General features: G+C 32.5%; 1 protein-coding gene and 2 long non-coding RNA genes across 3 annotated transcripts; 2 read left to right on the top strand and 1 right to left on the bottom strand.

Annotated features, from left to right (window-relative positions):
* Window positions 1-22,025: 22,025 nt before the first annotated feature.
* On the top strand, window positions 22,026-23,009 carry LOC123689881. Its single transcript, XR_006750753.1, has 2 exons — window positions 22,026-22,414; window positions 22,699-23,009. It is a non-coding gene; the product is annotated as an uncharacterized LOC123689881 (long non-coding RNA).
* Window positions 23,010-34,655: 11,646 nt separating this feature from the next.
* On the top strand, window positions 34,656-35,301 carry LOC123689869. Its single transcript, XR_006750741.1, has 2 exons — window positions 34,656-35,087; window positions 35,197-35,301. It is a non-coding gene; the product is annotated as an uncharacterized LOC123689869 (long non-coding RNA).
* A 12,129-nt stretch (window positions 35,302-47,430) lies between these two features.
* LOC110996844 (leucine-rich repeat, immunoglobulin-like domain and transmembrane domain-containing protein 2) lies at window positions 47,431-138,221 on the bottom strand. The gene is made up of 5 exons (XM_022264712.2): window positions 138,108-138,221; window positions 112,625-112,659; window positions 81,631-81,665; window positions 53,922-55,427; window positions 47,431-49,075 (listed from the first exon to the last, which is right to left on the bottom strand). Exons 4-5 carry the CDS (start codon window positions 55,354-55,356, stop codon window positions 48,390-48,392), a joined length of 2,121 nt encoding a protein of 706 aa, XP_022120404.1. The 5' UTR covers window positions 55,357-55,427; window positions 81,631-81,665; window positions 112,625-112,659; window positions 138,108-138,221; the 3' UTR covers window positions 47,431-48,389.
* Between the last annotated feature and the right edge of the window lie 5,958 nt (window positions 138,222-144,179).

The raw sequence follows: 144,179 nt of genomic DNA, 5'->3' as shown, positions 1-144,179 counted from the left end.
AACAAATATCTAAAGACCATAATTATTTTATAATGTGTTAATAATTTAACAAAAACTTCAAGCTTTCTTTTAAACGGTTTGGACGTGTGCTATTTCTACATAGTTGGCATCGAAGCTACTAATACTTAACATCTACTTTATTTATAGACACATATGCGTCACCTGTGCTGTTAAAAATAACAAATAAGTGGTTAGTTCTGTTATCACAATAAATGATACGACCAGGATTCAAACTCACTAACTCCTACTGAGTCGGGGACTGGCAGGAAAAAGTTATTCTGTAACGCTAAATAGTAAGATAACTATAGCAATAATAGATGGATGTTGCTAATAAATTCCAGAGAGCAATAAATAAAAGCCAACATTTAATACAATTGCAAGAGTGATGACATCATCCATCACACTGTTTGTACATTGCATTAACTCGCTGTAAACGACCCTATTACTAATGGATTAATGGCTGGCTTCTTAGTATGTGTTTTTGTTTTACTTATGAAAGTATAGTCTATCTATATTTATCATAATGAATTTGAAATTATAACGAAACAAGAGTTATATAAGCAAACATTAGTTAACTTACATGTATAAATAATTAGAAGCGAAAATGTTTATCTTAATGTGTGCTACCGCTAACCGCAATAGAGTCAAATTCGGCCCCATATGCAGCTTTGGGTGCGTCTCCCACTACCAGCTCCTACAAATTGACCGAGTTCAACGAAGAGTGGTTCGAAGCGTCTAATCACTCTCCATACGGCTGGATGCTCTGGCGTTGTGTAGAGATGTGGCGTAACTGTGCATCTCCTACAGAATTTACCATGGAGTGTTCAGAGGAGTTGTTCGGTTTAATCCAGCATTGAGAGTGTCCATGGCCCGTTAGGCTCCTGTTCTAAAAAAGCGGTTTTTAGGCAGTTTTGTCGCGCACTGTAGAATTTTATAGACACCGAGACGTTTAGTTAGAATTTTGGTACTTTCAGACTATCATTTTGCTTTAAATTTATAAAAGAATAATGTATGTTATGTATGAATTATGCTTAAATAAATTCATAATAATGTGACATAATTACAAGCAAATCATGATCTTTCCGTCTATATCTTTTTTGAAGGACCCAAGTCTTTTATTCCTGAAATACTTAAGTTGGCTGCTGGTGGTTTGAGGCAGTTGTGGAACAAAAATATCTTCTCGTAAACCAGCGTGTCTCGAGTTAGAGGTTCTACTCGCGTAGAACTTGTTTAACTTGAAATTTTAAAATACAAATACCAATGTATAAAAGTATTCCCAAAGCGGAATCATATTAACTTTAGGCCAATAAAAAAGCGAATGCTAAACTGAGATTACAGTTTAAGCCACTTTTGAAGCACTTTGCTTATCTCCCAGCTATTAGTCTGTTTGAGAAACATTTTCGCTAAATGCAGCTACAATTTACGCTTAGAGGTGACCAATTTCCGTGGATTATTAGCATTACATGTAGGTAACTATTGTAATACAGATTTGAATAATTTTTCATTGTATGCTCTCCTGTAGTGAACTCTTAAATCCTAAGTGCTACATATTTACTAGCTACAGTATATACTTCAGTTTACTTTCAATAAAAGCAATAAAGTACATATATGATTTTTGCGTATACAAGAAGTCTGCTATATTATATAATTAGGTTATATCAGAGCAGTGTTGGCCTATTGGCTTCAGCGTGCGACTCTCATACCCGAGGTCGTAGGTTCGATCCCCGGCTGTGCACCAATGGAGTTTCTTTCTATGTGCGCATTTAACATTTGCTCGAACGGTGAAGGAAAACATCGTGAGGCAACCGACATGCCTTAGACCCAAAAAGTCGACGATGTCTGTAAGGCACTGTAGACTGATCACCTACTTGCCTATTAGATTTAAAAATGATCATGAAACAGATTCATAAATCTGAGGCCAACACCTAAAGAGGTTGTAGCGCCACTGATTTATTTTGTATATCAGAGTAACTGATTATTATAATTTGATTTCTAAATCTTAATCAAATTTATTTACAATACACAAATTTTCAATATTTGCGATATTATTAACCTATATAACAAATAATAATGATTAAAAATTGAGGAATAGAAAATTTTATAAAATTTATATTTTATTTTATTTAGTAAGTTATTGAACTATAAGATGTAAACGAAACTTTCTTGTTAATTAAGATAAAATACATTATGAAAGGATTTTAGTGCTAGATGAGGAAGGAATTGAATTATTTGAAGTAGGTACACTCGCACACACAAATTAGAATAATTCCTGCCTAATACTAGTAACATGCTCTGAGTCCCCAGGATGAATAAAAGTATAAGAGCTGAAAGAAAAAATACATTATATAAAAATCTTATTAAATAAAAAACTTGGATTAGCACCAACTATGCCTGGAAGAGATTTCATTTTTATTTATTAAACTCCACAAATATAAAATGATTTAAAAATAAAATAAATAAGTATCTATGAGTAAGATCTCCATCCCTCATTACTGAACTGTATTTGAAGAATATTATAAATTATATTAAAAAGTGTATCTTTTTAAAATTTTAACTAAAGTACTCAGTTTGAACAACAACTGATTTACTAATTATATAAAGATAAACAAAAATACGGTATTTACAATTTCTTAACCTAAATAATAAAAATAATCAAAAAATTTTAAGAAGAAAATTAGAAAATTTAAGGCTGGCAGCATTTCCTCGCTATATTATGATACTTAATTGAGATAAAATGGTCCAGAAAAAATCGCTTCCTAGAGTCCAAGGCAGGTAAAAGTTGCTGAAACTTTTAACAAATGCATAGCCCAAGTTTGCGAGACCTGAGACGGACGATACGGTCGCATAACGAAAGTGACCTAAGCGCCAAATTCATTTTAATAACTCTTAATTAAATTGCTAGTAACAGCTCTTGTCCAGACTAATGTCCTGTAATTATAAATTTTTAGCTTTAATTACTGCTTATAAAAAAACAACGGAATTAAACAAAAAATTATAAGTTCTTTGTGATTTTTTTTAATATTATCAATATTCTCATCAAAATCAACCATTGGAATGATAGTGAAGAATCAATTCATATTTATTGTTTTTTATTCTATTTTACAAGTAATTGTGCTCCCCGGTTATTTTTATCGCGTCTGCACAGTGAATGGCCGAAATACAAGAGACAAGAATGATCAATGAAGTGAATAAGGTCTGTGCAACTATTCCAATATTCTATATTGGTATTTTGTAGAAACATACAAAATAGCAATGTGTGTGTGTTAGTATATAGTCTATGTCTATATTAAAACGTATGAAATGAATCACAGATTCAAAATAATTCAACAGATCTTAGTCTATATTATTTATTCTCTTCTTCGATTTAAAGACGGGACGTTTTCAATTTGTCACAGAGTTCCTGTAACGGTCTGCTTTTATATTTATTGCGATGGAATTTGTGAAATACCATTCGAACTGGAAAAGGGTAATACAAGTAATGCTTGTATGAAAAATATATGTCTGCAATGTTCTTAACCGACACTGTCATATGAAAAATTGAATAAACTTATTAAGTTTGGTCCCTGTGGCAGAGTTCCCTTAACGTTGGCAGTATTTCCTCGCTGTATTGCGACACTTATTCATTGAGCTAGGAAAACACCAGCTTTTAATTCACCTGTACTATCTACTAGGAGCCAACTTAAATCCTTCATTAGTACCTGTGCACTTGAACCCGGTCCTAGAGTCTACTACTAACATTCGTACCTAGCTTGCAGGATTCTCTAGGAATTTCTCGGACAATGCAATGATGACTCTAGTTAGGAGGAGTCGAATTCAGTAGCAGCCATATGAACGAAAATATACTCCTATGCTGGTAAAAGCACATGCAACTTCACACGGTCATGATATATAAATATGATTGTCACCCTTCCTTGTGCACAACTGCGTTATTGCTACGTTGAGATAGGAATCACTTGAACTACGGAGAAAGTAAGAGAGTGTTTTAAGGGGTAAAACAGACAGAACAAACATGTAGTATATGTCTGAAAAGTATTTTATATCCCGGCAGACAGCAGTCTATGTAGAGCTATATGTGACAAGTTTGGTAAGACTGTTATACGAACGTATATATTTGTGTATATACAATTTGTTAGTAGTTTAAGGTAATATAGGTATAGTATTATAATAATTATTTACAAAAAATATTATTTGAAAAAATAAATAAAACAATTATATGATTCCTTCCGCCTATCCTCCAATACTCCAAAACGCTTAGGAAAAAGTCGATTTTTACGTAAACAGTATGCCAAAATTTGAGTTTATGCAAATTGTTCTTCACTTGGGTCTTAGTTTCTCAATAAATTATGAACTTCTAATATTTCACCCATCAAACTGTGAATAACAGCTTAGATAATAGAATCAACAAGAAAACAGTATAATTCATCGCTGACAGGTGGTTCCGATTCGCCACAAACTTTAGAACTTAAAGCTTTACAATAGACTTAAAAGAACAATGCCACTTTACAAAGTACTCTGCCAGTCGCTAAGCCCTCAACCAGTGTTTTACAATTGAATTTGTCTATTATATTGTTGTGTTTGTTCATTTACTCTATAAATGAACGTGGTCGTTTTGTAAACATCGGTAAAGGTGAAAATTTACAATTCACAAGAGTTCTAACTGATGACCGTGGTTTTTGATATGTGGATTTCGATGACATCAGTGTAATAATAATAAAAAATAAAAAGTCTTTATTCATTTTAAGTAAATTTTCTTTTCTAAGTGTAAGATTTGGAAACCTTTAAGTAAAAAATAAAGGAAGGCAAAAAACAAGATGGGAGGATGATATTAGGAAGGTAGCTGGAACAACATAGCAAAGAGATGCCACAAATAGAGATAGATGGAAAAGCCTAGGGGAGGCCTATGCCAAAAGGCAAACTGATAATAAAGTTACCGATGTCGAAAATTAAAATAAATCAAATTTATATTTATATTATTTAATTATATATTATTATTAATGATTAAAAGTGCATGTAATGTGTATCATAATTGAAATAAAAATGAAATTGCTAAATGTGCATGAAACTGATTGTATTAAAATAAATATGAAAGGCATTGTAATATATTGAAAATTATTTATTACAAGAGAGATAGAACTATAATGTAATGTAATGATGTTATCAGTAATAAAGGCTATTTTGAATTTTGAATTTGAATTTGAAGTAAAAAATACCTGTGTCAGGTTTGCCAGGTCTTCCATAAAAACTTAATTTTACTTAAAATAATGACATTATTTAACCTATTTTTTTGAACCGTTTCATTTTTATTTTTCTTTATTGAACCGTTATCATCACGCCTGAGTGCATGAGTAAGTGTGTGGGTGTTAATGTGTGAGTGAGTGGATGAGTGAATAAGTGTAATAATGAGTAAAATGTATTTACATCGTGGGTCTCATAAGCAGCTCTAACACTGCATAGGGCGAAAGTGGTTTAAGCCAAGCCTCAACGATGAGTTCAGACGTCAGGATCATAACTGTGTAAGAATAGAATTGTCTTTCAATGTGCCCAAACAATACGTGTCTGACACGGAGAACTGACCTACATATAATAAAAATGTTCTAAGAAACGGCTGCAATCTGACACCAAGACACATCATATTCTGACATCAAGACGTAACGCCCCTATTATCACGATACAACGCAACAAAGAAGTCGCTATCGCTATTGGAAGATATAAGGCACCAGTGCTGTTCCACAGAAATCTGCATCATTCGAAATATTTTTATACAGTGATTTTCAGAAATAATTGAATAAAGCTCTCATTTGAGTTCCAAGGTCTATAACATCATTAAACGACGTATCAACTTGTTTTACATAATATTTAATCGTGTTAACGAATGTTCAGATATTATTTTAGGTTGTATTGACACAATATGACTGACTGTATTGGAAAATACAGGTCAGTCATATTGTGTCGACAATACATAGAACATTACGATACGGAATTTTTTTTTATTAAAATGGAAATAAGTGTGTCATTCTATAATTTGTCTATACTTAGTACATATCTATTACACCACATCATATATAATGCATTTTCTACATTATATATTACAAGCTCTCAAAAATACATTACAACAATTGTTCCTATATTCGCGAATAATTCGAATATAATATTTCATTTCACCAATAATCCCATAAAGTGGCTAAAATATATATTATATGTACTAAACTTTTTTTAACAATCTTATTACATCACTTTTTTTGATGTTTTCTGCTTCATGGTAATCTGCTATCTAGCAATAAGCCACTTGTTTGTTCGATTTCTCATTACATCACTAACGTTCAAAAATTATTACTTATATTATTTAATATAATGTTTATTTAAACGAGACACTAATTACTTAAACAATTGCGCAGTTTGCTTAATTTGAAAAAAAGGACAGATTATAAGAGCTTGCAAACTATTGTCAAGTTGAGAGCAATGTATTTAGAACGCGTTTTATTTTAATTATTAACTTAGCATGACAGTTTTACTGCCCCGATGAACTTCACGTCACTTTAATATATTTTTTGAAGTAATATCTACTTATGTGAGGGGGAAACTGCTTCGTTACGTTACGCGTTACGTCGCCAGACTGTGTAGCTCCTCTCACGCATACAGGCTCCTTCTCTCCTTCTTACCCAGCGCTAGCCGTATTTTGGACAGCCTCTCCCCCCCTCCATGTATGCGTTGGACATGGATTGTTTAACTATGTAACAGCTATAATAATCATTGACGAAATAAGTGCAAAACTTTTATTACCAATTGATTCACGGATCCAAATCACTGGATACTTTCAAACAAATGTTGGTGGTTTTATTGGTAAATATTCTATATCATATAAATATACAAAGAATTTATGTAATACCCTTAGCCTTTCTCAAGTCTAACAATTACCCAATTTTGCTCTTCATAACTTAACGAATACATAACTTCTCAGGAAGAGAACGCCCGAAGTTATGTATTCGTTAAGTTATTTATTAGGTATGTATTATATATTAATAAAAAAACTTGGTCCAACCGTATTCGAGTAATTACCGTTGGTAACATATTATGCAATTTGTGATTTATTTTACACGTTTACAGCAAATAATGTGAATCTTCTATTAATTATTTACGTGTCTTCTATCAATATCTAAACACAATTTTGCTCATGATAAAACAATTGAAGAAAATTAAATAGTAAATGCATGTATCTGAACTATTAATTCGCATCACTGATTGCGAATTATGTTCGAATTTGTTTGCTACATGTTATTTGTTGGTTTCCTATTAGCGATTATAATACCTCGGAAAAGATAAATTCATGACCGGCTCAATTATATATTTGAATCAACATAAATTCAAAGTTTATTTATTATTAATCTTACAACTTCTTTGATAATACAAAGCCAATACAGATTACATAGATAAACATGATATATGGAAACAGAAAACATAAATAAGTGCATTAACAGACAATAAAAATAGGTAAAAAAAGTTTTTAAGTTAAACGGTTTTATGTTAAACATACATTGCAATGTTTAAGATAAATGTACTAAAAACCAAAAAATAATAAAGTAGATACAGTCGTGGGAATTATAAACATATGCATAGACTAGACTAAATTAAAACCGTGGGGCACGTCAAATATCTACAAATTATCGACGTAATGTGTGACAGAAGAATGGTTTAATTCGTCGTTAAAAAAAGCAGTTGGCCCGCAGACGGTGTGGAAATTACTTACTATTTTCTTGATCATGGAAATTCCAATAGTTATACTCTCCATGTAATGGGGCATCTCCATGTGATGTCGGATGTTGTCTTTGTTAAAATCGTGAAATTTCTTGGCCTCTTATGGATAAGTCGAGAATTTGTAGATAATTGACGTGCCCCACGGTTTTATTTTAGTCTAGTCTATGCATATGTTTATAATTCCCACGACTGTATCTATTTTATTATTTTTTGGTTTTTAGTACATTTATCATAAACATTGCAATGTATGTTTAACATAAAACCGTTTAACTTAAAAAGTTCTTTTACCTATTTTTATTTTATAGTTTTTAGTTTTTATTTCGCATTCTGTTTAATTCATTTAGTGCTTCATTATTGCAATGTTTCTTGCTCGTTATTTATAGTATATTGTATTCTGCTTGTTTAGCCCTTTTATTTGATATCCATAATGATGGGATTGATAAAACCTACGTTATCCGCCATTTTGTAGCGGCTGCCATCTTGGATTTCATTTTTTTATAGTATATTGTAGTCTAGTCTATGCATATGTTTATAATTCCCACGATTGTATCTATTTTATTATTTTTTGGTTTTTAGTACATTTATCTTAAACATTGCAATGTATGTTTAAGGCTTGAACAGTGCTCAAATCGGTCAACTAGCCCTAGTTTAAATTAAATTGTTGGAAGAACTGTCGCTCATATGCATTTGAAAAAAATATATATTGTGTGTTGAAGCCTACTGTATCGATTGATAAAATCAAAAAAGATAAAAGCAATACCAATTTCCCAAAAAAAAATTTACCATCGAACCGTAGATTAGACATAAATTACAAATTCGCTCCAAAACGGTTTATGCGATTTATTTTAATCTTACACGTATTATTAGATATAGCATATATTATTATTTTGATAAAAAAAAATTTCTATTAATTCGTTTCCTGGGCATGGAAAGTAATAAAAGGTAAATAAACTCAAGCGCAATGGGCTTCCCTCCGCAATTTCACACCCGCGAGCCCTGCATGCGGCTTGTCTTCAGTCCACCTCAACGCTTTGCGACGGGAGGACTACGCTTGTGTGTCGAAGCCAATAATAATTAAATATTTGCGTATTTTAGTTTTTACCCGCGGATTTTTTTAGAAATGCCAAAATATAAAAAGAAATATCAAGTGAGGCGAGGACATGAACTTCGGAAATTATTGTATGTTATAAGTATATGTATATAAGTACCTACCCAAACAAAACTCAAATTTAGAGTTGTCAAGTTTCAAGTGCAACTTGTACAACCAAGTAAAATAAGTTGCTGAACCTGATACCTGATGGAATCTGAAAGTGGGTACTGGATCTCGAGGATGGTAAGCAGTAGACATACCGTCATTGAGCTCGTTGTAATCAGCTCAGTGAGACGATACTAGAAATGTGACTAAATGAACCTGATGCTGGACTCCGAAGGTGGGTACTGGGTCTCGAGGATGTCAAGCAGTAAACATACCGTCATTGAGCTCGTTGTAATCAACTCAGCGAGACGATACTAGAAATGTGACTATATGAACCTGATGATGGACTCCGAAGGTAGATACTGAGTCTCGAGGATGGTAAACAGTAGACATACCGTCATTGAGCTCGTTGTAATCAGCTCAGCGAGACGATACAAGAAATTTGACTATATGAACCTGATAATGGTCTCCAAAGGTGGGGACCGGATCTCGAGGATGGTAAGCAGTAGACATGCCGTCATTGAGCTCGTTGTAATCAGCTCAGCGAGACGATACTAGAAATGTATTATATGAACCTGATGATGGACTCCGAAGGTAGGTACTGGGTCTCGAGGATGGTAAGCAGTAGTCATACCGTCATTGAGCTCGTTGTAATCAGCTCAGCGAGACGATACTAGAAATGTGACTATATGAACCTGATAATGGACTCCGAAGGTGGGTACTGGATCTCGAGGATGGTAAGCAGTAGACATACCATCATTGAGCTCGTTGTAATCAGCTCAGCGAGACGATACTAGAAATGTGACTATATGAACTTATTAAAATTTAATATAAAATAAATATTAGGTAATATTTACTATAATACCACTATATTTCTTTGAGTTTATTGAAAAAATAATCAATTTCAACGATTCGTCTTCCAGTTGAAATTTTAAATATTTTTCTTGGTTCTGAAACCTACGAGTGAAAAAATGAAATCAGAGTCAATCAGACCCAGTACCCACCTTCGGAGTCCACCATCAGGTTCATATAACACATTTCTAGTATCGTCTCGCTAAGCTGATTACAACGAGCTCAATGACGGTATGTCTGCTGCTTACCATCCTCGAGACCCAGTACCCACCTTCGGAGTCTATCATCAGCTTCATATAGTCACATTTCTAGTATCGTCTCGCTGAGCTGATTACAACGAGCTCAATGATGGTATGTCTACTGCTTACCATCCTCGAGATCCAGTACCCACCTTCGGAGTCCATTATCAGGTTCATATAGTCACATTTCTCGTATCGTCTCGCTGAGCTGATTACAACGAGCTCAATGACGGTATGTCGACTGCTAACCCTCCTCGAGATCCAGTACCCACCTTCGGAGTCCATTATCAGGTTCATATAGTCACATTTCTAGTATCGTCTCGCTGAGCTGATTACAACGAGCTCAATGACGGTATGTCTACTGCTTACCATCCTCGAGACCGAGTACCCACCTTCGGAGTCCATCATCAGGTTCATATAGTCACATTTCTTGTATCGTCCCGCTGAGCCGATTACAACGAGCTCAATGACGGTATGTCTACAGCTTACCATCCTCGAGATCCAGTACTCACCTTCGGAGTCCATCATCAGGTTCATATAGTCACATTTCTAGTATCGTTTCGCTGAGCTGATTACAACGAGCTCAATGACGGTATGTCTACTGCTTACCATCCTCGAGATCCAGTACCAACCTTCAGAGTCCATCGTCAGCTGATGATGATGACTCGGTTTCGGTATTTTAACAAGTTTGACATTAAAAAGTTTTAACCTCAGAACGAATTAAACATGTAAAAAAAATCATGTATGTACTAGTTAAATAATTACCAGCCACCATTTTTTCCAGCCCAATATTTATTCATAAATTTTTATATTTAGCTAATAATTGGTTTCGTATTCACGTAGTTTTGTTAGACTATTTACTATTTTGTTAGACTAGATGGCGTTAGGAAATTATTGTTTGTAGTAGAGGTCAAATCCTCAAAGTCATCGGCGTATGTTAGAGTCTTAACATAAAACCGTTTAACTTAAAAAGTTCTTTTACCTATTTTTATTTTATAGTTTTTAGTTTTTATTTCGCATTCTGTTTAATTCATTTAGTGCTTCATTATTGCAATGTTTCTTGCCCGTTATTTATAGTATATTGTATTCTGCTTGTTTAGCCCTTTCATTTGATACCCATATTGATGGGATTAATAAAACATAAATTATCCGCCATTTTGTAGCGGCGGCCATCTTGAATTTATAATGGTAATGAATAAACATAATTGTATTGTCACCAAATTTTCAGATTAATCGGTTGACAGGAAGAGGGTGAAATTTAATTTACTAAATTTGACCCAAGAAAGAATAAAACAAACGGGGTGAGCTAAATAAAACCGTTTAAAAAGAGTGTGTGTATTTATTTATGTACACGCGCTAGAAGTTATACTTCTTTGGCGTATGGAAAAAAATGACTAAAATCCAGAAATGATAAACGATAAATATTAAAATTTTATTGTATTATTTCATATAGATGGACGATATTTATTAATAATTTAATTATTTAAATAAAACCTTTTTGATAAATTTTAATATTTATCGATTATCATTTCTGGATTTTAGTAATTTTTTTCTTTATTCATTTAAAAACACCAAAATAATATTGATTTATTCACACTGTTTAATTGTACTGTTATGAAACACGTGTTTAAAATATAAAGATACTAGAATATGCAACTTGAACATACTTTATCGATTTCCATGCCACCTAGACCTAACTTTACGATGTCGAATTTAGGTGTTGGTCTGCGCGCGCATCTTAAAAAATCACTCTCATCATTTTTCTCCGTCGCGCCAAAAGAAGATATTTAACATTTGACAATTAGAACTTATTATTTAAAGGTAAAAACTAGATTGTTACTACAAAACAAAGTCATTTGTTATTAAATGAAAAACCGGAAACATTGGCGTTTCAAATAATAATTTCCAAAGCACTCTTAAGTTAGCGCTAGGTAGTAACCATTGGAACGTAAACGAACTTCTGCTAACTTGCAAAAAGCTTTGTAGTTAGTGATTGGCCTACAGAACTAATATATTAATTACTAAGCATGTTGGTAATGAATTAGTTTGTAATTGTTGAATTTATTTATTTAAAAATTCAAAAACTTAAGCTAAAAAATGTAACTAAATCTTACAAATTTTACACACATGCACATCAATTATATTATAGCAGTAATTTTATAAAACGAAAAAATAAAATTTAGTTTATATAAATCATATAGCAAACTATACTATGAATACATGGGTAGTAAAATGTTGTGAACAAAATGGCGCCAAAATTCGAATATGCCATAGAGTATAATCTCGATACAATCAGAAACTCCTTGGAAATAACGTTTGACCTCTATCGTTATTGTTATTCTCAGTATTATTATATCGCTTCGTGTAATGTATTGTGTCAGATAAATGTCATTATAACCAGCTTCATGACAATTGACAACGAAAATTTTGTGCGTGGATACATAGTTATATAATTTTCGCAAAAGCATGGAGGGAATTGCGCTGCTCTACACATAGTAAATTATTGTCAGCACAGAATGGGTTGTCTATGAGGTCATTAAATTTATAATTTATGAACATGAAAATGTTGTGTTGCATATTGGATTTATGATATATTTTTACGGCTTTCTTTATACCTGTGGTACTTATTGCCAACTCCCGTCACCCTCTACATCAACTCACCACTCGGTTTTCAAATTTAATTAAATTAAAAAATACATAGTAAATGCTTATAATTTAACATATACTGCCAGTTCTTTAATCAATGGCGTAGAACGAATGAGAAAAACTGAAAATAAACTCTCCGCCAATCGCCAAGTTTTTTGTTTTGCAAAATGTTTGTAAGGAGCTGCAACCAATACACCATGTTCACCATGATATCTTTAAGTAATTAAGAGTTAACTAATAATAATAAAAAAAATTAAAAACAAAGATTTGTCCTCTATCAGTAGTAGCCGTGGTGAAATAGGAGCACGTACTCGTGGGAACAACATGCAAATACATGGTCGAATAACTAACAACACCGATTACACGAATCCAACTCCAACCAGTCACCACAACTTAACTTGAGCCTCCTGCCCGTTTGCCCCCTGTTCTATTAAAAAAAAATCTTTTGATCGTTTTTTAGTACTTACGTATTAACGCCACCGCAGCAAAAATTTTAATACTTAGTAAGTGTGGACAATCTAACCTAACCTAAAACTTTTTGGCTTCTAAAGTGTTTTGATTTTATGAAAAGTGTTTCATGTTATGTTTAATCATCAATAATTTAGGTTAAGTTTGTCCACGCTAACGATTAAATTTTTATTAACGTATTTTTAAAGAAATGGTTGTTGATTTTTTTACTAAATTTTGTTTTACTTTTTTATATGTAGGTTCTTAGCTCAGCCGGTTCCAATTGTTCTCGAACATTCTTCCAAATTACATTTACAAAGTTTTTTTTAATTTATATAGTTATGAAATGACAGTGGATTACAAGTTCTATTAAGAACCTTGTGGAACTCTTTTTTTCAAATAACTAATATTTCCCTACAGAAATAACTTCGTTAATATATATAAAAGAGCAATCTATATATATTATATGTATATATAGATTCCTCTTTTTTTATATTCCACATAACTAGTCGTGCGTTAATTATTTCACTGACAAAGGTCCGCAACTTTCATAAATGTCATCTGAATTGTTGAAACGACAATTCCAAAGATTTTGATTGAATTCCTTGAGCTGGTGCTGTGGTTTCGCGACCTATTTCTCTTCGCAGGATTTAATAAATCTTGGAAAACAACGAACATCAGAAATATAATTAATCTCATACAAACCATGAAGTTATTATATTAATTATGTGGTTGAATATCGGCATAAAAATAATTAGTTATGATTTTAATATAGGAGGTTAAGTTAAAAGTAAATTCCTTTTTGTCTATTGTAATTGTCAATTTTGACAGTTCTTATAAACGTAGGTTTATACCTACAGATTAGCAGAGAATTCTCACATGCTATATTTCGTAAGTAGTCACCTTTTTACAACGATTATAAGATGTCGTTATTGAAAAAAATTTCTGGATTAACGAAGGAACATTTTTAATGTCAAATACATTATTTCTATTTGTTTGCTCTTAGCAAAAAAGAAAATTCCTATGTGAAATCTATAATATTTATTTTAACTGTGAAAATTTATCAAAGTTAATGTTATAATGTGTAATTTCCTGACAGTAAGAGCTGGCTGCTAGCTATATTTACCGCGCACACCGTCACAAACAGACACCCTGAAGTTAGCTATAGTATTTTTTTTGTGATATTTAAAATATAACCTTTATTTTACTAGGTAATCCGTTATATTAAGAAAACAGAAAATATTTTTATCTTGTAACACCAAGGTATAACTTCTAACGCGTGTACATACAACAAACACACGTTTTTATATATATTAAAGTTGCTTTGATCTGATTTCCATTTGTACATTATTTTTGTTATTGTTATTATGTATAACTTAACAAATAACAAATATATTAAAAGTTTCTGCTCATTTCCTTGTGCATTATTCCAAAGCTCACCTGCTAACAAAATATGACTGTGTATTTTGGCCAGCAAACTTGTAACAGCACAAAGGCATTGCAATTTCGCGGCTGCGGTCATGCGTGCCAGCTAACTTTCACCAAAGGACACTAGCTTATTATATTTTTCCACTAAAATATACAGAGAGAGCTTTTGTTGTAAGATTGTTTTATAGAAATTTGGCATCCAAGCAGTGGGCTGAATTTTATTTATTTATGACAGGAATTCATACTTTATTCTTGCAGACTATGCCAATATGATTTCCATAAATATAATAAAGAAGATAATCGCTACTGTAAATTCACTCTGTGAACATATAAATATGTCTAGCATATATATATATAAAAATCTCGTGTCACAATCTTCATTCATACTCTTCCGAAACGGCTCGACCGATTTTTATGAAAATTGAATAGTTTTTACAATATTTTGTATACTAATTGAGATGATAATTATTTTTGAAGACATAAAAAATCTACTATACTAAATTAAAAGAGGCACATGATTATAAAAACAATGCAGCAGACTAAATTATCAAGTAGATACACGGTGCACACATATTTACAAATATTACAACAATAGCTTTACTTTAACTTATGACTTTAATTTTGATATAAGGAATTGATAAGCTCGTTTCTTGTAGAACCCTAAGTGGTATTGGTTCGGATATACCTTAGTGGGCAGCTAGTTCTACATAGTGGCGTTGCGAAAGACTTAAAACGCTCCATTGTGAAATGACTCTGCTGCATATTCCGAATACTCCAATATTTCACATGTCAGATGTTTTAATGTTCTCACTCTGACTTTAAATATTTTTACGTGTTTGCATGTATAACTGCGAAAATTTAAGCCATTGTAACAATGCTATTGGAGTCTGATGCTGAGAGTGACACAGAGCAATGAGTGACACATTTGCTGTGTATGCTTTGGGTTTGAAACAAGAATTTGGGAGAGCTCATGACGGTTCAAAGTAGAGCAAATTAGTATTGATTTTCACCCTGTAAATGAAAACACTAGAACTCGCAATCGGTTCAACTTCAAGAAATAAAGTTTCCCGAATCATTTCCAGCGAGTATAAGATTTATTTTCGATTTGTAGAATTCCTCGCGTTTTATTTATCCACGTATTTCGTCCGCGGCAAATAGTTCATTTTTATTTAAACACGTATACCGAATATAGAATAAAAAAACTGAGGTATTGTGTTTAAAATAATACATGAATATATTATCATCTATTACGTAAGTATTGTAAAACAGCGAAGTGAAGCTGCCAGCATTATATGTACACTGGCTGAGGGACCTTAATTTTTATTTTATATAGTATATCATATTATATTCTGAATAATATTTATTATTGTGGTAAAAATAATTATCTAGTTAATTTAATTTAGTATTAGTATTAGTGATTTATTATTGCAATTATGAAAAAGATACCATATTTTATTCCATTCCAGACACAACATAACAGACAAGATAAGGATATAAATAATTAATATTGCACAATAAATTATTCGTCATTCGAATCTTTGTTTTAATTTAATTTTTTTAATTTATTTCCACCGTGACAGCCATTCGATTGTCACCCTACTATTATTATTATTTCTGTTTTATCTTTATGTAATATAATATTTAGATTTAAATTCTGGTTGGCCGCCCAATAAGTTTTAACTTAAGAGATAAGTGCAAGAATTTGGAGAAGCCCTTCACTCTGTCAGATTCCGTATCCTTATGTTAAATGGAATGACATGGACTTAATTTAAACCTCATTATAAATAACGAAAGAGGCTATTTTATTATATCAGTATACGAAACAGTCAGTCTAACCAGGGCTCCTAACTGCATTTGGCAATTTTAAATGACTATGGTCTATGGAAGAAAAATGTCCAACACTATCCAAAGCTCGTTAGGTCACAGCAGCAGTTGGGCTTGAAATAAAAAGCGAATAAGACGTAACAATAAATTTTCACATGACGAGACTCTCATAAGGTTTCCGGGACGATAAAGGAGGCCCGTAACACGTGTCCTTGTTGAGGGTTGCCACACATTTTATAATTAATTATTTTCGTAACAAGTTGTTCAGTAGAAATTTTATGAAATCTTGAAGAAATTTTTGAATAGGACGGGGTGGGGGGGTAAACGTGACGGGACAACCAAAGTCACCAAGAAAAGGACAGTCATCGTATACCCTTTCTTTAAACTATTGACGGTCATATCTCTCAGAGAAGACTCCTACTGGGAATCGATTCAAAACAGAAAAAATTTCTTCCCATTTTTTGGCCTGTACATCAGCCACAAAAACGTCATTATTATTCAGCCATTTTGGTAAAATCCTAATCAGAAATTGTCGTTAGCGAAAGACAATTGAAATACTTTATTACGGAGATAATCTATTCATATTCAGTAAAAAAAAATATTAAAATGCTGAATCAAGGAATATTTAACAGAATAACTTGCGTTTTATATGCAAAAGCAAACATATTTGCGGACGGATGTTGGGTGCAAGAATTTTCAACTATACCCTATGAAAGTGACCGAATAATGTGCGCTGAGACACGAGGGATCTTGCTAGACAAAGTACGTGACCACACATTTTCCCGTGAATGTCTATTTCCTTCAAAAAGAAAAACCTATTTTCTCAATGAAACAAATTTAGATATTTTATATCCTTTTTTTAAAGAAGTCAGAATTCAACATTATCATACTTCTATGTGCCATGTTTAGGCGTATTTCTCACGATATTAAAAAAAACTGTGGCACCTTTGGTCAGAAATGCTTGAAACACCTTATTTTTTAGGTCTTAGACATACCGCTTTCCTTACGATGTTTTCATACTGTACTATAGTGTGGTAATAAAAATATAAAAATCTAGAGGTAGAGGCGAACTTTGAGACTCTTTCGTGATGTTTCAGCATAGTTCTATGCTATAACTATGCATGCATGCGTTTCAAATTATGCGACTGAGATTACGTATAAGGTACAAAATTAAAGTTCCAACTGGGGCATCTGCAAACAATAGAATTATTTAATTAGAGATTTGGACAGCCCTATAAAAATACAATTTATAACCTCGCAATCACTCGTAGCACGTTATTACGGCTCCTACAGTGCCATTATTGTTACGGATTATAACTTCCTACGCGTTTGAACACGATGTGTTCTAATGCTATTCATTTGTTATCTATCGAGTTCGACGAACAAAAGCTATTGAAATTAGACATATTTATAATTACTTAGATGAGAGTAAATTTTTACGATGCGCGCGTACACCGTCACTAAAAACCAACACCCGGAAGTTATCTATAGTTAACATTTTAGTTTTTTCTGTTGTTAATGTAGTTTTTTCTTCTAACATAGAATAAGGCGAAAGGTAAAATTTTTGAAACGCTTTTTATTTTGTTACGCCAAAGAAGAATAACATCTAACGCGTGTCCGTACACACACGTTTTTCCTATTTACAGTTCTTAATTTTTATTCATTTAGTTATCTTGAGTTTGTGTGTATATTATTTTCATTATTAGCTGAGCAGTTTTAGCCTAATGACTTAAACTCAGCCTTGAGATCGGGCATTCGAATCACAGCTCTAAATTTTATTGTAATCTCGCCGTTGGCCTTGAGAACTCAGGCTGTAAGTTGTAAGAAAAAAATTGCTGAGCACCAATGGATTTTCCTTTCTATGCGCAAAACACTCACTCGTACGGTGAGGGAAAACATCGTTAGAAATCCCGCATGCCTTATACCCTAAAATTTACTGCCTGTGTCAGGTACAGCTCATCCTTGCTTATTGAACAAATACACGAAACAGATACAGAAATTTGAATCTGAGACTTTAGTTGTGATATTTGTGTATATAAATTAATTTTAAAAAAACCTTGATACTTCCTTGTGTTATGTGTCAAGACTCTTGGGTGGTAGAAGAAAACTTAGTTCTTAATAATATATATATATGTACGTATGGATTTGTGTAATTACACCTCGATAATTTAATTTTTATATTCCTATTTTTTTAAAACAAAGATGCCTTCATATTGTGGAAATGTATTGTTATTATATTATTATTATGGACCATACTAATAACCTATTATTATGAAATGATAATTAATACGATATTTGGATGCCTATTTTTCTATGGCTCACTGTGCGGTTATTATAACAATAAATAACTTTATTTGCAAATATTAGTTTGTATATGTATTACATATAATATTAGATATATTTTTCTGTATTTGAATAATTATCAACATAGAATTAGCATTATATCCCGTGTACAAAGTTAAACAAACTATTAATCATCAGAACGGGAGATTCGGGGCTCATCAATCTTCGTTCTAATTGGAATCCAGCCTTTGATTCACCTCTGGCCTGTTTAACGTTGCTATTTGTACAAAGTAGTCTATATTTAGACCTAAATTCCCTAAAACCAGCTTATTTTGGGTCAATTTCCCAAAAATATGGGAAAAAAATAACCTTTATATTAAAATTTATGTTTTTAGATTTATTTATTTATGTAAATTATTTCCGTTTTTTATAGAACTTACTATTAAGTTATCGAAGATTTCCCAACTATATATTTATTTTAATAATATACTTTAAAGTGTTCCCAAATCTTACATATTATAATGACTTGTTGTCAAATGAATAATTATACAACTTTTTTTTATTACAATAATAGATTTAATAAAAGAAAACTGAAATTAAACCTTAAAGTTTGTTTAAGGTTTAATATTTAAAGTTACATACGTAAAAGAAACATTACACGTTAATGAATGGAGGAATATTTTTAGATATTTAATGATTTTCTCACAAGGCGTTAGTAATGATTCTATCTTAATCGACTAGGTGTTTTGTTATCACTTTAAATGCTACGGAGAGAGTTCAAAGGAGTTGTTCAGATTAATAAAGCAGCTGAGGTTCGGAGCATCGGACGTCCAGGCAAGCAATTAAAACATTTCTGTATTTGAAAAAAAAAAGTTTTATAATGTTAAGGCATTCCTAATAACCCAGTAGTGCAAAACGATCCTTTCACAGTCGGTTAAGTCCAGCATTTAAACTCTTATTAAAAAAGAAAAAGAAATGACCATAGGGGCTAAGCAAGAGGTAGATTAAACACAGTACAAAGGACTACACTTGCATAGAACAAAAAAATAGTTGAAAGACATGAAACAATAAAATATGGTATGACATAAAATATATCTTAATTTTTCGCGGACTGGTCGTTAACAGGATAAAATTAATATTAATTATTACTTACTAAGTATGGTGGAACAAAATGTAGCATGCATCGTTCCACTACTGAGCGTAATTCAAGGCCACCACTATGTAGAACCAGCTACGCACTGAAGTATTTTCCAATCAATTCCGAAAATCCGGCGAACTACTCGCGAGGACTCTAGCATTGAGTATCCGTGTATATCGCTTAACATCAGGAGAGCCTCCAATATTTTAGGTAGGTAGCTAAAATACTGAAGAATATATTTTATGCTTCAAGTATTCAAATTGAAATCATATCTAAAAAGTTTTACCCGACCATATTTATTTCTACCATAGTGAGAGTAATCTCTCGCCTCAGTATTAAAGTGCAGATTTTCTTTTACCATTAAACTGTACTTGGCGGCTTGATAGTTTTCTTTGTTCAGCCATTTTTTTATGAAACCGGAAAACATCAAAACCTACGTATCTAAAACCTCTTCTTTCAGTCACTCTCTCAGACCTTAACGGAAAGACAATAAATACGACTGCGTTGTCTAGAAGAAACTGCTTTTAGCCGTTCAAGTATTACGTAAGCATTACGGGGGTTGGGGGGTGGGGATCCTTGAAGTTCATATTTTGTTCCGTCAAGAGTCATTATTTACTTTTTACACATATTTCCCACAAATTGTCGTCTATGCTTTAAAACGAAATGCATTATGGATGATTCTTACAAAAAGACTATTATATTACTAGATAATATTGACAATTAAATAAATACTTCACGCCAAAACCATAACACGTCATGGCCGTAGATTTGTGGCCGTTAAAGTGGACTCAAGCATGATCATTTCCATTTTGTGGTTTATAATGTGACCAGGGATGGATTCTGGGATAAATAAAATTCGATTACGTTATAGAGTAAGTAACAATGTAAAACGCGTTCATTTTAATTGTGCCACTAAGCATAGAACACCAGCCTGAATGGTTTTCAGCTTTTTCACTTGACTTCACTCCAGACTATTGCATTCCAGCTGTTCTGCCTCTGATACTATGTGGAGGAACTGTTTGGGCAACGACATTACCTCTGAGTTGAGGATTCCTGTCGATCGCAATGTGAGCATGCTTCGAGAGTTCCAGAACGTTTGGCCCACCCACTTTCAATTTCGGCTTTTAATAAATCAAATCAAATCAGAAATCATTTATTATATATATATATTTATTCATATAGGTATATAATGTATACTTATGAACGTCAAAAAAAAAGAAATGTACATCTAATGCTTCTAATTTTACATTTACCGTCAGTTCTCAAATCAAGGACGTAGAACGGAAGAGAAGAACTGGCAATAAACTCTTCGCCACTCTTTTTAATCGCCAAGTTTTTTCTTTCACACAACGTTTGTAAGGAGCTGCAACCATTACACCATGTTCCATATGACATGTTAAGTAATAAAGAATAATAAAATAATTTAAAGACAAAGATTTAGCCTCTATCAGCAGGAGGCATGATGAAATAGGAGCACGCACTTACATTCTCCTGGGAACAACACGCAAATACATAGTCGAAACAACTAACATCACCGCATACACGAATTCAAGTACGACCACTCACCACAAATAGCACCCGTTCACGAGTATGACGCATGGCCAGCCATCGGCCCCCTCGCCATATTTTAGGGAGAGAACAACCTGACGCATGGACACCGCCACAAGCAATGGCATTTAAGTGTTGACGATCTTAATGACGATCCTTGAAATGTGGACTTAGCTACACAAGAAAATAGTAATAATACTAATTATACTTAAACTAGCGACCCGCCCCGGCTTCGCACGGGTGCAATGCTGATACTAAATACACTACAGAAAATCTGTGAACGTTGTATATAAAAATGTGGGTTATCCATAAGAGATTGACATATACCATCACGGACTTTTCTGTAGACCTTTTCAATGTGTACATTATTTTGATATATCTCATAGGGTTCAGCCTGCGTTTGCAATGTAAGCGGAAAAAATGTAATTATTTACGACATCACATTAGAAACCTCAAAAATAACAGTACTTTTCCACTATTTAATGGATGTAATTAAACATATAAACCTTTCTCTTGAATCACTCTATCTATTAAAAAAAACCGCATCAAAATCCGTTGCGTAGTTTCAAAGATTTAAGCATACAAAGGGACATAGGGACAGAGAAAGCGACTTTGTTTTATACTATGTAGTGATTATCTGATGCCACATGAATCGCGGTTATAAATGTCGCACACCCAGATCAATACTGCACTAAGTCAAAAAATCCCCGAATCGACTTATTTATATAGTTAAATAGGCATTTTTTTCCCGCACATACCACAAAGACAGCCATATCTTTATTTGCTAAAACAGCCAACAGATGTCGTGCTAAGTCTCTTTTGGTGAATGAATAACTGCCTAGTCGTACCACGAATAAGAATCTAATTCGAGTTGCAACTTGTTCCTTTATAGAAGCAGCATATAGTGACGTTACGTAACAGTGAATTATTTTGTAATGGTTAAGTATTGTTGAATGAAGTAGAAAATTACTCCGAATTATTTAGATTTAATGCAGTGTTGGTGAATTTCCTGCTTCTGCTGTTTTGATAGTATTTCTAAATAATACTGTATTGGTGACGAGGGTATGTTATATTTTTTTAATTATTCAAAAATAGTACAGTGTTGTTTGATAAAGCTGAAAATTAGTTAAATAATGCACTATTGATGGTAAACGTGAATAATGTTATAATTTCTGGAAATAGAGCAATATATTATTTTTTAATACTCAGAATTACTACTTATTATCTAAACTAAAAGAATACTTTTGAAAATTGGTTTTAGAATTTATTTTTAAGAAGATTTAACATATTTTTTGAGATAATGCAGTATTAGTGAATGAAATTGAATATTTTATGTTATTTGGCAGATGATGAAGGGTCGGGGTCTATTGTTGCTTGAAAAGGCATTGGAAGCAACGGCAATCGAGGCTGCGTCAACCACTTCACAAAGAAAAATAGAAATTTGTGTTGAAAATGAAGCAAAAATTTAGATGCATCACCATCATCAATCGTGGTATCACCAGTTACATGATTAACTATCACGGTATCACCCGTTGCAGCATCAGCTCTCGAGGTATCATCTATTGTAGCTTCAAATAAGTCTTTGACACCCGAAAAGAGTAATGAAAGAGATTTTATAGATGATTCGGATCGGAACGGATCCTACTTTTTCTATCCGGCCACCTGTAATACCTAGACGGGTATCTTCGTCTTCCTGCTCAAGTACCTCTTCAGACTCCAGCTCATCGTCATCAAGCTCTAGCAGCTCAAAGTACTCATCTGACAATGAATCCAATAGACCAGGCCCATCGGCAGAAGATACCCGAAACCGAAGCGGAGCGCGGTGCAAGTGAGATCGGGAGTTGTGTCCTTGCATACATTGAGTTGATACTTGCAAAAAAGGATCCTAATAATGATGTGATGTCATATTCTATAGCGACAATTGCTTTCGGCAACAAAAAAACAAATACTGACTATCTTTCTATGCTTACGCAGTTAACAACATGCTTAGAGTTAATTCCATAAGACATAATTTCTTCCGCGGGCATTCAAACGAAGGGGACAACGCCCACAGTGTAATAGAAAAATAGATTAAAAGATACTTAAAATCTGTTCCTATTTATTGCCCACAGCAATATGCTACTTTAATTCGTACTGCGAAGAAAACAGGAGAGCCGTATCATGTAAAAGAACTTTTACACAATAACTTTTATGACCTGAAAGCCCTTCAGGAATCTTGGGGCAATAATTTTAATGTGGATGAGGACAATAACCAAGTCAAGTGGATTGACATCAAGCAACTTCGCGTTGAAAAGCAATATCCTTTGAGTTTCTTCTATAAAACATCGTAATTTTAAGAAAGTTTGTGTTCGAAGGCGCTACAAATATCAAAACTTTTCTCCGCAATTTCTTAAAGCATATACAGAAAAACAACCTGTGGCTGAAAACAAAAAGAGAGATATAATGGAATTAATTAAAAAATATATTTTTCCTACTAATTACGTCAACTCAGTTACAAGACAGCATTGAATTTAGAGTAGCACAGCACTTACAGGAAACGTAATTTCCTTCATTGAATTGAAAATTTCATATCTAAGTATCCTGTGATTATTTTATTTTTTATAGAAAGTTTAAGGTAGTCAATAGATAATTATGAAAGTAAACTTGTGATGTTACATTAATTTTTGGTTTAAGATTGCTTTTTTTTAGACCCCAAACATGTAAGACTGTTTTTCTTCATAACATAATATAGCTGATCACACTGTCACAGTATATAATAAAAGTGCATGCTGATTTTCATAGATTCCATTGTTTTATTTACTGTTTTATGAATACATTCTTGAAATTGAAACAGATAATTCTTTGTTGAATATTTACGACCAAATATATTATGATAGGATTACACTGCATTATTTCAGAATCAATCAGTAAGAACGGAGTAAATAGAAATAATTTTTATTTTATTGGTTCAATAGTTTTACAACAGTGAATTAACTCAAAAAGTAAGGATTAAACACTTTATGTGAGTTTTTACAGTAATTAACTAATGTTTATTGATAAGCATTTGGTTATTTACACAATATTTAAAAAATCTTAGTAATAACTTTACATCTTATATGATAAAACAGTTTTTAGTCGATACTCAAAAAAGTTATATTTTGACTTAGTGCAGTATTGATCTGGGTGTGCGATGTGATTAGTAAGTAATTAGTCCAAAGAGGCGTCTTAAAACTCTTTCTACCGAACCTTAGCTTGCCAATTGGTCACATAATTTGCGTAGGCTCCAGCGATATCTGGATATGTCAGAATTATGTTCGTTGTTACAATTATCAAGCAGTTGTTAACATTCTCGCTACGAAGTATTAAAGTAAAAATATGTAAAATCTAATAAAACTTCAACATAATTTTAAAGTTACATCATGTATGTTTAAAGGGTTTGTGAACTTTTATTTACCTGCAACGTGTTTACTTCATAGCTTTGAGTTTTTACTTTACAGCTTCGGAAAATTGGTAGTTGGATGTTTGTAAGGTAAACTCTTAAAATAATGAATAAAATGTTTATCAAAATAGGTGTTTACCTATTCAAGGATTGAGATGATGGCGAGGATGAGAGACTGGTGAATAAACTCTCCGCCACTCATTTTAATCGTCAACTTTTTTTTACACAATGTTTGGAGCTGCAACCATTACACCATAAATAATGACAGTCTTAAAATAGGGCAGTAATAAAAACTTTCATTGAATAATTCTTTTGTTGCTCCCTGTCATATTTATAATAATATTGGTTTATAAATTTTAAATGTTAATACGTCCCCGTCTTCTGCTATATCACTCTTCAAACTCGAAATTTAACAGTACCAAAATAGTATCATAATAACAGAACGCGGTAAATTGTGTGTGATTGTATATTATGAAGGATTATGGGTCGTTTATCAAAGAAACGATAGTAATTAGCACAAATATAACTTTTATTTGGTAAGAAGATGAATGACAGCAAGAACACTTAGTTACAATCCAATTCATATAAAGTGTTGCCACCTAGTTTAATTTTCAAAAACTATTTTACTTAAATTGCTCAATACTCCCACTAAAATTTAAACTAGGTACAAATATAAAAAAAAAATAAACTCCTACTGAAATTAGAGTTGTGAAAAGAAAAACAAAATGTGATCTCTTAAATAGATAAAAGCTTGAGTTGGTAACGCTTTAGTTAACATATCTGCTAATTGACTGTTACTAGGAATATAATTTAGTTTAATTACACCCAACTCAACCTTTTCCCTTATAAAATTAAATTTCACATCTATGTGTTTGGTTTATGATAAACAGGATTGCTAATTAACTTAATTGCACTCTGATTATCAACATACAATGGAACAGATGTAATATTTTCACCTAAATCTAATAATAATTGCTGTAACCATAATATCTCTTTTGCAGCTTCACAAGCAGCTACAAATTCTGCTTCAGTTGTGGAGAGAGCAGTAGTCTTCTGTTTCTGGCTACACCATGTTATAGGTCCCCCATTCATATTAAAAATATAACCTGTAGTAGACTTACGCGTGTCTACATCACCTGCAAAATCTGAATCCGAATAGCCAGTGAGATCACTACTTTCTCCATAACATATACATAAATCTTTAGTATTTATTAGGTATCTAATAACACGTTTAATGGCATTTACATGTTGTTGACTTGGATCGTTTACATATCTACTCAAAACATTTACAGCAAAAGAAATGTCAGGCCTTGAAACAGAGCTCAAAAATAACAAGGACCCTATAGCTTCTCTGTATGGAAAATTAATAATATTATCATCCATTTTCTTTGAAATAACAACATTTACATCTGCAGGGGTACTGGCAGGATTTGAATCACTCATACAAAACTTCTCTATTAATTTTTCAATGTAATCTCTTTGATAAATACAGATACAATTATTTACTCTCTCTATTTCCATTCCCACAAAATATTTCAATTTTAATTCTTTTATTTTAAATGTTTGTTTCAAATATTCTATAACTCTTTTAATCATTGAGGAACTGGAAGAGACTACAAGTGCATCATCAACATAAATTATTATGAATACTTTCACCCCATTGAAAATACCTACATAAACACAACTGTCAGCCTGAGATTGCACAAAACCATATTTTATTAAAAACTCAGTGAATCTTCTATTCCAACAACGAGACGCCTGTTTAAGTCCATACAGTGATTTATTAAGTTTTAGGATACAATCATTTTTAAATGAAATTCCTTCTGGTACTTCTATAAAAATATTCTCTTCCAAATACCCGTTCACATGGCCTATATGAGGTTTGATGCCGTTCCATAATTCAAATGGTGTTTTCTTAGGAGTTTGGCTGGAGGAAGTCCGGTTTAATAAATATACTGCACAATTCACAACCTCAGCCCATAATTCCAGTGACACATCCCTCGCGTACAACATTGAACGTGCACTCTCCACAATGGTACGGTTCTCTCTTTCAGCACGCCCATTTTGTTCTGGTGTATATGGCGCAGTACACTCATGAATTATACCTTCTTTGCTGAAATAGTCATTGAAGGTTTTATTCACATACTCTCTTCTATTATCAGTATGCAATATTCTGACACTATGCATGTACTTATTTTTGATCAAAGCATTGTATTTCATGAATATGTCCATCACATCACTTTTATGTTTGACAAAATATACATGCCTGTAACTTGTAGCAGCATCCTTAAATAATATAAAGTATCTCATACCTTGGATAGATGTATGACTCATAGGTCCACAGACATCACTATATACAAGGTCACCTGGCTGTAGTTCTCCTCGTATAGATTTGTGAAATGGAAATCTGCACTGCTTTCCATATGCACATGCTTCACAAACAAAATCAGTTTTATCACTGTTATTCAGTTTCAAGCCTTCTACCACATTATCAGCACTCATACTCTTGATTTGTTTTAGGTTAACATGTCCCAGTCTTTCATGCCACATTTTAATGTTATTTTGATCACTTTGAACTAAGTTACATGTATCTGAGACCACAGCTTTAATTTTCAATTCGTATAAATTATTTTCTGTTATTGTTGCACACATTACCAAGTCATTTCCTTTGTAAATGAATGCACCAGAGTCTTTCTTGATAATGATATATGATTTACGCATTATCACACCTTCTGAGAACAGATTTCGTCGCAAATTCGGAACATACAATACATCATGTAGTTCACTGTTCTCCCACTGTCCATTGACACATCTCTTTATTAACACCTTGCCAATGCCAGCCACTTCCACTGATTGTTTGTTTCCTAATGTCAATGATTTCTGGTTACATTCCAATAGTTCTACAAAGAACTCCTTTCTATAGGTCATATGTGCAGAGGCACCACTGTCTAAAATCCACACATTGTCTTCAGCTTCATGGAATTTGGTTTCTACATTAAACGCTAACAAGTCTGCACCTTCCTGTTGAGGTTTTCTATACTTGGATTTCTTTGGAGCACGACATTCTCGAGAAAAATGTCCTCGTTTCCCACAATTATAACATTCAAATCTGTGTTTACTGTTTTTATTTTGATTTGAATTACTAGCATTTCTATTCAGCTCACTTTGTTTTGGGCTATTTTTACACCCTTTCTTAGCCACAAGAAGAGCGGTTTCTTGTTCTTCTTCACACTGTAAACTAGCTTCTTCATCTAACAAACGAGCAGTGAGATTGACAAGAGTCTGTTGCTCTGGATCCAAAGACATCCACGCTTGACGGAGTGATCTATACTTATGAGGCAGTGTTCCAAGTATTTTTGTTATCACAGCCATTTCACTAATACTTTCGCCACTTTCTTTTAACTGCTTGGCCAATGATTCCACTTTAGAAATGTGTTGAGCTACACTGTCATTTGTAGACATTTTATACTGATAAAACTTTTCATGGATCAACATTTTACATAATTCACTCTTCTGTTCGTATATTGATTCAAGTTTTGTCATTATTTCCTTAGCAGTTTCACAATTTTCTATTAAAGTTATTTGTTTAAAGTCCATCGAAGATGTTATAATAAACATGGCCATGCCATCATTCTTTGTCCATTCAACATTATTTCCAGCCGGTTTAGGCACTGAAATATCAATCCCTTTTGCTTTTAGGGCACACTTTATCTGGAATTTCCATTGCCTAAAGTTATTTCCATCAAATTTTTCTAAGTTTATTGACCGCATTGAATCCATTTTGAGGTTATTTTGTCAATTTCTTCACAATACGATTGTAACTTTTTCTTTGCTATTTTTCTTAAAACTTTCAATTGCAGAATCTACTGGGCCCATAACCTGAAGGATTATGGGTCGTTTATCAAAGAAACGATAGTAATTAGCACAAATATAACTTTTATTTGGTAAGAAGATGAATGACAGCAAGAACACTTAGTTACAATCCAATTCATATAAAGTGTTGCCACCTAGTTTAATTTTCAAAAACTATTTTACTTAAATTGCTCAATATATTATAGGGGTATAATTACGAATCATTTTCATATGAAATGCCGTTTGGGTAATTACCAAAGTTTGATCTGAAAATATTTCCGTAGACTGTTTAATTTACAACTCATGAATTTAAGCCCTAAGTTGTATTATATTTAGTCTACATTTAATACGTGATTTGAGCTGAGATTGCTTTTTTATGTAACAGGATGCAAACGGGCAGGAGGCTCACGCTATATTAAGTGATACCGCGTTGATACTCAAACGAAACAACCACTAATTTTCGTATAATGCATTCTACTAATGAATACGTTTAACAGGGATTTCAACGCAAAATAACATCTAGTATTGTAAAACAGATTACTAGACGTAATAAGCCCGCGTCCCAATAGAGCTGTGTCAGCGACGTAGTTCTACGATTGCATTTTAAACTTTCATTTCCCAGGAAATGTTTGTCTAAATCTAACTTAAGTTAACCAATTCGATTTACAACCCCTTTAATTATATAGTAGTATGTAATTAGAGAAGTGTTGGCCTAGTGGCTCCAGCGTGCGACTCTCATACCTGAGGTCGTAGGTTCGATCCCCGGCTGTGCACCAATGGACTTTCTTTCTATGTATGCATTTAAGATTCGTTCGAACGGTGGAGGAAAACATCGTGAGGAAACCAACATGTCTTAGACCCAAAAAGTCGACGACGTGTGTCAGGCACTAGAGGCTGATCAACCTTCTTGCCTATTAGATTTAAAAATTGATCATGAAATAGATTTAGAAATCTGAGGCCAAGACCTAAAAGATGTTGTAGTGCCACTAATTTATTAATTTTATTATGTAACTAGCGACCCGCCCTGGCTTCGCACGGGTGCAATGCTGATACTAAATACACTACAGAAAATCTGTGAACGTTGTGTATAAAAATGTGGGTTATCGCCGTATAGAACTTTGTCTCATGTAAACAAATAGTTTCTTATAATTTATGGACGGGGAGTTTCCTCCAGGTATTGTTTGATATAATAAATAAATTTTGCTTTACAGAATACTCGCATTTATGATTCAAATCTTTTTATTTAAAGGAAATATGTTGTCCATATATGCAATCGCCTTAGGATTGTCTCAGAACGCCATGGTTCTGTGGCTTATGATTCTTCATCTATATTTTTGGCTATGTTAAAAATAAGAAAACACTTTTTTACGGATTATAGTTATGTATTATTGTATTTAATTATTATTGTATAATATAATAATACATAACTATAATCAGTAAAAAAGTGTTTTCTTTAAATGTGTAAAAGTTATGTTAATAAAAGAATCAGTTTATCAAGGATTTGTATAGTAAATAATAGAACGGTGATTTTTTGTATTAATCGCCAATTTATTAAAGCTATATATAACTGTGGGTCAATAATGATTGTGATAGGTTAAGTTTAAACATTAGGAATTCCCTAAGAGTAATCAACGTTAAAACTCTAATTTCTTACTCGGCTTAAGTGCTGGAATAAATCGTTGAAGATTTATACACTACGTTAGCACTAATGGCTAATATTTTTCAGTGCATTTCTGCATGTGAACTGGTGACTATAGGGTTGACTTGGAATGAAATATAGCGGGCAGCTGCAGGGTTAATATATCAATGTCATCTCTCATTACGCACGGTGTTTGGTAGTTCTGAGTTTCCTTTAAAATTTATTTAGATTTCTGTGTTTAAAGTCACATAATAACATAAATATCTTTCGTTACATTTATGTCACATTATTGCTTATTTGACTTCAAAGTTCAGAAACATGCACAATAGGTATAGCTAAAGAGAATGTGTCGCCTTTTTATAAATTAAATAGCTGGCCCCGCAAACTTTGCTTCTCCTTAATACCTAGCCTACCTTTTTAATACATACCTACCTAGCAAAATGTTCCATATTTTGTTATGATACCCCAGAGACTCGGTTTTCTGGAATGAAAACCTTTTAGGTTGTTCTGGTTTAAATTAACAAATAAAAAAGGGGTTAATGATAGAGGGGTGAAAATTAAGGATTGTATGTATTTTTGTATGCCGTATCATAAAAAAAAGTATATTAGGCTAGACACCCCGTATCGCTTAGATGTTCGAAAGATAGATAGTAGCCGATTCTCAGACTTAATATGCATAACAAATTTTATAAGAATCGGTCGAGCCATTTCAGAGGAGTATGGAACACGAGATTTTTTTATATATTGAGATACTATTAGACTGACAGGAGTATACTATTAGTGACTAGTGGTGGAATACCTCCTCGAGGGCGTCTCTTGAGAGACTCTTAAGTTGGCTTGGCCGTCGTTCGACACTAGCCCAAGACGCAAGCTCACTGGAAGCGCATAATGGTATTTTTTATGTTAGGCTGATTCTGCCAAACATGGCTACTATAATGGATCATCCAGATGAGATAAAAAACTCCTCTACTCTTCTTTGTGCTGTCTGAATGCTTTGATATGTCCAAAAGAATGTTTTAGTTTTGTTTATTTTTCTGTATAGAGATGTATTTGTTTAGTTTCCTTAATAAATAAACATGTTTTCTACTAGTCTTCAAACGGTGTTCGTCAAGCACACCTTAGGGCGTCATAACCTCCTTTCATTGATCTAACAATACATACTAAAATATCAAGTATATAATAAAAACATATACTGCACACAAAATCACCTATATTACATTGTTATTATTCACTAGGGCAGGCGGTTAATGGAAATTTTATAACGGTGGTCATTAAGGAACGCAATTTAAGATAATATTGTTTCTGAAACAATAGCCCTGTCTGAATTTTTAATAAATTATATTCTGTTCTTTAATTTTGATGTACTTTACTGAGTGTCTACAAACAATAATTAAATATAAGTCTAGCTAGTCATTTAGCTTTTCTGGTTTCTTTTTTGAGAATTTAAGTACGTGCTCGTATTTCACCATGCCTCCTGATTATAGAGGACAAAACTTTGTTTTTAATTTATTTTTATATACTTTATCAAGATGTCATATGGTGTAATGGTTGCAGCTCCTTACAAATAAAGAGTGGCGGAGAGTTTATGAATAAATAAAATGAAATCTACATTTAAACTTAATAAACATAAATAATATGACAATTGTATCAGAAATAATTTATAAATAAGTTTTTCCAAACATTTCAGAATTTACGATGTTCATAATTAGATTAATTCACCTTTGACATTTGAAAAATAAAACATAATATTTAGTTTAGTATTTTGCATTGTACCAATTATAAAGACCCGATCGCACCAGCGTTTGTAAAGCATTGTTGGCGCAGCCCTCGACAAGCGATGAGAGCTGTTACAATATTGACGGACAACGCTAGATGTAGTTTATTAAATTACCAATACTTATTAGAAGTAGTTTTATTAGAACTTCAATTTCCACTGGAGATATTGAAGATATAAGAACCACTCTTGGCGTATCCTTGGGTATTAAGGAACTAGGGTATAAATAGACTTTAAAAACATTCAACCTAATTCTGACGTAGGTACATTTAAACCAACCTTTTCTTCATACCATAGGAAAATGCTAATGTAATCGCATTAATAATAATTATTATTCCTAATTACCCAAATATGGGAAATCTATATGAGAAAAAAACATACGATTATCTTATTCCAAATTTAATACATTACATAAATCAAACAATTATAAATATTTTTTATATTTATAATATATGATTAATCAGACATCATCTTTATTTAAGTCTCAAGTCAAGAACAGGTTTCTTGCACGAGCTATCTAAATAAAAAAATAAAAAAAAACCTGAGAGGTGTCAAGGGGTATCCGGATGGAACAAAGTTCCTTTCGATAACCTGTATAGACTCAACAAAAATAATCGTCTAAATGTGTAGACAAAACAAAAATAACTGGCTTGCTTTCTATGAGTAAAAGAGAGAGAGGGAGAGAGACAGACAGAGAAACATGCGCACGGGTCACAACTATAGAAAACATTTCCTTACAACTTTGGTCTTAATTTTTTCCATCTAGTCCCTTTAGCACCGCGGTTCATTTTACCCATAAATTCTTTTATAGAAATCATTGTTTAGCATGTGTTAATCCCAAAAAATCCATGGCGTATCAGGTTTACGAATAAAAAATACTAAAACACATCAATGTTTCTAAGTAAATTCAAGCTATCTGTCTATAACTAGAACTATATTAAAGATTAGCACAACCATTTACCATTTTTTGTTGATATCAATAATCTCATTTTGTCGGCTCTTCTCGGATCTTAGTAATTAAAACGGCAATGTAAACAACATTTAAGGGTTGAGATCCAACAGATAGGTCACATCGTAAACTTGACTGAAGAGGTGAGGTGCCATTATAATATTTCCGTCAAATTGCTTATTACTAAATCTAATTTTAGTGGTATTGTCAAAGTCAAAAATCATTTATTCATATAGCTAACATAATGTATACTTATGAACGTCAAAAAAAAGAGAAATGTACATTAAGTGAATCTTATTTTACATTTACTGCCAGTTCTCAAATCAAGATCGTAGAACGGAAGAGAAAAACTAGCAATAAACTCTACCGCCACTCTTTTTAATCGCCAAGTTTTTTTACACAATGTTTGTAAGGAGCTGCAACCATTACACCATGTTCCATATGACATCTTGAGTAATAAAGAATAGTAAAATAAATTTTAAAAAAGATTTGTCCTCTATCAGCAGGAGGCATGGTGAATTGGAACACGCACTTACTATAGGCCAGGCAATGTATATTTTGACCAGTTTACGTGTGTCTTGCGCACCCAGAGTTGCACCGGCTGAATAAACAAGAATTTATTTTATTTATTTATTTATTTATTCATTCGTTAGAAAGAAACACAAATAACACAATATATAAAAATTACAAGGGATGCAACGGGCGGCCTTCTTGCTAACAACCGATCTCTTCCAGGCAGGCTCTTCAAGAATTGCAGTATTTTTAAATAGTTATAAAAAGGTTTTATGAGGAAATATACGGGTAAAATTTACAATTCAGTACCTCGATTTTGAGGTCAGAGGGGGAGGGGAGAGGGGGGGGAGGGAGGGTGGAGGGTCTACTTATCACCCCCAACCAATTTCAAGCACCAGAAACAGTTATTTCAATAAAAAAATAAAAAAAACCAAAACATATATACCTAACATTAACCGGACCCATCGTCCTCAAAGTCATCCACATAAGCCGGTCGTTTACCAAGCATAGTTCACCAAGTTTCAAAAAAATGCAAATAAAATAACGCACATTCACAAAAAAACAAAAGAAATGTAAAAAGTAGCGGATTTTTAACGGCTAATCCGTACTGTAACACTAACACACTCTTCTGGCAAAATCCAAATTCGAAATGGCCGATTGCGTTTAAAAAATGAATAGGGATGTAAAAAATATCGATTTTTAAAAAGTCGAATTTAGAGCGCGATTTAAATATTCGATGAAAATCTTCCACTTTCCATTATTATTTAAATTAAATATTAATATACTAACTTAACCTAACTGAACCAGATAATAATTCGTTTTTTGAACAGTTATTTAAATTAAATATTAATATACTAACTTAACCTAATTGTACTAGATAATAATTGGTTTTTTGAACAGTTATTTAAATTAAATATTAATATACCAACCTAACCTAGCCGAACTATATAACAATTCGGCTTTTGAACGGCTCCGGCGCGAAGGAAGAGCAGCCCCCACCCGCTGTACCAAAGAACAGGCATTTCATGCCTGTCCTTCGGCACGTAGCGGGTGGGGGCTGCTCTTCCTTCGCGCCGGAGCCGTTCAAAAGCCGACAGACAAGACCGGACCACGTGGATAGTGGGGTGCTCTGATTTTTTAATATAAAATTTAGAAAATAAAGTAAACACTTTATTGTAGTAAAAATTAGCTTTATAAGCTGTAGGAATAAAAAATTAATTCTTTATTATCATCGATTTTTAGTAAGAATTAGCTTTATTGTAGTAGGAATAAAAAAAAACACTTCTTTATTATCATCGATTTTTCATACTAAAAACAATCGATTAATTTTATGCAAAATGTCACATCTCTAGTAAATCTCTAGTAACCAATAGAAAAGTATTAATTGGATAACCAATAGAAAAGTTCGAAAGTTAAAATGGCGGATTGTTTACAAATTTGTACTGTTGCACAAAACATCAAAAAGTGTTTTTAAATATTTAATTAGTGTAAATTACAACTCAGATACCATAAATGACTCCAAATGTCACGGAAGTGTTCAAATCAAGGCCCCCGAGACCCTATCTAGGGGTCTGAATAAGCAAATTCAAGGTAAATAGAAAAGTTTACAATGGCGGATTGTTTACAAATTTCTAATATTGCACAAAATTTCGAAAAAATTTTTAAATATTTAATTTATTTTAAACTACAACTTAAGCAGCAAAAATTACTCCAAATCTCACGGAGGTTTTCGAATCAAGGTCCCCCGAGACTCCTACACACTCAGTTTAATCACAATCAAGGTATTGAATATAAGATCCAACCCGAAATATACAAATAGTTCAGTGTTAAACTGTAGTGGACTTTATGAAGAATATAAACTACGCACACTAAAATTTTTGTTTAGTTTTTTGGAAAAAAAAATTATTAGAAGTTTTTTTTCTTTAATATTTGTGTAGGAGCAGTGTTGGTAGTGGCTTCAGAGTGCGACTCTCAAACCTGAGGTCGTAGATTCGATCCTCGGCTGTGCACCAATGGACTTTCATTCTATGTGCGCATTTAACATTTGCTCGAACGGTGAAGGAAAACATCGCGAGGCAAGCGACATGCCTTAGACCCAAAAAGTCGACGACGTGTGTAAGGCACTGTTGCCTTCCAAAGAATTTCAGAATGGTCCTTCAAGAAAAAATCAACCAATTCCTAAAATGCCGGCAAAGCACTTGCGAGCCCTCTGGCTATGTGACTTTCATAGGCGGTATTTAAAAAAAAACAAATGTTTAAGTAAATAATTTTTGTTTCATTCGCAGATAATGTATTGGTGAAAATAAATGTGAGCCGTCACGGGACGCCTGGCAGATGTGAAACATCGATATTATTTTGGAAAAGTAATAAGCAGAAAAGAACAGATTGTGATAGGAACTAAATAATGATAAAATAAAATATTACGTTTTTTTTCCAGATAACGATGACTATTTATTGAATAAAAATTTATTTTCATTAAATATTTTTAATGTGAAATTTACTACTGCAGATAGACTGTATATAGGTATATAATATGTAACTACTTTTGCATGCATTTGTCGCGCTCCTAAACAAGACTGCTATGGTTACAATTAATACAAACCACAGCGGTTTTATAATGTAACATATTGTGATATATGTATTATTATATTATTTTGTAATAATAATACCATCAAACAGCGCGGCGACGCGTCGCCACGGCATGCGTCGCCACGGCAGAAATTGGTTTTACGTGCGGCTATAGATGTTTCACATCAAAAATGTTTAAACTCGGCATAGTAATTTTAAAATCTATCCATTACAAACAAAAATAATATTGTCGATTAAATCGTTTCGCATTCTCACGGGAAAAATGTGTGTCCGCCCTCTTAAACCTGAATCTTTACGCCTTATTGCTCCCGGGGTCTCAACTTATTTCATTACACTTCAAATGAGGGACAATTTGAAATTCAAATGGCTTAATTTTTCCCCTAATCACACGTAAAGTCGCGAAGTTACGACCGATTATCACAGCTCTGGGTGACGATCATTTAATTTTGCTTTGGCGTAATTTCTGTTTTTTGCAGTTGTCGGCGTAGACAAGAAAATCTAATATAGCTTATGTTTATTAGATTTACCTAAACTTAAACTTAACTTAAAGGTACTTTTACGGTACGTCACGAAGACGTGCAGCGTTTTTGTCGCAGAAAAGGGAGTGAGCGCTTAAGATCGATTGATAGAGAGTGCGAAAGGGTGATCGGGAAAAAATACACGCTATTAGTTTGTGTATTCGTTTAGAAGTTACATATTAGGAATTTCGATGGAGACTCTGTCACAGAACGTCTTGTGCAGTTAACACAGGTTTTATAGCATCATTACCACGTATGTACTGTATAAACAACGTGAATATAGATATAAAAATACATGGAGTGATCACATACAGGTATATGATCATTGGGGCTTTTTACCTTAGAAATAATCAATTTACAAAGATCTTTTAACGTTTCACTTCTGACAGGTGTACTTTGTACGCACGCACTTTCTATTCAATAGGTATAGTTATTATTGAAGGATTATTTATATTAATGTTATTCGAGGCTGTTTCAGCGCAGAGGAAGCAGTCAACCACGTAATCCTGGAATGCGTTCCTGTGGCTAACCAACGTACAGAAATCGTCGGAGGAGTGAGGTTACTCCATGAAGCCTGTGAATTGCCCAGAAGACCAGGCTCATGAAAGAATCTAAGCTAACTTAGTTAGCCAAGACTTTACGTACTACCAACCTGGAGTCTAAGTGAACTACCAACCTTAGTCTGCCGTTGAACTTTGTTTTTACATGTTAGATTTTAAAAATAAAACAACAGTTTTATAGCAGAAAGGAATGACAAACAATAGTTATAATATACAAACATATTTATTTTAAAATAAAAAATCTTGCCCCTCTCAGTAGTCTCAAACGTGTCGCAAATAATTTGTATCATGGCGAAGGACACTTTGTAAACTTCACTTAGCATTTCATGCCTCCCGGATCTGAAATACTTTTTAGGATAGTCAATAGCGAGCCTATGCACTTATGCAGTCTTGTCTATCGATTACTGATTGCTCTTTCTATAGTTCGCATATCTCCTATCCCAAAAACGCAGAGACAAGAATTCTAATGTATTAATATGTGTAAGTTTGTCTTAAAAACTTTTTGTACGCCCTACCTACCTACCTACCTATTTCAATTTATTTTTTACCATCTTAATCCAAATACTGATAAAATTGTGCCAATAACTAATCAACTGATTGTACAAACATTAAAGGATTACAATTTAGAAAAATACATATTATGTTGAAAAAAATTGTAATTTTTTAAGCGTAATATAAATATTATATTTATAGGTATTTTATTGTAATGTTAGTATCTAAAGGAAACTAAGGCATATATATATTATATTTACACCGACGTCTTGTACGAGGAAGTGAACAAAGAAGTGGGCAGCGTCAGTATAAAAATAACAAGTAAATATACTGCTCAAAACAATTAGCGGAACAAGATTTTAAAGTAGAACTAAACTTTTTACTTAAGGTTTTAATTATTACTGGCCACTAGATAATGTTAAGGCATTGTCGAAGAAAATAAAAAACAAAAGAGCATCGGCGTTTTGGTTAGTAGTCCTATAATAAAGTGGCAGTGTGTCTAGAAATACCTAAAAACAAAGTGACGGCGTAACTACTGCTTACTCTTCTATTGCAATTGTTATCGTTTTGTGTGACAGTGACAATATTTTAGTAAAGAGCAAAATTGCCTACGTTGAATTATATATATATCATTTTCAATATATGTTTTACAATCACTTCATACAAAAAGATTTTCGTACGGATATTCAATGATAACAGTTGAACATTCTCTTATTTTTATTATTTCTCCGAAAAACGTTTGAATAAAAAAGTTTTCAAATGACTAATTGAAGGGACAAAAAGAAATAGCAATTCCATACAGACGCCTGCTGCTTTTGTAAAATCGCGACCAATTTATAAGAAAAACTCAAAGCTTTATAAATATTCATGATTAATGTGTGGATTTTGTATTTCATTAAAATACAATGGTTTCAAAGTTCTATTTCAAGGAAATTTATAATTGGATATGAGGAAGTAATTTAAGGAAATTGTTACTTTATTATTCTCCTTTATGAATCTTACCATAACTATGCTTTAGGAAAACGATATACCAACTGATGATAGTGCGTACTTTACATAATATGTGAAAAGTGATAGTACGAGATCCCGCTACAGGATTGGTGCGTTTATCGACTTTTTGTTTAAAACCTTACGAAAATTTTTATGTTTATTTATAATTAGAAGAAAATATAGTTACTAGGGTGACTATAAAAATTTGGCCGCCAATATTTTTAATTGATTTTTGGTAAAAAAATTATTTTATTTAATTTTTAAATAATCACCGTTGCCGTTGCGCATCGCAACAGGTATGATTTCGATAAATTTATACGTTTATAACTCTATTTATTAATTATATGTTTATTATATAGTATGTTTATTAAACGCGCTACTCTTCTATTCTTTAACTCTACCTTAAATATTTATCATCTTTAACAGCCAGTAACAATTATTTGCGGCCAGATTTAATTAAGCAACCTTATATTAAAATTGATAGAAAAAATTGGCTTCAATTTGGCATATTGAATTGCCATCTACAGTACTAATTTGTAACTACTAAACGAATACATTATTCATACGAATATAAAAAAACACAATTTTTTCTTGTATTTTACCAAGTTCTTCAAGAAAAGAGTGTACTAATTCTTAAAAGGCTGGCCTATAATTGAAGTCGTCAACGATTTATGAATAAAGACAAATGATTAATGGTCATCTTTCATCAAACGTTATTACAGTAATTGAACGTATTTATCATATTTCTATAGAACTTAAATCTGAAAATACAGATAAAATCCTTAATACAGGATCAACTATTTGTTTATTCCAATCAAAATCGATGTATTCAAATGTGTGAGTAATGTCTAGTTTCTTATAAACTATGTAAAAAAGGCATAAAATACTTTTTAAATTTAGTTTCGGCTATTGAGACTATCCATTTAAATATGTAAACTATGGTTTTTATATTTCCATGTTCGATTTCCAGATGGGCCCATTCTTGCACGACGACTATGGAACCAGCTACATACGTGTCTTTTAAAAGATACCTTAAGGTCGGGAACTCACTTTCTCCTGTTACTTCAGGTGCCCATGAGCGGGTTAGCCATCCCATAAAAAAATAATTATTTCAATTTTAAGGTTGAATAAGAATAGTTGCTAAGTTGACGACGTATGTACCATGCGTCTGATGAAGACAAGCTGTTGGTCCAGCGCTCGCTCTTGTACTACTGCTGTTGTGTCGGACATGCGTGCTGTCACTATACGAGAGTTATGGAATAGAGAAGACACTTGTGCCTCTTCATCTGTTCAATATAATGTCGTACATGGCAAGTCTAACAAAAAATTTTTAAAAACATTTTATTATCCTTATTTACCGTACGTAATACGAAATGTCTTTCGTCAAAAACTAATTGCCATATCACTGTGCCAGACTTTATATTTCCAAGAAATGTAACAATGATGTGAATGTAAATATATTATGTAGACGCTTCAAAGTGAATTCTAGATGAAAGGAAAACATTGTAGATATTCTGTTGTATTAGACGAAGTAATCTGTATCACAGTTTGCTTAAGCAAAGCACACTATGTATTCCGTTATGATTTTATTCCGCTTTAATAATAATCATGAATCAAAATGAATAATAATTTTTTTAATGCAGCCCCGGCTTATCCATCTATCTCTAAATTAATAAGTAACTATCACTATAAGCCCTATAGTTTTTACTACACTCATAAATTGTACACATTCTCGTTTCCGATAATTGCCAATAACATAAGTGTCACTTAGATTTACGAACTATTCAATAAGTTAAGTTTTTTGTAAATCCAGCGTCGCAACTCCACTACCCTGTTATCTTAGTTATAAGCTCATGTTTTAAACAATTAAAGCCAATTGTTACCCAGCAACAAAGTTTTCATTTATATCTTGAATATATCCGTATAACAACCGCCACCGTACTTAATTCACGTTATATATTTTCAAGATCTAGCATAAATTTTATAGCGGACTTAGAGCGCGGCGACTGAATCAAGAGATTCCGTTACGAAAATAAACCTAACACACGGTGACGTACAGATGCGACCAATACGTGTTAGATCGGACATAGTGCATACTGCGTCTCACATCGGTCTGGCATAATCGGTGACGTAGCTCAGGTGCGTTAGAGTGGGACAGAACGTATACTACGTATTCACATCTCGTAAACGCGGCCGCTGCAGCCGGTACCCGTTAGAATGAGACGGATTATATAGGCGTGTTAGTCTAACGGAGTCTAGAAGAGTGATAGATTGAATTAATATCAAAGAAAAAAAATACTGCGTATATAAAAAAATATTAAATATTAAATAAATAAAGCTTTACGACGGTCCCCAAGTGCCACATATTTCTTTATTTTTATTAGTACGTTAATAATGGTACGCTAAATATTACTACTACTATACGCTATATACGCTATATTACTATATGCTAACAATTCTATTGTGACCTAATTGAAATAGAATTAATGGTGCTGTCAAAGATTTCATGAAATTATGAATTATAATTTATAGCAATATTTTTATAGCAATTGTAATTTATAGCAATATCTAACTCAATTTCATAACTCGACTGTACTGCGCCAAGTTGCGATATGAGAGCTAAGAGATGTTGAGAGCATGTTCGGTATCTATTGATATCGCTATTTCAAGTTACCTATTATAGTGAAGGACCTCCATGCCAAAATGACTTCTTTCACGTGTCAGACATGACTGAATAAAAACTTATGCTATATTTTCAACCACATATTATTATTTTTTTATTATTGACAACGAAGCTAACTATTAATACCGAAAATCCTTTAGCTTTTATAACTTATCTTCGTGTTTATTATGCCTATAAGTACCTGTAAGTTCAATCTTGTATATTTAAGTGTGCCGAGTGTGGGCAAGCTTTTGTAAATAAAATAAATAAACGATTTTAAATATTCATATCCTTCATGCGAAGGTACCAAAAAATATTTTGATACTTTTTGGTATAGAGTTACAAATACAGGGTAATTATTATGCGGAACAACAGAAGTTACGCAGTTATAACAAACTTTGTTACACATTTTCACACGATAACGAACAATAAAGGTATCCTTGTTGATTGTTATTCCGATTAAAGTGAGACAAATATACACGTTGAATTTCCAACAGATTTTCGGTTTGAAAATCACGATACATTTCATAAAAGACATTTCAAAAAACCAAAAACCGTTTTGTGATGATCTTTTTAAAGGCACAGAAGTGCCAGGCATTGATTGTGGCGGATCACATCCACCTTCTGTGCCTGACACATGCCGTCGATGGGTTGAAGCATGCCAGTTCCTTCACAGTATTCCCATCACTGTAACAGTCCATGTAATTATCCATTGGTCAAGAAAAGAGCGAAGCAATTCTTAAAAGGCCAACAACGCACTCGCGTATCTGGCATTGAGAGTGTCCATGGGTGGCGGAATCACTTAAAATCAGACGAGTCCCGTTTGCCACCTGTCCTATAAATAAATCGGTGCACAACGGGCCTTTGACCTCAGGGATGAGTGAAGCCTGGTCAAGCTACTAGGCCAACTACAAGAAACAGAATGTAAACATCGGATATAGTAACGTGATTAAAAATAACATTTATCTTGTATTGCTAAGGTTTTGTTTTAGGCTTGTAAGATGCTGTAATTGCCTAGCTACATATTATATCTTAATCCAAAATACAAATTTGGAAGTAATAAATATTTAAAATAACCTGTCTTTATAACACTAACATGGATCTTGAATTTTATTGGATACATAAGAGAGGAACAAAACCAGCGTACATTACTTGATATGTATCACCGTATCACCTCGAAATCCATCATTTCGCGACAGAGCGTTTCTCAAGGCAGTTTTTGCCGCACACCACCACCGGCTGCCCACTGAAGTATTTCAGAACTAATTCGACTTGGGTCTTTCAAGGCATATCACTTAATATTAGACGGCCTTCCTCCCCTATTTTCTTCTATTACCTACATAAAAAACATGTAAATAAAAGAAAAATATATTAATTATAATAAACCTATACACGTCAATTATCGAGACTCCCCAGAAAGTAATCATTGGCTACTTGTGTTGGGAAACGTCTCTCTACGTGAACACAATTTTTTGCTAATGTATATATGTGTGTGTTCATGTGTACGTGAGTGTATTGAGTGGGGGGAGGCACTTATCAAATTTAGTTTTCATACTTTAGATTATCGTATCAAAAAGTCAAAGGATAGGCGTAGCTGACTTCATATAAATTCCAACTTTCATATTATAACAGATTTCCTTTTTGTGACAAGACAGACAGCAGTGACATATTAAACTTTTCTTACGTACAAATCCTTGCACATTTGATATTTTAGCTCTGAGGAAATTCTTGCATTGGATAAAGGAAAATAGGACAATGGAGTACAATAGCGGGACCTAGTTGCATTTTTACCAGCGCGGAATAAGACCCGCCGATTTTCTGATAGCGCTTGTGATAGATAGACAGGTTTTATAATTGGAATCTCTTAAATTTGTTGCTAACTAGCAAACAATTTTGGAGCATAGCAAAACTTTGATACCTAATACATATTACGTTACTGTTTAAAATATATTATACGTATTCAATTTCAAAACATATACCTCGTTCATTAAGTAGAATTAAAATCAGTAAAGTAATCAGTAAAGTAAAAATCAGTAGTCTGTAAAGTCCGTTTACTGACGATCCTTGAACGTGACAACGTCATAAGAAAATATTGATGGAATGGTGGCATTTTTCACAAGAAGAAGCCTCTTTGTCGCTCGTTCCGCGCTCTCGCTGGCACTTCAAGCCTTAAATAGAACGCCTTAGAGCGAAGTAACGCCGCATGCGTCAAGAGCGAGGTAACACCGCATGCGTCATGTTTTTTCGTTCGTGCAGTCAGCTCCGTCGAATTATATGGCGTTGTCACGTCAAAACAAAATGCTCGCGGCGCGGCGTCGCACCGCAAGCGCGCTGAATTTGTGACCCGCGAGACGAGGCGGGGAGAGGTAACATATATGGCCACAACCCAATGCCCGTGTGTCACACTATTCCTCGAAATAATTACGGTGCGGCGCCGCACTGTTACCGTATCGTGTGGCTTAAGCCTTAACCTGTTCTGAAAAGTACGTTGTCAGCTTGTGCCTGACAATAGACGGGTTTTTGTGTGAGAGCCGGTTTCTGTATCTAATTGAACAGATACAAACATTCATTGATTCAAACGCCGTGTATCAAGACTTATAACTGCTTGCCTGACGTACAAGTTTTGTACATAGAACTACAATTATAAACTTACAGTTAGCTAACGGCCGGCCATTACAAAATAATTTCAGTAATTACAGGGTTATTTAGGGCAACAAAGACTGTCTTCAAGGCCATTGTAAGGAAAAACTTATACTTTTTCAGGCAATTAATACGAAATTATTTTCGGCTATTTTAATGTTATTTGGCTATTTTTTTACTAATAAGGTGAAATCTTGTTTCAAATTTTTACTATACTTATTGATTTAGATGATTACTTTATTTTACTCGAAGTTATTTATGGAAAATGACTTAACAAATTTATTAGAACTGTATATAGTGTAATTATTTATGTATTTCCACTTACCAAGCGTCCTTGAAAGAGACAATATTGGATAATAACCAGCTATGTGCGAACGAAGCTATCATATTCCTAAAATGGAACCTTTAACGGTGTTCGCTTTTTCAGCAGAAAATCGAAACGAAATACAATATACACGTTTCTCATTGACGATAATAATAATAGTCTAGAGGCGCTTAAATCTTTTTTTAATATTTTTTTGTAGATTAGACTTCTGCGCCTGACACGTGACTCACAACAATCCTGATATATGTATTAATTTAAATGTTTTAATTGTGTTGCTTTGTTTAATTCGTTTTGTATATGCTATTTAGTTTTGCACTTGTTGCAATCTACTTGTCTAATTTTTAAAAATCTCACCTTTTGCCTAGAACAAATTGCTTGCTGTAAGGCCGCCAGTTGCCCTCCTTTTAATCTAATTATTTTAATTGTACTGTATGTAACAACGTAGTGTTAATAAAAAATAGTAGACTTCCTCATATTTAAATTTATACACAGTAAATTGCCAGCAACGGCTATTATAAACGTAGTTATAATCTACATTATCATGAAGTGCGGTATTAGTATTCTGGTTTTCAGTGGGTATTGTGAACGGTTTGTGGTTTTATTGTTGGATTTTGCTGAACTGCATTAAATATATAGAATCAATTTAACGCAATATGTGGCACCCGCAGCTTAGACTTGACGCAGACCTAACCCGGAAGTGGTGTGAAGTGAGCTGGAACTCCTCCTGGATTCTGTAGCTTGCTAAACGGGACTTTGTATATATGGTCAAAGAAAGTACGAAAGAAGCCAGCCATGTATATCCAATCTTCGTACCGTCTTTTTTATTATATTAATTAATTATTATTTGGTCCTGCTCCATAGGACATTTATAGAACCCTGAGAAAATGAAATTGTTTGCTGATCTAATTTTAAATATTTTTGTGATTATATATTTTATAATACTACAAACTGTTATTATTTTATTTTTATCTCACACACTGTTTTATTGTATTATTTTATTACTATTTAATGTATAATATTCTACGGTTTCCATATTTGTACAATAAAAGGGCTGTATAGTAGTTTGTCAACCGAATATCTATGACAGCCTGATCCATATATCAATATAAAGATAAGGTCTATTCTCAATCAAAACCCTACTATGTTCACATGTGTGTACCTTACACATTCACACGAAGGATATATTCGAGGATCAATTCGGGATAATTTTTGTCTCCGTATCGTATATTTGGCATGACACTTTTCTTGTAACAGTTTATCTAATAAAGGGGAGGTAGGAGGGGGGAGATAATATAAAGGACAGGGGGAGATGAGGAGTAAGAAAAAGGATACAGAAATGAAATGTCGGCTAATACATATTATTTCTATTTATGGCATTGTTAGATTTCGTTCTATTTTGATCCTTGTGTGCGTGCATTGAATTTGACTTTTTATTTTTTGTTCATGTAATGGGATGCAAACGGGTAGGAGGCTCAACTGATCTTAACCGAAGCCATGGGCCAGTCGCCGAAGCGATGGCTGGTGAGTGGTGGAGAGTTGAACTGGAAGTTTAGTGGAGAGGCCTATTTTCAGAAGTGGACATCAAACGCTTAATGCATTAATGTAGTTTTCTTATTCACTGAAAACCTTGGTAAGCCTTCTTTTGTATCCGCTGCCCATGGACATACATTGTCAGAAGGTTCTTTTTTTAAAGGACCCTAAGTTAAATTGGTTCGGAAACACTTCAGTGGGCAGCTGGTTCCATATAGTGCTGGTGGGCCGGTGGCATCCATTTTCTTTCACATTTTCATAAATATCTGATTGTCCTCCTTGTAACATGTGTGATGTTTGAGATAAAATAAAATTATTTTAAATTTTTAAAACACTTGTGGCCATGCACCACCAACTATTTCCGACGCAATTCGGCCCTTAGAGCCCTTTTTAAAGGGCCGGTAACGCACTTGCAAAACTTCTGCCATTGTATGTCCATGGGCATCGGCACTTCAGATGAGCTCGTGAACTTCCATGAAACGTGGTAAACTCCAAACCTTATAAAAATACATTAGATTTGAATTGAATTAACAAAGGTAGTTAGTATAATGATATAGGAATTAACTTATGCCATTAGAGTCTCCTTTATGCCATATACAAATAACTCCCGTAGCAAAAAATTAAAGGCTAATTTAGTTAATATTATTAAAACACAATTTGATATTTAAATTTTCATTTATTTCCGTTCCCAATCACAAACGTTCTCGCTCTATTGGTCCAGACATAATTCATTCCAAAATTTCATTCGTTCATAAACCACTTAATTATAAATTGTATTATATATACATTTTTACAATTGATAATCGTGACATATACACAAAAGTTTTAAGTTGATGGATATTTAAATTGGTTACATTTTATTTACAATAAGACTTTGACTATGGAGTTTTAGTTATACAAATATATTTCACACTCGATAAGGTATATGTAGTATATATTTGAACAATTCCCCAATGATCCAATCGAAAATCACAAAAACAAATTCAATTAGTGTACACCGTTCATTAGGATAAGGGTCTGTTTCACAATGTATGGATAAAGTATCAAATAGCTATGCAACACATAAATATTTCGGAAGAAAGTTGCGAATACACTTCGCGTTTCATGACGAATAGCGCGACTACTATCTGACAGTCGTGAAACGCAACAACCACTAATTTATCCTACCAATAAGTAAAAAATAGCTTAATTGGAACTTGTCCGGACATTATGAAAAAAACTCTAAGTTTAATTGGATAATCAGATTACAACTGATTCTACTTGTACATAAGTTTGAACTTCTTAAATGAACCTATTTTGATTTTAGACATTTCCGTATAAATAAGAAACTAGTTTTTGTTAAATTTTCTTAAACAGTAGAAAATGTTTAGATGAGTTGAAATCCAATAAAATGTTTGTTAAATATTGAAATCTCGTTAAATAAATTATGTCAATGTACCAATGACACTCATAGAAGTGTTTTTACGTTGAATACAGATATAAAAATTTACACTTTATATTTTATTATATATAGTCCGCAAGATATTTATTATTCAGTAACGCATACTTGTACACTAACTATATATGCGTTAACGCAGTACATACGTAATAGAACAGGGGAACTGTTTTTTTATATAACAGGGGCAAACGGGCAGGAAGCTCACCTGATGTTAAGTGATACCGCCGCCCATGGACGCTCTCAATGCCAGAGGACTCGCGAGTGCGTTGCCGGCCTTTAAACAATGTCTCATTATGCTTCCGTTTAGTCCCAAATACGACCGCACAGCGCTGACAGTTTTTACCATATTTTTTATCATTTGTCCTAAGATAGCTGGAATATTTAATGAAATATTTCTTACCGAGTATAGCTTAATATGGTTGGTCAGAATAGTCATAATATTTATTTTGTACCTAACGGTTCAACCACAATCAACGCAAACGCGCCATTATTGTATCTTTGTTATAAACCAGAAAGTTTGGGGAACAATATCACAAGCTATATAATTCTAAGGAATCGCTCTATAATAACAAATGATATTGATACATAACTAATATAATTTTTAAATATTTTAACAATTCCATTCATTTATATGTTTCCTAATATTAATATTTACATGTTAACAATATTATATCTGTATTAATATATCGTTAAAAATAGGAATGTTTTATTCGAACACCATAAGATTCTTAATGAAGAATATTTAGCCAAAAACTTTTTTTCCTGGCTTCTATCATTTTCTATGTAAAGAATTATCATATGTACAAGTTGGAAAAGCATTTGTAAGTTAGGATAAGATTCGGAAGGACTTGGAGTGAAATGTAACTTTTCTATCTCAAAATCGAATGCGATTTACACATAAGGGAGTCTAGATTCTGCATCTTCTCTTCTTCTTCTCTGCTCCAAGTTCCAAAACCACAGCAAATCCGCGGGAATCTTTATAAAGCGCAGAAAGGATTATCTGTCGCCTTGTTTTTATCGAAATGACGTTTATAATTAAGAGATTGTACAGGACAACAAATCCGTTTACAATAACATATTCTTTGTATTAGATTTCATTTTGATTTATGCTAGATATCTTAATTGTATGCTTCCAACAAGTACATACTTCACACTTGTGTTGCATTATCAACAGCCAAGTAATTATTTAAGTCACACGAATTTCTTTTCCTATGTCCACTTGTTCTTAAACTAGCACCAACTATGTTCGCTCGCACTCTATCCTTAAGAACTTCATTTTCAAGATTAATTTTAAGAGTCTTCTCTGCTCTTTGGGACACCAGTAACTGATTATGGATGTTGGGGGAACTCACACTGTTTCTGGGTATCGTAGCATGAGGTGTTCCAGGTGCTGGCGATGGCGCTGGTTCTTCCTCAAACCTCATCTTCACAGGACCGATATCCATATCACTCTTATTTAAACTGTAGTAGGTTCCTCCAAATATCTTTGTATTAAAGTTTTCATAATATGGAATAACGCCGTTGAGGGTGGAGAAAGGTCGTAAGTCACTCTCATATGGTAATCTTCTTGGTAATGTAACGTATCCTTTTGGGCTCATGAAGATGTTGGCAGCTTGTAATCGGCTGTACAATGCCGGGCTGATGCTTATGACGTCGTAGTTGGGTGATTTTGGACTCTGTCTGTCATGTGATGCAGAAGAAGAGCTCTGAGCGGTTGATCTAAGAGGTATTGAGAGTAGATCTGGTGGATATGTCTGTGGGTCCTTCGCTATTCGATCTATTAACAGCTCCTTATGTATTGGTAGTTCCTCGTGTCGGTGATTTTCTTCTATAGCTGTGAAAAAAAGAATTTGTCATCATCATGTATTTTTTAGCTATAAATGTGTGTGTGCTGTGGTTGTAATTAGCCCTGGCTCAGCTAGCTATATGGGCAGACGGTTCCACACCGCTGGTCATTCTGTCAGAGTTCAGATAGATTCCCCATTAGCTCCCCACCAGTTTAATATTATTAATAGTGTTAAACATAATTTCAAATTTATTGTTTTTAACAAATTAAATTATATAATTACTATTGAATTATAAGTTTAAAGCAATGAAGAAAAATATCTTACTGAGCTAATAAATTGTATTTAAAGAGATTTTAAGAAAACACGATACTTTTTAAGCGGAAACAATGTTAGCCTAGTTCGATCTGCGGCTGTGCACCAATGGTTTTTATAATGAGCGTTCAAAGAAGCCTTAGGCTTAAAAGATGACGGCTATCAAGCACTGAAGGCTGATTATCTATTTTCCTATTAAAACATATCACAAAACAGACACAAAATATGAAGACCAGTTTGGTAACGCCACTGGTTACTCGACCTATTTTATGTCCAATTATTCTTCGTATCTTTTTGAATATCACTGGAATGCCTTAATTTTAATAGTGAAATACGGAGGATGTCAAATTATACTCGACATTCTTTATAATTTATAGCTCGCTAACTATTTTCAATGAAACATTCTTAACACTGACGTGCTTTAGTCCATAAAATTTAATGAGGTTTGCGGTCCTTTGTACCGAAACCTGATTGAAGTAACAAAACAACAGGCGTTCCAAATTTACGGTACATCAAAGGGTTGGAATTAGTTTTGTCTGAAAAATTCTTTTGTTTTCATAAGTATGTTGTTGTGAAACGCGTGTCGATTGGCACTCCTATTTTGAGACACTTGATGATGGGGTTTTGAAAAACATTGAATTACGAATAAAGTGTGCCAAAATACTAATACTGAAAAACAAAAAAAAAAACAATATGTAAATAGTTTGGTCCCTGTGTACCTTTAACACTGGCAGAATTTCCTCGCTGTATTTAGTTAGTTTTTTTAATTAGCTGATTTATTATGGGTCAGACACCGCCCTCTTTTCAAAATGCCTCCAACTATAGGAAAAATACATTCATGATTCGAAGTGTACAGTACTAACCTACAACCAATATTCAACCCAGTTTGACATCGATCTTTTGAGTCTGTGAGACGCACACTCATATCCAGCTGTTTCCATTAGAATAGTTATAAATTTAAATCTTCTGCTTTTTCATACTTAATTTCAATGTGTTAATTGTTTCGTAGTTTTATACATACACAATTTTATTCTTCCTATGACCCTTAGATATTTATGGTTCATCTGTAGGTGGAGATTTGTTATTAGTACTGTTTTTATTTTATTGTAAGAATAATTTACATTCTGTTAAAATACAGGAAATCTTTCTAAAATGCAATAAATAAATAAATTTATGCTCGATACTTATTCGTTGTACGTGTTTGTTTTGATTTTCTTTTTTATAAATTTTTAATAATTTTATTATTACCTTATAGGTTAAGAAAATTGAAAATACTGTATTCTTATATTCTAAAGGATTAAATAAAAAATATTCATTAGATATATTAATAAATTATTAAAGGTATAGTGATAAAAAGAAGACTGACAAGACAATCAATCTCCACACACTCCACATCTATGAAATATCTCCACAGACGAAGAGAAAATTATTTTGGTCGAAACTCGGGATTGACTCCCTCCCTAATATGAGAACGGCATTCCATTTTCACATACGGAAATCATGGTTCTTGCAAGAACTTAGATCCTTATAATTTTGCACTTCGATTTGGAAACCAGCTCCAATACGCCTAGCTAAATGACCCATGCTGTCAGTTTTACCCATATATATATATTTATATAAATATATATATATTATATGCTTATATTTATCCCTTTTGTTTTCTGGGGTAAATGTAAAAAATCTCACCTATATATGGCAATTGTCTTTATTACTGAATAAAATTATATGAAAAGGGAAAAGTTTCTGGTGATTTCCATTTTTCGGGAAATTGCGAGGAAAAATGCCTATAAAGAACCGAGTAATTCCAAACTTATACCATTCAGAAAGTTTCATTACAAAAATCGCTTTGATAACGATTTCATTCTATTATCAAATTATTTTTGGAGGTAAATTGTTCGATATTAGAAGAATTATTTAAAAAGAATTATAAATTAAATTTATATTCTTTTGGATATCAATTATCAGAGGAGTATTAGAACCTCCTAGAATTCTCGTGTCAGATTGATCTAAGCAAACTTTTTCTTCTTCTCCTTCTACTTAAAGCTTAAATGGAATTATGGAATTTTACCTATATAACCCTACTTTATGAGTCTCTGAAAGATTATTACTTTCTCACATTCTTATGTTTTTTAGGTGACAATTTATTTAATATAAATATTAGTATTGTAATGATATTTATATGGCAAAACAATGCTTCAGTCAGCTCGTAATTATAGTGTAATGCCTAATATACAAGTATATTATAAATATTATTTACAATAGATCGGGCTGGTTGCTCCAATTACCTATACAGTACAATAAAGCGCAGTAAGAATTACAAATATAATTAATAGTTTTTTTATGCAGTTAATGATTTTTGAAAACATTATCAGTATTCTTACATTTTATTATTTTACAGTAAAAAAGCAGTGTCTCATACCTGAGGTAGTAGGTTCGAACCCCAGCGGTTTTAATATTCACTCATCGAATTAAAAGTCCAACCCAAAAAGACGCGGCGCGTGTCAGCTACATAAGGGTGATCATCTACTAGTGTATTAAAATGAGAAATTATCTTGAAACAGAATACACACAAACAAGGCTTAGACTTAAAAATCTTGTAGCGTCACTCTTTTAATGTAATAAATAAGTTATTTCGAGAACATAATCAAGAAACCAAATTGTTGGTTTGTTCTAATTATGAAATGATACGTTTGTATATGGTATAATTACGTCTATTTCGTTGTTAATAATTAAATTCCGAAACAATGGACTGATGGCGACGGTATGTTGCCTAAATTCTATTTTTACATTCAACTATTTATTTATATATACATTCTAAAACAAAATATAATACAAGAAAATATGACATCACAAATTTAACACACTTACACATACATGTGTATGTGTAAGTGTATCGATGTCGATTAAATTAGAACTTAAGCAATATATCAAAAGAAAAACAAAAGGAACTATATTCATTTGAATGGATCTTGGTATTTTATAACATTAGTATGTAGCTGCCCCCGCGAACTTCTTTCTCCTTAATGAGATTTTACTGAGCCTACCTGTTTAGTACATACCAACATGGAACATTTTGCTATGCTATCCCAGAGACTAGTCGGTTTACGGAATGAAATCTTTTTAGGTTGTTCTGTGAATTTATCTCTGTATAAACCTCAGAGTTCACAACATAAGTTTTTAATTTTGACAAAAAAATACAGGTTAATTGTAAAGCGTTGAAAATTCAGGGTTATATGTATTAACTAATGATGTATCATAATTTTTTTTCTAAAATTGAAAAAAAATATAGGGATGGATTACCTTTAACATTTAGGTGGATGAAAATCAGATGTTGTCTGATTGTCAGGCCTACCCAATATGCACACAAAATTTCATGAGAATCGGGAAAGCCGATTCAGAGGAGTTTAACCACATACATTTAGAGTTCATAGAAGTCGTTTTTCTAGACTTAACAATGTAATCGAGGCGCTGGAAAAGCGGAAAAACTTAAGCGAAAATTGTGATGGAGGTATAAATTTACATTATTCCAGGGTAATGTAGAATTTTTATGAAAAACCATCACAGTAGAAAAATACATAACTTTATTGTTATAGGTTACGTAAATATAGGTAGTATAGTAGGTATTATATTATGCGTGCCGCTTTATATAGACAATTTACTAAGGTAGTTTAATTTTTTGTTTTTTCTGTTAAAATTGTATTTAGACATAATGAATCTAGAACTAAATATTCGTAGATATAAATTCTGTTTGTTGATTGATATGATTATACTATTTTAATTTATAAACGCCTTAAATATTAGAATAATAAGTCTTTCCTCCAACTTCGGTTTTGTTTCTTAGAGAGAACAAGAATATTTGAGACTCTTTGAGGCCGAGGGGTTTAGCACAATGCAAGTTCACAATAAGTGGCGCTAATTAAAGGTTTGAGTTGGCGCTTGGTAGGTACTGGTGACCCCAGCTTCAGCAGGCTGGTGCTTTCCTCGCCCAATGAGTATCGCAATACACAATATGGCGAGAAAATGCTGCCAGCGCTAAAGGTATACTGCCACAAGGTTTTCATTTTCTTTTCATGAATTTTTAATTTATATTATTATAACTATATAATTTAAGAAAATAATAAAAATCCTTCATAGGTTAAGAAAATTGTAAATTTGATTGTTATGATTATAAATGTAAAATATTTAGAAAAAAGCTTTTCCGTGTAATCATAGATGTCTGAACAATATATTAACAATGAAAAAATAACTTTACACGATCAATAAAAAATAAATTAAATATAAATTAAGGGGCGTCCATAAATTATGTGAGGTGTTTTTTTTTAAATTTTCATACAAAATAAGTGAAATGTTGAGCAGGAAGTTGCACAAGGTCCTTTAGGGTCCTATTTATTTTTTCAATCAAAAAAATTATGCGTAATATTTGCCGTGACCCCCCCCTCTCTCCAACGTAAGATTATATGAGATTTGACTCGACCTCTTCTCCCCCTTAAACACCTCACTTAATTTATGGACGCCCCCTTACAACTACGAATTAATATTTTTCTACTGCTTCTAATTATACGAAACTATTGAATGTTTTACCTAAAACAGTATCGCTATCCAGTAGGGTCTTGTTCAATTCCGACATTTCTGTTGCTTGGCTGGTCAATGTCGCATCGTATTTCTTATTAGCTTTACAAACTATTTCACTTTTAACTAGTTTCTCAGGCTCAGATGCAACAGAGCCTTCTATAAGTACATCACCATTCGATGAACGTGTATCTGTTTTAATCAGTCTTTTCATTTCACTGCTATTTGATGTACAGTGGCAAAGAGTTATAACTGCCCCAAAAATTATTATTATCGCAGTGACACTCCCAACCATTATAGCAAAGGAGTCTGCTTCCATGCCAGCTATGGTTCCTGCTCCACTATACTTGGATAACACTAAAGTCAATGTCTTTTCATCTGCACCACCTGGGTTTTCTGCTACACACGTGTAATTTCCTCTGTCAGTATACCTAGCGTGGAGTATCGTTAGATTCACCCATCTTATTAGATCTAGCGTGTTGTCGGCGACTACATACCGGATTTCTCCAAACGACCTCAGCTCAATAGTTCTCCCATTAAATTTCCATATGACTTCTGGAGTAGGGTTACCGACAACTTTACAAATCAGAGTCACGTTTTCGTCATAACTTTTGAACGTGGAATCTGGCAAGGGCTCCAATATAGTAGGCCGACAGGCGAAGTTTGACGAATCTAATTCGTTCCAAAGTTTGGAGCGGATTGCAGCAGGTTCCGCACATGAAGTCGGGGGAGTATATAAATTGTGACTTATCACCCAATCCCGAAACGTTTGTAAATTACAATCACACCGCCAGGGATTATTATGTAAGTCTAGGCCGGACAAGTTCCTTAATGCCATTAAAGTTTCGGGTTTCATGTGGCTTAGATTGTTACCGTCGATTCTAAGAATCTTTAACTGCGGTAAGTTTACGAAGGCTTTTGTACCGATTCGAACGATTCTATTATTGCTCACTTCGACTTTCTGTAAGTATTTAAGGTTACGAAACAATCCGTCCTCCAATTTGTCTATTAAATTATTGTTTAAGTTTATCAATCTTAGTTTCTCGGTGCTCCGGAACGTGTCTGGATGAAGGTATCGTATTTTATTTTTAGATATATCTAACTCTATCATAATTGCTAATGTGGCGAATGCTGATTTATGTATAGATTCTAAGCTACAGTCTCTTAAGAAGAGTTTTTTTAGATTACTTAGGCCTACTCGTTTGAATGCTTCTTGGTGTAACTGGAGAAGATTATTATTGGAGAGATCTAATATTTGGATATCGCTACTCAGGTTGGCGGGCACGACTTTAAGGCTTGAGTTTGAGCAGATAGCGGCCTTATTGCCTGATTGCCACCGACAGTCACAAGGGCGCTGGCATTCTGTCGTAAAGTCAGTGACAGTCATGGAGATGGTGAGCGATATAAGGGATATCCTCAGCCATTTTTCCCAACATTTGTCAGCCATTTTGCTATGTTGGTCATTTCTTTGTGTCGATGCATTCCTGGTGAATGTTCTTCCTTCGTAGCATAAGGTATCTGGAACAAGGAAATGTAACCATTAATTTAAATTGAATGTGAAGTGTTTTAGGAGATTATTCGTTTTAGGAGGCAGAAAAACATTCACCTTGAAGATATAGCGTGTATTCAAAGTAGCATAGAGTACAGTTTGCACTCAAGATCAAGATAACACCCCAACGCTTGATGGAAAATCCATGGAAAACTAATATCAAGTATTCAAATCAAACGTATTTAAACCGCTCGATCTACGTTCTCAAAAAGCAAAAAATTACAGAACTGGGACTTGTTCGAAAGGAAGGTGATGAGATTAATGGAGCAATTTTTACAGAATAAGAATATTAGTTTGTATAAATTATTTATATAGATAGAATATGTAATTACTGATAAATATAATTTACTGAAAAACATAATAAGATTCTATTTTAATTTACATAAAAGTGCCTAACATAAAATGAATTTATTGGCTATTATATTATACCAAAATTTGCTAGCTTCATAATTTTTACACATTACCTAAGCATAATCTAATCTAAATTTATAAAAAAATTATATTTAGACAAAACAAATCAAATCACTTATTCAAATAGGTAACACAATGTACACTTATGAACGTCAATAAAGAAATAAATATTAAATACTTTTAATTATACATTTACTGCCAGTTCTCAAATCAAGTGCATAGAACGGAAAAGAAGAACTGGCAATAAACTCTCCATCGTTTTTTTAAATCGCCAAGTTTTTTGTTCAACTCAATCTTTGTAAGGAGCTGCAACCATGTTCTACATGACATCTTAAGTGGATATTAGTTAATTAATAATAATATAATAAATTATGCACAAGGCACGCCGTGATGTGCGCTTCCGAATCGGTACACTTTTACTAAAACATTATTTTATTTCTTCCCTGCGTCATCAATCATACCATATATCTATTTGACTGTGTAAAGTCAACGACTGAATGAATAGGTCGGCTCATTTAGGTTTTTACTTCTTAACGTAGATTTTGTAGTCAAATCTGAGCTTTTGAGTTTCAGTGCTGTTTCAAAAGCTAGCGCCTTTTTAAGCTTTTTACTAACAGATTAAGTTTCATTAGTAGTGACCTAATTTTTGAACTAATATTTTATTTAGATTTTGTCCTAATCGCCTCCGTAATACAATGTTATAATTATCAAAACTTTAATAATCTTAATATTGAAAATTTTATATTATTACTTAAAAAATAAATTACAGCATTTACACACAATATACATTTTTAACAATATCCGTAACATACATAGCAATAATAAGTATCATAAAATGTAAATATAAGATTAAAACAATTTTCAAAACTTTGGTATTTTGGCAGTGTACCTTTAATGCTGGCGGTATTTCCACGCTGTATTACGATACTTATTTTATATGTATTGTAAATGTGGAAAAACTTGACTGAAGACTCTGTTCTGAGCCAACTACTCAAATTGTACATGATATAAGTGATGATGTATGTGATAATTAAAAAATTATAAGTCGAGCACTGTGTTTCTGAATTATATCCGAACCAATTTGACTAATGGAAAAAATAACTAATATAAGCTACACAGATGCTGCAGGTAATACCATGGGTATTACATAACATCAATGAGTCTCCTACCCGTTTCTTGTTTTAGAAAAATAGTGAAATGGAGCAACTCGAGTTTAAAAAATGTATCGCCACAAAATATTTAATAACGTTTCACCTAGCTCAGTGTTTATAGATATACACTCGATATATTAATACTACGACTTATTAATATATCGCTTGACCTGTAAACCAATGAAATTGCATTTATCATATTATGGCCATAGATGTACAAGTGTCATTATATACTTAAAATAAGTCTGAAACTTTATTTCTCATGATATCAAATAATAAAAGCAAAGGAACGTGATGTTTTTATGGATATTTCACACACGAATGTTACCACACGCGATAACTCACACGAAATGTGTCGTTGGCCTTGATATTAACTGAAAGGATATCTAGTAGTCAAACTATATTAACATATAACTTATTATATTTAGGGCCTGTTTCACAATGTCCGGATAAGTTCCAAATAAGCTATTTGTTACTTATTGGTACGATAAATAGTATTTTTGCGTTGTCACGACTGTCAAATAGCGCTATACGTCATGAAATTCGAAGTATCTTATTTGGAACTTTTATCTTTCGAATAATTTATGTGTTGCATGGCTATTTGGCACTTTATCCATACATTGTGAAACAGGCCCTTAGTAAATAAAACGCTAATAAAGTTTCCTTTGGAGTTGAGACTCTTGATACATTGGGTTCAAGTGCACAGGCACTATTTAAAGATTTAAGTTGGTGTCTGGTAGATAGCACCTACCAGTCTCCCCAAGTCAACTTTCTCGCTGAATGAAAAAGTATCGGAATACAGCGAGGAATTGCCAGCATTATAGGTGAAACAAAATTAAATTTGTTTCAATTTTTTATTTATGATTTTTTATTATTACTACGTTAAGGTTAAGAATATTGTAAATATTTGTGATTTGCAAATAGACAGATAAAAAGATAATAACTATTTGTTTTACAAAATAATTCTAGAAATCCTAACTGCAAGGGATCCGACTGCCAGTCTAAATCCAAATGAATGCAACAAGCGTCCTTTGAGATAAGAGCTTACAAAGCCTATTTTGCGTCTATTTTAGTGGTTGACATCAGATAAGCCTTCTGCGTCCAAAAAAAAACAAGGGTTTTACATCCGTATCATCCGTATCACCTTCACATCCGTTGTTCCACAACTGAGCGTTTAGTATGGTAGGTTTTGCCGCATACCATCACTAAGTGGAACCAGCTACTCACTAAAGTATTTTTCATCTGCAGCAGGTACTTTGTCTTGTTACGTAGATTTTTAATATGCACATTTTTGTTAACATTAATTTATGGTAGTTTATTAAATTATGAATTTTGATTGTCCATAATTAGTGGACGTTTAATATAAAGTAATAAAAATCTATTAAAGATTCCTATATTAAGACCAACATTGTCAAATTTATTGAACACTGCCTCCGCATATTTCTTTTCCCCTTAGATATTTTTTTTTACTTAAGCTTTAGTACCTACATTCCAACATATAGAAAATTTTGCTACGCTACCCGAAAGCTCTTCGCTTTTCCGGAATAAAAACCTCAGTAGTAAATACTACTAAAAATTTTCTTTATCTTCAATCATTCCCTCCACTAAAATCTTCTTAAGAGTGCAAGAAATTAATAAGAATAACAATCAAACGAAGATGGCTGATCTTCGAGCTTTGGAACATATTTTGCGATTGATTTTTATTGATATAATTTTTTGCTTACGATTAGTCTGAGCGTAAAGCCGTTTCATTTTTTAAAAATATATTTAAGGCATATTGTCAAGATAATATTTTATGTCATCAAATAACACAATAAATTTCTTTCTATTAAATTATTTTACACATAACATCCATAAACTCATTAAGAAGCAGTTAATATATCAAAGATCAATATTTAATTAAACAGTGGGAATAGAGCAATTTCAATATATTCCAACAGAACATATATATTGCTCAAGTAATTGATATTTATCACTAAGACAGCACAGTCAATTCAAATTCCACAATATCCACACTAAAGCTAGGTTTCTAGGGTAACTGAAACATGAATTTATATGTACCAAAACCGCGAAGTATGGAGCCAGACAGGTACCCCAGGGAATTCCAGCTCACGTTATTAAAATGTCTTTATTATGTCAGCATTTCGCTGGTGGAATTTGGATGCCAGGTGTTAAATATAGTTTATATTAAAATAAGCTTTTAGATCTTAAATCAATCACCTTGATGACTGGAAATGCACGGTCCGTTTTACAAGTCATTTTCTATTGCGAACAAGCGAACTGTGGAATCGACTCCCGGTGAGATAGGTAGGTGGTCCCTGAGAGATTTGCGAGATGACGCATTCGTGAGCCCTCTGGCATTGTCCATGGGCGGCGGTATCACTTAACATCAGGTGGCCTGCCCGTTTGCCCCCTGTTCTATATAAAAAAGCTAAAGTGGACATAACATTTATGTTTACTATAATTGTCATATATTATAGAAAAGCTAGAAACATATACTGTGGATATAGCACTATACAAGATGTGTTTACTTTCATAAATAAATATTCAAAATGTTCATAGCAGATTATCGAAACATTTATACTTAATAAATTAATACAAAAGAACAATAATGACTTTGGAGCATTCCCGTAATTAATTGCAAAAGTTATAGCATTTAAATCGGCTCTTCGATAAATTATTGTGTAAATTGGATTCTCTTTTTATTGCAATTTGATAGCTTAATCAATTTTAGTGTTAACAGCTCTTAATGTGTGCGACCTTAGTTTGTAGTGTGGCCAATGAATTGTGTATTTTCATTGCTATATTACCTTCCTTATAATTAAAGATACTTAGAAGTTTGTTTCCGAAAATTTTACGACGGTTATGCCGATTTAACTTCCAAACTTCCAAATCTCGTTCGTAATCGGCGTTTAAAGGGACTTTTCCTAAAAGTAGACAATGTCGTTTTATGGCCAATAAACTGGATTTTTTTTACATATATCACTTTTATTGAGAGTGACTTTTGATAAAACGACTTCTGCGTTATCGTTATAGCGCAAACTATTTGAGAAATGTGTTGCATATATCCTATATATATAAACGTGAAAATTGTATATAATAAAAATACTTATGCAATTATTACCTACAGCCATATAGGCTGTTTACGCAAAATGTTGACAGTAAATTTTATTTTAATTTTTTTTCTCTAAAACCTTGTTCAGAAACCTACTATTTATATTATATAGATAGTGTATGTATTATAAGTTTAAAAGGGAAATGGAGGCAGGTCACATAAAAAGATAGTTGTATGGTCTGCATAAGAGCAGGCTAGAACAAGATAGAACATAATGGGCATAAATAGAAAGCCTATATCAGAAGAAGATGTCTCCCCAGAAGGGGAGATCTTCTAGATATATGACCTGCCGTTTCCTTGTTTATAAATAATAGATAATATGGGCGTTTTTTGTTATTATTTGTTACATGTAAATTTCTATTTCAAATCTAGGATTTACGATTTTACGAACGTACAGACGATCGTAGAAGCGGCGACGTTCGCTCGCGGTGTCTTTGATTAGATATATTTCAGCGGAAAGATTTTAGTCAAATTCTTCGTTGTAAATAAAACTTTAAGAAGTACGCCGCTGTAAGCTTATAATAACTTCATAAAATGCTATTGAAATTATGAATAACTTTATAGTTATTTTGTGATTAAAGCACGTCATTAGTACCTATATAAAAACCTAACATAAAATCCAATATTTCGTGTTTAATTTTGACCGCAGTTTCATTGAGATCTCCACGTCTAACCGCTAATTATAACATCATTTTGCACTTAACACTGTAGAGGGGAAATTTGAAAGGATTATTTTGATGTGAAAAATGATAATATGAATATTTTAGTCATACATGGTTCAACGACCTCGTCACTCGCTACCGCTTTCTGTCAGGGAAACCAATAAAGTAAAAATATCATTATTAAAATATGATATGAAGAAGGAGGAGAAGAAGATGATAAATTTAAAGTCTTTGTTTTCTATGGCAGTGTATCTTTAATTTTGCCAGGGAACAACACGTATTTACGTAGTAGAAAAAGTAAAAGTATGTAAGTGCGTGCTCCTATTTCAACATGCTTCCTGCTGATAGAGGTTGTAAATCTTTGTTTTTAATTTACTTTATTCTTCTACTCAAGATGTCATATGGAACATGGTGTAATGTTTGCAGTTCCTTATAAACGTTGTAAGGAAACTTGGCGATTAAAAACAGTGGCGGAGACTGTATTGCCAGTGCTTCTCGTTCATTCTACGCCCTTGATTTGAGAACTGGCAGTAAATGTAAATTTAAAATTAACTTGTTTTTTTGACGTTCATGAATGTAATTGTTTACGTATACGAATAAAGATATTTTCATTTCCTAATCTATTCCGATACTTATTCGTTCAGTAAGCATCATCTCTTGAGTCACTGGTACTACCTTTAAACTCAAAACTATTTGAACACACCTCACGGTATATATAAAAATTATTTAAACTTTTATGTATTGATATTAACAATTCTAAAATCTTGATAAACAATATCCGAAAAAAATTTAAATCAAACACACACCGTTAAAGAAATATCGTTCTCAATTTGCAGTATTTTGGGCTAAAACATATTCATTTGGGGGCGAGCAGAGGACAATACTGACATTCTATGCGGTGATTACCCCACTCGGTCCGAACAATGTGCCATTGTTAATTTCAGCCACGCTTTTAAGGTTTTTTCTGGTCAGGCATATGTAGCAATTATTGCGGAAAATTGACTTTTCGCTTTTATTATTTATGATGGTGTTAACAGTAGGGTTCATTTTTGAATTGATGGGTTTATCCATAAATTATTATATACTGCAAGGTCCATAATTGTATGCTTGTAATGTATACTTGGAAACATGATTCTCCATAGGACAATCATAGAGCCATGACAAAATCAACTGGTTGCTGATCTAATTTTACATATTAATTATTGTTATTGTTTTATTATATATCAGACACTCTTGTATTGTTTTTTTTATTACTCTTTAATGTATATTCTACGGTTTCGATGTTTGTAAATATGTGAGCAACGACTTTGTAATAAAAACCAGTAATGTGCATATCACACACTACTCTGGCTCTGAGACAGAAAATGGGCACCAAAACAAGAATCTTGTCGCTTCCCAGCTTTCAGTTGCAAGGAGCTGCAACCATTACACCATGTTCCACATGACATCTTAAGTAATAAATAATAATAAAATAAATTAAAAACAAAGATTTGTCCTCTATCAGCAGGAGACATGGTAAAATAGGAGCCCGCACTTACATACTCGTGAGAACAACACGCTTTGTAACTCATAGGAATTCTATATTGTCTTGTATTCTACGCGTGGTATTTTATTTACACACAGACACCCTTTGAGCGGTGTTGGCCAAGTGACTTGAGCTTGACTTTCATCACTGTATTTTACAATTCGAAATAACGAAAAAAGTAATCTCGAAATAGTTTTAGAAATTTGATTTAAAAACCGATCCAAACGATCTTTAGCACTCTTTGAGATACGTATTATCTATTTTTGAGGTGTTTGTTACGTGAAATAAATAACCACTATAAAATCTTATTCTATTTTGAGGTCAAGTCTTCAAATATATCTAGGAGCTTAGGGAAACTAGGTCGCTACTCTATAAATTGAATTTTGGTTTTATAACATTTTAGTTTCTAGTCAGATTGAAAAGTTTTGAAGCATGTTATCAATCCCTTACATTATAAAGTAAGATTGGAATATAGGCTTCTATACTCGTACGTATCGTAGTTCTCTTGTAAGCTGTATACTATGTTTTTACGACCTTTGTATTTAGACCGTTTTGACGTAAAAGCATCCAAAATTGGTCAAAAAATTTAAAGATACTTGCTTGTATATAGCGAGGGATAAAACACGGCTCTGGGTGACTGCAAGGTACACCACGTTGTATTAAAAAAATAACGCCATGGCCATTGGCTATTTAATCACCTTCGTAGAAATTATCCCTGCCGTGTAATGATTTCAAGGGAAAGGTGATTAAATGTCTATAGAGCAGGAGCCTTTATAGAAATGGGCGAGTATTCAAACCATAATTTAATATAATTATAAAATCACTCAACGTATTATGACACTATGTTAATGTTCTTTATATGACATTATGAAAATTAATAGCTTTTTGTGCCTATTTTTTAGGCTATGTGCGGATTTTTGATCTAAATGTACCACTTGCTTTGCAATTAATATATATCGATTAGATACATGATACAATTTTTTTTAATAATTCCTTTTCTTTCGACAAAATAAATTTAAAAACGATATTATTAATAAGAAAAGGATCCATATGTAACGACAAACCATGGTATCATTATCATAACTAATATTTAATTAATAACACTACACACAACTCTTCCAATTAGGCGCAAAAGACATTCAAATAATTGATTTATAGTATTATAATATGTATTATTTTTGCAAAAATGAAATCACAAAAGTGGACTATATTTATTATTTATGCATAGTAAAGTACCTTACTAATACTACTCATTGATTTGTCGAGTTTTAGGATTTATTTATACATTAGCATTTAAGCGATTCCAAAAGTCAAGTCTATTATGTTCTTAATAATGGCTTGGGTCACGGTCTCTACGCCTGATTTATTGCCTCTGTGGAAATAGTGCGGCTAATAACCCAATAAAAAAGACTTAAAATGGGGTAACAAGGGTGCAGAAGCAAAAATACATAACACATTATTCTTTACGTCAATTTAACAAAGTCTTCTCTTTACTTGTGTAAAGAGAAAACTTTGTTAAGGATGATAAAAATTGTTCAAATTATCTTTAAAACATATTTTATTACTAACAGGTGATTCTTGACAAATAATACAAATAAATGCTCATCATAAATTACATTATTTCTCGATAGATATGCACAATATTGTGCAGTTCTTGTGATTTATGTTACAAAAAATTGTATATTTTCATATCACAATATATCTTACTACATGCACAAATCAACTTGGCACCTGAGTTGATAATGTTACTTAGCGAGGTACCTTAACATCTAACGTGTAGTAGAACCCATATTAAACAATAGAACAACAGAACCAAAATTATAACATTAAATGCGCTGAAAATCACTTAAGGCAAGTAAAATACTGTTGTACTTATAAGTTTAAAGTAAGCGCTTAGCAAGATGCTTAACAATGAAAATGTTAATTATTTTTCTCACGTATAATTCCCGAGGCGGGTTTTGCATAACAGAACGGGAAGAAACTTGCATTCATTATACGAGTTTTAACCTAATTTGTTGCTCTTAGGAAAAACTGTTAATGACTCTGTGTCAAGTGTCAAGTTGATATAATAATATATTAATAATAATAATAACCCGGTTATGACCCGGTTGAGTTTAATCTTGTAAGGATCAGCGTACACGGCGGATCGTATTGTCATTTTTGACAGAACGCATTCTTTATATTTTACAATTTTTAACTTCGCCTACTGAGCCATAAATAAATGCCATCGACAAAAACTAACTTAAAAAAATTAAACCAAGATTTATTACCGTAATCTACGAAATAGATGTAAGAAATTTATTTTATCGTTACCTCACTTTTAACGATACGCTGAAACTGACTGTGTCTTAGAAATAAACGAACGTATCTTAAGGTTTAAAGAAAACACTTTTTTACCGGATTGAAGCTACGTACTATTGTAAACTTATAATTATTTAACATAATTTTAAATTTATCCAACGTTTCGCATGCGTTTGCCACGCAGCGTGCGTGGTCACGGTAACCGAAGACAAAAGGTGTTGAATGTCAAAAAAGTATTACAGCTGTAGAAAAAGAGATTGAGATTTCTATCTCAATCTCAATACAAACAATCCGCGAAAATGGAGCAACCGATCACCATCAAGAGACACCGTAAGCAATTTCTGCAAAAACCCTACATCTTTTAGTTTTAGTACCGATACCAACTCCGGGGCTATGTTAATAAAACGACAATAATATCTTCAAGTGTTTTTGGGTTCGATTTACATAAAAAAAGTGTTGTCTGTATGGTCGAATTACGGACGATAATTTTACGTGATAACATCTATTAAAAATAATTGTTTTAGATAGGTAGATACTTATTAATTGAGAAGTGTATGTGCTATTAAATCATGATAATAGACGCAGACAAACACACGAGAAAAATAGCAAACGCGCATCCCCGGAATAGCAGCGAAACGCTATCTAGAAGTTGCTCTGAATGATATTCAGAATGTCGGAATGTGGCACCTTTGTGGAACAGTCTTTGTTCTTTTGCTTTGAACATGTCTGCTTGTTACATTTTGATGTGTGACGTCATTTGTGCAAATTAAATGCCTAGTTGCTACTTTAAGGGCTCAAAAGGGTACGTTTGCATCAAACAAGTTATCATTTGGAATGAAATTAAATTGCTGTAACCAGCCAAACCTGAAAGATGAGACTCAAATATAAAGATTTTACTTTTTATCCTATTTGTTTAAAGTTACCTACAGTAGTTATTATTTTAATTATTTAGGAGGCATACGGGTAGAACACCTGATGTTACTTACTAATACCGCCGCTCATGGGCACTCTCACAGCTTCGCCTTATTAGAATCGACACGCAAAGTGCGTTGATGGATGTTTCAAATACAACTAGTTTCTACTTCTTAACTAGCTACTGTAACAAAGGGCTGACGCCGCAAAGTCGGCGAGACGAATAGATGACGACAACTGGTATTGCCTCGATGCCTATGAATCGGTTTTAAGCTCTAAACAACGCTTTATGATAATTATTTTATTACGATATAGAAACTGTATTAGTCGATATTATCGATGATGCGACATATACACATTTAAATAATACTTTTATATATACAGTTAAATGACAGACACTCTCATGTGGAGCGGTTGTTTCAGCGCAGAGGAATCTGTCACCCACGTAGTTCTGGAATGCGTGGCTGTGGTTAACGTCCAGAAATCCTCGAAGCTCGTTCCGTCAAAAGTGCCCATTTTCAGTGCTTATGAAGGAGTCAGGCTGGCTTAGTTAGGACTTTAAGCAGAACCCAATGAGAGACTAAATATGAAAACTGAGTCTACCAATCGTTTACCATAATTAACAATTACGAATTAATTGCTGTACAAAGATTTGTTAAACCGGTAAGAACGGGTAGACGCTACCATGGTACCGCGGACTAAAGTGCTTCGACCATATGTGTTCAGTCTACTCAGTGCCGTCCTGTCTTAATAAAATATCCTAATTACACACGAAAATTTAAATCACTGTTTTGTTTTTCTTTATGTTATAAACGGTGGCACCGTTCGTTTTCATACTTTATGTACCCACTGCAAACGTACTTATAATAGGTAGTGTATTTAATAAATTAATCAGTGATGCCACAATCGTCTTTTAGCTCTGTTTCAAGTAGGTGATCAGTCTCCAGTGTCTGAGATACGCCGTTGACTTTTTGGGTCTAAGGCAAGCAATGTTTCCTCACGATGTTTTCCTTCACCGATGAATGCTAAATCCGCACATAGGACATCCATTCCATCCATCCATGAAAGATCTCATAAAACAAATCTTCATACAGTTTTAATGAATGACGCGCTAACTTATCTCTTACTCCTTAGCGTTATGTTAATCTTTAATACTTTGCACTTGCATTTTAGTTTTTAAACTAAAACTTCCACGCTTATTCTTCGCTAACTTAGTTATCGTTTGAGAAAATTGTTTCTCTTGAATAAATATGGATCTCTTCGCTTTCCCGTTACGATTCTGTAAATTTGATTTTGAACGCTGGATTCAAGAGCGGAATATATTTAGAATTCACTTTAAAGTCTTGTAACGTTGTGCTAATAAATGCTATAATATGAGGTTTATTATTCTTTTATCTCTGATTTGGAGAATAATGATTTAATGTGGATAAAACATACATCTGGTTCGTTAGCTTCATTTACGAGAAAAACCTTTAGCAGAATTTCAGTAGAATGATCAACTGTATACACAAAATACTAAATCAAACTGATTCTTATATATCATCATTATCGACCGTTGTGGTCCAAAATTCCACAGCTAAGAGTTTTTATGGCAGTTTTAGACCAGTATTTTTTTAACATAGACTAAAGAGCAAATGGGCCTGAGGTTCATCTTAAGGCAGACGCCGCACACTCCAAATTCCAGAGGGCTCGCGAGTGCGTTGCCGGCCAATCAGAATTGGTATGCTCTTTTCTTGAATGACTATAAGTCGAATTGGTTCGGAAATACTTCAGTGGGTAGCTGGTTCCACAAAGTGGTGGTGCGCGGCTAAATTTGCCTTCAGAATTACGCAGATGAAATCACAAAGCCTAGCGTTTTACATTTCAAGGAAAATATTTAAAAAATGTCCCAAAACTTGTTATCAGCCCCGCATACCGGGCTGATATTAAATTAACCCTTCCACCGTCATCGTTTTAATCTCGGTTAATGTCCCGAAATGCCGTCGTGTACCTTTATATCATACCTACGGGTAGACCTTAAAGTATTAATGGCTCATTCTGTAGTTGAAGTTCTCATTAGGATTTTTGGGTCAAATACTTGACTCTGTTAAGTCTCCGTACGATAAACTAAAAAGTTTATTTTGGAAAAAAAACGGTATTAATTTGTGTTGCTTAAAACTTGAAACAATTATTTATAGTAGGTATAAGCTAATATTAATATGTTGTTTGGAATGCAGCTAAGTTTTATAAACGGACGTGGAAACAGAATACGATTTTCCAATCGTTTGACATCGGAGCTTTTTTTTTAAATTTTGCCGCGCACCAGTGGTGGTAATGGCCAATGGATGTATGTCTGAACCAATTCGACTAAAGTTCTATCAAGAAAAGAGCGTACCAATTACTAAAAGGCCGGTAACGAACGAGCCCTCTGGCAATACGGTGGTATCCCTTTTTTTTTTTTTTTTTTATGAGGTGGAAATGCACTTCTGCAGGCCCGCATCAAGAATCGAACTTAACGCGGGGACTGTGGAGCTGGATCTACACTCAAAACCCTCTGCTATTCAGAGGGGTAGCGAGACCCTACCCACTAAAACCACCTCAGCCCATCACACGCACGGTGGTATCCCTAAATAAGGAATGTTGGCCTAGTGGTACCAGCGTACAACTCTCGTCCCTGAGGTATTCCGCCTGGGCACCAATGGACCTTCTAAGTGCGCATATAACATTCGCTCAAACGGTGGAAGTTAACATCGAAGAAACCGGATTGCCTCAGACCCAAAATAATAATATAATACCCAATTATAATATAGTATTGACAAATGCTCATGAAACAGATACAGAAATCTGAGGGCCAGGCCTAAAACAAGGCTGTAGTGCCAACTGATTTATTTCATTATCATTATGTAGGTAAATGTTCTAGTAGCGAAGTAATATTAAATACTAAAGAAAATACTTTTTACCGGATTGAATGTAATATTGTAAACTAATAATTATCACCATAATTTTAAATTTATCCGATGCTTTACAGCGTACGTGGTCACGGTGACTGAAGACAAAAGGTGTTGAATGTCAAAAAAGTATCACAGCTGTAGTTGTATTATCTGTATTTATTTAGGTGAAGGGTTTCTGCAGAAAAATTCCGAAATACAATAATATTAAATACTAGTTTTAGTGCTTTAGACATCAACATTTTTATGAAAATCAAAAATCCTATAAATCAAGCACCTGTATTGATTTGTTTCAGAATAGCGTCACGAAACTCCAAAAATGAACAAAGTGTTTCCGTTTCAGTGGACACTACGGCGTAGATGAGATTTTTATAGAATCTAAATTGAATTCCTTTTCAGTCTGCTTTGAATGATGAAGAATAAAAATCTCCTGCCTTATGTAATAATATAATGTAACTAGCTGACCTGGCAAACATCGTTTTGCCATGTATACCATTTATAATAAAAAATAGGGGTTAATCGTAGAGGGTTGAAAATTAAGGGTTGTATGTATTTTTTAATGCTGTTGATACAGTTGATAAAAAAAAATATTATATAAAAATAAATAAATATATTTGGGGTTGGACTACCCTTAACATTTTGGGGGATGAAAAATAGATGTTGTCTGAATCTCAGGCATACCCAATATGCACACAAAATTCATGAGAATCGGTCAAGCCGTTTCGGAGGAGTTTAACCACAAACACCGCGACCCGAGAATTTTATATATAAGATATTTTTATGTTTGTAATCTAGATAACAGATTTATATGTTATAAAGATAAGTAATGTTATTAATTTATGTTACAAATTCACTTTCCTCTGTCTTACCAACTTCTGACATCCGCCTCGCTAAATTATGCTAAATGAATTAATGTTCGTTTATCCAGCTACAACTCCAGAATGGATCTTGAACTAAGAATCCAGGTTATATTGGACGTCAAACATTTGTTAATTTAATATCAAATTTATAACAATTATGAAACTTGTATTGTAACAATTTACTATCTTTGTAGCTTGTTACATTGACTAAAGTTCTTAAAATAGTTAAGAAACTTGTATTGTAACAAGCTACAAAGATAGTCCATTGAAATGTAACAATTTGAGGGGCAAACTGAACATTTTTTAGAGGACGTAATTTTATTTATGGAACATGTATTAATCATTACAAGGTTAAACCCAAGTTTGTGGGATTGGAGCCTTTGTTCCCCTGCCGCCATCTTGGAAAAAGGGGTAAAAACACGTTTTTCTGTGCTTTCTTTTCCTACTGAACAAAATGCACTGGGAGATATGACCTTTAATTGTTTAAAGATTTTAACAGATTAAATTGTACTTATTAGTGTGGGATGATCATTAAAAAAAACATTGTGACGCGTCTGTCTCTTACTTAATCCGCCATTTTTATGTGCTTTCATTTTCTGCTTAACTAAATGCCTTGGGAGATCCTACCTCCAATTGTTTAAAGATGTGGCCATGGGCAGCGATTACTGGGAAGGCCCATGGACGTCTTTGGGCGTCCGGATGGCTCATCGCCCTAACTTATAAAAATATATTTATATTTGTGACAATCGTTTGCGGTTTCAATATATCAATCAATAACATTTATTTGAGACATTAATTAACGTACTTTATTCATTAAAAGCAAACAGCGATCGAGAAATAACAATTTCGATTGTGACAAATTTGCATGATTTTTCAATGAAACTGGGAAATATCGGGAGTAAACAGGCAGCAATAATTGCTGTAGCTCTCATTACAATACGAGGTCATGTGCGATTGGTCTGTTGACTAGTCGAGCGATTAGATTATAATATTAACTAAATAATAAAATTTGTTAAATCTCTCTTCACTTTTATGGGAATAAAAAAACGTATTTTAACTTAAATTTTGGCTTGATAGAGATTTTTTTATACATGATACATGTACCTACTAATGACTAAGACATCTTGGAACATTACGATCTTGCCAACTTAAGACAAATAAGTATTTTATGTCTAACCTTATTTACTAATTATTTAACATAAATTTCCAATAATACTTACAGTCTCTATTAAAGGGAAAACACTCGTTCTTGTGTTCTATTTTTTCTTATACTAACGTGCACTAACACTAATACAATAGTTGATATCATTTTGTCCTTTTCAGTCAGTTCACTAGTTGCAGCTTTTTTTTCTTTGTATGTACAAAGTTTTTTATTTAACGTATATTTAAATATATCCATCCATACAACAACCGCCACCGATTTTTATTCCCCTTAAAATAATATTGTTTTAATTACAGAAACAAAACTTCATATACTTCAACATATTGCATGAAAATTTATAGCGTGTTGAAGTCGGAAATCAAGTTGCCGCAATATATACTTACAAACGAGTTAAATTCATTTTCATGTCCCGATAAAAGTTTCTGTTTGTTTCTAGTTTATATCTCTTTATAGGGATGAGCTGTAAAGTTTGTGAAATCGCAGTCTGATAATAGTTGCTATTTAGAGTAACAGTGATTTAATACGTACATGAAGTACTCAAAATCTATCATAAGTAATAGATTAAATAAGAGATGTTAAATTCAATTTTTATATACATTAAAGAAGACTTTGAATTTGATCTGAATTTAACAGTGTTTATTGAACTATATCAATGATGATTTGGTACAAATGATGCTTTGTGGCGAAGCTACGTGTCTTAATCTCAAATATACACGGCATAGTCAAAGATAGAACATTGAACACTATAAAGGCAAATTATAATATCAAATCTTATGAGATACGTTCTAAAAATAAGATTTGGAATTTGGACTGAATTTGACAGTGTTTATAAAACCATACAAATGCTGATAGGATACAAATGAGGTTTTGTCTAAGACCCCTATACATACCTGTTGTAGTGCTGTGTTTACAGGACCATGAACCCTCACTTTTAAAGCAAAATGAGAAGTAACTAAATCCTGCAAAAACCCCGCCACTATGTATTTCATGTAAATTATTTTATGCCAAGAAGATATAATATTTCATCGTTATACCACCCTAGTATTAACATCACTGTTCCAAGTATATGTGACATATACTACATCCCTATATCCGCATTGCCGACCCACTTTCAAGAAAAATAATAAATTATTTAAACGCAATAACTCCCGACTAGCATAGCTGAATTATGGAGGTAATTATTTTGCCTGATACCAAGTTATTTGTTGAATACACTAGCGTTGCGGAAGATTGCAAATATTTTTCATTGTTCGTGCAAAGACCTCGTCGTAGTAAGAAATTGTAGGTTGTATAACTTTTAATTTATACTTTTAAACTATTTTCTTTTGACCGTTTCCTATGTAATAAATGTTATGTCTATTAATCTATACACACATTCTTAAGTGTAAATCATCTCTTTGTTCGTCCATTTTTCTTAACTGTACGAGTATCTAAATGCACAAAAAAGAAAACACATAAACGCCGAAGAGTTGGGAATGGCGCAACTAAACAAAAAATGTAGATTACAGACACAGTAAATTGTCATCCCGTAAAAGAGTACGCCATAAAAAGCACTTTAAAAGTGTGCAATAGGCTTGGACGTGACAAAAATGAACAACGCTGCGGACAGTTGGCGCAGATAAAACTGACTTATGAACGCTGACACTGTGAACGTAGCACATGCATATCATCTTGCTATGAAATGAAGAATGAACGAATGATTTAAAAAATAATTGGCTATGCCAAAAATTCATCTGGAATTGTACAGGAAAATACATTTTATATGACAATCAAGGCGTAAAATAATTTAGCAAAAACATTCAAAATCTACTTAATATTAAAAATGCGAGGATATTATAATTAATATTAATTTGATAGAGCAGTGTAGGCCTAGTGGCTTCAGCGTGCGACTCTCATCCCTGAGGTCGTGGGTTCGATCCCCGGCTGTGCACCAATGGACTTTCTATGTGCGCAATCAACATTAGCTCGAATCGTGAGGAAACCGACATGTCTTCGACTCCGAAAAGTCGACGGCGTGTGTGAGGCACTGGAGGCTGATCACCGACTTGCCTATTAGGTTTAAAGATGATCATGACTATATATACTAGACAGGCGTATCACGGTATCCTTAGCATTCACCTCCAGCACCACCCGATCAATAAATTTGTTATATACTTTTTATAAATCGCATTAAAACTTGTTTAGTTTAAAGGTGTACTCAGTGGTAAACAAGGTGTTCTAACTACGTAACTATTAAACGATAAAATCATATAAAACTGTAGAACCTAAAAACTCTGCGTGTAGTTTAAAGGCAGCGTTTCCGGGAATCCTTTATCAAAGTAAACTAAACCGAGCCCATATTTTCATACTTTTCAGTTGCATCGTTTTACATAGCGTGCGTTTAATGGACTCTTTTGATATTTACACGGGTTGGTTCGTTAATTTTTTTTAAATGTTCGTATGAAATATAAAATTGCAGGTTTAACATGAATTATTGGAGCCGTGACTCGACATTTGAATATTGTATTTTTATGTTGAGGAAGGAAAATGCCAAATCCTCCAACGACAATTTTATTCCCTTTGGAATAGAGACTCTTTGGCAATAGGGTTTAAGTGCATATGCACTAATTAAAGATTTACATAACTTAAACTCAAAAATATCTCTATTCATATAGGTAAACATGTACACTTATGAACGTCAAAAAAACATTAAATTAATTGTAAATTTACATTTACTACCAGTTCGCAAGTCAAGGGCGTAGAGCGGGTAAGAAGAACTGGCAAGGAACTTTGCGCCCCTCTTTTTAATCTCATGTTTTGAGTCATACAAATTGATTGAACTGGAGCAAATCAATCTCAAGGATTAGGATCATTTAAATAGTTGTCGGATTAATAAAAAACTTTATTGATCAATTTACGTTTAATGAGAGTTTTGAATTAATTTCGATAAACCCATCTCAAAGCAAAACTAAATTTATGCCATATAAAATGATAAACTTTTTCATATTGAAGTATTTATTAAATCAGAAGCATCCTGTAGGAATGATACAAAATAAAATATTAAGTAAACATATACTTTGTCAAACGTCCAAATAGACACCAATATTAATATTTTTAATAGTATTTATTCTGTGAAAAAGATTTGGAATGTCGTAGATTTTATTCGATTAGATGATAAATAGATTAGATCTGATTTGATTTGAATAAATTATATCATTATTGTTATTACGTATAATATACTACAAAACTGCTAGAGTAACTTCATATAATTAACATTCATATAACTAATTAATATAATATGCAAGTCCAACAGGAGGTGGTTTCTCATCTTATTAAATCAGATATTTCAATAGCAAGAATCACTGCTGCATAATATAGACATTAATTATGAACATTAGTTTCAGCTTAATAACAAAATACCACAATAAAGGCTATTAATTTTAACCTGCGATATTTCACACAGCGATTGAACATTATTATAATTTACATCTAATTATTTTATTTGTTTATGCAAATAACTCGTTAACTGCTATTGGCAAATACATTTACATAATTCAATGTTTTCATGATAATCAACGAATTACATTTAAATTGTTAACTTAGCCCAACTGTTAGATGTTTGTTTACAATCGTCCAATTCAAATGGTGTAATGGTTGCAGCTCCTCCACACTTTGTGTTAAAAAAAGTGGCGGAGAGTTTATTGCCAGTTCTTCTATTTCGTTCTACGCCCTTGATTTGAGAACTGGCAGTAAATGTAAAATTGGAAGCATTTATATTTAATATATTAAAGTTTTAATTGTTCATTGTGTTACATGGATAAATGATTTTTGACTTTCACTTTGAATCGTGCCGCTGCTCTTCACGTTTCTCTCGAGCAAAATCCCTAAACCTTTCAATGTGGAGCTGACCCTCACCCACAAAGGAAGAGGTGTCATCGTGGTCAGGCTTCAAACCGTAACCAATGCATAACACCACGAAAAAAACGCCTTATGATATGATGGGTTGAAAAAAGGCTGAAATAAACGAGCTTTGCTGTATTCTCAACCGTAACATCGCGTACGCTGCAAACGCTGCAGAACTTTGTGAATTCGAAAGACTTTCTATGTACTACTATCTAAAGTATTTCCCAAGAAGACCGCATTATCAACAAAGTCTATTTCCTGATATTTAATTATTATTGAAAACCACTACTTCTTACATTTGTAGTTCCAAATTTAATATATATAGTCTTTGTTTCGTTTAGCTTAAGATTATTTGTATTAAACCAGTGAACTACACTGGAGATGTCACTATTTGAGAAATGTACCTACCATTTATGTATATAGACGAGGAAAAGGAGGGCCAAGAATGGAACCTTGCGGTACACCCATAGTAACGATCTGTATGATATAGCTCCTTTTACCTTTAAGGATTTCGTGATCACTTAAGGACACAATAAAAAACTGCAATGGCATAATGAGAATATTTCTAAGCATTTAAAATCTCAAAAATTATTTTAATGGCAGCATCGGTGTTGAAGCGACCTCTTGGAAAACCAAACCTCTAGCTATGTATACGTTTATTATTATTAAAGTGTTTCAATAATTGATCAAGAATATTCAATGCAGACACCACAGATATGGGTCTAAAATTAGTGGAGTTAGAAGTGCTGCCCGTTTTGAATAACGGTGTGATTTTCATCTGATCTGGAAATAATCCACAATCCCTAACTCTATAATATTTAATGAGGCCGTAACACCCACGATTAAGATAAGTGCCCTGCTTTTACAACTATTGACTGAAGAAATCGTTTTGCCACTTAATATTCCCTATGTTTTATAAGTTTATTATAACTTTCTAGTTTTGAAATTGTCAGCGTATTTAAATAAGGGTCTGCTACAGAAAATCGTAATTTTATTTATTTTATCCAACAAAAAATTTTAAATCTTTAGATATACTAAGAAAGTATGTTATACAGGTTTCATAGTGAATGCCTTAGAAATTCCAAAGTTCCATTTCAGTCTTGGAATATTTAGCGGGATAGAGATTTAACATGCCTAAGTTTGTTACCGCAACTCTGTTAACCATAATACAATGAAGTTAAAGTGCTAACTGTTAAATACTTTATAATTGATAATAGAACCGTGTGTTAAAGTTTTATCATTAAAACTTGGTTCTACGGAAAAAACATTAACATGAACTTTAACCTTTAAACAAAATTGGAATTCTGGCTTTTTTGTTATTTTAACACGTTATTTATTTATTTCCAACACTCATAGTATTTATTCATTCATTCATTGTTTTTTATTCATTCATAGTATTTAAAATTTTCTTAACGGTTAACCTACATTAGTAATAATAATAATAAATTAATAAAAATATAAAAAGTTTGGTAGCTGTGCACTGCTATACTAATTCGTTGAACGAGGCAAGTATCAACTCTGGTTTCACCAGTTTAATTATTAAATCCAAAAATGAAGATTTGTTGAATATTCCATAATAATCTTTATGGATATGGATTAATCGAAGTGGATTCAGTCTAAAGTCTACGGTAGAGGGTTACAGCGCCACTGGATGATTAATAACTTGTCAATAGGGTATGGAACCGACATACTCGTATTTAGATCCATTCATTATGTTCATTTGTACGATCCAAGGTAAATTTATTCTTAGTTTTATAAGCGTGACAAATCGTCGAAGTTATGCAATGAGAGTATAGCACATAATATTATGTGCTAAACTGTGGAAGGGTACCCTTCATGGTATATATTATATACCCTCTTGAATAGTTACTTTGTCTTCTTAAGAATTAACATTTTATTATACACGTATTGGAACGAAGTTCCTTATCGCACGTTGCGAAGGGTGCTAGACGGAAAAATTAAGATGAAAAGTTGTAACGACGAAGCTAGCGACATCTCTACGATGGAACGAAACTTTTTCATAAATAATGTACATAGGTGTCAATAGATGTCTCTATCTTCAGATTTGTTGTCAAAATGAAACAATAAATTAATACAAAATGATAATTTTAGACACTTAATTACTAAAATTTAGCCTACTGATTAAGTATATATAAAATTATATTTCTTAATAATAAAAAAATATTATTATAACTTTAAAAAAAATCTTTCACATTTTACAGGTACATTCCGTTCCGTTCCAACCGGGTTTCCCTTGAAACCTCTCAGGTTTTTTTGTACGTGAGTTGTTAATAAACAGTGAAAACAAAATTCTCTATTATTTAAAATACCCAGATGATCCATCAACCGTTTACAATGAAATGATAAAAACATGTTTAATACTATATTTGACGACAAATTTCAACAAAGGAACTTTCCTATCTTATATAAGATGAAAGTTAGCGTTATCTTCTCTTTGTTAAGCGAAACGTCCAAAACTTAGCTCTTAACTGAAATGCAGATGCCTTAAACAATTTTATATTGCTGTGTTGAGTGTTTTAACACTTACGAATTCGGGTAGACAAAAAAGTAGCTCTTAACTGATTTACTAAAATAGCAACACCGAAATTAAACTATAAACTTAATAAATAAATGTGTTGGTAGGCAGTGTTGGTTTTCTGAGTTTGACTCTCATCCCGGAGTTTGTAGGTTCTATCCCCGCCTGTTCACCAATTGACATTTTAATTAATTTATATATATATATATATATATATATATATATTATCCACATATATTCGTGTGTGTATATTATGTATATATATATATATATATATATATATATATACAATATAATAGTATATAGCTTTGTGCCTTATTTAAGCTAGTAAAGTCAGAAAGAATCCATAAAGCACCGTCCTTTTATTGCCATCAGTATAAATATTTCCGCCACGTGACATCCGGTCCCTGATAGCGGTTTCCGGTTTAGCGACATCCGCCTGGGAAAATAAATGCGCGATTTATCCTTAAGATATGGCACGTCTTAATAATTCTTTTCTTAGCTGTTTCTTGCGCCTGATTACTGGTACTACAATAATTTTAAATCTATGGTCTTAAAGTACTAACTGCTTAACATGTTAACAAACCGCTTCGTTAAGATATCATTACAGAAATTCTTAACATTTATTGATGCACCAATCAATTTGTAAGAGCCATGAAGGTTATTTACATGTTAAGATGGACTACGAATGTGCTAGATCTTAAAGAGAAGGTATTTAAAATTTTAACAGAATACCAAAGTTATGAAATGTTACCCCTCTTTTCGAAGACACTCTACTTAAAGCCACAGCCAGACTCGGAATACTTGGCGTTGACACATCGAACAACGTTCCGTTTTGCGGTCATTTGAACGGAAAGGCTCCAAAAAGCTTCGTGTGTAAGGCAAGCCGGTATTCCTTGCCATTGCGTAGAGATGTGGAATCACTCTGCATCTTCCACCGCATTTACCATGGAGTGTTCAGAGGAGGTTTTCCGATTAATATCTGCAGCTGAGTTTTATCATCGGATATCGAGGCAGAATACTAAATTCCACTCGTATCACCTGAGCATTCGTCTACATTTAGACTTGGGGTCCTTGAAGATAAGAGCGTGCTTACTATACTTAAGAGGCCGGCAACGCACTCGCGAGCCCTTTGGCGTACATATACTATTAACATAGGTGGTATTACTTAACATTAGATGAGCCTCGTGCTACAATAAAAAAAATGGTTTACGTAAATATTAATCTAATTCATTAATAGATGAAAATAAAAACAATTGAACGAGTCGCTTGATTTTGATTGGCCAATGGATATGTCTATTTTACACCACAATACAGATGAAACAGAAATACATTTATATGTTTGTTAAGAGATTTAACATTCAAAAGCTTATATTGTAAGAACGTTTTGTCTTTAAAGGTGCAATCTCACAATATATATCATTATAGACATAATTATGCTGAGTATTTCACTAATTATGTGTTCAGAACTGGGTTAAACTACGAAACAAGAGGACTCCGTCCCGTACATATAATTTATACTCATGAAGCACTAATGTCTAAATTATAAAGAAATATATATGCTGTGGCTTCATTTTCGAATTTATCATTTCATTATTCATCGTGGGATATGATCCCATTCATTATTTATATAGGCATTATATAAAAAATCACCTCAAAAATTCAATTCATAGATGACTATTCAAAATTCTAATGTTTTGTCATTGGCCAATTAAAATGAAGGGTTCGTTTCGTTATATTATTTTTCTACCTAGTGGCAGAAAGCTCAAACTCTAGTCATCTTCTGCTCTTTAAGGGTTTATTTTCAATTTTCTTGTACACCTTAAACCTTCTGACCCCAGAACCAACATTGGGTTCCGTGACTACACAGGATGTGTTTTACTTTGCATTCGCCACTAATATCGATCTTCTTTCACACTCCTCTACTGTTTCATAAGTTAAAACAACTAATAATGTCCTAAGCCTTGTGTATTTCTTTATTATAGCTATAAGTATGTTTGTCGTTCTCCTAATTTATAAATCTTGTGCTGTCATATTTTGTTTTGCTTTGCTTTTTGTGGATTTGTCCAATGTATTTGTTTTATGTTTTTTATATTATAGAGTTGTATCTATTTTGTTTCCTTAATGAATAAAGACATACATTTTTTGAATAGCTTTGTGACTAAAGTAATGCTTGGAGCTCGACTTGATGCCTACGTCGAAGCATTTTTATCCATCCTTATAATCCTCCAATCTAAATAAGGTATAATATCTAATTTAGCAGGTATTATTAATAACGCCACATGCACACTATTTCATTTCATCTGATATATTTAATACACAATAAACTGACAATCACGCGAGTTTCAATGGGAATTCTCTTTTGTGATTTCCCCATACCAAATAAAGGGAATATTTTCCTACAGTATATCGTATCTACAAATCACTCATGCAGACAAAATATCGGGTAAATGTGGATTATGTTTTGTATCCCACTAGCTTTTATATCGTAGAAATGTTAAAGAAGTTATTTTTTCTATTTTTGCCTAGGACAGTAGGAACGAGGAATTTAATAACCGATTTAAAAAATGCACTTGGATGTTACTGTTTCAATTTGGAAACTATAAATACTAAAAACAAATAACTATTCGTACTTATTGATGGGTCAGCATTGTATGTATGTGTATCTTTGGTGTATTAGACTAACTATACATATTATAAATAACAGGGGGTAAAAATCATCAGCTTATAAAAGCACCGCCCATGATCAGGACGATGGCCAGAAAATGTGCCTTACTGAATAATATAATAATATTAGTTATGAGTAGCTTGTAGAATATTTATATTGGATTTAGGAAAATATGTGTTTTAGTTATTATTCTTGTACATAATAGTAATATTATACATATTAAATACGTTTTTAAATATTTAGAAATGTCTAAGCGGCTGTTAAATCCGATTATAGGTATATATAAAGGTTACACAAGATTCAGAGGAAACTTACATTAATAATATATATGTAAATATGTGTCTCTAATTTCATAAGTAGAGCCACTAGGTAAAGGAAAGGTCGGTGGGAACACTGCTCAAGACAGGGAGAGATGGAGCCAATTGTAAAAGATATATACTCTATAAGTCCCTAAAAATTTAGTGTGTGTATATGTTGTAAATGTTTCAAGAAATAAATGAGACTTAATTGTTATAATTATGTGTATCACAATTTTCCATGCGCGCTAAGACCACACAATATCTTAATATATATATTTCTTGTGTGCGTGTGTATGTGACTGAACTCCTCCTAAACGACTGGACCAATTTTGATGAAATTTTTTGTGTGTGTTCGTGGAGATTCGAGAATGGTTTAGATTCACAATTTTGTCCGCTGGACAATGTTTTTTTAAATTAATTAGTAGTTGTTGATTTTGGAATGTTTTACATTGGATCCGACAGACGGCGCTACCATCGCACTTTCAAATTTTAAATAATATTCGAAATTTAATTTTAGTCTGTCCCGACAGTTAGCGCTGCGATCAAATTAAAAAAAAGTTTTGTTATCATTGTGTTATTGTAGACCATGTGCTGGATCGTTAGATATTGTCATAACATTTGAATAATAATTTTCATCAAAATGGTCCAGAATGTTTTAGCTTATTAAAAAAAGTTTGAAATTTTCAAATTAAAGACGTATAGACAGGACAACGTCTGTCGGATCCGCTAGTAAATATTTATTTTATCTTCGAAGATATATCTTCTTTATCATTCGTTTTATCGTTCTTATAAAGTTCTCACCATTATTAATATTTTAATGTTTAAAGAACTTTATTTCTGATTGCAAAAAAAAAAATATTTACATGAGAAACTTAATATAAATATGTATCTCAATTTTAATCTACTATGTTCACAATAACATGCATCTTTAATGCCTTTTTTAAATTTGTCAAACACACCAATATTGCGAATATAAGATGGTTATTGATTAATTAGTCATAGTCATAGTCATATCTTTATTCATTTAGGTAAACATGTACACTTATGAACATCAAAAGAAACAAATTAAATTAATCGTAAATTTACATTTACCACCACTTCGCAAGGGCGTAGAGCGGGTAAGAAGAACTGGCAAGAAACTTTCCGCCACTCTTTTCAATCGCCAAGTTTTTAATACAAATTGTTTGAACTGGAGCAAATCAATCCCAAGGATTAGGATCATTTAGGTAATCGTCACATTTATAAAAGTCTTTATTAATTAATTTACTTTTAACAAGGGCTTTGAATTTATTTAGTGACAGTTCTCTAATTTCGCTTGGGAGAATAATTTCACACCCTCATACCTAATAGACTTCTTCAAATAATTTGTACGCGGCTTCGACAGGATAAGCAAACTCGCTCGACGGATATTGCGTGTAGTTGTGTATTCGATGTTTTTAATTACCTTGAACCTATCCAAATATATCTTTTAGAAAAGGACTATAAAAATACTGCTCAAATATAATTTCCTTGTATGAAGGGATAACAAATGACCAAATCGTGCATAATTCATATACAATTCAGGTCATGTTATTCACTTGGTAGAAGTTGGTGTTGACATGGGTTGCATATCATTACGTTTGGTAATGCCTTCCGGAATAAAAATAAGGCAAATTTAATAACTAGTATTATTTACGTTATAATATATTATAATGGTGAGGCGTTTGCTTAATATCAAAGTTTGGAAGCGTATAACTACAATTTTAATATAACTAACCTCACCTTTTTAATGTTCATTCGTCGTTACTTCATATTTTCTGAAACAATAAAAATTTTATTGGATATATATAATAAAACTATCAGACTCGGTCAAGCCTTGCTGTGGCTAAGGTTTTTGTTATATTACATAGTAGTAAACTATTCAAGGGAAACGCTTATGTGAAACGTTGGTACTTTTAACACAGCGCCATCTGTTAGAATTGAGTCAAATAATAAAAAAATATTTGCAATAAAATAAAATTGAGAGTATAATTAAAGATCTAAGCTATCCTATTTCTTAAGTTGGACCAGACTGCTCACGGTGTGCCAATTTAATTTAAAATCGGTTATTAGTTTAGGAGTCCATCGCGGACAAACATCGTGACAGGATATTTATATACATTATATACCTATTAAGATATTCTTTTGACAGGATTGTATCTCCATAATATATATTTCTTTATAGACGTCGTCGTTATCTATATTTTTACATTCATACGTAGTGATAACGAGCAGCCACGCCCGACATACATATGATTTAATCTTCTAATAAAACCAATTATCGCTAGCTCCCAGTAGTGTTGTAGTATAGTTAACTATCTCAACTATTGAACTCAATCGAATATAAATTGACGTGTATAGTATTTTTAGTAATGGAATTACATAAAATCTGAAATTTAATAAATTTTTGATTTACGCGATCACATATATGATAATTTTTATATGACAGGTGGCAAATAGGCAGAAAGGTATAGCTTTTATATCTTTATATGAGAAACTTCATTAATAAAAACAGTAATATAATTTGTGTCATTTTTATGTGTGTGTCTCGAAAAATGGCACAAACTCTAAATTTCGTAACATAACGTTTCATAACATGTGACCAAACCTTACTAACAAATTTTAGAATGAATAAAAATATATAATAGTAGTTTGTTATCCATTAAATCAGACTCTAAAATAAATATTATCACGAAATTCCCTGAGTATACAAACACAGTAGATCCGAATAAATTAAAGAAAGTTGGTTCAAAGGTATTTCAATAAAAACAAGTTGGAACACGTGTTGGAATTTTCGGAATGAACAACTAATTAGAAATACATTTATAACCTAAATTCGATACTGATACATATACATATCAATGATACTAAGTATTACTAAGGTATAATGATCGGATACGGATCTTGAGAAGTTTACAAAGCATGTGTCGCTATCGTGAGTTATAGAGAGCTGGCGTAGGATTGGACAAAGTAAATATATTTTATTTGAATATACCGTTTTATCTTTTTTACAGACTAATTAATAATTAAAACCCACGCCAACGTTTAATATGTATGAAAATGTAAGGCCAGTTTTATTACATATTTTACTTTCACATAACTTATTTAAAAGTTGATAAAAAACATTTTTTTTTAATTTTAAATTTGTTAAAAAAATATTTTTTTTTTAAATATTTGAAATGTGAAATTCAATCACTATAAGCTATCACAGATAAAAAGATATATTGAGAATATCCATAGTGCTAAATACTTCGGTGCTTCAGCATATGATTGCTCCACACCCTCATTTAACTCCATAACAGAACCGAATCGGGTATTACTGAGTTAAATGTATTAAATTTTAATTGATTTTTTCCTCTGGTAAATGTTGAAACCTTTTTGTCAATATTATGTATATCATCTCTGGCTATATGTTTAGCATAATTGTTACTTATTATATATAATTTATCCTATCTGTAGAATTACGAAATAAGTAAATTTTACTCATATTTTAACAGACCCTTTATACTGAAAGAAACCATTTAATCATTACATCAATTTAAATTATTGTCCTATTGAAATTCACCAACTATTGATGCTCTCAAAGCCTCGTATCAAAGGAGCCATTGGAGGTTCAATGTTAACAAGATTTGGAGCGAATTGGCATATTCAAAGGACTTATTGAAATCAACTATAAGCGCATATTATCTATGTAAATTGTTTTGTTTTATATACATATGGTAAGAAAATATAAGTTTTACTGTAAAGTCAAAGTCAAAATCCTTTATTTATATAGGTAACGCTGAAAAAAACATACATATTAAATTCTTCTAATTTTCCATTTACGGCCAGTTCTCAAATCAAGGACCGTAGAACGGAAGAGCAGAACTGGCAATAAACTCTCCACCACTCTTTTTAATCACCAATTTTTTTATTTTACACAATATTTGTAAGAAGCTGCAGTCATTACACCATATTCCACGTGACTTAAGTCATTAATAAAAATAAATTAAAAACAAAGATTTGTCCTGTATCAGCAGGAGGCATGTGGCAGGAGTAAAATAGGAGCACGCACTTACATACTTGTGGGAACAAAACGCAAATCATAGTGTGTATTTGATTTCTTACCCTATCCATCAATTTAAAAACGCTGCGGAGTTTAGATTTGTTCAGGCATAGCTCAACCTTCAATTGATGTATCTAGGTCCAGGTTTCTTTATTAGGTAATTTTTTTAATGGTTTTTGTATTAGATAGTAAAGTATCATATAATGCCACTCCAACTCCAACTCTTTAGATTGATGATATTAAGCCTCGGCGCACAGCTAGCATGCAAATAAACTCCACAATAATTAAATTAAAAGCGTAAAACATTTTAGCCCATGTATTTCTCAAGAAATATGAAACTCTCGTGAACAATAACGTATTTCATACGCTATTCTTTTATTACATCATAATGTAGCGTTTTATTTCAAATGCCATGACCATAACTCGAGCTTGAGTGTCTATTTCACGGTTTTAAAATATCTCTGGAGTCGGGTATGAGAATTCATTTCTTGCAATTTATCTATTAAATTAAATAGTTTATCTTCTGTGAGATAAGAAATGAGACATTAAGGATTGATATTTCATTGGATCATTTACCATACATTTATACACACTTCGTTGTGTGTAAACTCAAATCTTTATTGCATTGCTTATGTTAATATTTTACACGTCATACGTTATTATTTATTGTACATTATTTACCAAATAAATAATCTTGTAAGAATAGAAATGTATAAGAATATAATTAACTAGAGCCCCTTCATAACATTACTGTGCCCAACCAAGGTTTTTGGTTAGGCACAGTTATATTCATTTCTATTCTTACAAGATACATTATTTATTTGGTATTCTTGCTTGCATTACTTAGCATTATTAGTTAACTTAACTTTATAAAGAAATTAAAGTCTATCAGTCAGATACTCTGTAACAGTGTTATAACATTTCTTATATAATAATTCCTTTAATAGTTTGATAAACCACAAGTTATTTATTTCGTTCATATTTTCCGGTGATTTGTAATATACTTATATTCCCAATCTCAATCTGAAGGTCTTAGCGAGTAAAGGGTCTTTGTATTTACTTTTTTAAATACATCACAGGATATTTACACATAAATTTACATCTTAATATATATAAATCACGTGTCACATTGTTTGTCGGCGATGCACTCCTAAGGTACGATAGGATAGGATAGCTTACATCTCAATTTATATTAATATTATTTTATGACAAATATTTGTTTATTATTTGATACAATTCTAAAAGATGGCACTTTAAGCTATCTACCTTTCACATAAGTTCTCCTACCGTTTCCCTTGAATAGTTCACTAGTATGTAATATAACCTATTTAATATAAATATAAAAAAACCTTGGCCACAGCAACGCTTGGCCGAGTCTGCTAGTTCTTGTACAATTCAAAAATACCAAACCAATTGAATCATATGGTCATCTCTTTTTATACATACTTTGTTAGAAGGAGACGAAAGGCTTATTTAGGTATTAAATTGTCCCATTTTCACCCAAGGAGCTAATCAAATAATACCAGAAACCCACGATAAAAGCTAGTGTTACCATAATTATAGCATGTTTTGTTTCAAGGCTGGTACCATTTATTCATTTGTCGTGTGTCTAAGTTTTATTTTTCCCGGTCACGAAACAGCGGCCACGCATTTTGTTTACCAACTTAGAATGTAATTTATTTTGTTTCCGTTGATTAATAAATCGTTACTGGTGTATTATTTCATTTGTGACAGGAAAAGTATATGAATGTTTTGAGTTGATACGTGATTCTAGATGCTATACACTAGACTACATCAGAAACTTATATAAATATGTTATAGAAATTTTGTGTATATGTATTTATTATTAAGTTAGTGCTGCGGTTATCGATACGACAATATTGGCGTGCAACTTGCAGGTCAAGGTCTAAGGAAGAGATCGTAAGTTCGATCCCCGGCTCTGCAACTATCAATTTTGCGTGATGTTCCCACCATGCCTTCTGCTATTACTGACAAATCTTTATCTTTAATTTATTTTATTATTATTCATTATTTAAGATGACATGTGGAACATGGTGTAAAACTAAAAACTTGGCGATTAAAAAGAGTGGCGAAAGTTTATTGCCAGTTATTCTCTTACGTTCTACGCCCATGATTTGGCGTAAATGTATAAAGTATAAGTACTTAATATAAGTATATTTATTTATTGACGTTCATTAGTCTACATTGTGTTACCTATATGAATAAATGATTTTGAATTTGGACTTTCTGCCAAACATTCACTTTCATTAACATTCGCTCGAAAGGTGAAGGAAAACAACGCGAGGAAACCGGCTTGCGTTACACCCAAAAAAGTCGACCGGGTGTGTCAGTCACAGAAGGCTGATCACCTACTTGCCTATCAGATTGAAAAACGATTATGATACAGAAATCAGAGACCCAGGCCTAAAAAGTTAGAATCGTCACTGATTAGTGACAATAATAGCAGTAAAATGTGTGTGTGTATATATATAGTATAACTAGTCGATGCCCACGACTTCGTTTACATAGAATAAAGTTTATTTTAAGGTAAAAAAATATCTAATTGCTTTTCCATTTATGATATTATAAACTACCTTTAACTCAGCGCCATCTGTTAGAATTGTATCAAATAATAAACAAATGTTAATGTTATCGTAATTTTAGTAAGGATGCCTATTTTTTTTGAAAATGAAATATAGCCTATGTCACTCAGGAATGATGTAGCTTTCCAACAGTGAAAGAATTTTTCAAATCTGCCAAGTAGTTTCGGAGCCTATTCAATTCATACAAACAAACAAAAAATCAAACCTTTCCTCTTTATAATATTAGTATAGATAACACCCTGAGACTGTTACATATCTCAACCCGATTAATTACAAGAGCCGATAACTGCGAGCTCTCGATAGTAGGAATGTTTTGATTATTGCAACGTAATAATATTAATTATTGAAATACGCTATGCAGCTAATGCACAGTAAGAACATTATGATCAGTTATCACCTCGTTCTCTCTCTCACTTCAGTCGATAGCTCATGTCTGGGCGTCGAAGTCAACAATGTAACACCTGAATATGTTTCTCTTGGTATCGCCTTTATTATTACAGTGTAAAGTTTTCAGTCTTGCACTTCATCATTCCATCTTGTTGGTGAACGACCACTTGATGTCTTCAGTGTCACCACCCACGATTATTTTCTCCAAGTTCTCATCATCTGAATAGACAGTCGAGTTTTGTCAAGACGGATTTATATTGTATTGATCTAAATAAATAATAATAATCTTAAATGTGATTTCCGCGTCTATCTGTCTTCTTTGCTGATATGCGTCATACGCTGTCTTAGAAGTAAAATTACATCTGACTGCGTTCTTAATTGTGCTTGATAATCTCTCACACATAAAAAGAAAAATCCAAATGTACCTAAACACCGAAGCACTAGCTTGATATTAAGTCAGCGGCCTGTTCGTTTGTGTTTAATAAAAAAAGGGCGTGCGTACAAACTAAATTAAATTATTACTTAGGCAAATAGGTCTATTGGGGCTATAAATGATCATGTACCAGTATATGATCACTCAATGTGTATATTTACACTATATACGTGCTAATAATGATAAAAATAAATAAAAGATCTGCGTTGACTGCACAAGTCGTTATGCAGCAGAATTGGCATAATTTTTGTCGAATTTTTACGAACAAAACGTCACCAAAATCAATGTTGGGTCAAAATTTTTCCCTCATGCGACTAAAGAAGTTTCACTTCAAAAAACACACAAATTTTTTGATATGTTTAAAATTGAATTAAACCCTAGCAGTAATAAAAGCTTATGGCAACTCTTAGCTACACTATCCAATACATACGCACACACACTCATGCACACATTCAAAATGTATTATAAGATATGTGATATGTGTTTGATTCTTCACATAGACCCTTTTTCGCACTCCTCTACTGCTTTATTTAAAAATAATTTAAAATAACTGTTAATGTCCTAACTCTTACATGTATATTTGTACTTGTCATGTTTCCTTTTGTTTTGCTTTGCTCTGTATCATATCTTTATTAGTGAAACCTGTTGTGGATACATCCAATGTCTTTATTTTTAATATAATTTTTATTGTAAAGATGTATCTGTTTTGTTTCCAAATAAATAAATTGTAGATTTTATCCTATTTTTTCTCAACTGTAATATATACCACTGACGAATTGTAATCTACCCACAACACGGCGATTCCTAGTGTGATATATATGAATTTTGTCACAACCTTTCTGTCATTAAAAAAGTTATTATTACTTTTATAAAAAAGCTTGTATAGAAATTATCGCTAACCTAAGTAATTTGCGAAACCATTTGATATTCGAAAAGTATTCTGCGCAAAAAGGCTTTATATAAAAAGACAAATTAATATCCTCTATATACGAGACTGTTATAAATGCGTTGTTATACAAAATCGCTCGTGGTTACCAGAATTATTTACATTTGGTGTAGATCAGACATTAACCTTGATGTTCTGTTGTTAAGCAAACATTACGAAGGCTTTGGGCAATTCGAATTTTTTACGGCACCAGTAAAATGTATATGTATGTACTTAGCGTTTTATGTGCTACATTGATGTATGAATGGTATTAAGTTCATTCTGTGTAGCTTACTACTATATTTACGAGGGTAGAAGGTGCGTCAGAACACCATCGGGTTTATTATTATATATTATACATGTGTAGTATGTGTAGTCATGGCTTCGCAACGTTAGGGAGAGACGGCCAACCTCCAGTAATGGAGAGGCACTTGAAGAAGAAGGTACATAATAAAGCAGAGAGAACCAGACCCTTCTTCTGATAGAGGATAAATCTTTGTTTTAAATTTATTTTATTACTTATAGTCATGTGGAACATGGTGTAATGGTTGTAGATTTTTACAAAAGTTGTGTAAAAAAAAATCCGATTAAAACAGTGGCGGATAGTTTATTGCCAGTTCTTCTCTGCCGTTCTACGCCCATGGTTTGAGAACTGGCAGTAAATTAACAGCAAAGTAACATTAAAAGCATTTCTTATATATTTCCTATTACGGTCATAAGTGTACGCTGTTGTGGTCTCTAATAGAATGACCAGCGCTGTGGAACACGTCCTCTCCTCAGCATAATGCTGTGCCAGTTACAACCACAACACTCACATTACATACTTAATATGTACCTTATTCATTTTTTTTTGCTTTTATGTTTTTTTTATAGAACAGGCGGCAAACGGGCAGGAGGCTCACCTGATGTTAATTGATACCGCCGCCCATGAACACTATGTAAAAATAAATCGTATGTTTAAAACATCCAAATAAGAATGACAATTATTGTATATGTTTTTATATGTTTTTGTTTTTGTGAGAAAATAAATAAATATATTATTATTATTATTATTATTATCCATGTGGTGTCATTCAGCATCCTTTGAAAAAAACAAATTAATATCACACAAACAGAATTGCAAGAATGTAGATTGTCGATAATTAAAAGTATACATGAAATGTTATTTCAAAGTGTGTCGCGGCGCAGGAAAACACAATTCACTGAAATGAAATGCTTTTTCTAGTTAAAATACGCGGAAACTGAAGATCTATTTTTATCACAATACTCAACAAGACAATGCTTAAAAGCATATATGCATATATCTAAGTGATCAAACCGTTGATAAATTCCATAAAAATTTAATCCCAATTTTCAGGTCTTTATAACTATGTATATTTATTTATTTCGTATTTTTACAGTATCTTAATACTTTTATTTATTTATTTATTTATTAATAGAATAGAAAACTAAGATAAAACATAATAACTCAACTCAACTCAAAATATCTTTATTCATATAGGTGAACATGTACACTTATGAACGTCGAGAAAAACAAATTAAATTTACATTTAGTAATACAAACATAACTAGTAAAAACTTAAACCCTACACAATTTAAAAACTAAATAATGTTATTGTTGTGAATATAGCCAGTGCGCAACTAAATATAAATGTATATGTTACGCTCCATAGATGCTTTTAAACATTGCCATCTCACAGCTCATCCTTCTTAGGCAATTCATTTCGCCATTAAGTTGTGGAATAGGCTGCCTGACTCCATACTTTTGGCTTCCTCTTTAACATCTTTTAAAACTCTTCTACATAAACATTTCTTAACCATATCCTATTCTACTCAATCGTGACTGTTAATTCTTGTATTTCTTATTATTCTGTATTGCATTGTAATTCATGAATCCGTGAGATTAGCATTTAGTTTTTTTTATTATTTTGGTATTATTTTAGATTATGGTTGCTGAAACTATATTTTTATATAAGATTTGGTTATGCATTTCTTGCTCTTTACACATCATATTGACATTTTTAGTTTATTTTACTATGATTGGAAGAGATCGCTTGTTAGCAATGAGGCATTGCATACCTTATTTGTTTTATCTATAAATGTAACTAAGTGCAAATAAATAACAGTTATAACAGATTAGAACAGGATTTGTCCATGAATCTTCCGTCACTAAGTCGAAGTTCAAAGCCAAACAATACACAGTTAGAAGCTGTTCGCTCTTGAACTTTTCTAAAACTAACTTAGAACTTGTGACTTTCATACAAGAATCTTGAGGGCATTTTCAGCCTAGAAAGTATTCCAATTGATTATTGTTTGTCCGTATCTCATCTTTTTACTGTTTTTTGTACTTGATATCATTGGTCATGACCGCGTCTTTGTTTTTTATAGGACAGGGGGCAAACGGGATGGATGCTCAATGCCAAAGAGGTCGCAGTCCGTTTCACAGCAGGTCGCAGTCTTTGAAGAATTGGAACGCTCTACACTCTTTTAACCCCTATATTCGGAAATACTTCAGAGGGTAGCTGGTTCCACATAGTGGAAGTGCGCGTCAAAAACTGTCTCAAAAAACGTTCACTTGTAGAACGACAGACGTCGATGCACTACGATACAATACGGGTGCTATTTTGTATTCTGCCACGACGTCCGATAGTAAAACTCAGTGTTAGCCTGACCACTCTTCATAGTAAATGCGGCAGAAGATTCAGTTATTATTCACACATGTATGTCCGTTAATATACTTCATGTTTCCAATAAAAAACCTATGTTTTAAATTTTCGCGCGAATCATAGGTACATCCTTAAAATTATATATTTCACGACATACATAAATAAATATTTCCTAGCATGATATATTCTATTATTCTGAAAATCCTAAATAAGTACACAGGAAAATAATTAAAAATGTTACACACATATTATACACACAAACTAATCTAAAAAAATTTAATTAACTGCAAAATACTATAACTACAGTGGTCTAAGGTGGTTCTTATAGTTTTTTTTAAATTTATCTGAGTCTGTAAAAACCTAATCTGAAATTACTTCGATGTATTTCTTTATTTATTTTAGAAAGTTAAACCCTCGACTGTAAGTTAATACAAAAAAATTAAACATACTAATTTATAAGAAAAGTCATCTCATGCGTTCTTATTTCAAATAACGCAAAGCTATTTAAACCATTCCCAGATCTTAGTTCAAACGTTCACCATATGAATACTAAATGAAAATTATTACCGACCGAATGACCAATTCTAAGCTGGCCATTATGCATCTATCGATTGTGTATATCGAATGAAGTTCTATATTTCATGAAATTGAGTTAATATAATATGCTGGCTAATGGCTGACAGTAACCTAACATTAGTTACATATATATTTTATTTAATAATTAAAAGCGGAAACTTATTGTTAAATTTATCTTATATTTGTAGTCAATAAATAAGCCCTATAATTTTTCATAAATTGTAATATATATAATATATATAATAAAATAATATAAAAGTCTCGCTTCTGAGAATAAACAATAGGTCGATTTTATTTTTTATTTCCTCACTATAAGGCTCCTTTTCGCCATACTTCAAGTACGTAATGTACACAGACTTAAGTATAAAAATAACTAATAAATAAAATACTTGGCCATTAAAAAGAGTGGCGAAGATTTTTGTTCTTCGCGTTCGTTCCATTTCCTTGATTAGCTACACAACACTACAACAGACTTGACCCGTGAAACGTATAAAAATAAAAATATAGTGTTCATTGGAAAACCTGTATAAACGGTAATAAAGCTACAATAAAACTGCAATACTAGTCTATCTCAAGCAAAGTTAACTCCGCAATAACCACTAAACAATTCCATCCGAACGAATGAAATGAATCCAACCGCGCTAGTTCTATGCGGTCTGATACCGTGTGCCCAAGCATCATTCCTCATATATCATTCATCACATCATGGAATGGCCCAGTGAGCAGAAAAAAGAGAAAACTCGCACCAGAAAAGGAAGATGAAATAAAAGATGATTGAGGAAAGAGTAGCGAAGACGAGACAAGTGGGAATTTGGAGGAGGCCTTCACTCATTCAGCGATCATACTACGTATCGTACTTGAATACAGGTTATACATATATATTACAACTTTTAACAAAATAACCCTTGTTCTTAGCGTAATTTATTTGAAAATCTTTTTGATCATAAGTCCTTTCTTTAGCACGTCATTTGCTATTATCGTGACCACATATTAGTTCTAATTTGTATAAGTTGTGGCCTTGTTGGTGCGGCTATAAGTAAAAAATGATTAGCAATTTTGTGTCGGACCCGCCCCGGCCATTTTCGGGTTTTAGACGGTCAAACAATGTTTTTCTTTATGACTATTAAGTTATTTTCAATAATGTCGTATCTCAACCCACTTATTAAGTATACTACAAACTAATAATTATAGTACGGTTTATTTGAGGCAATTTAAAAGACAACAATAACTCTTCGTTCATTCATTAGAAATGTCTTGAGTTAAATGTCCACATAATTTATCTAGAAAATAGAACGCGGAAACCACTAAACGATTCAATTGACCGACTGAACGAATGATATTAATCCAATCGCTCTTTCATTCGATGTGGTTGTCGAGTTTCCCGTTGCGTGTTTTATGAACTACGGTTTTAATTGTCTATTACCACAGACGATAAAAATATTACCTACACATTATTCTGTTTTATTTGTTTACGCTATGTATCTACCTTAGTTAAATATAAGTTATTCCTCGTATATAGTCTCGCAGATTCAAATAAGCGTTATTGAAAAAAATTCCAATTGTCATTTGACGCATTGCAAACATCATACTTACATAAATGACGAATGACTATCATTTTGAAGACATGAAAGAGGGCTGCTTAGTTTTACACTAGAGCACTTGCTCTTTTCTGACATTATTAATTAAGTGAACAAAATATCAATGCAATATAATATAGAATTTGTCTGAACCACAGCAAACCACAGCGCTAATTTCAAATGTATTGATATCTAACTCCGTATTTTCAGTGTATTTATGTCTAACCTTTAAGCGTAATTTTTGTAAAAATATTAAGATACAAAAAAATTCACGTCAGTCAACTTTAGCCCCGAAAATGTTCAGATCATTAATTTATGAAAGCCTTAAGGTAACATGGGATTACTAAATTATTTAGAACGATGAGTAAAGATGGTTGAAATTAATAATGTTTAATTTTTCAAGAAAAGATTTCAAAAAGGTTTCACTATACAATCAAATCGGATACAATGTTTTAATGGTATAGGTCAAAAGCCAGTTTGGAAAAGGAGTTTATATCATTAGAGCGCCATTTCCATAAATTACAACAATATTAAGAAATCAAGAACAGTACCAGTTTTGTATTAATAATAAAACGTTTAGGGCCTATTTCACAGTGTATGGATAAAGTACCAAATAAATAAAACAGTATTCGAAAGATAAAAGTTCCCAATAAGATACTTTGCGTTTCATGACGAATAGCGCTATCTGACAGTCGTGAAACGCAAAAAAAGTGTTTATTCTACCAATAAGTAATAAATAGCTTATTTGGAACATATCCGGACATTGTGAAACAGGCCCGAAACCTAGTTATTTTATAATTAGTTTTTCTATATCCGACAATAGCAATAATAATTGTTAATTTATTTTCCAATCAAAGTTACAAGAACCTCTTAACTTATTACATTTTACAGAGACATGAAAAATTCCACTATAACGAGATTATTATACAACAGTGCTAGTGACTTACTGGCCTAGATAGAAATGCGAGTGCCATTGTGTGCATTTAAAGATATTTGTATTTAATTAAATTTACCATTCACCAAGTGTTACAAGGGCTTTTTATGTATTCTTTTATCTCTACAAGGATTAGTGTACAGTGCCACATACATTTTATTTCACCATGCCTCCTGCTGATAGTGGACAAATCTTTGTTTTTAATTTATTTTATTATTCTTTATTAAGTAATTCTTTATTAGTGTAATGGTTGTAGCTCCTTACAAATATTGTGTAAAAGAAAAAACATGGCGATTTAAAAGAGTGGCGGAAAGTTCTTCTCTTCCGTTCTACGCCCTTGATTTGAGAACTGGCAGTAAATGTATAATTAGAAGCATTTAATGTATATTTCTTTTATTTGTGAGTGTACATTAAGTTACCTACATAAATAAATAAATGAATAAAGAAATAAACATTTCATGACGGGTAAGAGCGTCGCTCTCTAGGATGTCAGTATTGCCAGAAAAAAAAGTAACCATTATAATGAGAACTATTTGACGGAATGCAGGCTAACTTTATTATTATGTGTGTTGTTGTCATGTTTTATTTTTATTTTTTGTATCATATGGTTGTATAAGTGTAACCTGTTGTGGATGCATCCAGTGTGTTTGTATTGTGTTTTATTTTTGACTTTGTTTTTATTATAAGGATGTCTCTGTTTGGTTTCCCAATAAATAAATAAATAAATAACTAAATAATTTATTTGAAATTTCTTATTAATACTACTAATCTAGAAAAATCTTGTGGCACTTTGGGACTGTCGCAGTAAAGCTATTGCATAGTATTTTATCAACCTTTTTTTTCTAGTTCTCTGTAGCGTAAATTTTGTCATGTGTTGTCAAGGTTATAATTAGTTTTGCATACCTTTGCACCATAATTATTTTAATGTTTCTATTTTTTGAAATGTTAAAAAGGGTTTGATGATAATACTCTTACAACGCGATTTACTATAAGGCGGTCCTGTTCTACTGCGTTAGGGAAGATTACTGTACAACGCTACTACTGCACAGCAAAATGATCCTGCTTCAAGTCGTTCGTAATCAAAATTCATTTCTGTTCATACTTTTTCTAAAAAGTCAGACTCATTTTGAAGTAAATGAAGGTTGAAACTGACGTGTCACATCAGTCTGTCTAGCAAGGAACAGGGCTTTTTAAAATATCTACTGTCAGAAGCTAAAAATATACTACTCTACTATTTGACAGTTTCATTTTCTCATAGCTTTAAGTGACGTCACTTTCAGGCGGTGGTTAAAATGTTTCCGGTTTGACGTGTTCCGAAAATCTATTAGCACCAACTATCGCGAGAACTAAAACATTAGAAGCCATTAAAGTGAACGTACCTATTCTAGAAATTTCATAGAAATTAAAATTACATTTGACAGTTATAGTTGAGTTAAAATTGTATTCTTAAGAGATTTAATAGTCGATTTAATGATCGCTTAATCTTTACTCTGCCTTATTCTAAAACGTTAATTAAATCCAAATTTATGGCGAAGAATAGATTTAATCGTCAATCAGATGATTTTTGTTAATAGGTTTCTTGAAAGGAGATTTTTGATTTGTGAGAGAGTTTGTATGTTCATTAAAAAAATATTGAAATGTAATCCAAGCTAAATACTTTTTTAATCAATAAAATGATTTGTTGATTTAAAAAAAATTTCTTGTTTCATACTAAGGTATTGGAATGCTAACTTGAACCACAGAGTAAAGCAAAATCTTTTTGATTATCGATCAAATCTCACTTAAAACTAATTACAACGCATCTTAAGATTATCTACAGGTGATCTTTGATCTGATTGAATACGGAGTCAATCAGATCTTGTAATACGGACGTTAATCTGAGTATTTTTAAAAACAAGATAAACTAATCGATGTTCATACACTTATTAACACATCATCAAATGACAAAATCCAAAAACATCCACAGAGAATTCGTGTTTCAAACACGAATTTTCTCGTTCAATTTCGTATTTATTTTTTGACAACACGGGTTTAGCTTGTCAGAACTCAACGATAAAATAGACATTTGTCATAAACATGGCGTTTGAAAATAATTTTCGTGGCGTTAACAATTTTCCACGGATAAAGAGCCTTCTGTTTTCCGGGAGGCTTTAATATATTTTTGCGAATGTAAAGCTGCGTATCTGTGGTTATATGATTTTGATTGGCCGTCGTATCCGGAAAATAAAACTTCATTTTGGCGGAAAATAAAATTCGAATTGCACGTGTTTTCGCTGTGATTAAAATATTTTTTCATATTATGTAAACTGTATAGAGCTGTTGGATAATTATTATTATAAATAAATTTTTGACATCTACGTCTTCCATGCGTTATTGTCTCTCTTCTTAAAATATGGCGAGGGGGCCGATGGCTGGCCATGCGCCATGCTCATGAACGGAGGCTACTTTTGGTGACTGGTCCTACTCGAATTCGTGTATGCAATGTTTTATTTCGACTATGTATTTTCGTGTTGTTCCCACAAGAATGTAAGTGCCTGCTCCTGTTTCACCTTTCCTTCTGCTTATAGAGGACAAAGATTGTTTTTATTATTAATAAACAATTAATTACTTAAGATGTCACGTGGAACATGGTGTAATGTTTGCTCCATGCAAAAATTGTGTAAAACAAAAAATTTGGCGATTAAAAAGAGTGGTGGGTTTATTGCCAGTTCTCCCGTCCGCGCTTGATTTGAGAATTGGCAGTAAATGTCAAATTAGAAACAATTAGCATTTAATATGTATTAATTCTTTATTGACGTTCATAAGTGTACAACGTGTTACCTAAATGAATAAACTTTCGACCTTTCACTTTAACTATATTAAAACCACCTTTATAGCTTCATTCCGATATTTTGAGAATTTATATTTTCTTAAAAGACGTTTCTTTTAATTGCATATTTTCGATGGGAAATAAAATAATTTATTAATATAATTTTATATACTATTAAAATAAGAGCAATGTTAGCCTATAAGCTTCAATGTGCGACCCTCATCTCTGAAATTGTAGGTCTGTCTATGTGCGCATTAAAACTCGTTCATACGGCGAAGAAAAGAATCGTGAGGAAATTGGCTCGCCATCAACTGTATTTTTTTTGTGTTGAAAATCACACATTTAACTATTGGTTACGAAAGTTAAAAGCAATTAAAGGAACAATTTGTAAGACATCAAAATAATTCAAATACATATTTTGAGATCAAAGCAGAATTATGTTTGCCCGAAGTCATTTCTCGACTAGGAGTGGAGCAAATTATCAGAATTTCGGCTTTTATTTTTCATTGTAATTATGATATCACTGAGTAGAATAAACAGAGAGATGTGCGTATGAAATATATTTAAATTAGGACGATGTGTCCTAGATTCAGACTATAATTCAAGAATTATCGTAACGAGATTTAATTTATTTACACTTCAAAAACTATATCAAACATTTTCTTGATATAAATTGGTCCAGAAGTTCTTGAGTATCACACAAAATTTTCCTCTTAACAAGCTAATTAGTTTATGTATCATTAAGAATAATACTCTATTTTTTTCTCACCATCAGGCCCCCCCTACTTCAGATCGCCAGGTCTTAAACCGTAAAGTACTACTACTATAATTAAGCATTAAGCTATAATAATAATAAGATTCTACACCTCTTTTCGTTCCTGCTTCATAATCTGCTTTGTATATAATGTTTATTGTAATAAATATTAAAAAAATAATTTCATCGTTATTGTTTTCATTGTTAGTATAATTTACTGTCAATTTCTATTTGGTTTGTTTGAACGATCAGCGCTTTTTAATCTAAGTTTAATTATTAGGTAATTTCAAGATTAATTTATTTGATTAAGTGTGCATTAGTTAATAAAGCCTACAAAGCCGTGGAAGTTCTATATGCGGTCGGTTCTAAATACCGCTAGTAGAATGTAATGAAAATACGTAATTACTAATTTGAGGAGTTGCCTGAAAGCTTTGTAATTAAGCCCCACCCTCTCCCAAGGGCTTATGTATCATAATAATGAAGATTGAAATCGAAGTAAGCCTATTACATATATACAGTAAATGACGAGACATCTATAAAACTAATATTTAATTAGGTACTTTGGTATTAACGCCACAGCGGCAAAAAATTAATGGTTAATGTGAACAACCTAAACCTAACCTAACCTGCCCCGTCCTGCCCGTTTGCCCTTATTCTAGAAAAAAAACCTAAACCATTTTGGCTTCTAAAGTGTTTTGATTTTATAAATAGTGATTCATTTATATTAAATGATCAATAATTTAGGTTTAGGTTGTCCACGCTAATCATTAAATTTTTGCCGCGGTGGCGTTAATACATAAGTATCTTTAATTATGACGTGTTGATTATTAAAGCAGCTTATTCGACTCTCGTCCTTGAGGTCGTAGGTTCGAACTCCTGCTTGGAATTTCTATTGAATGTGAATATATCATGAGGAAACCGTTATGCCTTAGACCCATTTACTCACCAATAAGTAAAAATAAATAATCACGGCTGTATGATTTTAAGTATGACAACACGCCTCCGAACCATCTGGCAAAGTGAGTGTGCATGCATTTACAAATGTCGTATACAGAAATATTGTACAATTCAAATTATTATATCACTTAACATCAGATGAGTCTCCAGTTACCCCGTTACATAAAAATCAAGAAACAGATCTGATCTCATGCCAAACACCAAGTTTCGTAACACTAGGTTTTAATCTGATTTAACAATCTGCGTATTGTATGTTAACGTATCTGCAGCGTATTCAAATTCAAAATCAATAATTAATTAACACAATGTTCACTTATAAATGTTTAATTATATATTTACTGCCAGTTCTCAATTCAAGGGCGTAGAATGGACGAGAAGAACTGTTTTCTTTGGTTGAAATATTTGAAAAAATCATGATCCTATTACTAGGTAAACCAAAAAATATTTACGCGATACATCATACAATTTCAAGCCAGCATAATTTTTGCAACGTCTCCACTATATTTCACCCTTACACAAAAGTAAATTGAAATATTCACATAAACCTTTCTGATATAAGCGAACCCGTAGTTTATTGGGTTCATATAGACGTGATGTCTTTGTAATATATAAATAATAATAAAGATAATATCAATATACATTTTAGGTAAAGTCTTAGAGATACAATTGACGGCTTTTATAGATAAAATTTTAACAAATCATAAGATACGTTCCATGATCGTGCTGTAATGTCCGGATTGCTTTTGGTTTATTAACGATATATTAATTTATTTATCAATCAATAGATGGCGTAGTGTAAGCGTTAAACGCGATATAAAAAAACAGCGCCATAATGACAAATTTAAAGCAACGCGTCGAATCAAAACTTAAGTTAGACTAGGGTAGAAACGCGGCTTCATTAAAAAATCCTTTACTTCGCACTTCGGTCACTCCAGTGAGCTTCCGTATTGCCCTTCAGGTGATTGACACAGCGCCACAAGTCGAGATCCGAATGCTAGTGGATGCTCTTGGGCCACTTAAAACTCATCTGCCCGAGCTCAACTGTCAAGAACCTTCAAGCCATCAGCGTGATTCCAAAAAAAGGTTTAATGGTAGCTGTACACACTCGGCGAGATACCCCGAGACAGGCCGAGGGCGAGAGTGTACAGTAGAGCTCTCGTCTCGCCTCGCTTCCTCGCAGTCGGTCTCGCCTCTCTCGGTCGCCTGTCGGTTTTTTGCGCACGAGTCAAAGGGTCTCGCGAGTAAAACGAGAGCGACCTGTACACACTCGTTCAATCACTTAAAAAGATAAAGGAAAAGCAGCGGTTTCCACGTCCATTATTAACGGTGTTTTAACAAATAACGTAACGAGTGTGTACAGGCTGCGCTCTTCTCTCGGTCCTCTCGGTCGAGACTCTCGTCGAGAGGCTCGCGCCGAGTGTGTACAGCCACCATAACAATTGTCCATTGTAAAAGTATCGCTCTCTGTTTAACTTGTGTGCATCTTCGTTCATTGTGCCGAAACATGAGCGAATGTTTATTTCACTCCGGTGTTATTCGGACAGGTGGAAAATCTGACGGAGTTGGTTATACCTTATTGATAAAAATTATTGCTTTGTTAAACTCGTCAAAAGTAAATTGATAGTGACATTGATCTGACAGATGCGACATCACGACAGGGAATTTTTTATTTGAACTAATTATATAATATGCATTCTGTTTGTTACCTGTAGTCTGAGAAAAAAGCGGCCCCGTTAGTCTATGACCCAGTTTGTAAATTTAGTACAAGCTAAAAAGCCTGTCGGGAGAATTGTGAGTTACATAATTTACTACTGAGTAGAAATCAGTAAATGGAGTACTTTTTGCAAGTACTTTGATTCAAATGTATAGGAAAAGAACCGGAACATAATTTACAAAGATTAGTGAATATACGAAATTATATATAATATAATAGCTGCTCCTGCGAAATTCGTTTCTCCTTAATGCCTAGTTGTTCTGTGAATTATTCTCTATATGAACCTCAGAGTTCTGGTTGTGAGCTTTTAATTAACAAATAAAATATAGGGTTCATTGCAGAGGGGTAAAAATTAAGGGTTGTATTTATGCCGTTTCATAAAGATAAAAACAAAAAAAATCGTCTAAAACTAAAATATTGGGCTGGACACCTCTTATCGCTTAGGGGTTCGTAGGAAGATAGTAGCCGATTCTCAGACCTACTAAATATGCATAATAAATTTCATACGAATCTGCTGAGCCGTTTTGGAGTATGGGAACTAACATTAGGAGCACTAAACACTGAAGCCAAGCGCGCAATCCCTACTTCAAACGTTTTACATTATAACCTCTCTGAATGCAGAGGAAAATCCGAAATAGGTTTTAAAATTTTTTTTAATCATAGAGTCTAAATAGAGACAGAAGATTAACGAACGCAATTTTCGAGAATTGGACCCGCTGACACAACGTAGGTTAATTATGCCGCACAGGCGCTGAAAGAATTAGTTTTGTTTAATCAGATGAAATAACTACCACAACGTTTGGTCTTGGCATCAGATTTCTGTTTTGTAATCATTGTTTTGCTTATAGGTAAGTAGGTGATCAGCTACCTTTGTCCTGATGATGTTTCACTATTTAGCGAATAGAAGAGAACATAATATACACATAGCAGAGGTTCGTACCTACGACCTCATAGATGAGAGTCCAAAAAACTGCGCGCTTTGGGAATTATATTTATTTATCTATATCGCGATAGTATTTTCTAATAGGTGATCAGCCCTTAAACCCTCAATTTATAATCTGTTAAAAACATGACATAAACTAAATATTGTTAAGTGCCATGCGTATGTCACATAAACATGGATGACTTCGCTGGCCAACAACCACGACATCAGATTTAATGACGTCATCTACGTACATTCGTCTTCAAATTGAAATACATTTTAGTATGAAATAAAATTTAATTTAAGTTGGGAAACGAATTGACAAAAAATCCTTATTCTTTGCTAATAAAGAGAATATAATTTGTGTATCGATAGTGTTTTATTACATCATACCAAAACCATTTCAGCAATAATTTACAATAACATGATATTAAGCCATAAGAATGCTCCATGAAATACAATCTGATTCCAACATCCCCTTTTCAAGCGCTCATCTAGACACATGCTAGAGTTTCACCCTTGGTTGTCGTCACCACCCGATACTGCACTGCACCATTTGGTTAGTCATTTTTTATAAACATAGCAACGGGTTGGAACACTGTGCCCCAATCCAGTATCCAAAACCTTACCTAGTATAAAACCCCCCGTATTACTAGGAAAGATGGACTATACTACATATAAGCGACAATTAAATGCTTTGTCTTCCAATAGGCCACATCTCACTAAGCATTAGGTGGGATTATGGTAAAAAAATTGTCTGAAACTCAACATCAATTAACTCATGACCTATATACAGGTTACCTGTCTGAATTTGACGGGTTTTAACAGTTGTAATAACAATTTAGTATTCACAATTTTCTCTCCTTAGGAATTCTGTAATTTTAAGCTTAACACGTGTTAAATAGTTCATAAAATACACAGAAGTTTGTTTTTTCAGGTCACTTATTTAATTCAGGGAAAATTTGCATTTTCCTCACGAAAGGTCCGGAACGCACCTGCGCCCTGTTGTAATACGGGGAAACCCTATTAGCACCTACTTAGCCGTACAAATGTTTTCTTCGTTAAATTACTTAACATTATTTTAGGCTTAAAACTAATGAGAATTTGGTTAAAAAAACGTTTGGCACTTGGGGACTGACGCGGTAAAGCTATTGCATAGCATTTTTTATCAGCTTGTGCAATTATAATTTCAGCCTAACAAGCCTATATAGTCTATCTCTAATGCGTACCAGCTGCACCGGCCGCGCTTCCGCTATGTCACCGATCGTCCCACTCTAACAAACCTGCGCTATGTCACCGATCACGCCAGACCGATGTGAGACGCAGTATGCGTTCTGTTCCGCTCTAACGTATTGGCCACACCTATATTACGTCATCGTGTGTTAGGTTTATTTTCGTTACGGAATTTCTTGATTTGGTCGCCGCGCTCGAAGCCCGTTATAAAATCTATGCAAATGTATAATGCTAATATCAAAGGTTTCATGTCATTTAAATCATTTTATTGCACCTAACAAGATGCCGGCCTGAAAACATCTTTACTTATACGATATTTAAAAACCGTACCGTGAATCCCGGGTACGGTCCGGAGGGGTCTCAAGAGAGCAATTTTGCATGTAAATAACGTTTAAAGTGCAAATAAATTGCAAAAGCAAAATAGTACTTTACGTGTTTACTTTAGAATTGAATTTCCCTTGTCACGTCAGGTTAATTCGTTTTTAAATAAAAGATGTCACCCATACCAACTATGAATTGCGTTGCTTTGAATATTTAAAATGGAGTATGAAATTATGTATTTTACATTCATAATGTATGATATCATTTAAAGTATAGAAGTAGGGTTATCTTAGTAGATAAGAACGGTAGGCAGCATTGCCCGGAAGGCACGAGTGGAGTGAGCAGCTAGAACTTCCTTAACCCTGCCGGTGTAGTAAAAGCATTTCTCGGCTTTTAAACAAGAAGTACTCCCGAGTGAGCAAGAAGAGATCCCACTGAGACCCTTCATCTGCTTCGGCGATGAACAGATGTTCTTGCATACTGTCAGTTTACTTCGTTTGTCTACCGAAGCTACGTCCGTAACTAAAACGGTAACTGTAGGGTGCAATAGAAGCCAACTGGTTATACTTTTTTAGGAACATATACATTATACATACATACATTTTATACATCTTATATATTAAATTCTCGTGTCACAATGTTAGTTACCATACTCCTCCGAAACGGCTTGACCGAGTTGAATCAAATTTTATACGCATATTCAGTAGGTCTGATATTATGCCCCTAAATGTTAAGTGTAGTCCACCCCTAAATTATTATTATTACATTTTTTTTATGCAGCATTAAAAATTACATACAACCCCTAATTTTCACCCCTCTACGATCAATCTCTGTTTTTTATTATAAATGATATACATGGCAAAACGACGTTTGCCAGGTCAGCTAGTAAGTATATAAAACTAAAGAACTTGTGCGATCTTAAACCTGGAAGATAGACCTAAAACTCAACATATTTCTTGTTATTTGTCTTTATAAAGAAGGTAACATGTGTCACTGACAGTTTTCCCAGACAGCAGTCATAATTCGTCCTAATTCCCGACTATATTGCCTTCATTCTCTATATATCTCTCTTTTATATATTTTTCCGTATCACCGCGACGTCCGTCCTTCCACAACTGAGCATTTTTCAAGCCAATGTTAGACCCATACCACTACTTTGTGGAACCAGCTGCCAACTGAAGTATTTCCGAACCAATTAAAAGGCCGGCAATGCATTTGCGAGTCCTCGTGCATTGAGAGTGTCCATGGGCGGCGGTATCACGTAACATCAGGTGAGCCAATTGCCCCCTGTTCTATAAAAAAATACGAGGATATATAATCAATAAGTAGATCACACTCTTTATACTTAAGTGTATTTTAGTAGCATCTTCAAAACAAAAACATTTTTATATGATAAACTTGGGATAAATCTAATACTATCTAAATCACATGAACATACAGGATTTCTCCTGCATAGTCAATGTATTGTGGCTCCCGCATACATTACTAAATCCACTATTAAAGATTTGCCACAGATAACATTTATTATTCAACATCCTTTAGAGATTTGTGTATATTTACTGCGCCTTTTGAACAATAAATAAACACACACATACACACAATGATTAAAAGATGGTCATGGAGTAGAGATAATAATTGCTAGTTAATAGTTTGTTATCGTATTTATTCTATAACCAATAAATTATTAACCAAAAAAAACATATTCCAGTTAATTATAAACTTTCTGATATAAAGATATAAGGTGCCTTAAAAGCTCAATTAACGCGTTAAAACTTTAATAAATAACAGCTAAAGGCTCATAAATATGTCTTATGAGGAAAAGTTAGAACCTTTTTACGAAGCCTCATTCGTTTTCCCTTTGCGAACTTCCATAAACTGCGGGGCGGTAATTTTCTGCTTTGTTTGAAGTGTTTTACGCTCCCACTTTGGTATACGTGTGGTTTAGAATTTATGAATATTCTTCATACATTTCAACTTATGTTATTGAATATAAAAGATCTAGATAGCTATTGTAATCCAGAGCTCCATTATATTATATTATTGTCCTCCATATATTATTGTCATAGAATAAGCATTGTAAAGAAGCCTGTAAAAATAATACGCTATTAGGCTAGCGAAAACATAGGTACACAATTGTTGATCAATTACAAAAATCATAAGTACATTAAACTTGGTAGTGAACTGTGAAATATAGTAGTAGAAATGTTGAATAATTAAAAACGCGTCCAGCCTACCTATACCTATGCCTAACTATACCTTGGGTATCGAATTGGTAGTTATATAATATTCTGATCTATAAGTACTAATAAATATAATATTAAATAAGTACAATATAAATAATAATTTTAAATAGCCATGTGATGAACGAAAAGACGTTAGTTACAAGTGCGTTGAAATTTTTTTTACATAGTATACAATAATTGACCTATATACTCGGCCATAGTGTCCATGGGCGACGGTATCACTCAACATCGGGTGAGCCTCCGTTTTTCTACAAAATAGAATAATAATACTTTTACAACCAAAAATATGTGACTGTTTCACAGCTTAGTACTAGGTTAGCTTAGTACTAGTAATCTGTTGTATTGTGTGCCTTTTTATTTTCGTTTTATCAGCTTAATTCTATTTGAAGTATTTGTATATTTCTTTTACCGATTCCTAGAACCGAACCATACTAAAGCGTACCATTAGAATTGCAAATATTTTCTAACCAAATACATGTTTGATGTTCTGGGATCTTGAAACAGCTGACGCACCGAACCAAAGCCACAGAGGTATGAAATTCATTAACATTTCGGCTTGAACCTCAGGATTTCCGATATAATAGAATTGTAATCTGTGATCTTATAGATTTCTTTAAAGAATGATAGTATCTAAATATTTAAGTAAACAGGAAAAGTGTGATATAAATATATAATCTGTGTGTAACCTAGTGAGATACCACAGATTTATCTTCGTGACCATTTGTTTTTTAGTCTGCCTTCTGTCCACGGACAAGGTTTTTTAAATTACTTTACTATTACTAAACAATTGGCCAGTCCGAAAATGACAGAACTAAAAATATATAAGCAGACTAGTAAATAAATGATCATTAAAAATGATGGAGATGGAGTCCTATCGTAACTGCTCATTTCTGAGTCAAAGTCAAAAATCATTTATTTAAATAGGTAACACTATGTACCTACACTTATGAACGTCAAAAAGAATGAAAGAAAGAATTTTTTGTCTTCATCATCAGAATCTTACGTTTGTAAGGAGTTGCAATTATTACACCATGTTCCACATGACATCTTAAGTATTAAATAATAATAATAAAATAAGTATTTATTATACGAATCAGGCACTGGAGGCTGATCACCTAAAGTAGTAGTTGTAGTGCTACTGATTATTTTTTTACATATACTATAATATTATATTCTATTCTATTACATAGTAAATTAAAAATAAAACATAGGAAAGCTTTGTATCAAGCTAATATTGTTGGAAACTATGATCAAAGTATTAATTATTTTATTTAATCCATAATGGGTGGATGTAAGCAGCTTAAGCTCAATCGGCTTAAATGGATTAAAGCTATCGTTAGGATCGAGTTTATAGCTTGCTCGCTTTTGACTACAGCTTTTTACTGTCAACTTTAAGCTTTATGTTAATTTAGTTCTGAGCAACTCTGAAGGTGATAAACACAGAAGCTGCTGAAGTGAGGGGTGAATGATTGTAGTCACTAAGATATGGTGTTAACTGTAATATGATGTCACCCCTTTCTGCAGACTCAATAGCTTTTTGGTGATTTATGTAAAGTATTTACATGGTCTGGAGTAATTTATTTATTTATAAAAGTTAACCATATCGTACAAAGCTATAAATCTAAGGTATACGTAACAAACATTCTTATCTAAATGAGGCAATTAAGGAAAACAGAAATTATACAAAAAACAAAATTTAAGCACAAAAAAAAATCTGTAATACAGCGGATAAGATTCGAGACAGACACTTAACAATGCTTTCATTAAAATCGATCAGTCCACAGCCGAATATCTGACTCGAATAAGTACTGTTTAATCCGTTAAAATCGCAAAGAATTCGAAAGAGAGATGCCTGTAATGAATGGATACTACGCTAAAACTATAAATGCGCCTAAAAATAATTTTACATTATATGGTATAGCGTAGATAAGGCATCTATCCAAAAATAGATTGAAAAAGTCATTTGTAGTCTTGGCATCAAAAAAGTGCCAAAGGTATATTTTGAATTATCAAATACGAATATCTCGAAAACCGAGTGACTAAATACAAAACATATTTTTCTGGACCGCAACTCCCATATTATTCAATATCTGCGCCACACGTTATATATATTTAAATTTGCAAAAGGTTGAATAAAAAAATATGGAAAACAGTAAAGCACATGATTTGAAAACACGTTTTGCATAAATTTTGTATATTTAACACATACAAAACATTCATCGACACCATTCAACTCACTTTCTATAGAAAATATCATCAAGTACCGTTCTAATTAACGCAGTAGTATTGATTGATAACAATCTCAGATCGGCTTGAATAGATTCTCCTACATTTGCTAACGAGATATATTTTACTTTACTTGCGTAAGTTACATGTTGTGTCGACATCATCTAACATCTATTGCATGCTTATTGTGTTTCATTATTGAAGTGAAACTTTTTTATCTTTAGCACGTTTACAGTGTGAATACAAATGAAATGTGAGATATACAAATATATGAAGTGATCATATACGGGTATATGATAATAATAAAGTTTTTTTTTGAGATACACCGCTGGCCTACCTACCTACCTACTAAACGAGTTACCTGTTAATAACTCAGCCGAAGACGTTTTCAACTTTCAAATGCTTTTTAAAATTCCAAAACAAAATGACTTCAGCGGTCGATTAAATCTATATATTCAATGTATGTAAGGCAAAATTGTTACTGACTTAATTGTTCATTTAATCAAATAGTACCCGGGTGGGCCTTGCTCGGTATTTTCTTTTTATAAATTGTGTCTTTTGGAAATTATATTTAAGTACGAATTACATACCAATAAAATGATGAAATATGAATAATATATATCGACCTTACCGACAGAATAATAAAAATTAAAACACATTTAATAAAATGACATTTTCTAGAACTGATTCCTAGCTAGATCGATTTATCGCCCCCGTATACTAAATTTCATGAAAATCGTTGGAGCCAATTCCGAGATTCCAATTATATACAAGAATTGCTCCTTTAAAGATATTAGATAGGTTTAAAATTGTAATGTGCTTCTCTAGCGCTAGTACTTCCTAGGATTAAAACAAATGCATTGTTAATACTTAAAAATACATTTCTAAATTAATACTAATGAAACAGTAGGTCTAATGCTATAAACGATGAAACTTCTAACCAAGAGAGCAAATTATACATTGTTAATGGAGGTTTCGTGGCCTGATCGTAGATTTCGTGATGTGGTCATCCATTTTATGTTCAGTGAATAATGTAACAATTTTATGATTGATGAATTGCCAATGCATATTATATATTTTGTAAAGTGGTGTTTAGCTATTATTATTATCAATGACGCTACAACCTTTTTAGGAGAAGCCCTCAGATTTCTCTGTATCTGTTTCATGATCATTTTTCAATGTAATAGGCAAGTGGGTGATCAGTCTCCTGTGACTGTGACATATCGTCGACTTTTTGGGTCTAAGATAATTCGGATTCCTCAAGTTGTTTTACTACACCGTTCGAGCGGATGTTAAATGCGCACATCGAATGTCCTTTGGTTCACAGGTGGGTATCGAGCCTACGACCTCAGGGCTGTGAGTTGTGAACGAAAACAATCGTATAATATTATGACAAATATTATGAATACAGATTAATATTATGAATCAAAAATGCTACGATTAATACTAACTAAAATTATAATCAAGAACAGTATTAGATATTTAATAAACAAATGAAAATTTGAAAAAATAATGTTTACATCGGAAAATGGTTATGAGTCACTGTACAAATAAAAATTAAAAATGCAGAACTAAAAACAAAGGCATTTAATTACGTAAGTCATCCTTGCAAATATTTTATCTGGTGCAAATTATAAAAAATAAGTAGTCGAAATTCACTAGATTCGCCAGTGGGTTTTTTTTTGTTTTTTAGACAACATTTATTGTTTTTATTTTTTTTATGATACAGAACACAAAAATACATAGAACCCTTATTTTTAATCTACCCTCAACCCCTATTTTTTAATTTTTATTATGTGGGGTAGTATAAGCAAAATATTCCATGTTGGTATGTACTAAAAGCTAGGTACATTATGGAGAAACGAAGTCCGCGGGGGCAGCTAGTTCTTATATAAAAATTTCCACAGCAGAATTACAGGCTGGTATATTAAAAAGTTGCATAGGGTTGCCGCAGCGATACTTGACAACTGTGTAGAGCTTGCAATTAAAACCATACTTGCTACGAAATAATTAAGAAAATCATTTTTCTATTAACAATAATTTCTAGTCTTCCGTGACTTATATGTAACTATTTTCCTTAAAATTTAATAATGATGTATTGAATTAATAATAATCAGTGGCGCTACAACCTCTTTTAGGTTTAGGTTTTGATCTTTTGTCTCTCCTTTAGATTTCTTTTGAATTCAAATTCAAAATTTATTTATTCATGTAGGTAACAATGTACACTTATGAACGTCAAAAAAAGAAGTATTAAATGAATTTAATTTTACATTCACTGCTAGTTCTCAAATCAAGGGCCTAGAACGGAAGAGAAGAACTGGCAATAAACTCTCCGTCACTCTTTTTAATCGCCAAGTTTTTTTTACACAATGCTTGTAAGGAGCTGCAACCACTACACCATGTTCCATATGACCTATTGAGTAATAAAGAATAAAAAAATAAATTAAAAACAAAGATTTGTCCTCTATCAGCAAGAGGCATGGTGAAATAGGAGCACGCACTTACATACTCGTGAGAACAACACGCAAATACGTAGTATAAACAACTAATATCACCGCATACACGAATTCAAGTACGACCAGTCACCACAAGTAGCACCCGTTCACGAGTATGACGCATGGCCAGCCATCATCGGTTTCATGATCATATTTAAAATCTAATAGGCAAGTAAGTGTAAGCCTCCAGAGCCTGCGACACGTCATCGACTTTTTTGTTTTCTTTTTTTGGGTCTAAGACATGTCGGTTTCCTCACGATGTTTTCCTTCACCGTTCGAGCAAATGTTAAAAGCGCACATAGAAATAAATTCCACTGGTGCACAGCCGGGGATCGAACCTACGACCTCAGATATGAGAGTCGCACGCTGAAGCCACTAGGCCATCGCTGCTCTATTGTATTGAATTACAATATGTATTACTAATAATGTTTTAATTAAGGAATAGTCTTATACGGTTTATAGACGGTACTTATATCCAAAGGCATCACTCTGTAGCTCTTTATCACTTGAACTGGTCAGCAATTATTTCTCAACACCAGCTCCAAATGTACCTTCTTCCAATTGAACTTGAAGATACCATTAATAAGTATTTAAAAACTGTAGTGGTTAGGCAGCCTGCATTGCGTACACGTATCATCGATCTGACCTATTTAGGAAAGTATTTAATGCTTTGACTCTATTCATGTACACACATTTTAGTACATAAGGTCAGTAAGGATTTTGTAGTAGCGTAAAAATTCTCCGTGGATATAATACACCGCATTGCGGTCGCTTCAAGGACGTCGACGTTTCAAATATAGTTTACAGTGATGTCAGGACAATGTTTGATGTTTTTAAAAATTCATGAGGGTTTTGATAAGTTTTTTTTATAGAACGGGCAGGAGGCTCACCTGATGTTAAGTGATACCGCCGGACACTCTCAATGCCAGAGTGCGTTGCCGGCCTTTTAAGAATTGGTACGCTCTTTTCTTTAAAGACCCTAAGTTTAACAATTTTTTTTGAAGGAGATTTACACAATCGAACAATAAATATATTATTTTTTCATAAAGCATTCTAACGATATAAATGTATTATTAATAATTAAGAAGAACTGAGAAGAAACGTTTTTGTTGTGTAACACGTTAATAAGCTTTTTTTCATTACTAGCAAAATTATTATGTTTTAATTGTTTGTCCCAAAACCAACTTTGGCTGCCGCGAGCCTCTTCACAGGATTTGTTCTACTTTGGATTCTGCCACTAATATCGACCCTTTTTCAGACTCATCTGCTTCCGCACCACTTCATTTAAAAATAAGTTGAAACAGCTATTAATGTACTTAGTCGTGTTTCTATCTTCTTTATTAGCTACTAGTATGTCTGTCGTTCTCCTCATTTATACATTTTGTGCTGTCATCCTTTGCTTTGTATCTCATTTTTTATCAGTGTATCTTTTTGTGGATATGTCCCATGTATTCATTTCATGTTTTATTTTTATTTTTTTACTGTATAGAGATGTATCTGTTTTGTTTTGTTAATAAATAAATAACTCTAGTATAACAGTCGAAAATGATATACCCCAAACCTGTATTTTTTTATTAACAGAAGCAATTTAATATACGTTAGTTAGTATATATATATATATATAAGCTAATTCGTTATGAATATGGAGTAGCATATTCCAACGTTTTACATAATACAGCGTGAAAAGTTTTATAGCATGTACATAACTCAAATCGCTCCTTGATAAAGATCTCTTTATCCTTGGCATATCAGACCCTTGTGCAGAGCCTGTTTCAGTTTTTTTTTAGTTTCATCTACATACACTAGAATGCGAGTGAAACCAACGAACAGAAATCCTCGCATTGAGGCCGCTTCGCGATGCCTGTGTAGTGTCCAGGAAACTTTTGAGCTTCTGGCAGGAGCTAGGCTGGCTTTAATTAGCCAACACGTTATGCACAACGGACCACTGTTGAACACTGTTGAACTACATACATAGCTGTAACATATATAAAAATATTGCGTGTACAATATAACTAAACAAGGTCAAGTTTATTGCGGTTTCTGCAAACTCCGACAATAATCTACCAATCTCTTTAGTGGCCATCCGACAATGTGTATCTATGTTGCCTTTTGTCCTTGTGTTATAATAATGATGTAAAAAAATTACTAAGCAGTTAGATACTTAAATACAACTTATACTAAAAGTCTGCAGGTAAACATTTTCCTCTTTCATGTGAAATTTCCTTCTCAGTCTTTTTTTGATTTCTCTTTTCAGATCAGATCCTTACCAGATATGCATGAGTCCATATGTAATCAAACGTAAGTGATGTTCTCTTGATAATTGAAGATATATATTTAACTTTATTCAAGTCTGTAAAATAATTTATGTTCACGATTATTTTATTTCTATTAAATGTTTGAAGTTTAAAATTTTATCATTTTATTTCTAAAATTTAGTTTCACCACAATTAGCATGTATTTTAGAATGCATTGATTGTACTTATACTGTAGGAAATGAATTATATTGATGTGGTTACTTAAGTAAAAAAATAGCTATTGGCTAAATATTTCAATTCTATGCACCACAGATATTAAATATGAATATAACAACTAAGATTTTGATATCGAAACAAAGAATTATTTAATAATCTTTAACTGGAAATTCAGTTTTATTACACACGCCAACTTTTCAATAGTAAGCTTTCGATTAGGCAAAAGTCGACCTTTTGAAGATTCTAAAATGTAATTTTTTTGACAGTAATATGCCAATTTCCAAAATATTGGTAACTTAAAAACTAATTCGTTAAGTCGTCTATAATTATAGTAGTAATTTTATTACTATTACTCTATTGTAACACGTTATGGATAATATATTTGTTGCTGTAATATTTATTTTATTATATATGTTTATATTATGCACGTATACTGAATTTCTTACCTTGCAAGGAATTCCTCGTTACGGTAATAGGTTATCTGAAACAAGAAATTTTATTATCGTTACCTCACAACAAATTATCACTTACCGGAACAAAACAGACCCTCCAAGGGAAAAATAAACAAAATGTGGGTGTCCATGGGTGGCGATAATAGTCCTTTTTGGGCGGCCCGTGGTCTCGTTCCCTCCATATAAAAATATTTGCGTAATCTTATTAAATAATTATACGCACCTTACAATACCAAGTATAAGATATATAAGACGCGTAAACACCCTACAACCAATGCGTTCAAAATAGGGTATTTTATTAACATCAGCTAGGTTTACGGGGCTAATTTGGGCGATAACTACTCCGAAAATATCATCATGATATTATAAGGAGTATTTCGCTCATAAACTATGAGCCAGTCGGAGACTGTTGGCTGGCCTCACCTCTTTAGCTATTCATCAATATTTTTAATCATAATTTTGCAATTCTAAAAGTCTGTATTTTTTATCGCGACGTGTAATATGCGTGAATGTGTGAGTCCAGGTGAGGGTAGTGTGTATAGATGTGTCACTTAATAAAATATAACAAATAAAATAAAATATGTTTATTTTATAATAAAAGATACAGTTATCACTTATTCCTCGTCATTTAATTTGAATCGGTAGACATTCTTCTCATCGGCTAAGAAGACAGAGGGCAGGCCGAGAGAAAAAAATATCGCAAATTAATTAGAAGTAGCCTGGCCAGCACTAGTCCCATGCCCTTTTATTAACTAGATAATCCTTAACTTTATAGTAGATCCTTTTACTCAGCGTTTCTTTAATACATTTCTTTTTTTTTTTTCTTACGTTTAAGGTCACAATAGTATCTCCTACTCTGCGTAAAGTGTGTCCAGAGGCCAGTCCTTTAAAAGTGGGCATAAAAATATACAAATCAGAGGAAACAAATGAAAAATCGTTTAGTTAATCGAAGTCCTCTTCCTATCTTAATTATGTTAATTAGAAGTGGAATAAGAATTTATCTTTGTAAAACCGCCATTTTGTATATGCCATTAAGTATAATAGTCTATAGATAACGGGCGCGCCTTGTAATAATTATAATAAACACTCCTTGGTGGTAGAAACTCTGTGGATATGTGATATATAATAAAATTCGTTGTCACAAGCAGTTTCATTCGTTTTTCGATCGTCATGACATATACTATATCACTACTAAACACTAACAATAATTTGATGTAGTCCTGAGTTATTCTGCGTAAATAGACTTTTTGCAATTTTTTTCAACAGTTTGTATAAAGCACGTAATTAAAAAATTTACTTTAGAAATTCAAATATACTAGATCTCTTGTACAGTGAAACGAACGTTGAATCGCTAAAAGATTATATGAACAATATCCTTTTTTATATGGCATTCCTTTTGACATCCGAGCCTTTGAATTGAATGTCATTAGAGAGCAAAGTTATTTTATGAGCATTATTAAGATTTTGTCACTGAAAATATATTCTCTCAGTCTTGGTTTTATGCAGTCTGAATTCAGGTGGCTCCTTAGCCTAGTTTACTTTTAAAATAGGTTTGTTGTGAAATATTTGTTGAAATATAACATTGCGTAATTATAAGTCTCTTTAACCGACTTCAAAAGTACGTGTAATTCGTAAATGTATGTTGGTCCAAAATTTTTTCGGAAACTATTTTTTTTAAGAACATGGGTCAATTAGGCTACCTGATGTTAAGTGACCGCTCATGGACACTAACAATGCCAGAGAGCTCGCGAGTGTGTCGCCGGCTTTTTACGAATTGTTACGCTGTTTTCTTGAAGGACCCTAAATCAAATTGGTTCTTAATACTTCAGTGGGCATCTGGTTCCACATAGTGATACGGGAAGATTCTGCCTCGACGAAATGAAACTCAGCTGCAGGTATTAATCCGAACAACTCTTCTGAACACCCTCCATCATAAATGCGGTAGTAGATCCAATGACCCCATAATAACATGCACATCGGGTCCTTTGTTATTTTAGAAATATTGCTTAGTTTCATCAAATCAGTTCAGTAGCTTTTTGAGATATTCACGCGTTTCTGGGTAAGATACCTAAATATTTAATATTGTTTTAATTAGTTTACATACGAATATATTATACCAATGGAAAAACTCCATGAATTTTATTCGAAATGCTTACATTGTTTTCTCCAGATGTGACCTTAGCGACTTTTTCCTGTTCTTAAATCACAAGAGAGTTGTCGCTGGACGAAGAGGTAATTGCAGAAACAAACGCCGATCAGCCGAAAAATCATACTATTAAAATGGTATCGAAAAACTGTATGACTGCTATAAACGTTGTATCTCTCTCGAAGGCAACTTTTTTTTCAACTGGATTTTTTCTATTATATTTCAACTCTCCGCCCACTAAATAACCACTTCACTACGTCTAATAAGATATAATATAATATATTTAACTACTTGTCAGATCAATTTCAAAAATTACACCGGATTGGTATAGTTTTACCCAAGAGAAGCTGGGAACAGCAATCAATGTAAAATACATCTATTTCTTTGAACCCTGGATCGGAGCCAATCGTACCGTTTATCCTAATACGAACTTTATAGTATTAGAATAATGGTCTAAGGAAACGAAATTAGGCTAATAGAATAGTTTTTCTAGTAATATATAAATATTTAAATTTTTTTTAAAAATATATAAATGTTTGAAAATTTGTACAAAACATATAAATGTTTGAAAATTCGCCTTTTGCCATTTGTACATTAAACTGGTTTATCTGGTTTCTATGAGGGCGGTGTTTCCTTTAACATATATAATTAAAGACCTGTATCACAAAAAGTCAGCACCTAGAAACTTAGAAGTATTTAAATAAAATGTTGTATCGGGTATATATTTATTACCTACACCATCAGCATTCTCTAATAAAATGTAATGTAGATAACATATTAATCTCAAATACAATTAATTCATAAACTAAACTTAATATTAAAGGATACTTTGAACAAAATCGTTGATACCAAATTTTGAATAAAAGTCCCATTACACCCCTTACTTGGCGAATCATTTATCCACAACGAAACTACTTCCTGCCCTTATTCGCTTAGCTAATTCTCTAACTTCCTTTAAATATATTACTGTTTAAAAAACCAAGTTCCATAAAATTATTAACCAAAGTCACGACAAAAGCCTCCAAATAACCCCAAAGTACTCTATGCCACGTTAATATGAATAATAATCTAGAAAGTTGGTCTGTCGTGTTGCATTAAAACTCCAGTTTATAATTAGTTGAGCTACGACCCAAGCGCTAATCGCACAGAGTACTGCGAAATCCACAGAGCACGCCCAGAGGCACTTGCTCAACTCGTACAAGAGTAAAAGGCTTATTCTCTTTATTATATTATTTAAGATAATTTTGTACTCATCTTTAATTAAATTATGGTTAGCAGTTGGTTTCTTATTACTTTCTGAGTATTTTAAATATTAACAATATTCTTTACCTATTTAGTAATAATACAAAATTAAACCTCAAATAGATTTTTGTAACAATATTACAATAGATGAGATATTTCGTTGGCGTTGTATATAAATGAAGACAAAGTTGTTTTTTTAATAGAATATATTTAAGTAATCAAAGTATCCAATCTTATAGGTACTTACAAAAACATTTGGACTGGAATCACCAACCTTTGAAGGCGAATATTTTGACCATAACTTAGACATTGAAAAATTAATGACATTTACATGCCAATATGTAAACGGCTGATTGTGTGATTTTGCTGTTCATCGATCTAATTGTACGATTAATTATTTTTATAATCTGTTCTAGCAAGTTCCGGGGAGTATGGTGGATATCTTAGAAAAAAATAATTTACAATTTCTTACCAAAGAGGTAAGGAATATTATATTATACATATTTTAGGTCAAAGTGGCCAGTACGAGAAAATGTCTATTTCCTATGTAAGGACCGAAATGTTCTAAGTTGTACGGATTGCAACTGAGTTTCTTCATCGGACGTAGAGGCCGAATACGAAATTCCACCCATATAACCTCCACGTCCGTCTTTCCACAACACAGCGATTGTTAAGGCAGGTTTTTCCACTCACTCTATGTGAAACCAAATTCCCACTATATTTCCGAACCAATTCGACTTAGCGTCCTTTAAGAAAAGAGCCTATCAAATCTTTAAACTCCGGCAACCCACTTACTCAGGGGCCATTCAGGGACCGAAGCGGCGGTATTGTAACATCAGATGAGCCTCTCATAAATGTTTCTATAAAAAGAAGTATTTATAAATATTTCCATATTACTCAGCCAGTACGGTCAAGGCATTTGTACATTTTGTTTTAGTCTGTTTCAAAAAAAATAAATAAAATACGTTTATTTTGGAACATAAGATCTTCTAGGTATCACTTATTCCACGTCAATCAATTCGAACTTGTAGGCATCCCTACTCATCGGCAAAGACAGAGGGTGTAGGCCGAGAGAAAAAGCCGGCGTAAAAAACTCTCGGTACTCTTTTAAAAAAGCAAATCATCAAACAATATTTAAAACAAATATATCAAATTAATTAGAGGCAGCCTGCCCAGCACTAGTCCCAGGCCCTTTTATCAACTAGATAATCAATAACTTTATAGTAAGCCTTTTTACACAGCTTTTCTTTAATACATTTCTTAAATTTATTAAAAGGCAGAGATAAAAGAGCCTCTGGGATTTTATTAAAGAAGAGTATCCCTTTCCCCAAAAAAGAATTACTAACTTTACATAGTCTAGTACGGGGAAATTGCAGCCTGCGTTTGTTCCGAGTATTGACATTGTGCGTATGTTCTAATCTAGTATATTTATCACTATTTTTGTATACAAACATAATATTTTCATAAATATATTGCGAGGGAAAGGTAAGTATATTAATTTCCTTGAATTTATCTCTGAGAGATTCCCTACATTTTAAATTATAGATTGCACGAATAGCCCTCTTCTGCAGAATGAAAACAGATTCGACATCAGCAGCGTGACCCCATAACAATAAGCCATAAGTCATTAAGCTATGAAAGTAACTAAAATAAACAAGTTTAGCTGTATCGACATCAGTCAGTGAGCGAATTTTTTTAACCGCGTAAGCTGCAGAACTAAGTCTCTTCGCCAATCCGTTGATATGAGGGGACCACTGAAGTTTTGAATCCAAGGTGATCCCAAGAAATACAGTTGTATCATCCAGATTCAATTCCTCATTATTTATAATTGGTCTAGTACCCATAACCCTCGCATTTCTTGCACAAAATTTGATGCATTTCGTTTTTTTAGCATTAAGCAGAAGGTTATTCATACTAAACCAATGGACAATCGAAGAGAGAGCGTTGTTCACATCGTCAAAATTGGTTATTTGTCTTTTGATTTTAAAAATCAAGGACGTATCATCTGCAAACAAAACTATCTGATGTTTTTTCTCTACCATGAAAGGTAGATCATTTATATAAACAAGAAAGAGGAAAGGGCCAAGAATTGAGCCCTGTGGTACCCCCATATCAACTGCCGACCCAGAGGACCTCTTACCATTCACTTCGACCTTCTGAGTTCTACCATGTAAGTACGAAGTCAGAAGATTCAGTGCGGTATTCTTGATGCCATAGTGGCGGAGTTTCCCGATTAAGGTCTCGTGTTGGACACAATCAAATGCTTTGGATAAGTCGCAGAAAACACCCAAGGCGTCATGCGACTCCTCCCAAGCCTTAACTATATATCTATATAACTCAACGCCGGCATCGGCTGTCGAGCGACCTTTGGTAAAACCGAACTGATTATTGTGTAATAATTTGTTTGCGTTAAAATGACTTACAAGTTGATTTAATATAGTTTTTTCAAAGATTTTACTACAGGTAGGTAGGTTTCTTAAGCACATAACCAGCACATTCTTCTGCTTGCAGTAAGAAAACAAATGACAGTTCTCATCGTCAAGACGCTTTCCTGTTTTAACGATATCGTCAAAGCTCTCGTTACACACAGCTCTAAATGAATAATATCGCAGCGTAAATACACTCTGTTTCAATCTACTCTGTGCGCAAGCAAATTAGTTACCCACAGTTATAGACTGATAATTTTTAATGTTATATTAAACGATTCTTACAATACTCAGAGTAACAGTAACTCGAAATCATTATTTTAAGAAAAATATGGGAGAATATTGAATTTTATACACTCTCCCACACATCACACACACATACTCATCAATTGGTTAAAAGATGTCGCTACAATCTTAAAGGTTTGGGCCTCAAATTTCTGTATATGTCTAGGCAAGAGCAGCCTTGTGTGACTGACACACTCTGTGGACGTCGGCATAGGCATGCCGGTTTCCTCACTATTTTTAAATGCACACAGACAGAATGCCGGGGTTCGACCCTACGCTCGCAGGGATGAGCATGATAAAGCCACTAGACCAACAACTCCTTAAATAATTAAATTCAAGAACTGGTATTGTCCTCAGGGGTATCATAAACATGAAAACGGAAGATCAAATTACTTTATAATAATTGAAGTTTCTACTTCATGAAACTTTGAAACTATTTTCTTAATTAAGACCAATTATTGTTAATTGTTACGTTTATTACGAATCTAGGTAAATTCAACCGAATACTACTTTACTAATAGATAGTAAAATACTTTCAGTATAAAAATATATACACAGTGATTCGTATTTAAATATAAAAGCGCGTTTTACGAATATACTAAAAATATTTTTTTCAAGATATATAATTAATTATTCTGCCAAATTCACATTTCAAGGATCGTCATGCTTGCTTAAATGTCATTGCTTCATTCCGCGTCCATGCATCAGTTTATCCCTAAAATATGGTGAGGGGGCCGATGGCTGGACATGCATCATACTCGTGAACGGGTGCTTAATTGCATGTTGATCCCACGAGAATGTAAGTCCGTGCTCCTATTTCAGCATGCCTCCTGCTGATAAAGGACTTTTTTTTTTAATTTACTTTATTATTATTAATTGCTTTATTATTATTAATTGCTTTATTATTATTAATGTCACGAGGAACATGGTGTTATGGTTGCAGCTCCTTACAAACATGTAAATGTGTGTAAAACAAAAAATTTGGCGATTAAAAAACGGGGCGGAGAGTTTATTGCCAGTTCTTCTCGTCCGATTTGAGAACTATCAGTTAATATAAAACTAGAAGCATTTCATATTTATTTTTTTATTCTTAAGTATACCTTTTGTTACCTATATGAATAAAGGAATTTTGAATTGAAATTGAATTTGAATTACTATTTTTGGTAATATACATTTATTATAATCATACGAATAAATATCAAGAAATATTAAGAAACGAAGAAACGCTGCCAGCATTAAATGTACACTACCGCAAGAACCAAATTATATAAATATATTTTAATTTTAAATATATTTTAATTAATTCACTTTTAACTTAATTGTTGGAACTAATTTTATCATCCATTTGTATACAGGTTCAATCACAGTATGACATTATTTTTTAAATAACGTCTGCTATGGTTAGGAACAAAGCCGGTATAAGGTGTATTGGTGTACAACAATACATGATAAATTGCCTCGAGGGTATATTCTTTGTTTATGACACTAACGAGGGTGCTCACACTCCGTTCAAATACATTGATATCTCTGTTTTAGCTACGGAATAGATATTTGAGCTACAATCTTTATTTCAACGAAACTAACGAAAAAACTAAAATTTCCATGAAAAATATTGTAGTACCTAAGAGTTATAATATAAATTTAAAATGATCATAATGAGGGATTAACATTGAGTAACTTTTGAGGATATTTGTTATCTCTCTCTTCAATCAGTAGCTCATGTCTCAGCGTCAGGAAACATGTTTGTATGTCGCAGATTCAACGCCAGTAAATATTATCAAATTGGTGTCACTACCGTTGTCCGACATTATTACTTAATATTTAAACACAGTCGCCGGACGTTCGCTCATTTCACGACCTGTAATTCTAATAATACAATACCCTGCACAAAAGAGATTTTTGAAAAAAAAAACTTTTTTTTTCCGTTTTTTTGGACGAATATTTTTTTACAAATTTGTTAAAACCTACTTGGTTTCACGATAATTATTAATTTAAATACTCGACTGAAATGTTTTTTTTATGAGTATTTTCTTGATATGTCCATCTGGTTGTTCAACGACCAAGTTATATTTTTCTCTTCAAATACAAATATGATTATACTTGTAATATTCGTATAGATTTTTAAGACTTTTCCTTGTATGACTCGTAAAGAAACTTAGAATAAAATCAAAACAGTATAAAGAAAGGGATGCATGATTACTGTTTAAGAAATAAAAATATATGTCTACACACTTTAAGAAGAATTTTTTTGGTTACATGCGATCATAACATTTTCCTGAACATTTTTCCGATAGGCAAAAATGCGAACCAAAGTTCACAAACATTTCCTAATCTGGATTGTAGGGTCTTTTATACAACATTCCGATAACATTGCGGTCCCACTGATGGCTTTAACCCACTCTTTTTACCCTCGAGACTACGAGATTACGCGATAGCTTTGAAATCATTGTATTTTGAATCAGGTTTTTCAGTTTGCAAGTACCAGGAGTTTGGTTCCTATCGAATCCTAACGTTTAACGTTACACCTAATAAATTAATCGTCTCACTTGGTATATCTTAATATAGTATAATATAAAATATCAATGTTTAATTACGAGAAGATTCTGGTAACACAATTATCCAACATTATTTTAAAGATTTTTTGTCATATTTTATTTTACTTTGAGAAATCTGAAATATGGTTTCTATACACATTATGTTAAATCATACCGCAGTATAGACACTTAAAGCCAGAGAGCTCGTGAATGCGTTGCCGGCCTTTTAAGAATTGAAAAAAAATTAAAAAGCTATAAGTAAACTTATAATTTTAAACTATTACCTTCACTCCTTAGGTTAATATTATTTGGACCCTACATCGGGTAAAATACAGTAGCTATATAATTGATACCTTACATAAAAGACAATTTTCTTCACAATGGCGGAAATTTAATAAACAAGTGGCCCATAAGGCTTCTTTAAAAGGATTATTATTATGCCATCTTATTTTGTTAACAGGGTTTTCTAAGGAATTTCCGTTAATTTCGAGCCCTTTATAATGCCTCCACATGGCATTTAATTAAACAAAATATGATTAATAACATACATATTTTGTTTAATTAAATAATTCGTTAAAAAGACTTGTTCTTTATACGATCGACTCTTTATTATTTGGAACTACATTCATTGTCCTATCATCTTGAATTTTAAGGAAAATTATCAACAACGTTCTGTCACTTTATAGATCACAGTGTGAATCGGCAGGAAGCTCATCTGCTATCATACCGCCCTTGGGTATGGCATGGCGAAAAGTATCTTAAAAAACGCCGAAACGTGTCCGAATTTGCTTTAAAAAATTACGTACATTACAGGTTAATTCTTCAGATATTAATTATATCTTCCATGAAAACCACGTATGTATTACACCACGCGCACGCCTACATATACGTATATGTATTAACACACCATTATTCAATTGGATTTTATATCCTTAGGTTTAGATGTAATCAGGAAAACTATATATTAAATACTGAGTGATACTTCCTAGCACTGGAAGAGAGTTAAAACATAGCATAAAAATTTAAAGATCTTTAAAGGCATAACTTTACAATATAATACTACGACTTATGATCCTTGAAGAAAAGAGTGTACAAATTCTTAAAAGGCCGGTACTTGCCAGCATCCCGAGTATCACTTAACATCAGAAGACGCTGCCAGTTTGCCCCTTGTTTAAAAAAAATCTATTATAAGAGAAATAACATAAATTCTAATCAGGCTCAGATATTACAAACGTGATTAATTTCTGAAAATTTGAAGGCCTAAATACAAATTCTTTAAATTCCTCTTAACTAAAAATATATCCTACAATCGGTTTACCTATGTATATTTTATATTAAAACCCATATAAAATCTAAACCTACATAAAACAATTCATTCAGTGCATTTTATTTGAAGAATTTAAAATGCATTATATTGTATCTCTGGCTCGCGGCCAGTCCGTAATATTTTCAGAGTGCTCATACGATCTCGGGGGAAACAGTTTCTGTATTTTATTTTCGATGTAATATTAATTATTCCTCTTTTAAATATTTAACGATCTATTGAGCTGTTGGCCTGTAGTTGAACTATGTAAAAATAGCTTCTTTATTGACGTTTTCATACAATGCAGTTTTTACGAATGACGCTGCATTCGGAGAAAATCAAATTTTAATAAATCCGTTTACGCTTTCAATGTATGAAATACAAATATTTCTAAATTATAATTGGCTAGACAACACTAGTTTCAGTCGTTTGTATAGATTAGTAACTAATTGTCATAATAAGATTTTCATTAATATGTATTTAGGTAAACTTGTATAATTCAACGCAGCGTCTAATAAGCTAGGTAAAATTTAATAGGTATATGTAATATATAATAAGTTTGCATTGGCCAGTTCTAAACATTTTCAGTATAACCACGTCTAAATATATTTAATAGCTTTTCAATCAAACTAATTACTGTTTGGAAAGCGCGAATTGATTGTCGAAATTTAAAAGGCAGGTACAAAAAACATTTGAAATGAGTTTCGACGCTCTAGTTTTTGAGGTGTTCGCGTTTTTCAAGTCTTTTGTTGAACTTTGAAATTTTTGTACTGTACGTGAAAGTTATTTTTTAACAAGCCAAGTTCTTTTATAATGTCGGACTCGTATTTGGTGAGATTGTTATATTTAAGTGCAGAATATAAATGTGGCGTTTTGGATTTTACATTTTATTGCACACAAGAGTAACAATTTTTATAGAAAATTTCGAATTAACAGGCAAGCCAATAATAGATATTTTCCAGATAAAATATAGAAACACAATGATATTTAAATTGTGTTTCAGTTCAAGAAATGCAAATCAAAAATAAGAGTTTATATACTTCCTAGTCAATGGACTGTGAAATTTAAGACATGAAAAAAGAAAAGCTAAGTAAAAAGGCTTACTCAGAAGTAAACGATTTTCTAGTTGATAAAAGGACCTGGGACTAATGCAGGCTTCTATTAATTTACAATATTTGTTTTAAAATAAGTGTTGTTTGCTATTTTAAAGCAGTACCGAGAGTTTTTCACGTCGGCTTTTTCTCTCGAGCTACACCCTCTGTCTTCTTTGCCGATGAGTAGGGATGTCTACCGATTCAAATTTAATAACGTGGAATAAGTAATACCTGTATCTCATATTCCATAATAAACATATATTTTTAAATGTGTTTTTAAATTTATATATTATAAATGTTAGTATTAGTATAGTAAATATGGGGTATGTATTAGCAATATTCCCTAGACAGATACATAAGTCCTACAGATGAACAGTATTGTTAATTACTATAATATAATTACTATAATATCGTTAAATATAACTCTATTATATGAATGTTAGCCTTAGGAGAGAAGATTTCGTCCAAAAAAGCGAAAACCTCTTTTGTTTTATTGATTTGCTCTTAATTCCTATATGCGCAAACACCTTGCAAAGTATAGAATACAGATTTTTTGACTCGTACACCATTCTTTGGATTAGAATTTGACATTTATGTAATTTTCGCCAATTTAAGCCATACCTAATTTCTATTATATATCGACATATATATAATGCAATATCTTCATACCTGTGTCTAAGTGCACAATGACACTAGGATATTAGAATTATCTTATCAATTCTTCTTACAAATATCTTGAAAGTCCATTTAGACTAAATCTATTTGTTTAGACAATGTTATTAAACGCATTACATTAAGTTGAACGAACTAATTTATATTAAAACTTAGCAAATGAACGTACATTACGTTTACTTTAATCCTGAACATTTAGCACTGATTAAACCTGGTTTAATTAACCAAGAACTGTACAGGTAACATTAGTTCTTATGGGTTAAATAAGCTAGAATATAATTTTACTATAATATTCAAACTTCCGTTATATATAAGAAGCTTTTTTATCCATACAACTACTATGCGAATTTCTGGATGTATTTTTTATATCTTGGAAAACCCTGGGTGAGCTGTCTGTGATGAAATTACCTAAGTATATGTTACATAATACTTACCATAACTATAGTAATAAATAAAATTAAGTGATAATGGACGGTTGACAAGTGGAACAGAACATTGGAACTAGAAAGTATTAACTTGTATTAAAGTTTAAACAATAAACGCAAAAGAAGAAGACAATTTAGAAGATGGATATACCAGATTAACGCAGCAACAGGCGGTACATGCAAAAAAAAGTAAAAACTAAGATATTTGTATATAAAATAACGATTAATTTAAGATGTTTTAGTTCTTTTTTCTTATAGAACTGGGGGCAAACGGGCAGGAGGCTCGCCTGATATTAAGTGATACCGCCGCCCATGGACACTCTCAATGCTAGAGGGCTCGCGATTGCGTTGCCGCCCTTTTAAAAATTGGTACGCTCTTTTTTTAAAGTTTTATAGCAGCGTTGACTTTGTGGTTCCAACGTGCGGCTCTCATCCCTGAGGTTATAGGTTCGATCCCCGGCTGTGCACCATTCTTTCTGTGCGCATTTGACATTCGCTCGAACGGTGAAGGAAAACATCGTGAGGTAGCCGGCTTGTCTTAAACTCAAAAAATCGATGGCGTGGCATCATAATGAAACAGATACAGAAATCTGAGGCCTACACCTAAAAACCTTGAAGCGTCTCTGATTTGTTTGTTTTAGTTTTCACTTGGATATAATATGATGAATTATTATTACATCTATATTAAATTAATTTTTTTACAATGAACTGTTTTTAGGACTGTTAAGGATAACATTATCACACATTAGTCTCCCCCAAATTGTACATACTTAATTAGTCATTAACATATTAAGTGCTCCTCTTCGATACAGTCCAAGAAATTTTTTTAAAACCATAGCCATCACTAACTCTCGGATCGAGTATTCGGCACCCGACGTGCTGTATGCCGACAACTTGGATAGGAAAAATGTTTTTTTGCAATAAAAATAATAATTTACATTCATACATATTTTCAAACATTCATATTTACTAAATCAAAATTTGCCATAAAAAGTTTTGGTTCCGGCTTATATATATTAATTACTTTGTATCCATTGTTTACGCATTCAATGTGTTAAAGATAAGTATTATTATTATTATATATTATTTTATTAGCATACAAAAGCAAAGAAACACTCAGATATGCACAGAAATTAAAGTCAAAATTACGGCAATACGCTAATTAAGTTCATAGGAATTAGCATTCAGTGATCTGCCAAATATTGTACCAAAGAACGCAAAGCCAAAACAAACATGTCTTTCTTTGATTTTGTTTGGTTGCGAGCCAAACTCCGTCTGAATAACAAGATGTACCATTGACCTATTGAATATTTTTTATCTATAGACTCTTGATTATTTCCGAGAGTATTGAATCGTGAAACACTTCTAATGAGAAGCTAGCAATACAACAGTATTGCTATTTAAAAAATCTAACCATGCATGGCTTAACCATCTGTCGCTCATACACACAACGAAAACTAATGTGAAGAAGCAGGTTTACCAACTTCATTTAACACAAACAAATCAGTGGCGCTACAACCTTTTTAGACCTGGGCCTCATATTGCTGTAACTGTCCAATAGGCAAGTAGGTGTTCCGATTCCTGTGCCTGACACACGCCGTCGACTTTCGGGGTCTAAGTTCCATCATCTACTTCTAATTTCATCTACTTCTTCATCTTCATCAACTTTTTCCTTGATCTTACTTATTTCACACTGTTATTATTATTTAATTACTAACTGTGTGAGCAAATTATAAACTGTATTTTGGGTAGAGCAGATTGTATTTTTTTAAGGTCCTTAGATAGTATATAATGATTGGGGCTTCCTGTGCCAAATAACCACACTCGGCGTGGTAAGCGATCTCAATTGCTGGCAGTGCCTCGGGCGCGTACGAACAATTTTTTTTTGTTTTATAGAACAAACTTAGTCAGAGAAGCACCATTTACGCGTGTCTTCTCTTTATATAATGTTTTTAGTTTAGTTTTCTATTGAATTAGTATTAAGTTACTGTAAAAATATGAAATATGAAAATAAATATGTCTCCCTGTCTGAATAAGTAGCAAACTAAGTATAGTTTTTAAATGTCATATAGAATAGAAGTTCCACAGATTCCCACGTATTGGGCTGAAAAAGTCGTGGGCTGACACACTAATGGCACTACTTGTATTAAATTAATATGATTTTTAAGTAAGCCTATCCTATACGTGTATAAACTTGACAACGGTCTTCCTGATACTGTGAGATACCGTATTTTTATTGTAGGAACTTTTGCTTAACAAAAAGGAATATAAAGGTTTTTAAAAACTATTACTAGTGTTTAAAAGAATCTTAACACATATTAGGATCCTTCAAGAGTATGTGAAATACGAGCTCTCTCATCTAATAATACAATGCAAAGTGGCAGGTAGAAGGAGACCTGGCCGCAGACGCACGTCCTGGTTAAAAAACTTGAGACAATGGTTTGGTCCAAGCACCAAGACATCGTTTAGAAGCGGGGCATCCAAAATTAAAACAGCCATTATGATCGCCAACTTTCGCAAGGAGATGGCACTATAAGAAAAAGAAGAGTGGGATGGAGAACTTGCCGGCGAAACACATGTTGGGTGCTATTGCAAGAAAGTGCAACCCTACTTGTAAGGCGATGTTAATGTAATGGAAGATGGTTGTTGTAGCAGCTAGGCAAGGTCTCTTAGTAGATAATAACCCAAGTTAGTAGGTAGTGCTGGCAGAGCGAGCCCCACACTCTGCGCAGAAATGAATTCCATTAAATAAAAAAGTAAAAAACCGGCAACACACCCACAAACAAACCCACAGCCTCGATAATCGATTTCTTCTATTTTTGTCAGCTAATCACGAGATAAATTTAAAATCTTATCCTTTTGTATTGAGATAAATTAGAACAAATTAGTGAAGATGAATGCCAGAGTTGTACCCGATCGATTTGTCTTAATTACCAACTTCGCCTCCAGATATCAGTCAATGTTACCAAATTTAAGTGTCAATTTTTATGCTACCTATTTCTCTAATTTCACTGATGGATTTAAGGTCGTAAGTTTTTGGACATCGACAAATGCTATACAAAAAACAACGAAATTCTTGAAATTAAACAAACTTTAACTTGATATTATTCAATATTTAATTACAATAAATTATAAACACAACGCATATTGTATATAGTTTTTTTTTAAAGAACAGGGGGCAAACGGGCAGGAGGCTCACCTGATGTTAAGTGATACCGCCGTATAGTATATTATAGTATACACAATATGCGTATATACTATTAACATATAAAGTAATATATAGACCGAAAAACAGGCCATTTTATTTTTAAAACTGAGGCCCAGGCCTAAAACGGCTGTAGCGCCTCCGATTTATTAATTTTATTTATAATTTACGGTAAAGTCCGCTTCTTATTAAAAAAGACAAGTACAAAATAAATACGCCTAATCCCATCACGTTTAACTCTAATTGCGCAAACAACATTTCCACGGTTCTTATAATAATTACACTAACATTATTACACGGAATGACCCTAATCGCTGTCAAGCAGCCCTTCCCACATCTCACAGACAGACAATCTATTTACACAATACAAAATAAGAAACTAATTTAACAGCTAGTTGTATTACGAACCTTTCAACAAAATTAGTAAAAATCACATTGTATCAATCGTTTTTGTTAAACAATAGACGTGGTTTTTGTAACTATTTAATAAATAAATAGAAATTATTATTATTGTTTAGATTTATAATAGTCCAAAAAAACAGAGTGTCTTCCTTTTAATAAACTGTAAGATAAAATATAAGTTGTCTTTAATTTATCCTGTATATTCTATATTAAATTTCGTATGACGTATAAATTTAGTAACATCTCTCTCTGCTCTGTGACATAACAAAAGACAGTTTGTTGTACTAGATAACTTTTATCACCCAAAAGCAAATCCACTATTTTAACAATTAGGTTAGACTTAAATTACTTATAAGTCTTAATTTAATGTGAGAAAATGTAATGGTCCATGATGTCTTAGTGAAGACACTAAGTTTATTAGTTTGAGGTTGGGACGGCCTTTGGTATGCAATGCTAATTTGGTGGACAGGCTAGACCTGTCTTACCTCCTTCAGCCAAGCATAAAAGCTGTCGCGGCCACAAAGCAGGTGGATAATAATAAATAATTCAACTTAGAGCCCTACAAGAAAAGAGAGTACTAATACTTAAAAGGCCGGCACCGCACTCACGAGCCCTGGCATTGAGAGTGTCCATGGGCGGCAGTATCACTTAACATGAGATGAGAGATGAGAGCCTCCTGTCCGTTTGCCCCCTGTTCTATAAAAAAACACGGGTCAAAATAAGTCTTTTCTCCAACTTTTTTTTTATGATACAGGAGGCAAACGAGCAGGTGGCCCACCAGATGGTAAGTGTCACCGCCGCAAATGGACAATCGCACACTTTGATTATGGTCCCTTTGAAGAGACTCTTGTAGATACCACCGGTGACCCGAGAGCTGGTGTTTTCTTTGCTCAATTAATAAGAATCGCAATACAGCGAGTAAAACCATTAAAGGTACACTCCATTGGGACCAATCTTTTCTAAATATATTTTAATTTTCTATTTATCAATGAATTATTATTACATATACATCTATGCAACCTATCTGCACTTTTGCAAATAATATTGTAGATATTAGAAACCAGTATTTCATTATAAATATAAAGATTATTTTCAAATAATTTCAGAGTACACAACTAACCTACTCAGAATTTTCTCACTGAGTAAATTTAATTTAAGATATAAAGTATCTTTGAACTGAAAGTTAAGAATATTGTTAATACTCTATATTTGTGTGTTGGATCTTTTTAATAATTAACCATAATTAATTAATTAATTTGTTACTTATTACTAAATAAAAATATGTATTTATTAACCTCTACACTGTAAATAATGCGCTCTAGCAATTGTTTATTAAAGAGAACTCGACTCTTCAAGTTCTTTGTAATTCAATTCAATTTAAAAGATTAATAAATATTGTAAGAAAATTGCGTCTATACAGAAGGAATGTTTTGTTATTGAAATTATTTACGATAATTACTTATAGATTTAATTAGTATATTGTGATAGTTGTATAAATGAAGCAATACTTTAAATTTCCCAGTTTTATTTATTTATAATATACGAGAAAACATGAAAACAAATTTTACATTTATACTAATGCTCGGCAATTATATTAGAACATAAGCAAGTTAACAATTAACCGCATAATTAAAAATACATAACAAAAAACAAGTTATAATAACTAAAACTAAATAGAAACTTAAGCCTTATTAAGAGCACGATAAACAAAGTTTCGGTATGTTGGAAGATTGTTGTAAAATCTAACAATATTTTCTTTCATGTTCGATAGTCTTAGTAAGTAATTATCTTATTTTAAGTCTTAGAAGTATCTTATCACATTACTACATATTACGAAATGGTTCCGTAAAGACGAATATGATCACTACTACAACGAGAAGAGAAAATATAATTCCAGTGGCAACCCTGAAATTGGCTAGAGATTCCTGTATATGATTCGTGTTCATTTAATTTCAGCCTCAGAGGTAAGAATCACACGCTCCCACTACATGATGACACGGTAATAGCTATTTTCAAATATTTAATAAAACAAAATACTAAGAACGTGGCGGAGTGTTGTTCATGCAAGGGCGTTCCAATTCTTAAAAGGCCGGCAACGCACTTACGAGCCTTCTGGCCATGTGGGTATTACTTAACTTCAGATGAGGCTTCTACCCCATTTGAAACATAAAAAATAAGGAATAGTTTATATTTTTTAAATATGTTTTTATGAACAGTATCAAGAGATATCACATATATTGGATCAAATCAATAAAAGGTGTAAGGTAAACAAATATACTATAAATTTCCTTTTAGCATGAATTAAAACGCATTGATAATAATGTCTGTGAGCTGAGCACTTACCAGCACAAAAAATATGTGTTCTGGCAACACGCACTATAATTCCTGATAGTTTTTAGGTTGAGTAATTTATTTAAATCGTTAAATGCGCTGCCAGCTTCCCGATCATGACATAGCATTTCTTCTCGATCTAGTATATAATTCGTATTTGACCTTTTATTTATTTTGTTTGATCATTCGTCTGTAAAGAAAAATTGTAATTTTCTCGTAGGCAGTTAATACTTTGTCGGTCGTAATTATAATATTATATTTGAATAGGTTGATGGCAAATCCTTCTTATTCCGTGGGAATCATTGCCGGTGTCTCATTTTTTGTAACAAATGACGATAAAAAACTGAAACAGACGCAAATAGGCAAGAAGCTCATCAGATGTTATTTGATACCGCCGCCCATGAGCACTCACACGCCAGAGAGCTCGCAAGTGTTGCCGGCCTTCTTAATTACATACAAATATACGTATTATATACATCTTTATATTTTCTATATTGAACTCAAAACCTAGAGAAAATCTTCTAGACCGAGGCTGCGTTGTTGGGATGGAGATGTCAATGACCTCGAAAATATAGTGGTTCGATGACAAAATGGGGGAGGGAAGTTCGACGCAAGAAGCACTATATAGATTGGAGTAAAAAAATATAATTTAATACCAAGTTTCATTTAATATGTACTCATTATTATTACATGAAACATTTACTGAAAGGTTTTTATCCAAAAATTTCAATACAGATAAAACAATTTCAAACACAAACGAAAATAACAATAGAATCGTCTGGAATTCGTTAAATTTACAAATTCAAAATTATAAGAGCGTGGAATAATAAGATTACAGTGTACTTTGTTAAATTAAATAAACTTGTTAAATTAATAAGATCGTATATTTAAAGTAATATTGAAATTTGTCTCACTACACCTTGTAAAAAGCAGATGCATCATAATTCATTAAGGCTGTATTTTCATTAGTTACTTATAACAGCTTGCCAACGCTCAACACACTGTACTTTGGTACAAGAAAAATAAAATACAACATTTGATGTGACAAACATTAATAGGCACAAAAAAAGGGATTTAAAAAAAAACAAATTAAATTTTAAAAACAAAAGGAATATCAATTTTTAAGTTTAACGATATCTAAACCTAGCTCATTTATCAGAATGCTCAATCAAATATCCGGTTTTTTTTTAACAAAGAGAAGTTCAGCTATTACGAATATCTTTCTGGTCAAATTAAACAATATTAAATTGCTTACAAGCCTTCATGAAAATACCTGGGTAAGATTATCCTGTCTTGAAAGAAAATACTGGATTGATTAATTTAATCAAAGCGATTCAATATAAGGTATCGGGTTTATCAAAATGGCCGTGAATAAAAATAAGATTAACAATTACAAAAACCAATTTGGATTAATTATAGAAGTTTATTTTACGTAAATGACACTATATGATGGATTATTTAAATTTTTAAGTAAATTTTTATACTGCTACGGTGTGAAAGGTTTAATCGGGTTCAATTACCAGTAGAAGTGGGTCATATCAAATGGTCAATTCATTGGAGTCATTAACGCTTTACAAAAGTTTTATCGTTTAAATATTATTATTAATAAAATTGTGTCCGACGCACGACTGGAGTTTACTCCTTAAGTACGATTGTCTAAACATACGCAAAAAGAGTTTATCCAACTGAAAATAAGATTAATACCATATAAAGGGTAAATTAACAAATTATTGAAAATAATAATCATAAAAATTATAACTTCACAATAACAGTATTAATTATTGATATGTATAACAAAAACAGCAATATAAGTACATTGACACTGATAGAAACAAACAAGCCCAATAACATAAAGGTATAGTCGCCTTGCAGCATACACTATGTACGTCTTAATACACTGACAACCAAATTAGAAAGTTACACCAAAAAAGTAACGAGGTCATTCATCAGTAGATTTTACCTGTCATATTTTTCTCATACCGGGCGCCTTATATATGAAAATCGATTCTTAAGGACTAAACTCCAATAAACTCCAAAAATAAAAATAAATTAGTGGCGCTACAACCTCTATAGGTCTTGGCCTCAGATTTCTGAATCTGTTTCATGATCATTATTAAATCTAATAGGCAAGTAGGCGATCAGCCTCCAGTGCAATACACGTCGTCGACTTTTTGGGTCTAAGACATGTCGGTTTCCTCACGATTCCTTCACCGTTCGAGCAAATGTTAAATGCGCACATAGAAAGAAAGCCCATTGGTGCACAGCCGGGGATCGAACCTACGACCTCAGGCATGAGAGTCGCACGCTGAAGCCACTAGGCCAACACTGCTACTATTATTTCCGTTTATACAGTAGAAAAACGAATCTAATCATAAGCAACAACATTTAACTTTAAAATAAACGTTCGTAATAATTGCATCTTTTCGCAGTTAAAATCCAGCATTTTATAACTGAAATAACATTTACAGAAGAATATAGAAAAGCAACAACAATGTAGGATAACGATCAAGGCAGGACAAAATAAAACACACCCACAGTAGAAATGTACAATGCGACGCTGTATACGAAAGTTATGGAAGTTTCTCTATAAAATAATAAATTTTCTTCAGTGTAACAATATAGTATTTAGTGTATGCGAATTACAAATTAAATAAAGCCGTCATCGATATTAAAAGTTTCATAATTAAGCACTTTTTAAAATCAAAACAATTTGCAAATACCATTTTTTTATCGTACAGGGAAAAGTGATGTTAAGTGATACCTATGGGCACTCTCAATGCCAAAGGGGTCTCAAGTGCGTTGCCGGCCTTTAACAACATATGTCTCGCTCTTTACTAACAGGTCAGGTTTTATTCAAACAGTATATGTTAAAACGATAAGTGGTCAAAAACCAGATAGCGTTTAGTCTTTCAGCCCTTGAATACTGTATTTTACCATTACCTATTTATTACTTATCAATAATAATAGCCACATTCGGCCTTATATAAGGCCGGAATCGCAATCGGGAGACCTCTGGCATTGAAAATATGTTTTATTTACCCATAACGTCAATCAATGACTATTAACACTGAAATTTTTTTTTATATGATATAGAAAACTAGCATACGGGACGCCCAAAATTGGCAGTCATCGCCGCCGACCCATTTCAGTGGGCCGCCTTTGAGGGAGGGATAAACACTATCTTTTAACAATTAGTATATCCTAGGAAAGACACCTCCCGGTTGTCAACTTCACAGTTCGCTAGTACGCAAAAATGTTTATAGTTCAGGATCCATCGCCCATTTTTGTACTTGATTACTATCAAGCTAATTTTCCGTGAGTAGCTTTATTTTGATGAGATGCCAGACACAGAGAGACTCTGATCAAACCATAGATTTTGTAGGACAAATATTTTTTCGAATAATTTAGATAATTGTCTTGAGATTTAACAAAAAAAAATTCAGTTAGTCATAAATATTTGAGAATCATCAAATCAACATATTTTATCCTTGCTACCTCTGTTAGCTACCACAATCGAGAGTTTTGTATAGGAAATTATTGGGCGTCTCATCAAAATAAAGCTACTCACGGAAAATTAGCTTGATAGTATACATAAGATAGAGATAATTACTAAGAATCTTATACCTTAATTACATGATGTAATATTAATATCCTTGATTAAGTTAATATATGCACAACAATCCCTTAATTATCACGAATATAATACTAGATATATGTTGTCATCCTTAATAGAATAATTATTATTGAAACATATTAGTGTTTAATATTCATATGTATTTTTTACAGACTCAAGTGATTAAAAATCAATAACATTAGTGTCTCAATATATGTCAGCTACAATAAGTCATTCCTTCAATTTTTCATTTTTTTGTTTCGGCCTCTTTATTATTTAATCAAATATCCCCAACGTATACACACACAGATGTTGCCAGGTCACAGTGGATTCTTGTTCTTTACTTCGTCTGTTCTGTAGCAATACAGCTGAATAGACGCTGTTATATCCTGACCTAATTTCCAATGTACGGATACGATAGGTAACACTAGATAACACTGAAGAAGCTATGGGAATAAAAGTAACAGAGACAAACTTAATAATATTCATCAATAATCTTTCTGAAATTTTCTGTAAATGATGTACACAGCGTTGTTATGAGAAATAGGTAGTGCTTAATCATCCGGGTTACCAATAACCTTTACTAAAGTTGTACATATACGTAACTTAATTAATGTGTAAGTTAATTTTCTTACATATTTTATATGAACATTCATATGGCTTTTTTGTAAATGATTTTAAAATATAGAACCCATATTGTCAAACCCTCAACTTTGTTGCCGTAATTTCCATATAAGACAATTTCCGGTCAAATATTCAAGCAATATAAATATATCAACAGATAAACGCTTGTAAATGTTTGGGAGGAAAAATATTTTTTCGTATTGAGTGTAGATACATTTTATTTCCTTAAAAACTAACTGATTTAATACTTAATACAATTGTTAAATTTGGTACAACTCATAATGATCAGGCTGTTCTAAATTACTTATTTGTGTTTTAAAATTAAAAATTTATTTATTTTTAAGACTCAAATATACAGTATTTACATTATTCTTAACCTATATAGTAAATATAATAAATTTATAAATAATAAATTAAAATAAGTTTAAATAAATTGATCCCTGTGGCAAACATTAACGCAGGCGGCATTTCTTCACTATTACCGCACTGTATTGCGATACATAATCGCTGACCTATGAAAACATCAGGCCTGGGGTCACCGGTACTATCTACCAGGCGCCACCTTAAGTCAACTTAAGTATTTAGCGCAATAAAAGCGAAAATAGCAAATAATATATTCAAAATACTCAAATATACCTTCAACTTCAATTGTACTTTTTATACGAATTACTTTACGTAATCTGTACCCATGTTTCATGACGTGGTCATAAGGATTATGGGATCACTGTTTATATGAAAATTTAAATGCTTTCGGTACTTTTATAATCATGTGTTTGATTTTCATAAACTTAGGTTAATTGATAAAACAAACAAATAAGAATATCTTTATTCATAAAGGTAAACAAGTACACTTATGAACGTCAAAAAAAGACATTCAATTTAATTTAAGTACACAATAAACCATCGACCATAGACCATATTATTCATTGTATAAAATCTTTATTAATACGATTTTACACTACTTCCACAGTTCTTAGTTTCGCCTATAAACTGGTTTCGTTTGGTTTCCACCCAAGTGATATTATTCCACATAAGACAAGATAATTCCACAATTTGGACAATATTTTCTCTAAAACTCCCTACCCCGTATGCGACAAGATATACACAATTGTTCCTGGTGCCTCGAGACGAGACGGACGCATGACCAAATCGGATGTGACGTTTTTTAAGAAGCGGCAACATTTTGATTTTGATATCAATTTAGTGTTTTTCTTTACAGCGTTATTTTATCGTTTGAATAATATCAATTCTTTTAATCTATTAATCAATTTATTCCTGTTTCATATATTTTGTTTATCAACGTTATCTGTTTTCGCTGTTATGCTGATGATTTCTTTTTCAAAATCTTGTAAAGTAATCCGTACATTTAGTAATGTATGTTAATTAATATCATAAACTTAATAAATAAATAGATATGTCTACGATTACTTACAAATAATGAAAGAAAAGAAACGAAACGAATTTTATTAAATAGTGAGTCTATTTAATAAAATTCGTTTCGTTTCTTTAATGTGTTGATAAAACTTTTCTTTCTTTTGATCAGCATATTGAAGGCAATTTACAAATTTGCCCCTCCTATTGATCATTGTATTAAAGCCGAATATTCGATGAAGCAATAATTTGATATTTGGATATCATAATGAATAATGGTAGGATCGCGTGAAAGCCTTGCGGTTGCTTGTGTTTTAGTATACAAGTTTGGTGTGGTCTGATTAGGACGTTTAGCCCATAATAGTGTCATACTAAACCGTAATAAGAACCTGATCAATCAGTTATAAATGTAGAACTTCACAACCACTTCACACAAGAAAAGAATAAACCTAACATTCGGTAATAAACCTAAAAGCTGAGTGCTGAGTTTTAAGGTAACTCAGCTACATCAAGTACAAAAAATAATAGTAGAAAAATTATCATATAATTATAATAATAATTCAAATAGTTCACTAAAATTATCACAGCGTTAAAAGGATTATTAAGGACTATTCCTTTGGATAGACTTTAAGATGATAAAGATGAGTTCAATAAAAGAAATATTTTACTCATCATTTAGAACTAATTTATTATTATAATTACTCGCAATATCATCAACTCACTCAGGTTTGGGATATCGAGGATGGTACTGATATTTTGATATAACTTTTTCTCCCTTTATTTATTTTTCATTATATTTATCAGGCCTTTACAATGGGGTATGTAAATGACAGCTTTGTGCGTCTATTTCGTTTCGGCGATTATTTTAATTGGATATTCTATCAAGTATTATATATATAGACTTCAGAAATCCAAATACAAGTCAATACTAAACCACTAACTCAACTAATTAACTAATGATTGATTAGTACACGAACATACGCGGTTAGTAAACAAATATGATCGTCAAATAATTAGAATTGCTTCGACAAAGAAAGAAAAGCAGTTTCTAAATAATGATGAAATATCAAAGAAATAGAGCTAATACTATATAGTTAACTTTGAAGTTTTTAAAGAAAATTCAGCCTACAAGTCTAGCCTGGCTACGGTTATTCGTAGCATACCTACGAAACTCTACCTTTGAACAACAACATAGGAATTAAACTTAACAAATAAAAACGTGTATGAAATGGTAATTATTTATTAATTATAGCAGGTCGCATGTTAATCCTACTTCACATTGTCACGCAATAGCAATTACTATTATACAACATAATATACTTATACAATTTAGTTCAGTGACTTTACAAAAGTAAAAAAAAAACTTTGATAATTAACTACGGTAGCGATTGTGTCAAGAGATTTTTTATATTGGCAGTTAAATATATGCCCCAAATTTTTTGTATTAATCCGGAAGTATTTCTTAATACATTTATTTATTTATTTCTTATTTTATTTATAAAATGTATTTTACGGAGTATATTATCTTATGTTAGAGGTATAGGTATAGAAAAAATACTTATATTAAAAAAGTTTTTCAACTAGAATATAGAATCACATTCCTTCGCGATAGGATCAAATGACGTCTATTTATTTTTAGTTTTATTATATCATAAGCTGTATGAAAAAGGGTGCAATTAAATATTTAAAACAATCGCGCCCTAAGACTTTCTTAAGCGCTGTTTCGAATGAATACTTAATAAAGTTGGCATATTTTATATGATAAATCCACTTATACATAAAGAATTGTCAACACAAAACTCACCTCGAGATTTTGCATACAAACACAAACACTTCACAACACACACTCAAAACCTTCGCAAGTTACGAAAACCCAACACTTCACGATAAAACACGTGCGCTTTCCGTACGGCTGCGTCGTCAACTGACGGCGTACACCAATCTATATACTCTCGTACTATGAAACGTTGTCATAGTGCAGTAACTTAAATCCGTTTAAATAAGGTTTTATATAATTAATATGATTACATACATTTGAGAAAATCATTTGAACTGATTTTCTTAAAGTATTCCAGATATAATTTTATTTTAGAGTTATTATTATTTATACTATTTTATAGTTTTGAAAAAAGAATTATTGCGGGTTAGTTAATTTAATTGTATTCGCTTGGAAAATTGAGGTTCAATATATTGCATTCTAATACATTTTAAACCCTTTACTTTTATAATTAAAAAAATTACACATTTTCAGAAAGACGCGTTTTCATATTGGTTAGGCATACGATTTTGAGGTCGAGAGTTTGAGCCTCACCAGTGCATCAATTGTTATTTATTTGCGCAGTTAATACACACTTGAATAGCGAAGGTTAATAATGTAAGTAAATCGAAGTTTCACACCAATTGACAAAATTGTCTTAAACCAGAATGCGATTACTAACGAAGAAATAAAAAGATGACCTTTTTCAGTAATTTTAAATACTATTTTTTTATGATCTTTACGTGTGGGTTCAATTGCTTTTAATCTAACCGCCCATTTACATCCCATTTCTTTTATAATTTATTTAGCTAAAATAAATCATTCCGTACTGAAATTAAGGTCAAAGTAAAAAACAGTGTAATATGAAGCCTTACAAAAGCGTTGTAACACACTCGTTAAAGTAGGTATAGGTTGCTCACATTTGGCTGATGACATCAAAAAGGCTGTTCCCTTACTTGGAATAACTCAGTAGGAAGAAAAAGGAGAGGACGCCCACAAGACACCTGGGAAGACAAAAGAAAAATTTGGAGTTTTCCACTTTTCATACATATAATATAATCCTTATTTTTTGTTATATGCCACTAATCTGAGATCTAGAATATTAAATATTGTTGAGTTATATATTAGTTAAGTGTACTCTTTTTCGTTCCCGTTTCCCATTTCAACCTTGACGTAACCATTAGCGAGTCACTAATGAGGTTTTGTTTTCACTTGACCACAGAATCAAGTTCCGGAAATTAGCTTACCTTGAAACTGAGACTGTATAATTATAGATACGATTGCAATAGACTAAAATGTTAAGTAAATTTTTGACATGAATAATTATGATATAAGAAATAAAAAAAATTTATAGAACAGGCAAACGGACAGAATTTTGACCAGATGTTTTGTTATACCACCCATTGAACCTCTAAATAACAGAAGACTCGTACATAGTATTCTGTATTCTGTCTCGACGTCCAAAGATGAAACTCAGCTGCAGGTTAATCCAAACAAGTCTTCTGAACACTCACTATGGTAAATGCGGTAGGGATAAAGCCGCTCTGAAAGGGATTGGTTGTCGACGATTCGATTTATGTTCTAAATCTTCATCAATGTTTTAGTCTCAACGTTTCTTACAAGCTCATACTTTCCACATTACCATGTGAAACGAACCTAATAGTCTGGTTTAACAGCCTACGTAACAGAGTGTTATATATAGACAATATATATAACACTCTGTTACGTAGGCTGGTGATACATATACATAACTATTTAAATTCTGTTAAAGAATAAGAAAAACATATATTCATACTATGTAATATAGAAAAGTAGTATTAGCCTCGTGACTCTTCTCCCTGAGGTTGTAGTTTTGATCCCTGGCTGTGCATCAATGCATTTTCTTTCTGTGTGTGCGTTTTACTTTTGCTTGAACGGAGAAGGAAAACATCGTGAGGAAACCGGCTTACACCGAAAACGTTGACGTGTCAGGCACAGGAGACTCATTCAGCATCTACTACTTGTCTATTAAATTGACATACAATCATAAAACGGATATAGAATTCCAAGCAAAAATGGTTGCAGGGAACTTATTATTCAAAAATATAATTAGGTGGAAATAGTTGTTTCTTCGTTTGCAATGAATAGGGCACATTTTTGGACCGATTTCGTAACCATTACAATCCTACATTATACCTAATGATCATAGACCATAGTTTATATTAATTTAAAAAAAAAATATCAATATGGAAACTTCTATAATGAATAAAAAAAATATATCCTAAAGCCGCCTTATCTCAATAGGTAATGCGGCTTTGTCAATACAGTGGAACAAATTGATGTTTAATAGTATCAACAACAATTCACAAGAAATCGTGCGAAGCCGAAACTAAGTTCTGTACAAGAGAATTATGTTGTACAATATTCCTAATAATAAATCACTTTGTATTTAGTGTGTGCATTCCAATAAGTAAAACGTTAATAAAAACAAATATTTATTATTTACCCAAACACGTATACTAGCAATAAAAACTGTTATAGATTACTTCGACAACAAAAAACGTTCTTGGCCTACATTTCAAATTGATTCACACATTTGAGTACCATGTGACGCGTAGAGGGGCTACGTATCGCTACGCCGTAGACTCTAATGACAATTACATTAGGGGTTAACTCACAGCTACACCATTATTAGGTCACTTTTTATCAACGCAATTGAATTATATTTTTATTATTTAATATTAGAATTTATTAAAAAGTAAAACCTAATTTTATATTATGATAATGATATATTATGTCAATAATGTTTTTAAAGCTTAAAATATAACATTTTAAAACATACATTATCTTTGCTGTTGAACACCAATTAACAAACTTTGATTAATAAGAACGCCCCAAAATATTGTATTTTTAATCATCAGTATTTCTTATTTGAAATGTAGCTGTTGATTTTATGATACATAAATTTAAAATATTATATAATATCTTTTTGTTTACAAAAATTAAATATTCAGTGTGTCGATGCCATAAATATTTAGTAGTAATTTAGTAGCGGAGCTTTTAAATCAAATAACAAGTGGGGTAACATATATAGACAAAAATCAACTCATCCGTCAGTCTTTTAAATTAAAACACAATTTTTAATTAATTATTCCGATTAAAACCGTTTTTGTCAGCTTAAAATGTTTTCAAATTTAACTTTGAAATTTATTTAAAATTCATAATATTATATTAGTAATATTCTTATACACTGATGGAATGTGGAATGGAAAGTGGAAGCGAAAGTTAGAAATTTATTTTACATATTATTTTTCAACACTTATACTATCTATAAAACATTGTTTTAATAGAATTTTTACAGATTGTGATTTTGAACACGCAACCAAGCAAACAAGTGGTGGTAAAAAAGACTTTTCCATTTAATTAAACATGTTTTTATAGAACAGAGAAGAAACGGCCAGGAGCCTCAGAACGGCATATTTTTATAAAATTGTATTTCAAGTATAATTGTTTAATTAATTATCCTTCTATTAGACATACATTTATTTAACGCAAGTACCTAACTGTTCACATATGCACATTCCTTATAATGTGTTCTTTACCTGATTCACTAACATCAACCTAGTTTCGCACTGATTCATTTAATCATATATTAAAACAATCCTTATTGCCTTCTTAATCTTAAATATTTTTCTTTGTATAATTGTTATTATTTTTGTAGTATGCGTATTTTTTCTAATCTAAAAACATCCCGTCTCTTTCTATTTAATCATTTTTGTTTCTACTATAGTGAATTATCTGAATGCTTCGTGATATTAGTAAATTACAAGACCACATTAGACAGACGGAGTCAAATAATTTCGGATCTAATTTTCCACGTGAGCACACCATTTCCCATTTCATAGATCTCAATTTCCAGGATTCAAACATGCATTAAATGCTATCAGTAGGCTGCGTTAACCGCTTTAACGGAAACGGAAGACATAAAGAGTGGTGATATGAGCCTAATGTGACCCGATTGCGAGATTGTGACTTCATATTTTTGTAGGAACGTAGTACCGGACAACTTATCTATGTTTCAAAAACACCCATTAAAGAAAAATACGTAAAAACTAAGACCAACTATTTGCGAAACTCTGTATCTGTACCGTATCCACATACCTACAGATTACAACACAAATTACCAGCAAATCGATATATTTAATGTGACTAAAAAAATATTTAAAAAACTCAGGTATCTTTTACTAATAATGGCTTTGTTTGATCCTTCATATAAAATATATATTTTAATCTACCAATAAATCAATCTTACAACTGTGATTTGTAAAACTGTGCTTTATGTTTCGGTTTCAATGTGTATTCCGTTTTGGCTTTTGTGTGTAATGTAATTGTTTGGATATTGTTTAGTGATTTGGTGTAGGAATACTTAAATAAAAAAATAAAATAAATAAAAGATTGATGAAACTGAGAGATATTCTGAGATATTTATTAATACGTCTTAACAATTAAATCATAGCAGAAATGGGGTTAAAACAAATCTTGTTAAGCATTGTCTATTTAATATTTCATCACAGGCCTATCGGTTGGTGACTCGGCATATTCAGACTTAACAACTTGTCATGTCTGTCATTAATCAAGTTCTAAGATCGTGGCGTTGACATCTCGCCTAAACGATATTTCGTTAGGTGATTTTTCGCGGGTTTTTTGACAACGTTTTTGTGTATTACTTTTTACGCAGGGTATAAAGAAAACGAGTGTCCTTGAAAGTATTTCTATATTCTTTTTTTGTTTTGGCTATTCTTTGGTATTTTTGTCGTAATCAATCTTAATTTTAATATATATTTTAGATACTTTAACTTATAGTATGAAAATATTATTTGTATTACAAATTTTATGTACACTTATAATAGGGCAATAAAGAAACACTTCTTTAGAGATATCTGTATATACTTAACATACATTTTCCAATTAAAATATTATATATGGATAACGTGTTGAAATTTTAAGTTAATTAAATTTATTCAGTACATTACTTCTAGCAAAAATTTAGAGTTCATCTGAATTCTGAGTATCAGAAAACAATTTAAAACGGGAGTATAATAATAAAAGTTAAACCTTTATCAAAGTTTTATTTTATCAAGCCTTAAAAACGTAATGTTACATTATATTCTACACGTCTTGGGTTTAATTTTGTTTATCTGTCTTTAACTCAAGATGATGCCGTCGAAGATAAAGCAACGTGAAACAAACTGGTTTTTCCTATTAAGAAAAATATAATCTAAGTATATATAACCGGAGAATGTTTTAATCGGTTGAAACTAATAATGAATTTAAAAAATACGTTATAACATGTAAAAACAGGGTCGCTTCATATGTTTCGCACACAGGCTCTGCATATAAAGCCTTTTCAACATTTTCAACGCAAATGAGGAAATATTGAAGCATTAACATAAAAATGGTAACATTACTTCATATCCACAAACTTGCTTTACTGTTTCCATCAGTGACTGGTTTATTTAATTCGAGCTCGGAGTTCTGTGTCCGAATGAAGATTAAAATTACTTCATGACTCTACGCTATTAACTTGTGTATGTAAAATTGTATTTTATGAAACTGTAGTGTTGAGTAAGAAGCGAGTGTTTTTGAACAACTTATAATAGAACGCCATGCAACATACTCGTAAACGGGTGCTACTTGTGGTGACTGGTCGAACTTGAATTCGTGTATGCGTTAGTTATTTCTACTATGTATTTGCGTGTTATTCCCACGTGTTGTAAGTGTGTGCTCCTATTTCACCTACTGCTGATAGAGGACATCGTTATTATCACGAAATCTTTGTTTCTTTTTGTTTTATTATTAACTAACTATTAATTACTTACGATGTTTTATGGAACATGGTGTAATTTTTCTAGGAGTGAGCTACAAGTAATTGTATCCAGTCTAACATGTCTAAAGGTAAGACCTTTATTACCCTAAAAAAAGTTACTTTAAATTATAAAATATAATTCAATACTATCTAAAAATAAATATCAAATTAGTTTTGATATTATGCTGTTATTCTAAGTTACCTATTTTGATTTCCTTTACATCATGTTCTGCAGTATGCCTAAGCCAAGGTTCCTCGTTTTCGTCAGCCCAGCG

This window comes from Pieris rapae, chromosome 16 (genome assembly GCF_905147795.1).
Source record: "Pieris rapae chromosome 16, ilPieRapa1.1, whole genome shotgun sequence".
NCBI classification, from domain to species: domain Eukaryota; kingdom Metazoa; phylum Arthropoda; class Insecta; order Lepidoptera; family Pieridae; genus Pieris; species Pieris rapae.
Note: the sequence above shows the minus strand (reverse complement) of the source record. Positions and strands in the feature narration are given on the sequence as shown.

Coding starts and splice junctions, on each gene's coding strand:
- LOC110996844 (XM_022264712.2), bottom strand. CDS start 55,356: ATGGCTGACAAATGTTGGGAAAAATGGCTGAGGATATCCCTTATATCG. Junction 49,076..53,921: donor GGATAGCGATACTGTTTTAG/GTAAAACATTCA, acceptor TTTTTTTCACAG/CTATAGAAGAAAATCACCGA.